This window comes from Hyperoodon ampullatus, assembly GCF_949752795.1.
Source record: "Hyperoodon ampullatus genome assembly, chromosome: 11".
Lineage (NCBI taxonomy): Eukaryota > Metazoa > Chordata > Mammalia > Artiodactyla > Ziphiidae > Hyperoodon > Hyperoodon ampullatus.
Genome location: NC_136924.1, coordinates 40906332 through 41050510, shown reverse-complemented (window position 1 = coordinate 41050510; position 144179 = coordinate 40906332). Strand labels below are relative to the sequence as shown.

Here is a 144179-nt window from a genome sequence, read left to right as displayed (position 1 = left end):
CATCCTTATAAGAAGAGTAGATTAGGACACAGACACAGAGGGGTGACCATGTGAGGACACAAGAAGAAGATGCCCATCTGTAAGGCAAGGAGAGAGGCCTCAGAAGGAACCAACCCTGCTGCTACCTTGACTTTGGACTTCCAGCTTCCAGAATCATAAGACAATAAATGTCTGTTGTTTAAGTCCCCCAGTCTGTAGAACTTTGTGATGACAGCCCTAGCAGACCGATACGCACGCTTTCACCCCAACCTGGCTTGCCTCCTGTACTCCCTCCTCTGTGAAAAACACGTCCACCAGGCAACTGCCCAAGCCAGGAAGAAGCTCAAGATTCCTCTGAATCCTTCTTCTCTGTGTCTTCCACAGTCGTCCACGGCCACACCTGGGCACCTGGGCTCCTAAATAGCTCTAAATCCATTAACTTCTTTCCACCTCTTCAGCCACGCCCCCTCCCTGCTCCCACCTAAGGCTGACTGACCACGAAATAGGCAGAACTGCCAAGTTCAGTGTTTCTCAGGAGCTGTAGCCCCAATGAGCATGACCACACGTGGCCACAGTTGGGTGAGCGCTTCGTGGCTACAGCATCCTGCATGTGGGTGCCACCTAGACGTTGCTTCCCTGGATGCCACGCTCCGGTGTTATTCAGAAATCGCACCAGGGACTTGGGCACTACACCAGTTCACACGTTTTGCAGCCCCAGAAGGCAATCATGCTGTAATTTCAGAGTGAGGTGCTTAGGAGTGTAAGAGGTCCTTACTTTGGGCTCCTCTCAACTCAGAAATCCCCCCACCCTGGACTCAGACTGCTGTCACCATTAACCAGAAAACGTCTCCTAGGAGGAAGTGGGAGTCTGAGGCCCCGTGCTCACCAAGCATCCCCCCACCAGGCCTTCCCTGGGTACTTTGCCAAGAACGTGGCCTCTGGGTTCACTGAAATGAATGTAACGTCTGCAAGATTTATGTGTCTGCATGCTCTCTCCCCAGGCTTCAGCAGGATCATTTCACACACGCCCAGGACACAAGCACCAGGGGCACCAAACAAGTATGAAAAGAGACAGACTAGAATCTTGCAACTATCAGATGTAGAAAGATGCTATTGACACAAATATTAGGTTCGTGGTTTGAATCACCAATGGGAGCTTAACCTGGAATGCTGATCAGGGGCAGAGAAGAGAGGGACAGGGCCCTTCCCTAACACTCACAGCCAGACCCTACTCACAGTGGCCACACCTGTCTCCTAGGACCCATGCTCGACTGCAGGAGGTGGACCGTGAACACGCAGAAGCTGCAAGGTGTCCCGTGACAGAGGTACGCAGTGAGAGCGGCAGGACCCAGAGGAAGGAAGGAAGGAGCTGTTCTTGAAAAGAGACCAAAACCACCGATGCTCAAGTATGTTTTTTTGTTTTTTGTTTTTTTGCGGTACGCGGGCCTCTCACTGTTGTGGCCTCTCCCGTTGCGGAGCACAGGCTCCGGACGCGCAGGCTCAGCGGCCATGGCTCACGGGCCCAGCCGCTCCGTGGCATGTGGGATCCTCCCGGACCGGGGCATGAACCCGTGTCCCTCGCATCAGCAGGCGGACTCCCAACCACTGTGCCACCAGGGAAGCCCTCAAGTACGCTCTGAAAGATGAAGAAGAGGTATTTGCCAGGCAGACCGGGTGGGACCGACAGCCTAGGCTAAGGTCTTGTACGGGGTGGGAGGTTTCGGTACCTCTGGAGCAGAGTACGTAGGGGCGCCCAAGAGCAGACGTGGCTGCAGTGACAGGCAGGAGGCTGACCATGGAGGGCTTTGGAGCCATACCCACAGGCTCTGAGGTTATACGGAGGGATGCCCAGAGGACTGAGCAGAGTGATCAGGTCAGATTTGTGTATTTATTTACTTATTTATTCATTCATTCATTCATTATTTTTGGCCGCGCCATGCAGCTTGTGGGATCTTAGCTCCCCGACCAGGGATCCAATCTGTGCCCTCGGCAGTGAAAGTGCAGAGTCCTGACCACTAGACCACTAGGGAATTCCCAGATTTTTTTTTTTTTTAAAGAAGCTTGACCCCATGGTCCCTGTATTTGCAAATGACAACCTCAGTTTCCCCATCTCTCAAATGGGGACAATAATAGAACGTACCTCATGGGGCTGTGGTGCAGATTAAACAAGTTAATACAACCAGACATGATTAGCAGAGTGCCTGGCACAGGCATCGTAGCTATAGATCAGTATGACCTATTTTCTTGTCATGTCACTGTTGTCATCATTTGTCAGGCCCGGGATGGCAGGCTCAGGAGCACATGGCCTGTGCACTTGTGTTGATGGCCTCCTTGCTAAGGAAAGTCAGTGCTGCTCAGTGTGAAGCTGTTTACTGCACACGGACGCCAGGCCAAGGGGTGAATGGTGGCTTGGGCACCGCCCCCTGCAAGCTGGCCAAGCCATGTGCCTGGACACGAGACCACACCTATCCAGAGAGCCAGCCTACACCCTTTTCCAATTTGCCAAGCCCTGCATTGGGAGAAGGGGCTGGGGGCTTTTCCTAATTCGTGCCTGATGTCCTGGGGTTCCCCTGGAGAGGTGAAGAAGACTTCACTGTTGCTGCCATTTGGGGTGAGGGCTGGAAGTTAAGTGACATCTCAGAGTGGTGTTGGGTGTAGGGGCGAATTGGGAGGGAGGTCTGCCCCCTTGATCCCCCCAGGTCAAGGCCCCTTCCATGGAGCACACTTCCAGGGTCAGTTAGAGGCTCATGGAATTCCACATTAAAATAGAACCCACAGAACTTCAGAAGTGAATGTCCCCAGCGTGTGTCTCCTCCAGCCCCAGCCTGTGCGTCATGTTCAACACAGAACTTGGAGTCAGATAAACCTGTATTCAGATCTCAGTGTCCCCAAGCCCCTGTGACTGTGGCTTGACCCCCTAGGGCTCAGCTTTCTCATCTAGAACATAGTATGATGCTAACAGCTCCCCAGCACAGGGTAGACAAGAGCCCGATATGAACAAACATGCAGATGGCAACTAGCGTGGTGCCTGGCACAGAGCAGACACCCCAGAAATACCAGCAACGTGCCGTCCATCCAAGGTGGGGGAACATGCACGAATACTTTCCACTGATACCTAAGATATGAAGGTTGTAATTTGGACAGAGGTTTATTTTAATTAGCTAGCAGTGGGAAAGGTTGCTTCAGGAATGTGAGTGCTTGATGATTTCCCCAGGTGTTAGGGAAAAATACGAAATGGCAAAAACAAACCGAGAAACATTCTTGAGGGAAAAAGAGAGAGAGTCCTGTTAATAGCGCCACCTAAATATAGCAAAGTGTATTTTTGTAGATGGCAAAAATGGTGCCCAAACTGGGGAAGAAAATGCTGGTTCTTCCCAAATTTCCCAGCTAGCTCTTTCTTGAATCACAGTGGCCAGGCACATCTGGAAACTCCAGCTGAGGGAATGTCAGTCTGTCCACCCGACTTCTGAGCACCGTCCAGTGCAGAGGGACAAAGCTTAACAATTTTCCAACCCTTCCCATAATATAGCGGCCCGACTGGGAGACCTTGTTCTTTCTCACCTGGTTGGGGAACTAAGATCTCACAAGCCACCTGGTGTGGCCAAAAAAAAAAAACTTAAAAAGGAAAAGATGAACACGGCTCCACAAAGGGCCTTCCCCTTTGACCAGTTTTGAGGCAGAATTTGGTCAAACCGCTTCACAAACAAATGGGAGGCCTGGAGCCCCCCAAGCCCCTAATTGGGAACAGGTTAGCGGAGACATCCACCGGAAATCACCATGTGGTCCCCAACAGCGGCCTTCCCCACTGAATTCTTTTGCTCTGATTTCCACATAAGCCATAACAACACCATGCAGAACCAATTACGCCCGGCTCCAAAGAGGAGGCCGCAACTCTGGTCGGGGTGGCTGGAAGGGGACCCCCTGGGACGGCCTCCTCTGCGGGGGGCCACCCTGCTGTCAGTCCCGCGACCCGTCTGTGCCCGGAGCCCGCGCCTGCCCTCCCAGAGGAAAACCCCACAGCATTTATCACGAGCTCGCTGGAAAGCTGGAGTGTTCCGTGGGTGACCAAGAAATTGATGACCCCAGAGCTGACCGCTGGTCGGGAGCCACTGTGGCATCAGCCGTTTGGAAAGGGTGGGTGGTGGGTCCATTTATATTAAATGCGTGGAGAGTGGGGACTTCCCCTTCCAGATATCAATTTACAGCTGCAGAAAGGACCTTTAATCCCAAAGAGGTGTGGCATGGGGAGGGTGGGGTTTGGATGGGTGGGAGCTGTCTGGCATCCGATTAAATAACGCATCCAAGTGCTCTATCAGCAAACATCTGCGGGTGCCAATGTCAGGTTCAAATCCTGGCTCCACCGATGACTGGCTGTGCGACCTTGGGCCAGCGACTTAGCTGAGTAGGGCCTCGATTTCTCACCCGCAAATGGGTGTAATCATAGTGTGCAGCCCACAAGCTGTTGTCAGGATTACATGAAATAATCCAAGCAAAATGCTTAGGATACGGCAGGGATGCAGCAAGCGTTAGCTGCTATTAAGATTCTACTACGGCTTCCCTGGTGGCGCAGTGGTTGAGAGTCCGCCTGACGATGCAGGGGACATGGGTTCGTGCCCCGGTCCGGGAAGATCCCACATGCCGCAGAGCAGCTGGGCCCGTGAGCCATGGCCGCTGAGCCTGCGCGTCCGGAGCCTGTGCTCCGCAACGGGAGAGGCCACAGCAGTGAGAGGCCCGCGTACCGCAAAAAAAAAAGGTTCTACTAGAGGGATCACCGGGTCAACAAAGCCACACTGAGCTCGTTAGCTTTGCCCTTTGGGTGTCTTGGGCAGACTGGTAGAAGCTGGTTAGGGAAATGGGGATACGCACTCACCCAGAAAATATTTAGTTCTTAGCTGCCTTCTAAGAGCAAAGCAAAGAAGCAAACGCATACAAATTTGTTATTCACCAGAGCCCCCTGAGGCTGCAACAGGCGGGCCTCCCAGCACTCGGAGACACTGGTCCAGCCCCAAGGTGCCAGTTCTAGGTGAGGGGGGGTTGGGCCAGGGTCAGCTGTGCCCCGCATCGTGATTTCCAAACGCAAAGCCCAAGTGAAAGGCTATTAAGAATTGGAAAGGGGGTGTGGGAGAGCTTGCGGCATGCTTCATCTGTCTGATGCCCAGCACTGCCCATCTGCTGTCCTGCTGATGCACTGGCAGCTTCCCCAGACCACAGGCATTGGTCCATCCTTTTGGCATTTTCAAGGCTCAAGATTTTCTCAAGCTGGCCCTGCCCCTCTCTGCTCCCTCCTTCTGGAAACTTTCCTTTCAGTCATTACTAACTACCCATCCTTGAGCCCCACCTGGCAGGGACTGCATCTGGGTCATCTCCATGTGCCAGAATCCTGCCACCAGACCACCAGTTCCATTATCCAGGATGTGGTGGACCGGAAGAAGGGGTACAGTCTCCCCCAGGGTGTCCTTGTCTCAGGGCAGTTCCTGGAAGGTGTCCTCTTGTGTTAAATCCTAGGTATGAGTTGATATTGTCATTATTTACATTTTTCTTGGAAGGTGGAGTTCAAGTGGAGAAACCGATGGATTTGCACTCCAGTGCAGTTCTCAAAAAGGGCCACGGCCAAATGGAATCTATGTGGGTTTCTCCAAAGATCACTTTGGCTGGAGGGGTAGGGAGTGGCTGTCAGAGGTGGGCAAGAAGAGGCGGCTGCAATGCTCCAGACTCTGGAGGAGGACCCCAAACCAGGACAGGGACCAGGGGCCTGGGAAAGAGGGGACCAAATCAGAGAGAAAAGGGCCAGCACTTGATTGATGTGAGGGCAGCATGGGCGGTGGACGGGGGCGACGGGGAATGATTCCCAGCTTTCCTGCCCAGGACGAGGTGGTGCCTTTCATCAGTGTGGAATCTGAATATAGCTGAGCAGTTCTGGAGAGAATGGTGAGTTCAGTTTGGACGTGTTGAGTTTGAGATGCATGTGGACATCCAGGTGGCGAGCTCTAGTGGCAGACGAGGAAAGCTGGAGGTGGGTGCTGGAGGCGTAATCTGGGCTGTGGGATATTTACTACCGACTGGTGATGCCTTCCCCCCCATCCACTCCATCCCAGTCTTCCTGATGCCTGGATAGAGGAGTGTTGCAACATCCCGAGGTGATTTATAGGGGAAAACGTCTTGTGTGTTTGTTTCTCAGCGCTGCCTTCCAAGTGGGAATCTAAAACCCCACATTCTGATCCTAAGTGTAATTTCCAGTCATTTCCACCGACAACATTTGGTTCTTATTATCAAAAGATACTCACACAGATGTAGCATTAAAAATCTTGGCTTCAATGGATAAAGAAAACAAGATAATCTAAAGTACTGCAGCAACTCTCAGACATTTACGATTCCAAGAAATGGTTGTTGGATAACTGCTCTAGAATATCCATTTTCCAGTGTGTTTCTGGGGGGAAGAAAGCCAGCCCCTTGGTAAATTTCAGGCCGTTCATCTGAACCTTCAATCAGGAATGTCCTAGGGCCTTAGATGGTGAATTAGGCATGGGCATTTCCCCTTGGTGTCCCCAGACCCGACACACATCCAGGCACACATACAATGCTCACTAAGGGTTTGCTGACTGAAAAAAGAAACAGCTGAATACCGTACGTCAGGACATGCTAGGTTTTCTCACTTGACATTTCCTTTCAAAGGTTCCGAGGGCTTAAATTACAGGGAAAGGAAGCTTCTGTAAGTCAGAAATGGAAACATATTTATACGGAACTGATGTTTTGAACTTTAATGGAGAACTTTATCTTTCCTGTGTCAAATTCTATATTAGTGGTTTGGGGTCCCCTCAAGCATCGGTAATTAGTAGAGGGTTCCTTGTTCGGGAGTCCTGGTTATCCCCAAAGTATATTTTTTACATAGTAATAGCTAACATTTATGAAGTACTTCTTATGTGCCAAGCACTTTAACAAATTATCTCGTTTAATTCTCACAACAATTCTGGGACGATGATATGCTTATTACCCCTATCTTACAGTCGTGGTGACTCAGCCTTGGGAAACGTAGGCCATTTTTCCAAGGGCCCACGGCTAGTGGGAGGCAGGGCTGGTATTTGAGCCTAAGGAATGCGACCCCGCGGCCCAATTACTGACTGTTCCTGGTGCTTCTGAGCCAACGGTGAGCCGGGGGTGGGTGGGATGGGCCTTCACGAACATTCATCTGCTTATTCCTTTCGGAAACCCTGAGAGATAGGTCGTGTTCTGAACCCACTTTACAGCTGGGGAAACTGAGCCTCACAGAGGTGAAGCCGCGTGACATGACAGAGGCGGAACCTGGGTCCGAGGACGCCAGCAGGCCCCTTTGTCTTCCCACTGGCCCCAGGACTCTGCTCCTCCCTCTGTAGCCCCTGACTCTACCCATTGCCCGAGACTTACACAGTCTCTGTTAGACAGCAGGTCTCCATCTGGTCCCCCAGGGGCACCCAGGCTGAGAGGGGTCAGCCTCAGCCCTGGGAACCTCCAGGACCCTCCAGGGCCTCAGTGCAATCGTGGCCGCACCATGCGCGGCTCAGGGGGCAAAAGAGATGGACCACATGCTGCTAATACCGCGTGAAGGGAGCCTGGATCCCAGGACCCATCCTTCCTTTCCACATCTCCCGTGCTGTTCGTCCTGTGCACACAGCCACATGAACAGAATCGAGAGACTGATCCAATCCTGTCCCTCTTAGGAGGTTTGCTTGCTTAGCAGGTCTGAGTCAAGGGAAGCCTCTCTTCCTCCCCGTGTGGTGCCCCAGGGACCAGCCAGTGCCCTGCCCCACCCACCCAGCCCAGCCTGCGGCTTGCCAATTGCAGCCCAGGAGAGAGGACTGGGCTCCCCGAGAATGGCCTGAAATCATCCAGGATGCTGCCAGCTGCGGCTCGAGCACCCAGAGCCCATTCTCACTGTCTGCCCTCCACCTCATCGTGGTGTCATGGGATCCAGGAGAGGCTGTTTACGGAAGCCTCTGTGGACCAGGCCTCTGCCCATCAGCCCAGCCAGGTGAGCAGGTTTATTTCCAATATACAGATGGAAGGTGGAATCCAAAGTGGGCTTTGGGGCCACACAGCCCAGATGCCCATCCCGGGTCAGTACTGCCTGGCTTTGAGCAAATCCCTTCACCTCTCGGAGCCTCAGTTTGTTCATCTCATCAGCAAAATGGGTGCCATCCAGGGGTTCTTCATCTGGGTCCACAGATTCCTGAGAGATCCTTGGAAAGGATGGAGGGGGTTCCATAAAAGAGGATGGGGAAAAGTTACCTCTTTATTTCAACCAACCTATAACTGAAATGTGGCATTTCCTTCCACCATGAAGGCACAGAGCTTCCAGAGGAGTATTAGCAGCACCTGTGACCTGTCATCAATTAATGGCTACTTCGAAATTACAATCACTGGGTTTCCCTCGTGGCACAGTGGTTAAGAATCCACCTGCCAATGCAGGGGACACAGGTTTGAGCCCTGGTCTGGGAAGATCCCACATGCCATGGAGCAACTAAGCCCGTGCACCACAACTACTGAGCCTGTGCTCTAGAGCCCACGAGCCACAACTACTGAGCCCGTGTGCCACAACTACTAAAGCCCACGCGACTAGAGTCCGTGCTCCGCAGCAAGAGAAGCAACCGCAATGAGAAGCCTGCGCACCGCAACAAAGAGTAGCCCCTGCTCGCCGCAGCTAGAGAAAGCCCACGTGCAGCAACGAAGACCCAACGCAGCCAAATAAGTAAATAGATAATTAATTAATTTTTTAAAAATTACAATCACCATTAGATCTGTCACTGGGTCTTGCTGTTTAATGCGTTAATTTGTCAGTGCCCTTCCTGAAGTGTGTGTCTCAGAGGAAAGGAGCCCTCAGCTGGCCAGTGGGGTCTGTCTCAGCTCCTCAGCTGCATGAGGTCCCTCTGTGCACACAGCCTGCCCACCTGATTGGTTAAACCACCTGTCGCCCAGCGTCTCCTGCATGGAGGGGAGGGTTTGGACAAGGACTAACTCTTTTTTTTTTGATTAATTGAAGTGTAGCTGATTTACAATGTAGTGTTAATTACTGCTGTACAGCAAAGTGACTCAGTTATACATATATATACATTCCTTTTCATATTCTTTTCCATTATGGTTTATCCCAGGACGTTGAATATAGTTCCCTGTGCTATACAGTAGGACCTTGTTGTTTATCCATCCTATATATACCAGTTTGCATCTGGTAAGCCCAAACTACCAATCCTTCCCTTCCCCACCCCCCTTCCCCCTTGGCAACCACAAGCCTATTCTCTATAGGATTGACTCTTTAATGCCCAGTGCAGGCCTCTCCTGGTAGGCTCAGCTCAACATCCTTTTGGAGGAAGGCATCCATTTTTGTAACAGAAACTCCTTCAAACAGTTACTCGGTTCCCAAACCTTGGCGTCACCCTTGACCCCTCTTCCAATCTGTCATCATGTCTATTTGCTCCATCTCTAAATTTGTCCAGAGGCATGTCACTTCTCTCCGCATCTGCTGCTTCGCCTGAGTCCAAGCTACCATCATCGCCTACTTGGATCATTACCGCGGGCTCCCTGCTCGGCTCCCAGCTTCATCATTGCCCCCCCGCCCCATGCTTGTCTCACCAAGCAGCCAGAGAAGCCATTCAACATGCAAGTCAAACCGCTCCTCACTAAAAACCCTCCAGAGGCACCAGTCTGACTCCCAGTAGAAGTCACAGTCCTTGCAACCTGGACCGTCACTGAGAATCCAGCTCCCTCCACCCCTCCCCCTCCCCCACTGTGCTCCAGCCTAGCCAGCCTCCTGGACCACCCAAGCATCGTCCCTCCTCAGGACCTGTGTGCTTGCTGTTCCCTCTGCCTGGAACGGTTTTGGTCCTCACACCTTCTGGTTCTTATGTCAATGTCTTCTTCTGGCTGAAGCCTTCCCTGGGGTAGTGGACACTGTGATGTGTGATCCTGACCCCTCTTCAGGAGCGAAGGCCTTGTCCCCTGGCTGCTGGGAGGTGCACTCAGCTCTCAGCCCCTTTGAGGATCGTCTCAGCTGAAGAAAACCTCCTGTTCAAGCACATGCATCCTTCCAAGGCAACCTCATCCGAGGCCAGTCAACATGGGGGATTTGAGACAATTCTGAAGGCTCATCTGTGTCCAGAACTCCATGGGGCGCTGGCTGAGTTCTTCGGCTTGAGTCACAGCTCAACTCCTCCCAAAGCCCAGTCCTGCTTCCTTCCCTTCCTCCTGCACATGTGGATTCCAACTGTCCTCCCCAATAAATACCCCTACGCGAATCCCCAAATCAGCATCTGCTTCCCCGGGAACTCAGTTACCCTGGTCACCCAACCTAAAATTGCAGAGCTTCTCCCCAAATTCACACTCCATCAGCCCTTCCTTCCCTGCTCATCAGCACCCATCACCACCTACAACCACAGATTCACTTGTTTATTGTCCTTCCTCCCACCAGAACGTAACCTCCATAAGGACAGGAACTTGTTTTGTTTTGTCATTTCATTGCCCAGAACAGTATCTGGCACCATAATTATCCACTCAGAATTTGTTGAGTGAATGAGTGAGTGAACAGCCACACCATCCTTGACTTGTAGTCAACAAATTCCTCCAAATCCTTTTCTCACACTCTGTCGACTATGACATCCCGAGTTTGTGTAATTGATTTTGGGGCCTGATTCCAGATCTCGACAACTTGTCACGGCTAAATTCCATCCTGCTGATTGTGTCGGTCCTGGTTCTGACTCTAATCCCCTGGAGAACTGAGAAGCATACATTTTAGAGCTTCATCCAAGTCACCATTAAAAATGCTGCATAGAACAAAATAGCTCTCATAGCCATATTCTTGGTAGCATTTCTGTCTGGTTTTGTTGATCTTGTCTGCGTACTGATTTGCTTGTTTATTTCCGTCCCCTCATTAGCCTACACATCTTGTTAACGGCTGCAGCCCAGGGCCTAGCACTGTGCCTGGTATATTATAGGCTCTTTTTTTTTTTTTTTTTTTTTTTTGCGGTACACGGGCCTCTCACTGTTGTGGCCTCTCCCGTTGCGGAGCACAGGCTCCGGACGCGCAGGCTCAGCGGCCATGGCTCACAGGCCCAGCCGCTCCACGGCATGTGGGATCCTCCCAGACCGGGGCACAAACCCGTGTCCCCTGCATCGGCAGGCAGACTCTCAACCACTGCGCCACCAGGGAAGCCCTATAGGCTCTTGATAAACATGCATCAAATGAACGAACGGCTCTCCCCCTTACAGAATGTGAGCTGTCTGGGTCAGAAGCCACATCCAGTCACCTTCGAATCTGCCAGAAGAGGCTTTTGGCATTAATACGTGAGTTACCAGGGCTGGGATATGAGCATGAGGGTGGCTGTGATTCAGGTCGTGTTGTGCCGGCCTCTTGGCCCTATCACCCCCAGGAAGTCACATTTCCACACCCAGGCCTGGCTGGTTATGCTCTCTGACCCCTTGGGGCACCTCTCAGGGACCACTGTAGGGACATGCTGCCTGGTACTCCCTGTGGCTCCCAGGAATGCTGGTCCTTGGACTTCCAGTGCCATCCCCTGGATCTGTGACAGGAACGCCGTGGAGCTGAGCTGCAGATCTCTCTGTTATCAACCAAGCCACTATGATTAGGAAACACCATGTGCCTGGACTGTCATTTTCCCCACACTGAGTTTTTCCCCAGCAACTCCTCAGTCATCACACAAACAAGAGCCCGGTGGATTCACCCACTTGCTCTCTAGACATGTCCTGAGTATGTCAGAACACTGGGTGGACCTGCTCAGCCTCAGGCTATGAAACTCACGCCCCACACTTCATCAATCTCATTCAACAAATACATGTCATGTGCCATTCAAGGATCCAGGAACAGTAGCGAATAAAGTCAAGTCCCTGCCCTTTAGGAACATACATTTTAGCGACAGGGGATCAATATATACATCAGGCGATATAGGCCATGGAGAAAAATAAAGCAGGAGAGGAGGGAGGAGCCATGGAGGAGGGGTGTTGCCATTTTACTTAGGGGGCAGGAAAGGGCCTCACTGAGAAGGTAACTCTTGAGATGAGTCCCTAAGGAAGTGATACAGTTGGCCACAGGGATACTCAGAGAAAGAGGATTTTAAACTGAGGGAATAGCAGGTGCAAAGGCCCTGAGGCAGGAGGGTAATTGGCATGCTCAGTGAAGAGCAGGAAGTGAGTACAGTGGAGCAGAATGAGCAAGGGGGCGGGGGAGTGAGCAGGAGAGGAGGTCAGAGAGACCATAGACAACGGAGTCAGACGGGGCTCAGAGACAACTGGCTTCACTCTGAGTGAGCTGGGAGCCACTGGAGGGTTTGAGTGAAAGGACAGACAGACAGTCTGACTTGCATTCTCACTTGGTTTCTGGGGCTATTGTGTTGAGAAGGAATGTGCACAGACAAGGGGAGAAGCAGGGGTACCAGTGAGGAGATAAGGGCTTGGACAAGGGGTTAGCCATAAAGGTGGTAAGAAGCGGTCAGATTGTTTATATATTTTGAAGTCCAGCCAACAGGATTTGCTGACAGAATTGGACGTGGGATGTGAAAAAGAGAAAATCCTGGGATGAATCCACGCTTTTTGGCCTGAGCAGTTGGAAGAATAGGATTGCCATTGACTGAACTGAAAAAGAGTGTGAAGGAACAAGTTTGGGATAGAGCTGCTTGGACACATTCATTCTGACCGTCTGCTAGACATCCAGTTGAAGCTATCAAGTGGGCGTTTGATGCTGAGCCTGGGATTCAGGGCCAAGGTTGGGCTAGAGAGATACATTGGCAAGCTGTCCCCCATCTCCAGTTTCTGGGGTTCTGCTAATCATACTTCCGGGCACTCTGTTGGGGGGTCAGCCTGTGGGACTTGCGGGTCACTGCCTGGCTCCACGTTTAACTGGCTCCAGGACCTTGGGAAAGTCAGTCCCATTCTCTGAGTCTCAGTTCCTCAACTGGGAAATAAAACTAGCAACAATACACTGCAGTTTCATGAAGGTTTTAATCACCGAATATAGGCTGTGCCAGGGTTGTGCTGACCTCAGAGGGCAGCAGCCATGAATGCTGTTATATTTTGCTGGGCATGTTTATTGTTGTTGCAAACCCACTGCCCTTTGGGCCTCTGGTTAACTCTGAGCCATATCCCCCTGGCCACAGTGATGGGGACCAGCGACGGGGCCTTGACCTCTTCACTGCTCATTTGAAAGGATGACCTGGTCTAATCAGACTCCCTGGGCATGAATTTGAGTTGGGGATGAGGAAATTGGGGCCATCAGTGGTGGGTCTGGAGCCAAAAGGCCATTCTGGATCACTTCCTATGTGAGCAAGCCAAGGACAGAGTGACCTTGAGTGAGAGACTTCGTGGTGGCTGGCTGAATCCTGCTCTCATCCCAGGGAGGCCCAGATGGCCGTCAGGCCTAGGCTCAGCCTCCTTGAATTCCCACTGGACATCCAGCCAACAAAGGCGTATCTGTTGAGCCCAGGAGCCTCAATGGGAATCTTACGGGGTGATGAGTTCACTGCTCAGCCTGCAGTGGAGGAGATGGGCCCAGCTGCTTCTTTCTCCAGTGGGCTCTGGAATGTTCCGTCCCCAACAATTGTGGACGATGGGGTTGAAGTCTCTTTGGGTGCTGTTAAAATGAGTGTGTTTTGAAAGCTTTCTAGAACTTCTGGTAAAAAGAAAAGAGCCATGAAATCATAGGCATTCCATTTTCCCACATCTCTATCCATGTCCACCTTCTGGGGCCATAACCAGCACTGGGAATTGGCCACGGAGGCACTGGATTCATCCCTTGCTTGGCAAAAGGAAAGAAGAAAGGCAGGGACTGCACTGGTGGTGCAGTGGTTAAGAATCCGCCTGCCAGTGCAGGGGACACAGGGGTTCCAGCCCTGGTCCGGGAAGATCCCACATGCCACGGAGCAACTAAGTCCGTGTGCCACAACTACTGAGCCTGCACTCTAGAGCCCGCGAGCCACAACTACTGAGCCCACGTGCCACATGTACTGTAGCCCGCGCACCTAGAGCCTGTGCTCTGCAACAAGAGAAGCCACCGCAATGAAAAGCCCCGCGCACCGCAACGCAGCCAAAAATAAATAATAAAATATATTTTTTAAAAAAAGAAGGAAAAGAAGGAAGGCAGACCTAACAGCCACAGGATGGGCAAAACCAGTTTGGCCGGCCCTGGGCAGAGGGGTGGCTAGTTTCCAAGATGGGGCAGCGTGAACCTGGGGGCAACGCCGGGGCCTCTGCGTGGTTGTGGAAAGCGCAGAGGGAGGCCCCACCCTGCAACTGTTTCCTCCACGTAGCTCAGTCTTGCTCTCACTAGGCTCCTTCCAAATCCTTTCATCAATGTCTTAACGTCATGTGGACACATTGCACATGAACAGGAAGACGCCTCGTCTGGAAAATATACCCGAGGCGCCAGCTCCATACTCCCCACCACCCCACCCCGCCCCGCCATGTGCCTGCCTGTGACCAGGAGAGAAGCATGGGGACCAGTCACCGCCTCAGTGCACCGACGCTGTAAAGTGGCTGTCGCAGCCCGTTAAACCCACAGCCTCCAGAGCAGCCCCGTCTATCTGCCTGGAGAGACCAGAGGCACACGGGGAAACGAGGCGGCCGGGGGTCGGGGCCCTGCGGAGGGCTGGCGCATGCGAGACAGAAACGCCACCTGCTGGTGGACCTCAGCATGGGCAGCCGGCAGCCAGCTCGTTTCCCACTGTCTGGTAGCAGGTGTGTTAAGGCCCCTCCTTTTGCTGTCTTGCTGGGGGTTGGGGTGAAGTGGGGTCTTGGTGCTTTTTCTTTACATTTCCATCATTCCAAAAAAAATTGTCTCGTTCCCTTTGCAGCCAACCCCATCCCCTGACCTAGGCAAACACAGAATACTTCTGCGCACTGTAGAACTTCACATATAGACGATTGTATTTGTGTACTTTTTGGGGTCTGCTACAATGTCTCTGACTACAGTTTCTGATTCATCCATTTTGTTGGGTATATTAGTAATTTGTTTCTTTTAATCAGTGAGTGGTACGGTTGTCACATTTGTTTATCTGATCACCTAGTGATAGACATTTTTGTTGATTCCAGTTTGGGGCTATTATGAATAAAGATGCTATGGACACTTCTGTAAAAGTCTTCTTGTGGACATATGTTTTCATTTCTCTTGGAATAGTTGGTCATAGGGTAAATGTGTGGTTACTTTGTTAAATGTTAACTGTATGGTTAAATGTATAATTAAATGTTAGCTTTAAATGTTTATGGTTAATTTTGTGAAAACTGCCTCTTTTCCACCAGTAATGGATTAAAGTTCTAGTTGCTCTGCATCGTGGTCATCATTTGGTATGGTTGTTTGTTTTTTTTTTAATTTTAGCCATTTTAGTGCCTATGTAATGGTATCTCATGGGCTTTTGAAACATTGAGATATAATTCACATACCATAATATTCACCCTTTTAAAATGTACAACTCAGCGGTTTTTAATATATTCAGAGTTGTGGAACCTTCACTACTATTTAGCTTCATAACATTTTCATCACTCCAAAACCCTTTAGTTCCTGGCAGAACACTAATCTACACTAATCTCTATGGATTTGTCTATTCTGGACATTTCATACAGATGGAACGATAAAATGTGGCCCTTTGTGTCTGGCTTCTTTCACTTAGCATACTGGTTTCAAGGTTCATCCACATTGTGGCGTTTAACAGGACTTCATTCCTCTTTATGGCCAAATAATATTCTGTTGTATGTATACACATACACATTTTGTTTACTCATTCATTGTCGATGGACATTTGGGTTGTTTTCAGTTTTGGGCTATTGTGAATAAAGCTGCTCTGAACATTCATGTACAAGGTTTTTTTGGTGGATTTTTCTTTTTTTTTGGCTGCACCATGCAGCATGCAGGATCTTAGTTCCCGGACCAGGGACTGAACCCTCAACCCCTGCATTGGGAGCACAAAGTCTTAACCACTGGACTGCCAGGGAGGTCCCATGTACAAGTTTTTGTATGGGCATGTTTTTACTTCTCTTGGGCATATACCTAGGAGTGGAACTGCTGGGAAACACTGTAACTCTGCTCCACAAATTCCAGCTTCCCCAACTCTGAGCGCTTCCTCCTTAGCTCAGTGAGGTGAGTGTACTCTGCTCAGCCTCCCGTCCCCCTGCCAAAGTACAGCAATGCCTCCAGGAGGAAGTCCTGGGCTCCGCCTGGGCGATTATATAGCTCACCCTGTTCCCTTCCCTCAGGGATCACGGTCCTGCGCTGTCTGTTGTTCAATGTCTGAAAACTGTTGTTTCATTTATTTTGTCCAATTTTCTGCTGTTCATAGCAGAAGAGATAGTCCAGTTACTCCATCAAGTCTGGAAGTGGAAGACCCATGCACTTTTCAGATACCTATATCTGATAATTTCATCATCTAAAGTTCTAGGGAGACTCAAATCTGGGTGGTTGTTTCCACTGACATTTACTCATGGCAGACTGTTGCCTTATGTGTTTTATATGTTTGTGTGAGCTTGTCTTTGATTGAATTTAATCTGGGAGAATCATGCGAAGTTTAAATTGGGACTGCTTTCTTCCAGAGATTATTTGTGTTAGCTTCCGTTAGGTACTATGGATGCAAAAGTAATCCGAGAATACTTAAATTTAATTTTTCTGCTGGGGATTTTTCTCACGTGTTTGAAAAAATTAAAACTCTGTGGCTATGTAAGAGTGAGCATACGGGGCTTCCCTGGTGGCTCAGTGGTTGAGAGTCCGCCTGCCGATGCAGGGGACACGGGTTCGTGCCCCGGTCCGGGAAGATCCCACATGCCACGGAGCGGCTGGGCCCGTGAGCCATGGCCGCTGAGCCTGCACGTCCGGAGCCTGTGCTCCGCAACGGGAGAGGCCACAACAGTGAGAGACCTGTGCACCGCAAAAAAAAAAAAAAAAAAAAAAAGAGTGAGCATATGGGTGTGAATTCTCAAAGACCACCATCATCATCACTGTCACCATCATCACCATCATCACCATCATCACCAACCATCATCACCAGCATCACCATCATTACCAGCATCACCATCATCACCAACCAACATCACCAGCATCACCATCATCATCACCATCAACACCACCATCAACACCATCATCATCATCACCACCGTCATCACTGTCACTGTCTCAGCCACAGTGAAGACTCACTGGTTTCTAGCAATCTCTCTATCTCTAAGAGTGTAGCCACCTTCCAAGTTTTCAGATTAATGCTGAGGTCTCAATTTTGATGCTCACCCTTTACGAGGGTCTCTCATCTTCCTCTTGATTATTAGTCCCCAAAACACTGGGTTTCTGTTGCCACCAGGGCAGCCCCAGCTTCTATTTTTTGTTACCGTTCACTGTTCTGGTCTCAGTCCATTGTTCCTTCTTGTGTGTGTGTAACTTTTTCATGGTTTCATTTACCCTCTTGTGAGCTCAGCAATGCATATAAAATGTTGGCTGTAATTTGTTCAGGATCTAGCTGAATTGGAGTGGACAGACTTTTTAGGATATTTAATCTGCCATATACATCATTCTTCTGGAAGCAGAAATCCTCCACCTCAGTGACTTCATCTTTGAAGAATGGGGAGGATAATCCTGACTTCTGAGGATTGTTGCAAGGAACCGAGATATGTAAAAGGAATGTACTTAGCATAGCGCTTGTCACAGAGGCAGCCTGCCTGCAGTATCCATTCTGAAGTGGGAGGTAGACCAAAGCACTAAATACAACACGACGCACTGTTTACTCTTCAACAAAGACAAACGTTAGGCCAGGTGCCCAGGACAAAAGCACCACCTCAGTCTGTGGGGTTTGTGTGCTTGAGCTGGGCCTCTCTGTGGCTAGATGGCCTGAGCACTAAAGCAGGAGTCAGCATGACCCGGGTTTGGATCCCTGCTCTTCTCTTCTCATGCTGTGACATCATTTATCTCTCTAAATCTCAGTCTCCTTAACTGTGAATCAAAGTAATAGACAACTGCCTATCTCACAAGTTTGTTGCAAGGATCCAATGACATTATGTCAGTGACACTTGTCTACAATGCAGCATGTAGATGTCAGAGGTTATTAGGCTGGTAGAACTGGAGAGAGGGAGGTGGCGTTTTGAGGCTATGGAGCTCTGTGGCCATGAAATGGGGCTGGCCGGCTGTGTTACCAAGTCTAAGCTCATACTGCTCACAGCTCGATGGGTCAATATATTGAGAGACAAGCTGTTGGGACAGGGAATAGCAACTTTGTTTGAAAAGCCAGCGTATTGAGAAGACAGTGGACTCATGTCCCAAAGACCCATCTTGCCTGAGTTAGAATTCAGGCTTCTTTTATACGAAAAGGGGAGGGGGTAAAGTCAAGCATTTCCTGGTTCCCATCAGCCTCCGGAGAGGATGTGTTAATTTCTTGTCCCTGCAGTCATTCACAGGTGGGCCTGGTCAAGAGGTTTCCTGGGAGCTAAACAAAGGTATTAGCTTAACGCTCATTACCTGGGAGGCAGGGTTCCCAGAGATGGGCCACTATGTATAATTTAAGCTTATAGGCAACATCCCTTTAGTGATGAACCTGTAATAGAACACAAAGTTTCTTCCCCATTACAGTAGCAAGGGTGGTAGGGAACACTAAGCCTAGGGAGCTTGATGGTGATTCAGCTTATCTGGGTTTGAAACCAGCTTCCCCCCATTACTAGCTGTTTGACCTCCAGCAAGTTGATGACTTCTCTCTGCTCCTCAGCTCCCTCATGTGTAAAACGAGGATAAATAGCGACCATGCGGTTCTTGAGACGAGCTGATATTCCATGTAACACACTTCACTGAGTTCCCGCCTGGCACATAGTAGGTGTTGGATTAGCAGGAACCGTTCCTATAATGGGGGATACTTGGAAGCCAAAGGAGTGTGGTGTAAGCCTAACTGGGCTGTCAAAGATTATGGAGGAATGTTTTACACTTTAACTATGTGAAATGTGTAAAATTGGATATGTGTGCTGCAATTTGCATATTTGGAAAACAGACAAAAGCAAGAGAAAAACACTCAGCAGGGGCAAGAAGATTCGCCAAAAGTTTTAAAAATAATTGCGTCAAATGATTTCGTACCAGTCCCTTATGCTGAGGATATATGCTTTTCCCGTAGAAGATGCTTATTAAAAACCCTGGAGTGAGAATCTTGGAAGACCAGATGATATGAAAGGGCCAAGTTCTGCATGAAATGGTGTGGGCAAGACCCAATTAAAATTTTATCTTCATTTGGATCACAATTACTAGAGGGTACAAACTGCTGGACAAGTTATACACAGGAAGTCTGAACAGGTAAGGAGGCACTGACAAATAAAGAATGTTTCCAAATTATTTCTTTAGTCAATCTACCCTTTAGCAAAGTCAGAAGCACTGACCCTTGAGTAGTGACTAGTAATAGTAACATAATTTTGCTAGGTTTTCCTAAAGGAGGGCAGTCCAAAGAAAATAGGCAGGGATGACAAAACAAGAGAGAGGCATGGACATATATACACTACCAAACGTAAGGTAGATAGCTAGTGGGAAGCAGCCGCATAGCACAGGGAGATCAGATCGGTGCTTTGTGACCACCTGGAGGGGTGGGATAGGGAGGGTGGGAGGGAGGGAGACGCAAGAGGGAAGGGATAGGGGAACATATGTATATGTATAACTGATTCACTTTGTTATAAAGCAGAAACTAACACACCATTGTAAAGCAATTATACTCCAATAAAGTTGTAAATAAATAAATAAATAAATAAATAAATAAATAAAATAAAAAAAGAAAGAAAGAAAAAAAAGAAAATAGGCAGGGAAAGATACTAGTAAAAACATTGAGAGCCAAAATGAAGTTTCTGATGTGTGCAAAGATACACACTATTGAACACACAAACTGTTGTGTGCAATTTCTGTTTATATTACTTCATCAGTAAAGATGTTCTATTGGTGAAACAGTGACCCAGGATTTAAATATTCGTATTTGCCATTAAGATACTATGCCATGCTCAGGGTCTTGATTATACAAAGGCTCTTGGTTGTACAACACCATCCACAAACATATTTGGACAAAGGAGGAGGACAGTGGGCCCTAGACAGGAATCAAGGTGCACAGTTCACTTCTACAGTATGCAGTCATGAAACACTGCATGTGCTTTTTCTCTGTTGGGCCATCTGTAAAGTAGGGATGAGAGGATAGACAAAGGAATTCGGTTCTAGGATTATACCCCCTAGTCTGCACATGAATTCAGTTTCCACATACTCAACTAGAACAGACTGGCAAGGCCAGGAGTAACACAGAGGCTACAAAGGAGAATCCTTGAATTATTTAGCATAGGGCTACTCCTCCATTTTTCAGTTTTTCCCTCCATCATTCTGAACACTAGAACTTGAACTCAGAATAAAGATAAAGAACAATATGCAAGTGACTTTTTCCCCCTTCCTAGCTATTTTATGGCTTCTTCTATTTTTTTAAAATTCTGATGTCAATTTATTGGCACAAAAATTACCAGATACAACATGGTGTCTAGACATGGCTGCACCGTATACTTTGTGCATTTAGTTTAATATTTCTTTTGCTCCTAACTCCCAACATGTACTAGACCTTCCCCCTCTGTGTCAGCACCTCCGTGATAGCATTTCTGTATTCCATGGCTTCTTCTTTTTTATAAATTAGACTTTATTTTTTAGAGTCTAATTTTTTATAAATTAGACTTTATTTTTTAGGTTTACAGAAAAATTGAGTGGAAAGTTCAGAGAGTTCCCATATACCTACTTCCCCCCTCCCCAGTTTCCCATGTTACTAACACCTAGCTTTAGTGTAGCACATTTGTATAAATTAATGAGTCAGTAGTGATACATCATTATTAACTCAAGTCCATAGTTTAATTAGGGTTTGCTCTTTGTGTCGTACGTTCTATGGGTTTAGACAAATGTATAATGACCTGTATCCACCATTGTAACATCATACAGAATAGTTTTGCTGCCCTAAAAATCCTCTGTGCTCCCTCTATTTACCACACCCACCCACCCCCCACCCCAAATCCCTGGCATACATTGATCTTTTTACTGTCTTCACAGTTTTGCCTTTTCCAGAATGTCATAAAGTTGAAATCATACAGTCTGCAGCCTTCTCAGATTGGCTTCTATCACTCAGTGATATGCATTTAAGGTTCCTCCATGTCTTTTCATGGCTTGATAGTTCACTTATTTTGAGCAAAGAATAGTATCCCACTGTATGGCTGTACTGTTGTTTGTTTATCCATTCCCCTACTGAAGGATATCTTGGTTGTTTCCAAGTTTTGGCAAGTATGAATAAAGCCGCTGTAAATATTCATGTGCAAGGTTTTGTGTGGACATAGGTTTTCAACTTATTTGGATAAAGTCAAGTGACTTTTGAATCCTCTAATTTTAACTTTTCTGTGCTGTTTTGTTTTAGATGTGCCTTTTGTAAGCATCATATAACTGGAATTTTAATATTTTTAATTTTTTAATATATTTTTTAAGTTCAGAGTGATTTTATTAGATCAAATATTCTTTTTTTTAAACATCTTTATTGGAGTATAATTGCTTTACAATGGTGTGTTAGCTTCTTCTTTATAACAAAGTGAATCAGCTGTATGTATACATATATCCCCATGTCCCCTCCCTCTTGTGTCTCCCTCCCACCCTCCCTATCCCACCCCTCTAGGAGGTCACAAAGCACCGAGCTGATCTCCCTGTGCTATGCAGCTGCTTCCCACTAGCTATCTATTTTATCTATAGTGTATATATGTCCATGCCACTCTCTCACTTCGTCTCAGTTTACCCTTCCCCCTCCCCGATAACTGGAATTTTTAAAAGCCAGTTTGTGGAGAGATAGACAATGACGCAAACATTAGCAAAATATTAATTGTAGAATCTAGGTAGTAGGTGTGTAAATGTATTGTATAATGATTTCAATTTTTCTGTATGTGTGACATTTTTCATAATAAATGTTGGGGGGAAAAGTGAAAAACCAAGAAACAAAACAAAACCCTCTGGAGTGTGTGTGTCTGTAAAATCGAAATAGGGCCATTCAGAGGAGCCATGGAGAGGGTCCCACACCTGGAACCTGGCTCTGCCATCCAGGTGGAGGCAAGTTACTCAACCTCCCTTCTTTTGTCTTCTCTCGGCAGGACGGCAATCACAACATCCAGGGGTGCACGGGTGTTGCAACAACCTACCCAGCACTGGGCCTGGGATGCGGTAGTTGAATTAATCCCTGGGGTTCATTCATTTTCCTGCCTGAGAACCACGGGGAATGTGTTGTGCTGCTGGTCACCAGCAGAGGGCGCACTTAAAGCAAGCAAATGCCCGGGTTTCGCGCCTAGCCTTCCTTTCGGAATTTTTTTTTTTTTTTTTTTTTTTTGCGGTACGCGACGCGCAGGCTCAGTGGCCATGGCTCACGGGCCCAGCCGCTCCGCGGCATGTGGGATCCTCCCGGACCGGGGCACGAACCTGCGTCCCCTGCATCAGCAGGCGGACTCTCAACCACTGCGCCACCAGGGAAGCCCCGGAATATTTTTTATGATGCGAAATTCAACTCTACTCAATGCTCTGTGGTGACCTAAATGGGAAGGAAATCCAAAGAAGAGGGTATATATGTATATGTAGCTGATTCACTTTGCTGGACAGCAGAAGCACAACATTGTGAAGCAACTATACTCCAATAAAAATTAATTTTTAAAAAAAGATGCGAAATTCAGAGTCAAAGCAAGCCTCTCCACTTTGGGCCTGTGAGCCCAGGCATATAACTGGTATTACTAACGACTGCAGGGTCCTCCTAGCGCCATCTCCCTCCTAGCCTGTGTCCAGCAGCCCGGTGTATGATTCCACCTCCCACTCCTGTGCAAGGACCTACTTCCGTAAATGGGTCTCCCACTAGACTGTGAGAGACCCTAGCCCAGGGCCTGGCACAGCATCCAGGATTTGAAGAGCACTCAATGTGCACTGAATGCACTGACATCACCTCCCATCACTCACTTTATCTCCCTGCCCAACTGCAGGAGGATTAACAATCTACACAGGGTGTCACTCATCCAGGGCCCTCCCTGAAGCATGGCTTGTTCAGCCTGGGCAACAACATTCTCAATGGGATTATCCTGGGAAGCAAGCGGGCAGGTGCCCCTCTGCATTCCCCCCCATTAAGGGTTGAATTGTGCCCTTCCCGCCCCCCCCCACAAAAGGTATATTGGATTCCTAATTTCCAGTACCTCAGAATGTGATCTTATAAATAAGGTCATTGTAGATATAGTTTAGGTAAAGCCATTAAGCTTAACCTTAATCGAATATGGCTAGTGTCCTTATGAACAGGGAAAATTGGGACGCAGACACACAGGGGATGAAAATGCCACGTGAAGATGAAGGCATAGATGTGGGTGATGCATCTACAAGCCAAGCAACACCAAAGGTCATCAGCAAATCTCCAGAAGCTGGGAGACAGGCCAGGAACAGGTTCTCCTGCAAGGCCCTCAGAAGGAACCAGCCCTGTCGACACCCTGGTCTCGGATTCTGGCCTCCAGAGCTGTGAGGAACTGTTCATTTCTGTTGTTTAAGCCCCCCAACGTGTGGTACTTTGTTATGATAGTTCCAGGAAACTCTACACCCTCAACATGCTTCTCTAAAGGATGTTCAGCTCCAACTGATCCACCTGGGAAAACCCTGCCAATCCTCAGCCTCTGGTTAAACATCAGCCAGTGAAGGGTTTTCAGCGAGGGAGAAAGAGGAGCTGTGTTTAGAAGAAGAGGGATGTGGGCTAAGCAGCTAGCACTGGTGGATCCAGCTCCACCTTGGCTAATGATGAAGTGCCACCGAGAGCTGCCACTTGTCACTGGCCATATGCATATGGTCCTGCAAGAAGCCTACACGGAGAAGGGAGAGGTAACTGGTCGGGACCCAGTCATCTGGGCCTGGGAGCTAGTGACCCCGTTACTGCTGGACATACTCTCCCCCGCCCCCTGTGTAAATTGCCTCCCTTCACCTCCCTACTGGCGAATTCCAAAGCACGGTTCAAGACTCTGAAGTCGTCCCCAACTCTGTGTTCTTCCATCTTTTATACCATTGTGGAATTATTGCCTGTCACGTGGTTAGCCAGCAAGGCTCCCCAGCTCCGCCGCAGCGAGGCATGGTCACATGACTAAATTCTGACCAATAGGGAGCGAGCAGAGGTGAAATGTACACTTCCGGAGCCACGGCCTTGCTGCTGTGCTGCGTTCACCCACCCCCTTCCTTCCAGTTTTCTCCTGCCTGCTGGCCTGAATGTGATAGGTTGGTGGGAGCTGGAACAGCATTCCGGGACCACAGGATGCTAGATGGCAGAGCAATGAGGGAGCACTGCTCAGCTGGGGCTCTGACGAGAGGAGGAAATAAACTTGTGCCTTTTTTGGCCACTCGTGTTTTGGGTCGTGTTACCGGGAGCCAGGAGAGAGGAGTGGTTGAGAGCCAGACACCCTGGGTCAACCCCAGGTCCACCACGTCCCGTCAGCGTGACCTTGGGCAAGTCACTTAACGTGTCTATAGCTCAGGCTCTTCACCTGGAGAATGCGGTAATAAAACTACCCACCCCGGGCTGCTGTGAGAACCAAATTAGTTAATTCCACGTGAAGCGGTTAAAATGATGCCTGTGAGTATTGGCGATTGCACCAGCTGAACCTAGAGTCTAATACGCAGGCTTTCTTCCATGTATCTACAGCACCAGAGCTGCTCTAGAAATAGTCTGAGCTGAGTTGAACGGACACTAATGCTTCTCATAGAAATACAGGAAGGGGTTTAATCAAGTTTTGTGTACGGTGGAAAAATTAAGTTCAATAGTACTTCTGGACCAAAGAGCGCCTTTTTTTTTTTTTTAACAGATGGGACTCTTCAAGGTTACTGCCCTTTATAGGTAAACGATTCAGAGGGAAAGAAGATGCCTTTTTCATTATCGACTTCTTGTATTAAATTGTGCGAAATAATCTTCTGTGGGATGATTTGTATAGATTTCCTTCATATATTTTTTCCTGATAATAAAACAAGGAGAAAAAGAAATCAGCAAATGCCTGACTTCCTAAACATTCTACTGTTTAATTGGTGTGTTAACCCCAGGATACAGAGTGCATTCCAGCCCTATGAGCTAAAGGGGGAGGAAGGGGGCATTTCATCACTGCTGATTAGTTTAGGGACCTGTGCATGTGAAATGTAGGGATATCTTAGAATTCCATGATTGTAAAGACATTTGCTCATCCCATTTGATTTCTGTGAGATTCTCTCTTAATTCTCCTTATTTAGGCCCCCAATGATGGACCCACCGATAAACAGACATTAGAAAAAATACTGGTGGATCCCCTCCGAGTTCAAGCCAGAGCTTGATGAATAGATAGATAAATAAGTAAATAAATAATGGTGGGTTTTTTTTTAGTGACAAATTCACCTACTGATCTGCATTTGACAGCTGGAACTCTGAACTACTCCTGGGGCCTGTCTGATAATGAAGAAGAGGCTCCAGACTTGTTCTGGGCAGCCCAGGAACCCCTTCCTCTCCCCAGAGAGCCCTCCCTGCAGTGGGCAGCTGGCACTGTCCTCCCCCACGTCTGAGCCACGCAGCCTCCTCCCGGAAGCCCACCCGGTGCCTTCCCCTGGGACTCCTAGTGCCCTCCGTGTACTCCATCACCAGCACCCGTGTCCGAGCCTGCTGGGGTCTGCCAGTGCCCAGGTGAGAACTGTCCAAGGAGGGGTGTTTACAGGTTGAGGGCACAAAGGAATCTCAATCCCTGGTCTGCGCGGGGACCAATGGTTTCCTCGCACTTAATTTCTGGCTTCTTCGCTCTGAGTCCTTCTTCCCCTTCTCTTTACCAGGAGGCTATGCTATAGCCCCAACCACTGCTGCTACAGGGCCTCTGGTGAAATATACCCCAAGGGTCCCGAGCCCTTGGGTGGGAAGGATTCAGGGAGGGTGAGCCAGGGGTCCAGGAAAGGACGGTGCCTGCTCTATGGGCCCTGCATGGCCAGCGCCTACCCCCGCTTTCCCCGAGCCTGATTCCCTCGATGATGCCCCCACTTCCCACCCACCCCCCTTGACCCTAACCTGATCCCAGCCCCCTCTGCTTGCCCTCCCCACCCGTACCCCCATCTCCCCGCTGCTGCCCAGGCCCCCGCCTGGCACTGACTGCAAAAGCTGCTCCTTGGCCAGGCTGAGGTTGTTGCAGTCCAGGGCTCTGCGCAGGTCACGCAGTTGGCACTGCTGCTGTCGCTCAAACAGCAAGGCGGCGCGAGCCTGCTGGACCCTCTGCCGGTCCCAGTCCATGTCTCGCTGGCGCTCTTCTTCCTGGAGCCTCTGGAGAGAGGAGAGGTGACTCACCACCGCCTGTCCCCAGCAGAAGAGACCCAGGGGATTGTCTCTAGGAGCCGGCCTTTCATTTTACAGATGGAGAAACTGAGGCCCAGAAGGGGGCAGGTAGGTGAGCAACGTCATGCCGGAAATCAGAGGAGACACCCCCCACCTGCCATCATGCTGGTGGCCCAGCTGATTCCCCCTCTTGGGAGGCCTTGGCTGGTCCTCTGAGCCTGAAGGGACAGCGGAGTCTCAGTTCCAACAGTGGTTCCCAGCCCAGGGCTCCATAAGCAGGGCCCATGGGTGTCAGGTCCTCTGCATCTGGGATGCTACCAGTGGGCAGTGGCACCACCTGGCTGGACACTGGGGTCCTCTGGTCACTTCTAGAATGTGCTGATGCCACAGCCCCACCCCGGGACAATGGCTCAGGATGCTGGGGGTGAATTTCTCTGTGCCCTTTACAGCAGAGTGCCTTGAAAGTATTGTCTGCACTTACTGTCTCCTTGCCCTCCTGCCTGTTCTCTCTCCAGCCCATTAGACAGGCTGCCACCCCTCCACCAAAGAAGTGACTGCCCAGTGCTGGGTCTTGCATCCAGTCGGCAGCCCAGCAGTGGCGTTTGACCCAGGGGTTCCCACGCTCCCGGTGAATTCACCACTGCTTGCATCCCTCCTACCTCTCTGGCTGCTCCTTCTCAGGCCGCTTTGCTCTTTATAAACGATGGGGGTGGGAGGGGAGGGTCCCTCTGTCTACACTCACTCCCTTTGTGATCTCCAGGTTCGCCGCTTTAAATACTGTCAGTGCAGTGATGACTTCCTGTTTATGTCTCCAGCCCAGATCTCATTCTGAGCCCCAGACTCTACATCCAGCTGCCTGCTGGGCTTTACTTGGAAGTTGTGTCAGAAAATATAACTTGTCCACCAGTAGCCGTTTTTCCTTCTTTCTTAATAAAAGAATCACCAGCACTTCACTGCCTGGAATAAATACTACATTTCTTCTTTATAGTTTGGGGCAACCTAGTGACTGAGTTGTCCAATGAAATGTAAGTGGAAATGTCTTGTGAAACTTCTAGGAAGTGTCCTTAGCGTTCTTACCCCTTCCTTCTTCCTGCCAGCTGGAATATGCACACGATGACTGGAGCTCAAGCAGCCATCTTACACTAAGAGGTGGGAACCAGGTACTGAGAATGGCAGAACTTTAGTCAATGGTCGTGGAGCTGCCATACCAGCCCTGGGCTGTTTTCTTAAGGATTTAGTCTACATGCAAAAGATAAAGTTCTGTTTTCTTTAAGATGGTGTTATTTGGGATTTTCAGCTGAATCCTAGCAGACCTAGATATCTAAAGAACATTGCACACAACATATCCAAAATTGCGCTTGTGATTTCCATTCTCCCATGAACTTCCCTCCTGGACTTGTTCCTCCCACCATCTTCCCATCTCTGTAAGTGCCAACTCCTTCCTTCTCGTCACTCAGGCCAGGATGCCTGGAGTAATCCTTAACTCCTCTGTCTCTCACATGCCATGCCAAACCCTTCAGCCAACTCTGTTGGCTCTAACTTCCAAATACATCCAGAATCCGACCACTTCTCAGCACCACTGCTGCCAGCGCCCTGGCCTCAGCCAGCACCATCTCTGACCTCAACCATCAGCCTCCCCAGTGATCTCTCTCCTTCCCGCCTTATCCCCCTAAGTCCACCCTCAACACAGCGGCGGGAGGGATCCTGTTACTGTGAGATCCTGTCTCTCCTCTGCTCAGAACCCGCCAGAGCTCCCCATTTCGGTCACAAAAAAGGCAAAGTCTTCCCCAGTGGCCTGCCAGGCCCTCAACCCTCTGCCTCTTGGACCTCATCCCACCCTCTCCCCTCCCTCCACTCCAGCCACCAGATGCCTCCCTTCTCTGAACAGGTCAAGATGGCCCTTCCTCAAGGCCTTTGCCCTTGCTCTTCACCCCACCTGATCGTCCTCCCCACCTTCAGCCCTTTGTTCCAGAGCCATTGGTCCCCTGATGACCGTCCTCACGCCCAGCAATCTCAGCCCCTTCCCCAGCCTCCTCCTCTCCCTAGCGCTTGTCCTCCTCTCACTAGAACACAGACTCCTTGAGGGCAGCTTCTAGGGCCGAGCGTGACAGTGGCTATAACTAGATGCTTGAGGAAGGTGGCAGGGAGCACAGGGCCCCGTCTGAGGGCCCGGGGGGTGGGGGTTGGGGAGGACAGGCACCAGCTTCTCCTGGACTTGCTGTTTCTGAACCAGGTGGATGTGCTCCAGCTGCTCCCGGCTCATGCCCTTCCAGCGGTCGGGGACCACGCGATGGGGCCCGAAGGAGCTGGCTGCCTGCTGGGGGTTCTCCGAGAGCAGGTCCCCACGCAGCAGGTTGGAGATCTCGGCCAGGTTGTCCTCTTGGTCTTGTTTTTTCTCTTGAATTTTCTTTTCTGCTGACTCCAAGGCCTGCTCAGGGCAAGATATTAAGGGAGATGCTCTGAGTGACCCTGGTGGGACTGAGGCACAGGCTGGCAAATCTCACTTGGGGCCCTTGAAGGAAGAATGTGCTAAAGGGCACCGGGGATGGGGGGAGGTGTAGACTTGTCAGGCATGGATGTGGGGCGGCCCTCAGACCCCCAGCTGCCTGGGAGATGCTGGGTGAGGGGACTGGGCTCAGGGAATCACTACCTGTTGGTCGTGTGCATAATTGCTGCACGTCTTTGTCTGCAGTGATTTGCAAAAGCAGGGAGCTGCCTCCCCCTGTTAGGCTGCCATCTCCCCTCGGCTTGGCCTCACCCACCCCAAGACAGGGCTGTGTACCCCTCCGTGTGGTCCTGGTCAGCCTTGGACGGCGGCGGGCCAGAAAGAACAGCCAACCAAGTGATTCACAGCAGTGGTGATTTCTAAAAGGTGTTCCCACTGCCCGGCAACCTCAGCCCCAGGGATAAATAAATTCCTGGCCGAATCCCTATTCACATGAGGATGATGGGTGGAGGGAACAGGCCCTGGCTGTGTGACCTGGAGCAAGTCACCTCCCCTCTCTGGGCTGCAGTTATTTCTCCGTAAAGTCAAGAGACGGATTAAGAGACATTTGTCAGTGTTACCAGTTCTCTTTAGTAATGAATGGACAGGGCACTTTTTGAGGTGCCCACACACAGCAGGCGCTCACAAGGAGGCCCGCTCAACTGCGTTACGTAAGCCCATGCTTTGCAGCTGGACAGGCTGGGATTTGAATACTGGACTTGCGGTATTTGGAAGTCCAGTATTTGAATCTGCCAAAGCAAATCAGATTAGTACTTAGGCATCCCAAAGAAAGTCAGTTCCCCACTCTGAGCCCGTTTCTTTATCAGTTAAATTGGGTTAATCACGCCCCTCTGAAAGGGTGGTTGAACACAGTGACTAATAAGAGCAGCCGGGATTGAAAAGAATTGCGGGGCTTCCCTGGTGGCACAGTGGTTGAGAGTCCGCCTGCCGATGCAGGGGATGCAGGTTCGTGCCCCGGTACGGGAGGATCCCACATGCCGCGGAGCGGCTGGGCCCGTGAGCCATGGCCGCTGAGCCTGCACGTCCGGAGCCTGTGCTCCGCAACGGGAGAGGCCACAACAGTGAGAGGCCTGCGTACCTAAGGAAAAAAAAAAAAAAGAATTGCTATCATTGATGAGTCAAGGAGGCTGGGGCACGCCGGGGAGGTGGCTGTGTGTTTGTCTTCCCCTCCAGACAGAGCCTGGGGTATACACCTGGTTCTTGTTGAATTCTTTCACAGCTGCGCAAACCACCTTTCTGGTGGTGCTTTCCAGATTCTGTAAGTGCTTGGCTGTTTCGTCAAACTGCAGCCTTGTCTTCAGGTAGAGATCCTCTGAAAGGAAGCAAAACGCAATCAAACCTTGCGTGCCTGCCCGGAGATCCTTCCGAGGTGTGCAGAGCACCCTGTGGAGTAACTGTTGGTCATCACGGCCCCATCCAAAGAAAGGGGGTGCCTCGGAAGGCTGTGGGAGATTGACATGAGTCAGTTCAAGTAAAGCTCTTAGATGGGTGCCTGGCAGTGTTAGCAATCACCACTGCAGCCTGGTAATGTCTGCTATGGATTGGTAATGTCTGCCATGGAACCAGGGGAGAGGGGTTTAGAGGGCAGCATTGCAGGAGGTAAGGTCAGACTTGTTGGTCCTTGAAATAAATTTGGTTTTTATGGAGTAAAATGAGAAGCTATTGGTTTTGAGCAAAGGATCCAGCTTAACTTTTTTTTTTTTTTTTTTTTCTTTTTTTGCGGTACGCGGGCCTCTCACTGTTGTGGCCTCTCCCGTTGCGGAGCACAGGCTCCGGACGCGCAGGCTCAGCAGCCATGGCTCACGGGCCCAGCCGCTCCGCGGCATGTGGGATCTTCCCGGATTGGGGCACGAACCCGTGTCCCCTGCATCGGCAGGCGGACTCTCAACCACTGCGCCACCAGGGAAGCCCCCAGCTTAACTTTTAACGGGATCATTCTGGCTGCTGGGTTGAGAAAAGACTCTAGAGAGACAAGGGCAGAAGCAGGGAGACCAGTTAGAGGTTATATATTGGAATGATCCAGTTGGGAGATGCTGGCTGCTTAGTCCAGAGTGGTAGTGGAGGACATGGTGAAGGCGGGTGGAATTTGGGATGACTTGCTGCTGGACTGCGTGTGGCATTTGAGGGCAAGGAAGGAGTCAAGATGACTTGGGTTTGGGCCTGGGCAACTAGAAGAACAGAGCTCCCATTGATGGAGGTGGACGGGCAGGTTCAGGGAATGATCAGAGTTTCTTACTGGACACGAACTGATATAGCCTGGACCTATGTCTTGCCCACACACTGAGGGCCGGGACCGATGCTGAGTTACTCTGAACTCCAGCATCCCACTGGGACCCGGACAGAGCACAAGCTCAGAAGGTGTTTCCTGCATGACGGGCACGTGGCTGAAGATGTTTAAATCCTGGAACCCGGGTTCTCATGTCTCTTTCTTTGGCCACGTGGCCAAAGTAGCATATTAGTGAGACTTAAAAGACAAAATGAAACAAGAAAAAAAAGGGGGGGGATTGATTTGTTGAAGAAAGTATTGAGACCCATTTGTCTTTTTTGTTCCATTACCTGCGCATTTTTGGTTGGCGCGGGCAATCTTCCATTCCCTTTGCTGATGCAAGGACCATTCCCTGTTTTGTTCCTCTTGGAATTTCTTCCTCTGATGGAAGTTTAAATCCTCTCCCATGAATTTCTGCATTCCTGATATTGTATTCCGAGCATCCACGAGCATCATTATCTGACTGCCGGGCTGGAAGATCTTTCTTAAGGGCTAGGGGGTCGGAGAGGTCAAATTCACGGCGAGTTTCTGGCTTCTGAAAGCTCTGTTGGAAATCATTGATAGCTTTACAGAGATTTTTCCTGTCTCTCCTTTCCCGGTCTTCTGATATGCATGCGATCTTGTCATTTTGCCTCATTTCAGCAGCTAGAAGAGATACAGCATATCCATCAGCTTAAGATTCAGAGGAAAGACATAAATTTGAATCTGAGGCAGGAGATAGATGGGTCCCAAGCTAGGCATTTACAACTGGCCTCCTGTGTACATTTCATGGAGCAGGAAAAAGTGAGCTTTGGGCCAGACACTGACAACTAGTCTCCTGTTTGCATTAGGACATAGATGGGCTCCAGGTTAGACATTTAAAATCAGCCTCCTGTTTGCTCTCCGAAATGGAAGTAACAACAGAAACAAGGTAAACAGCCAGGCTTTGTCTCCAGAGGATGCCTGAAGATAACAGTCCTGGCAGGAACAGAGAGGGGCTAACCCTTGTTTGGGTAAAGGATCAGGAGGTCACATATTTCCCATCCTTGGGGCAAGGGAGACATTGCACATGCGCAGAAAGGCTCCTTGGGGGTCAAAAAGGAGGGGGCACCACTCCATAATAGGTGATGTTAAGGCCGTCCCATAGGCCTCTGGGCTGAAATACCATCTTGGAAAAAAATTTGCGCACGCATGCTGGGGAGGGTCCTAGGGCAGGTCACATGCGGAAAAAGAAGCCAGGTAATTGGCCAAAGGTAAACAGACCCGGAAGAACTGCCCTATATGAATGACTTCACCACCTCTTTACTGGGCTCCTCCTCATTAGGGGGGACGCCCACACCCTTTCTCTCCCGGTGTGCATCTCTGCCCTGCTTCTGTCTTAACTAAGCAAGCTGTTTCTCTGTGTGCTCTCCCACTTGTGCTGTGTCTCTAATAATAAACTTTGTACCTGTTTTTACAGTTTTTGCCTCCGTGAGAAATGCGTTGTTCGCTGGGGTCAAGAGCCAGGGGCTGTGGTGACTAGGATTCCTGGTTTTCATCCAAGCTCCCCAGGTTCAATTCCAGGGCAGGGAATTAAGATCTTGCTTTAGGCCACCACTTACTGCTGCCTCTCCAAGATCAAATCCACTTAAAAAATGATTTTTAGTGATTCTAAAAGTAATCCAACCTTCCAAAAGGTTAACACAACCATTAAAGGATTAGTCTTCTGAATATTTAAAAAGCACCTACAAATCAACTTAAAAAAAAACAAACAATAAACAGCCTAACCAAAAAGGGGGCCAAGGAGAGGAAAAGGCAAATCAGTATAAAGAAACCTGAATGATCAATAAACTTGTGAAAAGATCATCAACCTTACAAGATGGGAAGCATCCAATGAATTGGAGAAACACTTCAAATGCGAATAATAGCAGGTATTAGTAAGGATGTGGGGAAACAAAGATTTCTTGTTTACTGCTTGTGGGAGTGTAACTTGGTACACTTTTATAACTTTGGAAAGCAATTTGCCAACATCCCGTAAAACTGAAAACATGCACATACTATGACCTATCAATTCCATTTCTAGGTACACCAGGGACATGAACATTGGGACATAATGCAGGACAGTCATTAACATTGTTTGCAATTATTTTAAAAAACTGGAAAAAATCTAAATCAGCCACCAGTAGAGGAAAAAAGAAATTGTGGTTAAAATTCATATGACAAAATATCATAAAGCAATTAAAATGAATATTCTGTATGTAGATCACCTATAAATTCCAAAAATAGATTGTTGAATTTTTTAAATGTTGCAAAAGGATACATTCAATATAACATCATTTATGTAAAATTTTAAAACACACACACAAATTTTATATTGTCATGGATGTACATACCTAAATAGTACAAGTACAAAAACATGCATGGGAATGACCACACCTCTGAGAAGGGAAGAAGAGGAAAATGGTAAGGTGGGGGAGAGCTTTAGCTATGTCTGTACAACATTTAATTTTCAAAAAGCATTCTTAAGGTATCTAAAGCCAGTTTGGCAAAATGTTCATATCTTGTCTGGTGGCGGGTATGTATATGTCTGTCACGTCGTTTTTGTACATTTGAATTACTTTAAAAAAATTTTATTGAAGTATAGTTGACTTACAATGTTGTGTTAGCTTCTGCTGTACAGCAAAGTGATTCAGTTATACATACATATATTCTTTTCCATTATGGTTTATCACAGGTTTGAATTACTTTAAGCTAGAATTTTAAAAGGTAAAAGGTTTAGAAAATATGAAACAGTATAAAGAAGAAAATCAATTTCACTCATCCTACCATCACTCCAACTTTACCACTGCTGACATTTTGGTATATTTCCTTTCTGTCTTTTTCTAAGCATACTTTTATGTATTTTAAAACATATATATTTATATATGTATTTAAACTTAATTGATAACCCACTGTATATACAATTTTGTACCCTGCTTTTTTCTATTTAAAAAATCCTTACAGTGCTTTAAAAGAAATTGCTAGACATGATGGGGGAAAACGAATACTATTTGAGTATTTGATCTAAGAGTGGGAACACTATTATTTGAACCATATCTGGTTCTGAGTCAGCTCGGGGGTATGAGCTCAGGAGTGTGTGTTGTCTACTGTAAACAGCTGTCCCCGGTAGAAGGTCTTGAACTTTTTGGCAGAAAATGTGTGTGTTTAAAGTTTTTCATACCCAGTTTTTTAAGAAAACAGAGAAAAACATACATTTATCCTCACAATATATTTCCTACAGCTCACATAGAATTCAATAGCTGTTTTTCTTTTAAGTGAGGAAGCATCAGTGCATTAAGTTAATTGAGCACAAGAAATTGTGAAGTTTTAAAAGGAGGAAGAGCATGAAAATTGCAAGTCTTTACATATGTGAGGAAATGTGAACTGGGGTCTAAAGGCACACAGCCCTGAACCACTAGATGGCCATTCAGGGAATGCTCACCAAAGGTTTCCTGTCTAGCTTTTTCAGTTGCTTCTTTTATCTTCTGGTCACAAACCTGAACATCCCAGGCTTCTGTGTCTCCCTGGGAAAGGAAAACAAAGGGAATTAGAGCCAGATAATTTGATTCAGTTGATAACAATCCTACTGTAAGCCAAATCTTGTCATACCCGGATGCTTTTGCTTATAGCTGGTTCTTCAGCCTGTCTTAAATTTCCCTAGAGCTTCCTTCTCCCCTTCTCAGTCAGTAGATCCTCATCCTCAGAATACTGCTTAGGCATCACCTCCTCTGGGGAGTCCTCTCTGATTTCCTCTTCCAGCCCCAGTTGGTGCTCCCTGGCAGCCTTTGCTCGCCTCCCTCACAGCACGACTCCACTGCATTATAATGTGACCATTTTAATGCCTGCCTCCTCCACTCTGGGCTATGAACTCTGCAAGGTCAAGTACTGCCTTGCTCCTCATCTCCTGGGCCCAGCTCAGGCTTGCCACAAAATAAAAACTCCACTGGCATTTGTCAAATGAACGGACTGGAGGGAATTCCTGGCATTGTAGAAAATCCGGCTCAGAGAGAGGAGAATCGCGTTCCAGTCTCTGGCCATTAACTCCAGGCAAGCTCTCTCCCCGCTGCAGGACTCAATTTGCCTGTCTGACAAGGGACAGGGGGCATTATTTGGCCTGTTAAGGTCTCTCCCATCCTCAGCAAAGTCAATACGTGGAACAAATCTTCCCGGCAAAGCCTGGAGCCGTCTGCAGCTGTGCCTCCTGGCCCCTTTCCCTTCCGGGCCAGAGGGTCTCACCCCGATGATCCTGTTCCTGGCATTGAAGATCCGTTTCTGCCTGCGCAGCTCCGCATATCTCCTTTTGGCCAGGCCGAAGTCCTCCTCCAGGTCCTTGGGCTGCGCTACCTCCATTACTGCGAATCGCCAAGAAATTCTAAGAGGTTTTTAAAACATGCGAGATTAAAAGAAAAGACAACAAACATAAAACAAGCTCAAGCCAAGCGAGGCTGGCTCCCTAGGAGGTTGGGGTGGTGGGATCCGAGCCTGCTCCAGAGGCTCTCAGTCCGGCCTTCTCCCACCGCGCCAGAGGCGAGGAGACCCGGTGTCCTCGGAAACATAAACAGCTCCGGTTGCTAAGAAACAGCGCAGGGCTCGCCCGTGTTCTCGCTTTCCTCTCGCGAGACGGCGCAAGGCCCTTCCCGCGCTTTTCTGGCCTGCGTGTGAGGACGCGGCTGAGGCGCGGAGTGCGCAGCCATGGGCCATTTGGAGCTGCTGTTTGTGGAGAACTTCAAGTCGTGGCGGGGCCGCCAGGTTATAGGCCCCTTCAGGAGGTTCACCTGCATCATTGGCCCCAACGGCTCTGGTAACTTGGGACCTAGAACGCCCCCGCCTGCCACGGTCGTTCGGGCCTCTTCCCGCCTGAGGGGACGTGAGGGTGGCCTCGCGGCCTGGACTCGGGCTTGACCCTCGCTGGCCACCCCGGGGACGGGGGATGGGGTGGGAGGCTACCCTCAGACTCCACCCAGGGCGGGTTGGAGGTGGCAGGGAGTCGCTGCTCGCCGTCCACCCTAGGCTGACACTGGCCCTCGGCCCCGGACCCCCGACCCTCGGACCACCACCCCCAGGGGCCTGAGCCTTGCCCTCTGCCCCGGACCCCCGACCCTCGGACAACACCCCCAGAGACCTGAGCCTCACCCTCTGCCCGGGACTCCCGGCCCTCGGACACCACCCCCAGGGGCCTGAGCCTCGCCTTCGGCCCCGGACCCCCGGCCCTCCGACAACACCCCCAGGGACCTGAGCCTCGCCCTCTGCCCCGGACCCCCGGCCCTCGGACAACACCGCAGGCCAGACCCCCGCCCTACCCGCCACCCGAGAGGTTCCACCCTGGATCCTCCTCTCCTTCCCCGGCCCCGCCCCCACCCTTGGGCTTCATCTGCCCTCAGCTTTGGTCACCTCTCCTCTCCATCCCCTTGCCTTTCTCATCCAAAAAGATTAAGTGGGAGCGAGATCAGGAGGAAGTCATTGGTTCCAAGGAGCCCGAACAACCGTTTGGATCCAAGGAAGCTTCGCAGGAATATTGTGAAAATGGCCGCGTTTGTTGAACTTATTCCTGAGTTCCTGGCCCCGCTCTTTTTGTTTAATCCTCACAAATGGCTATGATCCCCATTTTACAGTGGAGAAAACTGAGGTTCAGAGGGGCCAGATGAGTTTCCAAGGTTGCCCAGTAAGTGGCAGAGTTTGGACTGGAGTTGGGGCCTGGCCAGGCTCCCTTTGGCTCCATGGTGGGAAACAGTGGGGTAATGAGCAGAGCAGGTGGAGTAGGGCCTAAAAGGATAGTGACCTTGAGAGTCTTCTGAAATCTGGAGCCTCCAGGTTGGCTCTCTTAGCCCAGCTTTCCTTTCTTAGCCTCAGTAAATCAATTTATTTGACAGACATGAATAGGACACTTGAATGTGTGCTTTCCCTGCACACCAAATCTGGAATATAATTATTGTGGAACTATTGTGAAATTTCTGTTGCCTTATAAAAACAGCTGCCGTTGAAGGTTTTCTTTTGCACTTAGTATATGCAAAAGAATACCTGAGCTTAGATGTATTCACATATTTGAAGATTTCCTTGCCTCTTCTGTGTAATATATTTCCTCATTTTCACTTTATTCTGTTATCAGAAAACATTGAAAAAATAATTACTGGAGTCACTCCTGCACTGTTACCCTAACTAATCTTCTCCACTCTTTTATCGGGAAGTTGCTGAGCCCACCCAGGGGGTTCTCACCTTTTAACTGGGGATTATGTGAAGGGTTGCTCAGTTACATTTTGCAGCTCCAAACAGTGCAATACTTGGAATGAGTATCTGCGCAGACTCTTGAACATCATTTAGTCCACTTGAACTACATGCCCATTACCATTCAAGATCCTGTGAAAGTGGTGCTTTGAACTTGTTTAACCTAGTGCCAAGTGACTTTCAAAATAATATTATTTCTTTTCCTAATTTAAAAATACTTTTTGCGATTAACAACATATCTTAACGTGATTGTGAAAATGCCTTTACAAATCCTCTTGCTCTCCCTAGATCCACATGCCCTGGAAGCTCAACTCCCCTCTAGGGAATCACTGGTATCCTAGAGACTATGCTTAGAACCGGGTAAAGCCAGTTGTGGATCATTTCAGCAGTGTCTTCAATACCATCTCTCCACAACGGAAATTTCTGGTTTACTTATTTTTCAATTTTGCCTAAAGTGTTAGCATTCTTTTTGCTATATGAAGGCCCAAACTCAATATAGTACTTATCCATGACCGATTTAATGGGTGATATTCTATTTATGTTCATTTGAACACTTGTTGGTAGATCATCATTTTTTAAAATCTTACAGAATTACTGGTACATTCAGATTGAATTTGTTAAACCAACTGATAATTTCCCATCATGCTCATTTCCTGTTATACTTTAATTTAGTTAATCATACTTTTTGTAATAATTTTCTGTTGTCACTGCCTGCCAAAACTTGACATGTTCTCATTTGTTTGTTTTTATCTATTTATTTTTAAATTTTTTTACTTTTTCAATTTTTTGGCCACGCCACATGGCACGTGGGATCTTAGTTTCCCAACCAGGGATCGAACCCGCACCCCCTGCATTGGAAGCATGGAGTCTTAACCACTGGACCACCAGGGAAGTCCCTTGTTTGTTTTCAATAAAATCTAATTTGGGGCTTTTTGTGGGTAGCAGAAATTTTTCATTTTAAATTTTAACATTCGTGTTTTCCACTCAGATGCAGCAAATGGTTGTTGCCTATATATAATGTTAGGAGCAGAAGAAGATGTGTAGATTAAGACAGCTCCTGCTCTGCAGGTATAGGGAGTATAAGAAAATGACACACTGATTGAAATAGAAAGCCAGATAACACTGTTTATGAAACTTTAAACAAGAAAAATACAACATCTGATTTGGGGAGTTTTGAGCAGGAAGAGGTGAAGATTAGGAAAGGTTTTCTAGAGGAGTTGGCATTTGAGCTGGGCTCAAAGCGTAAAGAGTATTTTTCCAGGGGTTTGTGAAAGTCTATTTGTGGGGTAGGTTATAGTCCAAATTGGCCAGAATATAGTGCATATTTAGGGAAGTGGTGGGATATAATGGAATTCTGTTGGATAAGTCCTTGCCAGAGTGAAGAGTTTATATTTAACTTTCTGGAAAAAAGACTTTGAAGGATTTTTATCAGTGAACTACCACAACGGTGCCTGAGTCTATCTAAGGCCATCCTCTCCACTTGTGCTTTGGATCCTGTCCCCTCCTCAGTTCTTTGCTTTTGTAATTATTATCTTTCTCTCTTGAATTGTATCTTTCTCCCTTATTGGATAATTTTCATTGGCATAAATACATACATGCCTTATGAACACTCTCAGGACATCGAGGATCAGTGGATGTGTGAAAAGCGAGTATAGTACAATGTTAATTATAGAATTTAGTGGTAAATATATGGATTTTTACTATGAAATTCTTTCAACTTTCTTGTATGTTTGAAAATTTTATAATGAAATGCTTGGGGGGAAAATCCCTTGAACCTCACTGTCTCCTTAGGCTATTGCCTCATTTTTTTTTTTTTTATCAGTACAGCAAAACTCTTTGAAACCACTGTCTGTAGTTCCATTCTCTTCTCAGCCCCCTTGATTCCGTTCTCAGCCTCAAAGTCTACTGAAATGACACTTATCTAGGTCACTATTGAGCTATATCTTATAAAAGTCAGCAGTTAGTTCCCTGTCCTCATCCTGTTTGACATTTCAGCAGTATTTCATTCATTTAAAAATAATTGAGTGCCTACTGTGTGCCATGCACTGTTCTAGGTTGTTGGGGATTCATCAGTGAACATGATATAAAAATTCATGCCTGTATAGAACTCACATTCAAGTGCAGAGAGACAGACAACAAACTAAATATGAAAAGTATATAGAATTATTAAAGTGTTAAGTTTTTGGCTGCGTTGGGTCTTCGTTGCTGTGTGCGGGCTTTTCTCTAGTTGTGGCGAGCAGGGGCTGCTCTTCGTTGCAGTGCGTGGGCTTCTCACTGCGGCGGCTTCTCTTGTTGCGGAGCACGGGCTCTAGGCGCGCAGGCTTCAGTAGTTGCAGCACGCGGGCTCAGTAGTTGTGGCTCGTGGGCTCTAGAGCGCAGGCTCAGTAGCTGTGGCGCACGGGCTTAGTTGCTCCACAGCATGTGGGATCTTCCCGGCCCAGGGCTCGAACCCGTGTCCCCTGCTTTGGCAGGCGGGTTCTTAAACACTGTGCCACCACGGAAGCCCCTAAAGTGTTAAGTTTTAAGGAGAAACGAGGGAGGGGAATAGGAAATGCTGAGGGTGTTTTAAAAGAAGTTGGTCATGGGAAGGCCTTGCTGTCAAGGGGGCAAGGTAGACCACATTTCATCTTTCCCTCCTTTCCCCAGGTGGTCTTATCCAGTCCCATCCTTAAGCTACTGACTTTCCAAATTATATTTCCAGCCTATAATATTTAGCATTTAGTTTCCTATTTCTAGTAGCCATCTAAAACAATATAATCAGGAAGAGTAGTTAATTTCCTCTCCCCCACCACTACCAAACAACAAACCTGTTCCTTCTTAGGTCTTTACCAGCTCAGTAAAGGGCACAATTTACTCATTTATTCAGACAGAAAGCCAGAGTAATTCTTGATTCCTCCTTTTACCTTCTACACCCCACTTTCCTCATCCAGTCGTCTATAAATCCTAATGACTCTACCTCTGAAATGCATCCTGAATCCAATTGTTTCTTGCCACTCTTCACTATTACAGTTGAAGCTGCTAGACCTCTCATTTGGACTATCTCTATAATCTCCTAACACGTCCTTCTGCTTCCTTTTTTGTCTCTGTGCAGTGCATTCTCACTGCACTTGGAGTAAAATCCATAGTTCTTACCATGATCCACAAAGCCCTTTATAATCTGACCCCTGTATGTTTCTCTTCTCAAATATTCTCTTCCTCCACATTTTCTGTTCTCTGGTCAGAACTGATTTTTTAGCTTTCCTTACACAGGCCAAGCTCATTGCTATTTCTGGGTTTTAGCATTTTCTGTTCCTTGGACTTAGAATGCCTTTCTCACAGGGTTTCATATGGCTGCTACCTTAATAAATTCTCCATCATCCTTGATAAATTCTCCCTGTCACAGCCAATGCATTACCCATCATTCCAGTCCTGCCTCCTAAATAACCTTGTCCTCTTCCCTCTGTTGCCACTGCTATCACTTTATTTCACACATCATTTCTTCCTTGGATTAATGCAGTCACCTTTTAGCTAAGTTCCCAACCTCTGGTCTTACCCTACTTTAATCCATGTGGCACACTGCTGCCACAGTAATCTTCATTTGTTCCTGCAAGAAAGAAGATTCATTTTATTTTTTTGAGGAAAAGGCATTTGACAAAATTCAATATCCATTTCCATCAATAGTTTTTTTCCAGATGGTGTGATTTTTCAGGTGATTTTTAAAATACTTTCCTGTTTTCCAAAACCCTACATTGAATGGTTTACTGTTCTAATCAGGAAAAAAATGTTATTTTTAAAAACCATTTTAGATAATCCAGAATGGCAGCTGAATTCTTAAAAATAATATTATTACAAAAGCACTATATATGAATTGTAAAAAATTAGAAAATAAACAAGTAAAAAAGTAAAAACGTATTCCCACAATCCAGAGAGTACTATTGTAATACCTTAGGACATGTCCGTGTAGATCTTTTTCCTTGCAAACTTTTTTTTTTAATGAAAATGAGATTATACAATACATACTGTTGTCTAACTCACTCCTTTCAGACAATTATCCTCACCTTTCTTTCTTAGTGCATTTCATCTGATGCACAGCTCAAATTCACACTTCCTCAGTTTACTCCATAGTGTTCTTTGACCAAACCATTTTCCATCCCAGAATCACATATTGCATCTGATTGTTATATCCCTTAGATCTCTATTAATTTAGCAGAGTTCTTTTTTTTATTTATAACAGACTCATTGAAAGGTTGAAAACGTTTTTCCATAGAATGTTTAGATGTGTCTGATTGCTTCCTTATGATGTAGTTTAGTTTGGTCCTCTATTTTTTTGAACTGGAAGATGTCTAAAAAGTTGATGGTATGAAATTAAAGATTTTTGGCTAGACTTCATTTGAGGTGCTATTGTGTACTTCACATTACCTTATATCACATAATATCTGGTGATGCTAAGATTGACCCCTGGATTAGAGTGGTGACAGTGATCTCTCCATTATACAGTTAGCTGTAACCTTTCTCTCTAGCGTAGTGTTCTAGTGTTACTTTGGCATTATATAAATATTCTCTATCAACCATTTACCCAAATGATTTTAATGCCAATTAATAATCTTGCCTGAGCCAGTATTTCATTCAGGTTTGCAAAACGAGGTTTTTCTAATCCTGTCATGCTTTCTACATTCATTGGATGATATTCCCCTATTTAAAAAAAAAGTTTTACTTCATTAATTGGGGTTATTTGATTAACGTAAAATGCAGTTTGCACTGTAAAATCAGAATAAATGCGTGCCCCTTTTAGTTGGTATTTTCAAAGAAAAGAGTTGTGGGTTTTTTTGGGTTTTTTTTTTGCGGTATGTGGGCTTCTCACTGTTGTGGCCTCTCCCCTTGCGGAGCACAGGCTCCGGACGCGCAGGCTCAGCAGCCATGGCTCACGGGCCCAGCCGCTCCGGGGCACGAACCCGTGTCCCCTGCATCAGCAGGCGGACTCTCAACCACTGCGCCACCAGGGAAGCCCAGAAAAGTGTTTTAATAGGGCACATAGTGAAAGTGAGTTTTTCTTTTGTTGTTGGTATCATTATGGACAGATGGATTTTTTTAAATTTAATTTTATTTTTTTATACAGCAGGTTCTTATTAGTCATCAATTTTATACACATCAGTGTATACATGTCAATCCCAATCGCCCAGTTCATCACACCCCCACCCCCCGCCACTTTACCCGCTTGGTGTCCACACATTCGTTCTCTGCATCTGTGTCTCAATTTCTGCCCTGCAAACCGGTTCATGTGTACCATTTTTCTAGGTTCCACATATATGCGTTAATATACGATATTTGTTTTTCTCTTTCTCACTTACTTCACTGTGTATGACAGTCTCTAGATCCATCCACGTCTCAACAAGTGACCCAATTTCGTTCCTTTTTATGGGTGAGTAATATTCCATTGTATATATGTACCACATCTTCTTTATCCATTCGTCTGTTGATGGGCATTTAGGTTGCTTCCATGACCTGGCTATTGTAAACACTGCTGCAGTGAACATTGGGGTGCATGTGTCTTTTTGAATTATGGTTTTCTCTGGCTATATGCCCAGTGGTGGGATTGCTGTATCATATGGTAATTGTATTTTTAGTTTTTTAAGGAACCTCCATACTGTTCTCCATAGTGGCTGTATCAATTTACATTCCCACCAACAGTGCAAGAGGGTTCCCTTTTCTGCACACCCTCTCCAGCATTTGTTGTTTGTAGATTTTCTGATGAAGCCCATTCTAACTGGTGTGAGGTGATACCTCGTTGTAGTTTTGATTTGCATTTCTCTAATAATTAGTGATGTTGAGCAGCTTTGCATGTGCTTCTTGGCCATTTGTATGTCTTCTTTGGACAAATGTCTATTTAGGTCTTTTGCCCATTTTTGGATTGGGTTGTTTGTTTTTTTAATATGGAGCTGCATGAGCTGTTTATATATTTTGAAGATTAATCCTTTGTCTGTTGATTCGTTTGCAAATATTTTCTCCCATTCTGAGGGTTGTCTTTTTGTCTTCTTTATGGTTTCCTTTGCTGTGCAAAAGCTTTGAAGTTTCATTAGGTCCCATTTGTTTATTTTTGTTTTTCTTTCCATTACTCTAGGAGGTGGATCAAAAAAGATCTTGCTGTGATTCATGTCAAAGAGTGTTCTTCCTATGTTTTCCTCTAAGAGTTCTATAGTGTCCGGTCTTATATTTAGGTCTCTAATCCCTTTTGAGTTTATTTTTGTGTATGGTGTTAGGGAGTGTTCTAATTTCATTCTTTTACATGTAGCTGTCCAGTTTTCCCAGCACCTCTTATTGAAGGGACTGTCTTTTCTCCATTGTATATCCTTGCCTCCTTTGTCATAGATTAGTTGACCATAGGTGCGTGGGTTTATCTCTGGGCTTTCTATCTTGTTCCATTGATCTATGTTTCTGTTTTTGTGCCAGTACCATATTGTCTTGATTACTATAGCTTTGTATAGTATAGTTTGAAGTCAGGGAGTCTGATTCCTCCAGCTCCGTTTTTTTCCCTCAAGACTGCTTTGGCTATTTGGGGTCTTTTGTGTCTCCATACAAATTTTAAGATTTTTTTTGTTCTAGTTCCATAAAAAATGCCATTGGTAATTTGATAGGGATTGCATTGAATCTGTAGATTGCTTTGGGTAGTAGAGTCATTTTCACAATATTGATTCTTCCAATCCAAGAACATGGTATATCTCTCCATCTGTTGGTATCATCTTTAATTTCTTTCATCAGTGTCTTATAGTTTTCTGCATACAGGTCTTTTGTCTCCCTAGGTAGGTTTATTCCTAGGTATTTTATTCTTTTTGTTGCAATGGTAAATGGGAGTGTTTCCTTAATTTCTCTTTCAGATTTTTCATCATTCGTGTATAGGAATGCAAGAGATTTCTGTGCATTAATTTTGTATCCTGCAACTTTACCAAATTCGTTGATTAGCTCTAGTAGTTTTTTGGTGGCATCTTTAGGATCCTCTATGTATAGTATCATGTCATCTGCAAACAATGACAGTTTTACTTCTTCTTTTCCAATTTGTATTCCTTTTATTTCTTTTTCTTCTCTGATTGCCATGGCTAGAACTTCCAAAACTATATTGAATAATAGTGGTGAGAGTAGACATCCTTGTCTTGTTCCTGATCTCAGAGGAAATGCTTTCAGTTTTTCACCATTGAGAATGATGTTTGCTGTGGGTTTGTGGTATATGGCCTTTATTATGTTGAGGTAGGTTCCCTCTCTGCCCACTTTCTGGAGAGTTTTTATCATAAATGGGTGTTGAATTTTGTCAAAAGCTTTTTCTGCATCCATTGAGATGATCATATGGTTTTTATTCTTCGGTTTGTTAATATGGTGTATCACATTGATTGATTTGTGTGTATTGAAGAATTCTTGCATCCCTGGGATAAACCCCACTTGATCATGGTGTATGATTTTTTTAATGTGCTGTTGAATTCTGTTTGCTAGTATTTTGTTGAGGATTTTTGCATCTATATTCATCAGTGATATTGATCTGTAATTTTCTTTTTTTGTCGTATCTTTGTCTGGTTTTGGTATCAGGGTGATGGTGTCCTCATAGAATGAGTTTGGGAGTGTTCCTCCGCAATTTTTTGGAAAACTTTGAGAAGGATGGGTGTTAGCTCTTCTCTAAATGTTTGATAGAATTCACCTGTGAGGCCATCTGGTCCTGGACTTTTGTGTGTTGGAAGATTTTTAATCACAGTTTCAATTTCATTACTTGTGATTGGTCTGTTCATATTTTCTATTTCTTCCTGGTTCAGTCTTGGAAGGTTATAGCTTTCTAAGAATTTGTCCATTTCTTTTAGGTTGTCCATTTTATTGGCACAGAGTTGCTTGCAGTAGTCTCTTAGGATGCTTTGTATTTCTGTGGTGTCTGTTGTAACTTCTTTTTCATTTCTAATTTTATTGAATTGAGTCCTCTCCCTCTTTTTCTTGATGAGTCTGGCTCATGGTTTATCAATTTTGTTTATCTTCTCAAAGAACCAGCTTTTAGTTTTATTCATCTTTGCTATTGTTTTCTTTGTTTCTATTTCATTTATTTCTGCTCTGATCTTTATGATTTCTTTCCTTCTGCTAACTTTGGGTTTTGGTTGTTCTTTCTCTGGTTAGATTGTTTATTTGAGATTTTTCTTGTTTCTTGAGGTAGGCTTGTATAGCTATAAACTTCCCTCTTAGAACTGCTTTTGCTGCATCCCATAGGTTTTGGATCGTCATGTTTTCACTGTCATTTGTCTCTAGGTATTTTTTGATTTCCTCTTTGGTTTCTTCAGTGATCTCTTGGTCATTTAGTAATGTATTGTTTAGCCTCCATGTGTTTGTGTTTTTTATGTTTTTTTCCCTGTAATTCATTTCTAATCTCATAGTGTTGTGGTCAGAAAAGATGCTTGGTATGATTTCAATTTTCTTAAATTTACTGAGGCTTAAATTGTGACCCAAGATGTGATCTATCCTGGAGAATGTTCTGTGCGCACTTGAGAAGAAATTGTAACCTGCTGTTTTTGGATGGAATGTCCTATAAATATATCAATTAAATCTATCTGGTCTATTGTGTCATCTAAAGCTTCTGTTTCCTTATTTATTTTCATTTTGGATGATCTGTCCATTGGTGTAAGTAAGGTTTTAAAGTCCCCTACTATTATTGTGTTGCTGTCGATTTCCTCTTTTATAGCTGTTAGCAGTTGCCTTATGTATTGAGGTGCTCCTATGTTGGGTGCGTATATATTTATAATTGTTGTATCTTCTTCTTGGATTGATCCCTTGATTATTATGTAGTGTCCTTCCTTCTTGTAGCATTCTTTATTTTAAAGTCTATTTTATCTGATATGAGTATTGCTACTCCAGCTTTCTTTTGATTTCCATTTGCATGGAATCTCTTTTTCCATCCCCTCACTTTCAGTCTGTATGTGTCCCTAGGTCTGAAGTGGGTCTCTTGTAGACAGCATATATATGGGTCTTGTTTTTGTATCCATTCAGCGAGCCTGTGTCTTTTGGTTGGAGCATTTAATCCATTCATGTTTAAGGTAATTATCGATATGTATGTTCCTATGACCATTTTCTTAATTGTTTGGGGTTTGTTTCTGTAGGTCCTTTTCTTCTCTTGTGTTTCCCACTTAGAGAAGTTCCTTTAGCATTTGTTGTAGAGCTGGTTTGGTGGTGCTGAATTCTCTTAGCTTTTGCTTGTCTGTAAAGCTTTTGATTTCTACATTGAATCTGAATGAGATCCTTGCCGGGTAGAGTAATCTTGGTTGTAGGTTCTTCCCTTTCATCACTTTAAGTATATTATGCTGCTCCCTTCTGGCTTGTAGAGTTTCTGCAGAGAAATCAGCTGTTAACCTTATGGGAGTTCTCTTGTATGTTATTTGTCGTATTTCCCTTGCTGCTTTCAATAATTTTTCTTTGTCTTTAATTTTTGCCGTAATTTTTACCAATTTGATTACTATGTGTCTTGGCATGTTTCTTCTTGGGTTTATCCTGTATGGGACCCTCTGTGCTTCCTGGACTTAAGTGGCTATTTCCTTTCCCATGTTAAGGAAGTTTTCGACTATAATCTCTTCAAATATTTTCTCAAGTCCTTTCTCTGTCTTCTCCTTCTGGGACCCTATAATGCAACTGTTGTTGCGTTTAATGTTGTCCCAGAGGTCTCTTAGGCTGTCTTCATTTCTTTTCATTCTTTTTTCTTTATTCTGTTCCACAGCAGTGAATTCCACCATTCTGTCTTCCAGGTCACTTATCTGTTCTTCTGCCTCAGTTATTCTGCTATTGATTCCTTCTAGTGTAGTTTTCATTTCAGTTATTGTATTGTTCATCTCTCTTTGTTTGTTCTTTAATTCTTCTAGTTCTTTGTTAAACATTTCTTGCATCTTCTCGATCTTTGCCTCCATTCTTTTTCCGAGGTCCTGGATCATCTTCACTATCACTATTCTGAATTCTTTTTCTGTAAGGTTGCCTATCTCCACTTCATTTAGTTGTTTTTCTGTGGTTTTATCTTGTTCCTTAATCTGGTACATAGCCCTCTGCCTTTTCATCTTGTCTGTCGTTCTGTGAATGTGGTTTTTGTTCCACAGGCTGCAGGATTGTAGTTCTTCTTGCTTCTGCTGTCTTCACCTTTCTTTTAAATCCTATTATTTCTCTCTCTGGTCATCTATGCAACATTTCATTTCTGAGCCTAGAGCAGGGGTCAGCAAACTTTTTCTGAACTTGGCACAGCTTAATCAGGCATTGAAGAACTTCCCAAGTGATCCTCCCTTTCTTGCTGCCTGCTCAGCTGAAGACACTCATTTTGCTTCACAGATGTATTCGCTTCTGTCCTACTCTTTGAGTAAGGAGAAGCAGAGAAAACTGAGCAGCTCACAAGATGGATACCATTAAAATAGAAAAAAAAAAGACACCTGGATTTTCATTGGTACAGTGTGTTTTGTTTTGTTATAAATTTATTTATTTATTTATTTTTAGCTGTGTTGGATCTTCATTGCTGTGCGTGGGCTTTCTCTAGTTGTGGTGATGCTTTGTGATGCTCGGATTTTCATAACTTTAATCAGTGGGAGCTCCTTCAAGCTGCCTCCTGTGTCCTTTGGTCATGACCTCATTAATATTTGAAAGCTTCCTTGCTTTCTAACATAAGATGTCCCAGTTTTCAGGCTTATCTTCAATTTTCTCTGCCTCAGACTTGGAATTAGCCACTTCTCCAATGATTTCTGGGGTTTTTTAGAAGGTAAGGTATTAAAGACCGCCATCTGGGAACTAGAATATTCAGTGCATTTGGGTAACAGTGGTTCTGGGTCATTTCAGAGGATGGGGCTAGAAAACGCATAAAGTGCTTTTTCAGATTTGTTCTTTTTTTTTAAATAACAGCTTTATTGAAATGTCATTTGCATATCATAAAATTTATCCTTTTGTAGTGTACACTTCAGTGATGTTTAGTATATTCATAGAGTTGTATAACCATCATCACTGTCTAATTCTAGAACATTTTCATTATCCCAAACAGAAACCTTGTACCCATTAGTAATCATTCCCCATTATCTCCTCTCTACCCAGTCGCTGGCAACCACTAATCTACTTTCTGTCGCTATGGATTTGCCTGTTCTGGACATTTCATATAAATGGAATAGGCCCTTTGTGTCTGGCTTTACATTCCCATTGTCAATGAATAAGGGTTCAGATTTCTCCACATCTTCACCAGCAGTTGTTTGTTATTGTTTGTCTGATTTCTTTTAGCCATCCTAGTTGATGTGAAGTGATATTTCATTGTAGTTTTGATTTGCTTTTTCCTAATTACTAATATGATTTTGAACATCTTTTCATGTTCCAGTAATTTTTTTTTTTTTTTTTTTTTTTTTTGTGGTATGGGGCCTCTCATTGTCGTGGCCTCTCCCGTTGTGGAGCACAGGCTCCAGACGCGCAGGCCCAGCGGCCATGGCTCACGGGCCCAGCCGCTCCGCGGCACATGGGATCTTCCCGGACCGGGTCACGAACCCGTGTCCCCTACACTGGCAGGTGGACTCTCAACCACTGTGCCACCAGGGAAGCCCCTACGGTGATTTTTAAAATTTGAGTTCATGCTGATATTTTTCCATTCACTTTTTTCTTTTTTAATTAATTAATTAATTACGCTGCGTTGGGTCTTCGTTGCTGTGCGCGGGCTTTCTCTAGTTGTGGCAAGCAGGGGCTACTCTTCGTTGCGGTGCATGGGCTTCTCATTGCGGTGGCTTCTCTTGTTGCGGAGCATGGGCTCTAGGTGCGTGGGCTCAGTAGTTGTGGCATGCGGGCTCAGTAGTTGTGGCTCGTGGGCTCTAGAGCGCAGGCTCAGTAGTTGTGGCGCACGGGCTTAGTTGCTCCGCGGCATGTGGGATCTTCCCGGAGCAGGGCTTGAACCTGTGTCCCCTGCATTGGCAGGTGGATTCTTAACCACTGCACCACCAGGGAAGTCCCTCCATTCACTTTTAACTGTGTTTTCACTGTTCCTTGCTCTTTGTCTTTGTAAATATTCTTTCTTACTCTGAAAATCTTATTTCCTAACATGACTAATATAATTACTTATTTGCTTTAACTTAAAATATAAAGAAAACTGTCTTAAGCTACCAATAACATTATAAATGATAAAGCAACTGAAGGAAATTTAAAATTTCTTTGTATTTCTTTTTCATTCTTAGAATGGATCCTAGTAAGAATGTACAGTCAGAATTCTGTGATCTGAAGTCCCTTGAAATAAATTATTTCTCAGTATGCCTGTGTTACCAATTTAATATTCAGTTAAGTTTACTTGTTTGTGATTGTTTTCATTTATGGGATTTTTTAAATTTAGGTTTTTTTTTTAATCAGGAATGCATATACATACTTTAAAGGCCAAAACTCTATGGAAAAGTATACACAGAAATCTTGCTTCTACCCCTGCTCCCTGTATCTGTCAAGGTCCCAACAGGAAACAAGTGGCACACTCAAATTAGGACAGTTTGAGGAAGATTTATTTACAAAGGGACTAATTACAAAGGTGTGGGAGGGCTGTAGAGGAATCCCAAGGAATAGAGGGATCACACAGCTCGCAGCAGTGGAGCTGCTGCCACACCAAGGCTCAGAGAGGAAGGAACCCACAAGGAACTTCAAAAAGCCAGTGACCTGGTGTTGAAGGGCACAGCAAGTCAGAAGCCACCTTACAGAGGAAAATAGGGAAGTAAATACCCTGGCCTCACTCTTTTCCCTTCTTCCCTCCTGCCAGGGCTCTCCATTGGCCAAATCCAACTAGAAGCTCAAAGGCATAAGAGCTTGTGGATAAAGGCAGAAGCAGGGTGAGGCAAACAGAAGGGGTCCAACTCAGTTTCTGTGTCCCACTCTTCACCTTCTATACATAACCATTAACTTCTTGATTATCCTTCAGTGTTTCTTTTTGCAAATGCTAGCAAATATGTGTGTATTGTTATTCCCAACCCCACACTTTTTCTTTAAGTAAAGGTTCGTATTTGGTTTTTTGCTATATATGCTGTTACGTACTTTTCTTTTTTCATTTCCCACGTCCTCTTCTGTTCCCTTGTTGCTGTGTAATTCTCCATTGTGTGGCTGTTATATAGTTATTTCAAGTGGTCCTTTAATTTTTGGACACTTAAGTTGTTTCCAATCTACTTCTGTTAGAAATGACTTATAATTGTGTATTTGCCATTGTGTAGTTTTGCACATGTATCAAGGAGATAGATTCCCAGAAGTGGAATTGCTGGTTCAAAAGCTAAGTTATAATTTAGTTAGCTATTGCCAAATTACCCCCCATAGTGGTTGTATCATTTTGTACTCCCAACAGTAATTTAATGAGAGGTCCTGTTGAAGAATATGTTTTCAAAATTTTGGATTTTTGCCAGTCTAGTAAGTGAGAAATGGTAGTCAAAACAGTTTTAATTTACATTTCTCTTATCATGACTGAGCTCAAGTGTCTTTTCATATGGTTAAGGGCTTTTTGTATTTCTGTTTCTCTGAATTGCCCTTTTATGTTCTTTGCCCATTTTTCTGGTGGGTTGTTGTCTCAGAAATCCTTATAAAATGTATCTGAAAACATCACTGCTATTCCTAAAATCCTTTATGGCTTCACATAATCTTCAGCATGAAGTTTAGTTCTCTCTTATCATTTCCAATCTTGTAAGCTTTGCTCCACCTCTATATTATTACTTACCCTTTTCTCACTGGAATGGTACCTGGGTTTCCCATTTGTACCAATGATCAAGCTATCCTCTTTTCCTGGAATGGTTATGTTTACCTTCAGCACTGCCTCCCCAAACTTCTACTTACTCTTTAAAACTTAGCCCAGAATTATCTCCTGCAGAGTCTACTCACAGTCTCCAGTAGTTAGTGCTTCTCTTAAGTGCTTCATAGTTCTTTGTGTTAATTTTATCTTAGAACTTACTATAGTAAGTTATAATTTCCTCCTTTCAGTGGGAAGAGTATAGATTTTGGAATCAGACGCCTAACCCCAAAACATGATTTGTTTGACTTCGAGCCTCTGCTTTTTTTTTTTTTTGCGGTACACGGGCCTCTCACTGCTGTGGCCTCTCCCGTTGCGGAGCACAGGCTCCGGACACGCAGGCCCAGCGGCCGTGGCACACGGGCCCAGCTGCTCTCAGCATGTGGGATCCCCCCGGACCGGGGCACAAACCTGTGTCCCCTGCATCGGCAGGCGGACTCCCAACCACTGCGCCACCAGGGAAGCCCCGAGCCTCTGCTTTTTTACTTATGAAATGCAAATTAAATATCTATCTCATAGGATTATTGCAAAGACTGAATAAAATAATAGATGTGGAGTGTCTGGCACAAAATGGGGTTCAATAAAAATTGATCATATTCCCCACTGTAAGTACCTTAGGGGAAAATCCTACATACTGTTTCTTTTTAGCCTGAGTACTTAGGACAATGCCTGATTAATAGGTGTTCCATAAATGTTTGTAGAATGAATGAATGCATTTGAAGAGGCAAAAGAGTGAAGGTTGAGTCCAGCTAGGAGGCTCTTGGGAGTAAGGAGTACTTGAATAACTAGAAGGATGGTAAAGAAGGAGCAGATTGGAAGAGATATGCAGAGCTGAAGTCAAAAAGGAACTTACCAGCTGTTGCTAAGAGGGCAAATGAGTGGCAAATATTGAGGTTTTGAGATGGGAGAGTGATACTTTAATTTTTATATCTTTGAATATTTGGTTCATCTTCATCAAGTGATGATAGTCTAAAAGGTAACTCTTCCAGAATTATTATTTTCCTGATGCTGGTTTTGAATTATTTATAGCAGAGGTTCCTGCTCTGACCATTACAAAACTTAACTTGGTTCATTAATTCATTCATTTTTGCCAACAGGTGGTTGTTAAGCTAGGCACTTAACAAATGTTTCCTGACCATCCTATCTGAAGTTACCTCTCCCAGTTACCCTCTATTTCATCACTCAGTTTGTTTCCTCATGATACTTATATAATTCCTTTTTGTTTATTTTTTGACTTTCTTAATAGATTATAACATTCGTTAGACAGAGTTGTATCTCTCTTGTTCTTTTACTGTATCCTTATGCCCTAGCACATAAAAGAATTAATGTAATGAATGAATTTGGATGGGGAAGTGTTTATTTTAGGCAGACTTTCAATAAGGATTGACCAAAACCAGTTTCTGTTTAATTCTGTTACTGTCAGACTTAATAATTCAATTAATGTTCGTTTGGTCCTATATACGTAACCATCTTACAATAGCTCTCAATCTGCAGATTATCAATTAACCCAAAAAAGCCATGTTTCATACCTGTTAGTTAACTGAGACTTAGTTAAATACATTTGCAGCATTTTTAACCACTTCTAGTTCTTTTTAGAAAGATCATGAACTTCTAAAACTAAGCCATATTTCCAGTGATCAGCAGTATTCTCTTGTTTATGTTACTTTCCCTGCTTTTGGCACTAGAAATTTTAATTGCTTGTGGATATGAGGGAACGAATGTGAAAAAGAAAGAAAATTAAGTACAGATGGTAGTAGCTGAAATGACATTGCACCTTGGAAATTGTCTTAAACTATCGGCTCATGGTTGGAGAACAGTTTGCCATTTGAGTTGGGAGTCCCCAAGACTACCCCCAGTTTCAGTGATTCACTAGGAGGACTCCCAGGACTCAGCATATAGTTGTACCCAGGACTGTTACTCATAGCAGCGAAAGGAAACAAAGCAAACTCAGCAAAGGGAAAAGGCACATGAGGAACTGTGAGGAAACCAGGTGCAAGGTTCCATGAATTCTCCCCCAGTGGAGTCACACAGGACAGGCTTAATTCCTCCAGCAATGAGTTGTGACAACATGTGAGATGTTGTTTACCAAAGAACCTCATTAAAGACTCAACCGCCAGGGTTTTTATTGGGAAATGGTCACATAAGCACCTCTGCCTAGCACATACCAAAATTCCAGACTCCTAGAAAGAAAGCAAGTATTCAGCATAAATCATATTGTTTATATAAACAGTTTAGGCACAGTGAGACATTCTTATCAGAAAGTGGTGGAAACCCTCACAGAATCCAAATCCCAATCCCACAATGCCAGCTAACCTTGTAAGCAGGACTTTCAGCGGATAGCAAGCTTGGACATGCTATATAACTTTTCTGCACTACCAACACATACCAATCATAAATATTCTAGAAACCCTAGTCTATCCTTTGGGAAAATCCTGGAGGTAGACATTTTTTAAAAATATGTGACACTTAAAATTTATAAAGTGGGGATAACTGTAATTCAGAGAAGTTAAATGATTTGCCATGGTATAATACTTAATAGCGGGAGAGAGCTGGGGCTTAGATCCATGTATAGATCCTTACATTTAGATAACTTAATACTCTTCCATAGCTGCATAGAAACCAGTTATCTACATACAATTGTTCCGTCACATGCATTTTGAATACAGAAAAGACAGTACTATTTAGATATGTGTATTGGCCCTTGGTAGCCTGGTTTCTTTGGCTCTGGGCAAGGTTTTTTATCATTAAGAATAAATAACTTTTTCTCTCTTTCATTCCCCAGGAAAATCTAATGTAATGGATGCACTTAGTTTTGTAATGGGAGAAAAAATAGCTAATTTAAGAGTGAAAAATATTCAAGAACTTATTCATGGAGCACATATTGGAAAACCTGTTTCTTCTTCTGCAAGTGTAAAAATTGTATACGTGGAAGAAAGTGGAGAAGAGAAAACATTTGCAAGGACTATCCGAGGTATTTTTTTTTTATCTTGGGTAGCAAGTAATAGAACCTGTTTGATTCTACACCGGACTTTTCTTTAAGCAGACATATTTATTCAAATTCCCCTACTGTCAAGTAGCATTTTTCTCCCTGGTTAAAATGAAGGAGGGAGTCTACCTCAAAGACAGTGATGTCATAAAAGTCCTTCCTGAGGTTCTTTGTTTATGTTTATCTGGTTTTCCTAGTGATGAACTAACTAAATGCGTATTTTTGGTTTGTTTAGAAAGTTTTTCCTACCACCAAAAAGCAAATTGTGTGAAATATTTGACTTTGTATTTTGTTATGATTTATTCATGAATCCCTGTATTTCCTGAGTAAACAAGATTGAGAGTTATGAATATATATTTTTTCTATTTATGCTGGGAGTTTACAGAGCCTCTGTAAGTAGACGTTTCTTGGTTTTGTTTTTTGTTGTTTTCAATCTGCCAGTACAACATGGTTCTAATGTTCTAATGTATAAATACTCTTATTAACTTTCCTCAACTTCAATCACAGATAATTTTAGAAATACTTATTATTATGTACATATACCTTAGTGCATAATTTAAGTATTTCACCACTTTATCACCTAGATATTTTCATTAGTTAGTTTTCTCACTTTCTTGGAGTTTTTTATCAAAAGTCTCCATCTCAGTCAGAGTCCCTAGCTTACTCTATTTACTTAATAAACCATCATAAACCAATTTTTCCCATCTTTATTGAGGTATAATTGACAAATAAAAATTGTATATGTTTAAATTGTATAACTTGATGTTTTAATATACACTGTGAAATAATCGCCACAGTCAAGCTAATTAACATATGTATCACCTCACACGGTTACTATTTTCTGTGTGTGTGTGAACACTTAAGATCTACCCTCCTAGCATATTTGAACTATACTATACAGTATTGTTAACCATAGTCACATTGCTATACTTAGATCTGCAGAACTTACTCATCTTGCATAAGTGAAACTTTGTACCCCTTGACCCACATCTCCCCATTTCCCCCTCCCCCAAGCCCCTGGCAACCACCATTCTACTCTCTGCTTCTATGAGTTTAACTGTTTTAGATTTCCGCATATAGATGAGATCATTCAGTACTTGTCTTTCTGTATGTGGCTTATTTCACTACCATAATGTCCTCCAGGTTCATCCATGATGTCACAAATGGCGGGATTTCCTTCTTTTTTAAGGCTGAATAATATTCCTACATTTTCTGTATCCAGCCATCCGTTGAAAGACATTTAGGTTGTTTCCATATCTTAGTTATTGTGAATAATGTTGCAATGAACATAGGAGTGCAGATAACTCTTCAAGGTACAGATTTCGTTTTTTTTGTATATATGCTCAGAAGTGGGATTGCTGGCTCATAAGGTAGTTCTATTTTTAATTCTTTTAGGAATCTTCATACTGTTTTCCATAGTGACTGTACCAATTTATATTCCCACCAACAATATTCAAGGGTTCCCTTTTCTTCACATCCTACCAACACTTGTCTTTTGTCTTTTTGATTCTAATAGGCGTGAGGTGATATCTCATTTTGGTTTTGATTTGCATTTTGCTGGTGATTCCTACTATTGAACACCCTTTAATATTACCTGTTTGCCATCTGTATGTCAACTTTTGAGAAATATCTATTCAGGTTCTTTGCCCGTTTTTAAATTGGGTTATTTGGTTTTTTGCTGTTGAGTTATATGAATTCCTTATTCATTTTGGATATTAACCCCTGTCAGATATGTGGTTCCAAAATATTTTCTCCATTCTGTAGGTTACCTTTTGCACTCTGTTGATTGATTCCCTTGCTGTGTAGAAGCTTTTCAGTTTGATACAATTCCACTTGTCTATTTTTGCTTTTGTTGCTTGTGCTTTTGGTATCATATCCGAAAAAATCATTGTCCAGAGCAATGTCAAGAAGCTTTTTCCTTATGTTTTCTTTTAGTAGTTTCATAGTTTCAGGTATTACATTTAAGTCTTTAATCCATTTTGAGTTAATTTTTGTGTATGGTGTCCATTTTGTATAAGGGTCCAATTTTATTCTTCTGCATGTGGATATCCAGTTTTCCCAACACTATTTATTGAAGAAACTGTCTTTTCCCCATTGTGTGTTCTTGGCACCTTTGTTGAAGATCAGTTAACTATAGATGCTTAGATTTCTTTCTGGACTCTCTATTCTGTTCCATTGTTCTGTATGTTTTTATGGCAGTACCACACTGCTTTGATTACTGTGGCTTTGTAATGTAACTTCAGATCAGGAAGTGTGATGCCTCCAGCTTTGTTCTTCTTCCCAGATCATCTTTCTTAGTCCATTTGGGCTATTATAATAAGATACCACAGACTTCTTAGCTTATAAACTTATAAATTCTCACAGTTCTGGGGACTAAAAGTGCAAGCTTAGGGTGCCAGCGTGGTTGGATGAAGGCTCTCTTCTGTGCAGACTTTTCGTTGTATCCTCACATGTGGATGGGACTAGGGAGCCTTGTAGGATCTTTCTATAAGCACACTAATACCATTCATGAGGGCTCCTCTGTCATGATCTAATCACCTCCCAAAGGCCTCACCTTCTAACACCATCACCTTTTTTTTTTTTTTCGGTACGTGGGTCTCTCAGTGCTGTGGCCTCTCCCGTTGCGGAACACAGGCTCCGGACGTGCAGGCTCAGCGGCCATGGCTCACGGGCCCAGCCGCTCCGCGGCATGTGGGATCTTCCCGGACCGGGGCACGAACCCGTGTCCCTTGCATCGGCAGGTGGACTCTCAACCACTGTGCCACCAGGGACGCCCTAACACCATCACCTTTGGGGTTAGGATTTCATCATATGAATTTAGTGGGGACACAAACATTCAGACCATTCCACCATCCTATTTAAAATTGCAATGCCTCTTTCTCCTACACAGAGACTACCACACCCCCTTCCTACCTCTACTTTACTCCTTAACACTTAACACCTCCTCGCATGATAGTCATTTTACTTACATATCTCATTTTTGTCTGTCTCCATTATTAGGATATAAGCTCCTTGAGGTCAGACGTCTGTTATGTTCACCACTGTAGAGCACTCCTTGGCATGTGGTAGACACTCAATATTTGTTTACTGATTAAATGCATTTATTAACATGTATATTATTGCATAACTGGCTATTTCAGTAAGAAAAAAATTTTATTAAGCTTTCAGTAGTTTTTGATATTTGTCTGGTATTTATACTTCCTATAACAGCCTTTATTTTTTTATTTTAGGGGGATGCTCAGAATATTGTTTTGATGATAGTCCTGTGAGTCGTTCTGCTTATATCACAGAGTTAGAAAAGATAGGCATAATAGTCAAAGCACGGAACTGTCTAGTTTTTCAGGTAAATAGCTTGTAGTATTTTATTTTATTCATGATTTTGAAAATATATCATTATATTTTATATGTTGGTGTGCTTAACTATTTTTAAAAGGGAACTGTGGAGTCAATTTCAGTGAAAAAACCCAAAGAAAGAACGCAGTTTTTTGAGGAAATCAGCACTTCAGGAGCGCTTATAAGAGAATATGAGGAAAAGAAAAGAAAGTTACAGAAAGCCGAAGAAGATGCACAGTTTAATTTTAATAAGAAAAAAAATGCAGCTGCAGAGCGTAAACATGCAAAATTAGAGAAGGAAGAGGTAAGGTGTCGTGATGTAACCAATTAAGTGTTGGATACAAAAACTTTTTGTGTTAGAATTGTAAGTATTGGTGTGAGGTTACTAAAAAGATTCTTTTAATAACATAAGACAAATAAAGCCCAATATTCATCAAAGATAAACTTTTTGATGTATTTTCCACTGTTTGGGTTTTTTTCTCCCAAATAGGCAGGACAACCTGCACTGCAAAGATGTCTGATTTTCCCAACTAAAATTAAACTTGAGGGATTTATATCTTACATTGCAGAGGCTCTCAAATTTTTGGATCTTGTCCTCTTATACTTTAAAAATTATTGAGGACCCCAAAGAGTTTCTGTTCATGTGGGTTGTATCTATTTATATGTATTGTATTTAAAATTAAAACTGAGACATTTAAAAAATATATTTTAATGATTAGTGTAAAAATAACAATAATAAACTCATTTCATATTAACATAAGTAACATTTTTATGAAAAATAACTGAGTTTTCTAAAACCAAATAATTAGATGAGTGGTATTGTTTTACCTTTTTATAATCTCCTTAATATCTGGCTTAATAGAAGACAGATGAATTCTCATATCTGCTTCTGTATTAAATCTTATCTGTGTTAAGACCTAGCAGCTTTACCCTTCATTGGCTTTTACAGCATCAGTGCAGATGTCAACACAGTGAAAAAGGCAAATAAAATCTGAGTATTATTATGAAACTAGTTTTGACCTAGCCCCATCAGGGACTCCGTGAAAGAGTGAAACTGTAAAACTCTAGGAGGCCATAGCCACACTTTGCGAATGCCATTCTGTGGTAGTTCTTTTTTTTTTTTTTTTTAATTAATTAATTAATTAATTAGTTTTTTGGCTGCGTTGGGTCTGCATTGCTGCACGCAGGCTTTCTCTAATTGTGGCAAGCGGGGGCTACTCTGCGTTGCAGTACTCAGGCTTCTCTTGCTGCGGGGCAAGGGCTCTAGGTGCGCGGGCTTCAATAGTTGTGGCTCATGGGCTTAGTTGCTCCGCGGCATGTGGGGGCTTCCTGGACCAGGGCTCAAACCCGTGTCCCCTGCCTTAGCAGGCGGATTCCCAACCGCTGCGCCACCAGGGAAGTCCCTCTTGATGCCCTTCACAGTGTCTAATGTAGTGCCTTGTATATTGTTGATAACTGTTTGCCTTTAGAGTAATCTTTTTCAAATACAAATCAGATTCTGTCTTTGTCTTGCATAAAACCTCTTCCAGAGCAGTGCTTCCCACTGCACGGAGAATCTAGTCTCCCTTTCCAGCCTGCTGATCTGCCCCTTGTTCACCTCTGAAGCTTTAACTTCCTCTACTCTCCTACCACATTGACCTTTATTATTTATTGGAAACACGCATGCTGCCTTCTATCCTGGAGCTTTTGCTATTTCCTCTCCCTAGATAGTTGTATGCCTGATTTTTTACATGGCTGGTACTCTCATTCAAGTTTTCATAAAAAAGCCATGTACTCAGGCAGGCATTTGCTGTCCACGCCCCCAATCTAAATTAGCATCCCTTCCCTGGTACTATTGCATTACTCTATTTTGTTTCTTTTGTAGCATTTTTAAAAAAAGATTTATTATTTATTTATTTATTTTGGCTGCGCCGGGTCTTAGTTGTGGCATGCAGGATCTTTTTTTTTTAGCTGTGGCACGTGGACTTATTAGTTGCAGCATGCATGCAGAATCTAGTTCCCCGACCAGAGATCGAACCTGGGCCCCCTGCATTGGGAGCATGGAGTCTTACCCACTGGACCACCAGGGAAGTCCCTATTTTGTAGCTTATTTTGCTGTATGAAATTATCTTGTGTATTATTTGTGTGCTTATTTAATCTCTGACTCCTCTTCTTCCCTCCCTACCCCATTAAAATAACTAGATTATAAACTTAAAAGAGCAGAGACTGTTTCGATCTTGTTTTCTACTATATTTCCAGTACATAGAAGAGGGCTTGGCACACAATAGGCAATTAATAAATATTTGAGGAAATAAATGAAAAGCGGATGTGTTCCTTATTAGTGATGTTTCTCTGTTCACATTTTTATATGTATGTGTATGTCCTTGGTTTTGTCAGTAGAAAGGGGTGGTGTTAAGTGAAAGTGAAGCTATAGCATGCATAATATACTCAAGCAGCTTACAGCGGTGTAGAATTGAAGACCTTTAAAAATTATAAGGACAGTTAGGGTAGTCCACCTTCCCAGTTATTTTTTACAACATCCTGGCAGATGGCCATTTACCCAGTACTTGGAATATTTCATTGATTAAGAGCTTTCCTCTTAAGGCAACACTTTCCTTTATTTCTTTATTAATAGCACAAATACTAAAGAAATTCTTCCATCTCACATATAAATTAGAACTTTAAAATAGTCCTATTCTATTCCTAGAAAAAATTACATCCTATAGAAGGAATTTTACTTGGAATCATTGAATTTAAAGTCTCTAGGGACCTTAAAAGTCATATAACTTCCTTCAGTTTACAAATGAGGAAGCTGATGTCAGACATGCTTGCCAAACTCTGAGGTCAAGACAAAAATGGGACAGGACTCGGTTAGTGGGTGGCCCTTCATGGTTCTTACCACCATACCACTGAGTGCATGAATATAAAATCCTTTACTGGGCTTCCCTGGTGGCGCAGCGGTTAAGAATCCGCCTGCCAGTGCAGGGGACACGGGTTCATTTCCTGGTCCGGGAAGATCCCACGTGCCACGGAGCAACTAAGCCCATGCGCCACAACTTCGGAGCCTGCGCTCTAGAGCCCGTGAGCCACAACTACTGAAGCCCGCATGCCTAGAGCCTGTGCTCCACAAAAAGAGAAGCCACCGAGATGAGAAGCCCGTGCACCACAATGAAGACCCAACTCAGCCAAAAATAAATAAAGAAAGAAATTTTAGAAATAAATAAAGTCCTTTACTGGTTTATTGTAGAAGCATATGCAGAAGCCTTCTCCAAATAATAGTACTTTTGGCAAGAATAACATTTGTTAATGATGTAAATAAAAATTCATTAGAGATCATTTGTTGGCACTCTAGTTGAGTTTATGAAAGGTCAATGTAAAATATACTCCCTTTTAACTGTTGTTGAATTGTACTGTTTTATAGGCAGAACGTTACCAGAGTCTCCTTGAAGAACTGAAAATAAACAAGATACAACTGCAGCTTTTCCAACTGTATCACAATGAGAAAAAAATATCTTTTCTAAACAGTGAGTTAGAGCGTGTGAATAAGGATTTGAGTGTTACAAAAGAGTCTCTTGCTAGTCATGAAAACATAGTTAAAGCCAAGAAGAAGGAACATGGAATGTTAAGCAGACAACTGCAACAAACAGAAAAAGAATTAAAGTGAGTTTTCAAAATAGTTATTAACAGTTGGATTTTATGTAGATTGATAGAAAAAATAAAAATATAAGTGACACTTCGAAAGTTGATCTTTTATATAAACTTTTTTACTTTGGAATACTTTTAGATATGTAGAAAAAATTCTAAAGATAGTACAGAGAGTTCCCGTATTCCCCACACTCAATTTCTCTCACTTACAACATCTTATACTTTTAGTATGATACACTTGTCAGAATTAATTAACCAATATTTATACATTATTATTAACTAAAGTCCGTACTTTATTCATATTTTTTTAGGTTTTACGTAATGTTCTTTTTCTGATCCAGTATACCATATTATATTTAGTCATCATGTCTTCTTAGGCTCCTCTTGGTTGTGACAGTTTCAGACTTCCCTTGTTTTTGATGTCCTTGACAGTTTTAAGAAGCTTTGGTCAGGTTTTTTGTAGAATGTATCTCAATTAAGATTTGTCTGTTAGTTTTCTCATAATTAGCGTTCATGGGTTTGGGGGAAGAAGACCACAGAGGTAAAATGCCATTATCATCACATTATATCAGGGGTGTCAGATATCATATATGAGGAATTCCCTGGCGGTCCAGTGGTTACAACTCTGCGCTCTCACTGCCGAGGGCCCTGTTCAATCCCTGGTCGGGGAACTAAAATCCCACAAGCTGCATGATGTGGACAATAAATAAATAAATAAAATAAAGTGGCTATACCAAAACTTTAAAAATATATATCATATATGTTATATGACATATCATCTATTTAAGATATCATAGTATCAGCATGACATCATTATTATTATTTTTTGTTTGTTTTGGCTGCACCACGCAGCATATAGGATCTTAGTTCCCCAATCAGGGATCAAACGCATGCCCCTGCATTGGGAGTGCAGAGTCTTAACCACTGGACCACCAGGGAAGTCCCATATCGTTATTGATGTTGACCTTTTCTTGCTTATCTGTAACCTCCTATTCCAACAGTGAGAAATCTGGGTTCCACAGTCTCCCATCCATTTGCTTAATTGTTCAGTTCCAGTAATCATGTATGGCAATATCAGAATTATTAATCCATATCCTTGTGGGAAGCAGCTTTATCAACTAGAGTACAAGGCTTATGTACAATCCCTTTTGCTTTTAGTTTTATGGACTCCACTCATTTCCAGAGTTACTTAGGTTAGCACGTTTCCTCCCACCCACTTCAATAAGGTTGTTTCATACATTTGTAATACAGATAGATCCTTCTGTCACATTCTACATTCTGTCTAGGATCCCTCGGCCTCCTAAGTGATTTTTTTTTTAATTTGATACATTAAGATTCACTCCTGGTGCTGTAAATTTCTGTAAGTTTTGACAAATGCATGATGTCGTATGTCCACCACTACAGTATCATACAGAGTAGTTTATCACTCTTAAAAAATTCCCCTGGGACTTCCCTGGTGGCGTGGTGGTTAAGAATCACCTGCCAACGCAGGGGACACAGGTTCGAGCCCTGATCCAGGAAGATCCCACATGCCTTAGAGCAACTAAGCCTGTGAGCCACAACTACTGAGCCTGCTCTCTAGAGCCTGCAAGCCACAACTGCTGGAGGCCACGTGTCTAGAGCCTGTGCTCTATAACAAAGAGAAGCCACCTCAATTAGAAGCCTGCACACTGCAACAAAGAGTAGCCTCCGCTCACCACAACTAGAGGAAGCCCGTGCACAGCAATGAAGACCCAACGCAGCCAAAAAATAAGTAAATAAGTAAATAAATAAATGTATTTAAAAAAAAAATTCCCCTGTGCGTCACCTATTTGGTTCTCCCCCGCCATCTGGTAACCACTGATCTGCTTATAGTCTCTGAAAGTCAATTTTTATTGTTTCTTTTTAAATGTATAATTTGATCAAAAGAACTTCTTCCCTTTATATACTATAAAATTAAATTTCCTCTAAAGCAAACTTTATTTTTCTTTTTAGATCTCTTGAAGCACTTTTAAATCAGAAGAGGCCTCAATACATTAAAGCTAAAGAAAACACTTCTCACCACCTCAAGAAGTTAGATGTGGCTAAGAAATCAATAAAGGACAGTGAAAAACAACGTTCTAAACAGGAAGATGACATAAAGGCCTTAGAGACAGAGCTGGCTGATTTAGATCGTGCATGGAGAAGTTTTGAAAAGCAGATTGAGGAAGAAATTTTACATAAAGGGCGAGACATTGAACTAGAAGCCAGTCAGGTGAAAAAGTTGACGTGGGAAATCATTTGTTTCTATTGTTTCAGCTTCTCTTTTTAATTAGAAAAAAATTAAAGGATGACCTCTCTTTCTGATATTTTAGGAGGTTTTCCTTAGAATTTAAATTATGAGGATTTAAATTTTTCAGCCTGTATGTAGAATCTAAATTTAATCTTTACAGTAGGCTATTTTTCCTTCATAAAATTAGATGGCATTATAACATTTATGAGTTAATTAAAGTCATAGAAAATACTTCAACAAGGTTACATGGTATCATTTTGCAATAAAAGGTAATTAAATTACATTCTTATGTTTCTAAGGTAATTATTTTTTTCCTCTCATGAATATTGTAAAAAAAGTCAGATAATACATGGCTTTGAAGAAACATGATCACTTAATTGACAGAAGGGAAATTGATTCCTTAAGATTATTTAAAATGTTAAGTGATTAATTAATATCCACTTAGTACATAAGATTTAATTATAAGTCAATAGTAGATATCCAAAAATTTATAATTGAGTTTTCAAACATTCCCTCAACTAAATTTGTCATTTATCTCTTTCATTAACCTTATATCACAATATATATACTAAAATAATTGTGACTGTATAAATAGAAAAATACACAATTTTCTCTGAACTCCTTTCTTTTTTAAGAATATTAATGAGTTAATGCTCTTTCTCTTTTAAGACTTTCTTACAGAGACCTTATAGAGTTGGTTTTGAATACCTTATTGATCTATCTAAACAGTTTTAAATAAGAAGACGTTCATTTTACGTTCATGCTATCTTAGCCAGAGAAAATGGCTAATTATGGTCTAATTTATATAAAACATAATTTTGATAAGTTTAATTACCTGCTAGTGAAGGATAACATATAAAGAATTTCCTCTCATGCTTCTTTAAGTGAGTTAGCAATGTTTAAATGCTCTTTATACAGCTGGATCAATACAAAGAACTTAAGGATCAAGTAAGAAAGAAAGTGGCTATAATGACCCAACAATTGGAAAAGCTGAAGTGGGAACAAAAGGCTGATGAAGAAAGACTGGCATTTGAAAAGAGGAGGCATGGGGAAGCTCAGGTACCTTGGTTTGGGCAGTAATGATTTAGAATTATTTTTCATGAAATTTTATTCCCTTTTTTATATTGGTTTTTCAGTATATAAATGGATTCACATCAGAGATAAGGAATTAATTAAATTTTCTGGATTACCTGTTAGGCTGCTTAGTATTATATCATTTAGGTGCTCTTTCATCGTCTAAGATATAAACAGACAGTGTCTTTATTCATATAGTCAGTAAGCATTTTATGTGCACCTGTATAATGATAGGTGTGGGCAGATGATATTGTCTGTTCTTACATGTAGGTTAGTCCAGTGAGGTTAGGAGGAGGGTTGATAAAGGAAAAAAACAAGTATCATAATGTAGGTGAAAAGTCATTTGGAAACATTAAGGACATAGCCCAAGAGGAGCTTAATAATCTACATGAGAGGTAACTATCAAGACAGCATTACAGTGTTCTGCCTTAGAGTAAGGCAGACCTGGCTTCCATCCAGTCTTGTCCTGTCACTGACCTGTGCTGGTATAAATAAATCATTTCACTTCTCTGAACTTTGATTTCTTAATTTGAACAATGAGGATAGGTATGTCATTTTTTATGGCTGAGTAACATTCCATTGTATATATAATGTACCACATCTTTATCCATTCATCTATTGATGGACACTTAGGTTGCTTCCATATCGGGGCTATTGTAAAAATTACTGCAGTGAACATGGGAGTGCATATATCTTTTTAAATTGTGTTTGTTTTCTTTGCATAAGTATTCAGGAGTGGTATTGCTGGATCATATGGGAGTTCAATTTTTAATTTTGTGAGAAATCTCCATAAGGTTTTCCATAGTGGCTGCACCAATTTACATTCCCACCAGCAGTAGGAGAGTTCACTTTTCTCCACATCCTCGCCAGCACTTGTTATTTTTCTTCTTTGTAATAGCCATTCTGACAGGGGTGAGGTGATATCTCATTGTGGTTTTGACTTGCATTTCCTGCTGACTAGTGATGTTGAGCATCTTTTCATGTGCCTGCTGGCTGTCTATATGTCTTCCTTGGAAAAATGTTCAGGTACCCTGCCCATTTTTTAATTAGGTCTTTCTTTTTGTATAAATTTATTTTATTTTATTTATTTTTGGCTGCATTGGGTCTTTGCTGCGTGCAGGCTTTCTCTAGTTGCAGCGAGTGGAGGCTACTCTTCATTGCGGTGCACAGGCTTCTCATTACAGTGGCTTCTGGTTGCGGAGCATGGGCTCTAGGGGTGCGGGCTTCAGTAGTTGTGGCATGTGGGCTCAGTAGTTGTGGCTCGTGGGCTATAGAGTGCAGGCTCAGTAGTTGTGGCACATGGGCTTAGTTGCTCCACAGCACGTGGGATCTTCCTGGACCAGGGAGCGAACCTGTGTCCCCTGCATTGGGAGGCAGCTTCTTAACCACTGCGCCACCAGGGAAGTCCAGGTCTTTTTTTTTATGTGGAGTTGTATGAGTTCTTTCTATGTTTTGAATGTTAACCCCTTATCATATATACTGTTTGCAAACATCTTCTCCCATTCAAAGCTGCTACCTCAGTTTAGGTCACTATAAACTTCCCTCTTAGAACTGCTTTTGCTGCATTCCATAGATTTTGGATCATTGTATTTTCATTTGTCTTGGTGTTTTTGTTAATTTCTTCTTTGATTTCTTCATCAATCCATTGGTTGTCTAGTAGCAATTGTTTAGTCTCCACATATTTGTGTTTTGGGCAGTTTTTTCCTTGTAGTTGATTTCTAGTCTCTGTTGTGGTCAGAAAAGATTCTTGATATGATTTTAGTTTTCTTAAATGTATTGTGACTTGCTTTGTGGCCTAGCATGCAATCTATCCTGGGGAATGTTCTAAGTGCACTTGAAAAGAATGTTTATTTTGCTGTTTGGGGATGAAATGTCATATATATATCTATTAATTTCATCTGATCTAATGTGCTGTTTAAGGCCAGTGTTTCCTTATTGATTTTCTGTCTGGATGAATTGTTCATTGATGTAACTGGAGTGTTGAAGTCTCCTCTTGTTTTTGTGTATCTGTCAATTTCTCCCTTTATGTCTGTTAATATTTGCTTTATGTATTTAGGTGCTCCTATGTTGGGTGCATATATACTTAAAATTGTTATATCTTCTTGTTGGTTTGATCCCTTTATCATTATATAATAATGCCCATCTTTGTTTTAAAGACTGTTTTGTCTGACATAAGTATTGCCACCTCAGCTTTCTTTTTGTTTCCATTTGCATGGAGTACCATATTCCATCCCCTCACTTTCAGTCTGTGTGTGTCTCTAGATCTGAAGTGAGTCTCCTGTAGGCAGCATATACATTTTTTAAAAATTCATTCAGTAACTCCATATCTTTTGATTGGAGCATTTAGTCCATTTACATTTAAAGTAATTACTGATAGGTATGTACTCATTGCCATTTTGTTCATTGTTTTTGGGTTGCTTTGTAATTATTTTTTTATTCCTTTCATCTTTTGTCCTCTTCCCTTGTGATTTCATAACTATTTTTAGTGTTATATTTGGATTCCTTTCCTCTTTTTTTGTGTGCATCTGTCATAGGCTTTTGGTTTGTGGTTACCATTGAGGTTCATATATAATATATGAACATATTATGTCATATGTAACATGTAATATATATGATTCATATATACATATGATTATTTTGATATCAAGTTCCATTGCATTTTAACAACCTCACATTTTTACTCCCTCTTTAAGTTTAATGGGGGTTTTTTGTTTGTTTGTTTGTTTTTTGTGGTATGCGGGCCTTTCACTGTTGTGGCCTCTCCCGTTGCGGAGCACAGGCTCCGGACGCGCAGGCTCAGCGGCCATGGCTCACGGGCCCAGCCGCTCCGCGGCATGTGGGATCTTCCCGGACCGGGACACGAACACGTGTCTCCTGCATCGGCAGGCGGACTCTCAACCACTGCGCCACCAGGGAAGCCCAAGTTTAATGTTTTTTTTGTTTTTGTTTTAAATAAATAAATACATTTATTTATTTATGGCTGTGTCAGGTCTCCTTCGTTGCTGCGCATGGGCTTTCTCTAGTTGCGGTGAGCGGGGGCTGCTCTTCATTGCTGTGTACAGGCTTCTGACTGCAGCGGCTTCTCTTGTTGCAGAGAACACGCTCTAGGCACATAGGCTTTAGTAGTTGTGGCTCGTGGACTGTAGAGCACAGGCTCAATAGTTGTGGCACACAGGCTTAGTTGCTCTGTGGCATGTGGGATCTTCCCAGACCAGGGCTCGAACCTGTGTCCCCTGCATTGGCAGGTAGATTCTTAACCACTGCGCCACCAGGGAAGTCCCAAGTTTAATGCTTTTGACATCATATTTTACATCTTTTTGTTCTGTATATCCTTTAACTACTTATTGTGGTTACAGATGATTTTACTACTTTTGTCGTTTAACCTTCCTACTAGCTTTATAAGTGGTTTATCTACTAACTTTACTGTAGGTTTGCCTTTACCAGTGAGATTTTTCTTTCCATAATTTTCAGATTTCTAGTTGTGGCCTTTTCTTTTCCATTTTGAAAAGTCCCTTTAACATTTCTTATAAAGCCAGTTCAGTGGTGCTGAGCTTTTAGCTTTTGCTTGTCTGTAAAACTCATTTTCACTCTTTCAAATTTGCATGATAGCCTTGCCTGGTAGAGTTTTGGTTGTAGGTTTTTCCCTTTCATCACTTAGAGTATATTGTGCTACTCCCTTCTGGTCTGCAAAGTTTCTGCTGAAAAGTCAGCTTATAGTCTTATGGGAGTTTCCTTATACATAACTAGTTGCTTTTCTTTTGCTACTTTTAAGAATCTCTCTTTATCTTTAATTTTTGCCATTTTAATTATACAGTGTGTTGGTATGGATCTCTTTGGGTTCATCTTGTTTAGCACTCTCTGTGCTTCCTGGACCTGGATGTTTGTTTGTTTCCCCTGGTTAGGGAAGTTTTAAGCTATTATCTCTTCAAATAAGTTCTCTGCCCCTTTTTCTCTCTCTTCTCCTTCTGGGACCCCTGTAATGCTAATGTTAGTACACTTGATATTGTCGCAGAGGTCTGTTAAACTATGCTCATTTTTTAAAATTCTTTTTTCTGTTCTGCTTGGGCAATTTCCAGTACTCTGTCTTCCAGATTGCTGATCTATTCCTCTGTATCATCTAATCTTCTCTTGATTCCTTCTAGTGAACTTTTTTTTTAAAATTTATTTTTGGCTGCATTGGGTCTTCATTACTGCACACGGGCTTTCTCTAGTTGCAGGGAGCAGGAGCTACTCTTCATTGCAGTGTGTGGGCTTCTCATTGCAGTGGCTTCTCTAGGCACATGGGCTTCAGTAGTTACAGCACATGGGCTCAGTAGTTGCGGCACATGGACTCTAGGGCACATGGGCTTCAGTAGTTCTGGCGCATGGCCTTCGTTGCTCTGCAGCATTTGGGATCTTCCGGGACCTGGGATCTTCCCAGACCAGGGATCAAATCTGTGTCCCCTGCATTGGTAGGCGGATTTTTAACCACTGCACCACAAGGGAAGTCCCCTAGTGAACTTTTTATTTCAGTTATTGTATTCTTTTTTTTTTTTTTTTTTTGTGGTACGCAGGCCTCTCACTGTTGTGGCCTCTCCCGTTGCAGAGCACAGGCTCCGGACGCGCAGGCTCAGCGGCCATGGCTCACGGGCCCGGGCGCTCCGCGGCATGTGGGATCTTCCCGGACCGCGGCACGAACCCGCGTCCCCTGCATCGGCAGGCGGACTCTCAACCACTGCGCCACCAGGGAAGCCCTCAGTTATTGTATTCTTAATCTGTTTGGTTCTTTTTTATATTTGCTAACTCTTTGTTGAAATTCTCATTGTTTTTGCCCATTCTTCTCCCTAGTTTGGTGAGCATCTTATGTTGAAATTCTCATGTTTGCCCATTCTTCTGCCTATTTTGGTGAGCATCTTTATGATCATTACCTTGGAGCATCTTTATGGGGTGGATTACTCCTCCTTATTTCCTTTAGTTCTTTTTCTGAGGTTTTGTCTTTCTATAAAAAAAAAAATTATTTATTTATTTGGTTGTGCTGGGTCTTAGTTGCTGCTTGCAGTCTCCTTAGTTGCAGCTTGCCAGGTCCTTAGTTGCAGCACATGGGCTCCTTAGTTGCAGCACATGGGCTTCTTAGTTGTGGCTTGAGGGCTCCTTAGTTGCAGCTTGCCGGCTCCTTATTTGCAGCATGTGAGCTCCTTAGTTGCAGCACATGGGCTCCTTTGTTGCAGCAGGCAGGCTCCTTTGTTGCAGCAGGCAGGCTCCTTAGTTACGGCATGTGAACTCTTGGTTGCGGCATGCATGTGGGATCTAGTTTCCTGACCAGGGATCGAACCCGGGCCCCCTGCATTGGGAGCGCGGAGTCTTAACCATTGCACCACCAGGGGAATCCCCTGAGGTTTTGTCTTAATCCTTTATTTGGAACATATTCCCCTGTCCTCTCATTTTACCTAATTCTCTGTGTGTATTTCTATGTTTTAGGTAGGTTGTTTTTGTTTCCTAATCTTAGAGAAGTAGCCTTACGTAGGAAATGTCCTATGAGGCCCAGCAGCACACTCCCCTCTGGTGCCCCCTGTGTGGGCTGCATGCACCCTTCTGTTGGCAGGGAGGTAACTACTTGGGCATGCTGGTAGGTGGGGCAGGCCCCTGGCCCTGTTGGCTGCAAGGCCCTACTTTGTGCAGTGGTTGTGGCTGTTGGAGGGTGAGATAGGCTTCCATGTGGTTGGCTGTGTGGCCTAAAGGGCGCAGAGCTGCTACTGGCCCACTAATAGGTGAGGCCAGGTCTTGCATGGCTAGCTGCACAGCCTGGGAGGGCCCAGGGCTGCTGCTGACTGCTGGTGGGTGGGGCCTGGACTCCACATGACCAGTGCAGGCCTGCTGGTGGGTGGTTTTAGGCTAGAGGGAGGATTCCAAAACAGTGCTTGCCAGCACTGGTGTTATCACAATAGAATGAGCTCCCCCAGATGGCTGCCACCAGCATATGTGTCCCCAGGAAGAATCCCAGTTGCCTCCTGCCTCTCCAGGAGGTTCTCCAAGATCAGCAAGTGGATCTGACCCAGGCTGCTTTCAAACTACCGCCTCTGTGCTGGGACTTAGAGCATATGAGATTTTGCATGCGCCCTTTAAGAGCAGAGTCTCTGTTTCCCACAGTCCTCTGGCTCTCTGGTATGTAAACCCTGCTCATTTTCAAAGCCAGATGTTCCGGGGGCTCACCTTCCTGGTGCAGAACCCCCGGGCTGGGGAGCCCGGTGTGGGGCTCTGACCCCTTGCTCTTTGGGGAGAACCTCTACGATCGTCATATTTCTTCTGTTAATGAGTCCCCAACCTGGGGGTATTGGTCCTGACTGTACCATGTTTCTGCCCTGCTCACCTGTCTCGTGGTTCCTTCTTTATATCTTTTTTTGTGGCAAATCTTTTCTGATAGTCTTCAGGTTTTTCTCATAGTTACTTTATAAGTAGTTGTAATTTTGGTATGCTCGTGGAAGGAGGTGAATTCAGGGTTTTCCTACTCCTCCACCTTGGCCATACCCTCTGTATTCTTATATCTTTAAATACCATCTGTTGTTGACTCCCAAGTTTGTATTTCTAGCTCACAACCTCATATATCCAGCTGCTTCCTCATCATCTTCATTCTGGGTATTGAATAGATATCTTAAACTTAAGTCCCAAACTGAACTTCTGCTCACACCCAAATGCACCCCAAACACAGTCTTTCCAATCTCTGATGATGACAGATCAGTCTTACTTGTTGATGAGGTCAAAAATCTTGGAGTCCATTTTTGACTCTTTTAGGAAACTGTGTTGGCTCCACCTTCAAAGTATACCAAAAATCTTACCACTTCTCTCCATTCCTGTTGCTACCACCATGGTCCAAGCCACCATCTTTTTGTTTTTTGTTTAGATCAGTGTAGTAGCCTGAAAGTTTTCTCTCTTGTGTCTCCTTCATAATAGTCTCAGCACAGCAGCCAAAGTGATGCTTTTAATATCTAAATCAGATCATGAAACTTGCTCTTTTTGAAGTCCTCTAGTGACTTCCCCTTGCACATAAAGTTTAAGTCAAAGTCCTTGAGTGCCCTACATAGACTTACCTGATTTGCTTGCCCCTTCCACTTCAATTTACCTCTTAAACTTCCTGTTTTTCTATTCTCCCTCTCATTCTCTGTGGTCTAGCTGTAATGGCCTCCTGGAACATATCAGACATGTTTCTGCCTTAGGGCCTTTGCACTGGCTGTTCCTCTGCTTGGAACATGCTTTCCCTACATTTCTTAATTTTTAACACTCTCATGTCCTGTAAGTCTTTGCTCAAATGTTGCCTTCTCAATGAGGCCTACTACCCTGACTACCCTATTTAAAATTGTAGTCCCCAGTGCACTTCTGCTCCCGTTACCCTAGCTCTGTTTTTCCCAGTGTTTATCTCCTAACATACTGTTTAATTTGCATATTGTTTGTCTACTGTCCCTCTCTAGAATGTAAACTGCACAAGAGCAGGGATGTTTGTTTTGTTCACTGGTACATCTCAAGCACCTAGAATAGTTCCTGATCTAGAGCAGATAATAAGTATTTGTTGGATTAATGAATTTTACAAATGAAGGTATCAAGGCACGAGATAGTTAACTTGACTGAACTAGTAAGTGGAGGAACTGGGATTTGATTCTAAACACTTTGTCTCCAGAATGAACCTTCTTAATCCTACACTGTATGCCTCTCATTGTAGTCTCTTTGTGAGTTGGCAGATGAAAATACAAACAAATATGAAGGGTACTATATGATAATATACTTATATATTGATAATCATATGAGTAGAAGAGAGGACATTTTGTGGAAGGAGAAAAATGTATAACATATCAGTAATTACTTTTAAAACACTGGTATAATTTGTATCACATTATAAAATTATACACTGATTTCTGCAAATACACTGATTTCTCATTGCATATTTTTACCTCTGTGCATGCTGATTTTGGAAAAACCTACTCATCATTACATGTTCAATTCAACAGTTATCCACACCACAGAGTCTTCCCTGGTTTGCCTTTTCTCCCCACCCCACCAAAAAAAACCCTGAAAAATAGTTTCTTCCTCATCTAATCACCCATTGTTCTTAATCTGTTTCTGTCTAAGGGCTTTTATCAGATTGGAGGAAAAGTACAGTTAATGGTATAGCTCTACTAGACTGGAAGCTTCTTAAAGGCAGGATTCGTAATAGTGTCCTATTGTAAGTCCCATGTACTTGGTAGATGTCGGTAAGTGTTGATTGAATCTCTGTTGTCTTTTGAATAGAAAAACACTGACAGAAGAAATAACATATCAGTGTGGAAAGAGATGAAAAAATCTGCACTCATACTTGGTTTCCCACAGGACTGGTGGTTCCCAGGTGGAAAGGGCTATAACTTTCCACAGATCCAAGATCACTAGAGGCTGGGCAGGGGTTGGTTTTTCTAGACAACTAGCATGATCAGCTGGCATCTTGAATCCAGAATGCCTGGTGTCAAGGCAGTCTGATTATCCCCCATGACGTGTCCAACGGAGCATCCAGGCCCTGACACAAGCCCTGGGACTGGCCAGAGTAAAGGCAGAGGCAGGTGTTTCCAGTTGACTAAACTTGGTCCTTGATGTTAGCTAATCTTGTTCCTGTCTCTTTGCATGGAATTCTTCTTTTTAAATTTTATTTATTTATTTTTGGCTGCATTGGGTCTTCATTGCTGCATGCAGGCTTTCTCTAGTTGTGGTGAGTGGGGGCAACTCTTTGTTGCGGTGCACGGGCTTCTTATTGCGGTGGCTTCTCTTGTTGTGGAACACGGGCTCTAGGCGTGTGGGCTCAGTAGTTGTGGCACGTGGGCTCAGTAGTTGTGGCACGTGGGCTCTAGAGCGCAGGCTTAGTAGTTGTGGCACAAGGGCTTAGTTGCTCCGCGGCATGTGGGATATTCCCAGACCAGGGCTTGAACCCGTGTCCCCTGCATTGTAACCACTGGACCACCAGGGAAGCCTGAATGGAATTCTTAAGTGAGATAACAGAATTTCAATATGGGGACTCTAATTTCAAAATGTGAGAGTCCCTGGAGAAAAGGAATTGTATCTTAATCATTTTTATAGCTGTTGGCACCTAGCATAGTAGATGTTTGTTCAGTGAATTTCTGTGATAAATGAGTAAAATGAGATCATTAACTTCATGGTATATTTTATCCTTTACCACTTGAAAACTGGTATTTCTTCTCTTTTTTGCTGTTGTATACTGAAAAAGAATTGTGTTTTTTACTTTTGTGCACTCCTGGTTTTAGATCACTTAGTAATGGAGTAAGACAGATTAATCTTGCTATAACGCACAGGATGAATTAGACAGGAAGAATGTTAAAGATAAGAAACGAATTGGAGACGACCACAGTCCTTGGACTTAGTGATAAGGTGAATGGAGCAAGACTTGTGAAATCCTCCTTCCACAAGCCTATAGTTGCCTCATAGATTCCTATACAATTATAGTACTGAGCCACTCTGTTGGAATTACTTATTTGTCTGTTTCTCCCACCAAACCTTAGTCCTTGAGAGCAGGGACTCTATCTTGTTCATTGTTATATCTGTAGTTCCTAGCACATGGTAGCCAGTGAATAAATATTTATTGAATAAGTTAGTTTGAGAGAGAGATAAGAACTGTATATAGATATTTGAAAATAATCCCCCTGGGGTTTGAAGTTACCAAAGTAAACTTGCTGGAGATCAGTTATCTCCAGCCAGGACATAAATGATGGAGCCAGGATTTGAACCCTGAGTCTTGAAACCTCAAAGCTCTGTACCATATTGCCTTTTCAAAGTTAAAATGTGCTCTTAAAAGAATTTTCATATGGTTATATATATTTCACATTTAGAACAATGTATGCTGTTATAGTACGTTCTGGGCATATAGTGAAAAGTAATCAATTTTGTTTGGATTTGCTGTAATTGATTTCAGATTTCATTTCCTATTTTAGGAAAATCTAAAACAAGTAAAAGAACAAATAGAAGATCATAAAAAGCGAATAGAGAAGTTGGAGGAGTATACAAAAACATGCATGTAAGTATAGTAAAAACAAATTCCTTGCAGCTTTCTTGTATCTCAGGGGTCTCAATATTTGTGGTATAGTCATCAGATGAATGCTTCCACTATCATGATGTTCTTAGTCCTCCATTGTTTTTTTTTTTTTTGCTTTATTTTTTATTTTTTTTGCTTTATAACAAATTTAATCAGTTATACATATACATATGTTCCCATATCCCCTCCCTTTTGCGTCTCCCTCCCACCCTCCCTATCCCACCCCTCCAGGCAGTCACAAAGCACCGAGCTGATCTCCCTGTGCTATGCGGCTGCTTCCCACTAGCTATCTACCTTACGTTTGGTAGTGTACATATGTCCATGCCGCTCTTTCACTTTGTCACAGCTTACCCTTCCCCCTCCCCATATCCTCAAGTCCATTCTCTAGTAGGTCTGTGTCTTTATTCCTGTCTTACCCCTATGTTCTTCATGACATTTTTTTTTCTTAAATTCCATATATATGTGTCAGCATACAGTATTTGTCTTTCTCTTTCTGACTTACTTCACTCTGTATGACAGACTCTAGGTCCATCCACCTCATTACAAATAGCTCAATTTCATTTCTTTTTATGGCTGAGTAATATTCCATTGTATATATGTGCCACATCTTCTTTACCCATTCATCCGATGATGGACACTTAGGTGGTTTCCATCTCTGGGCTATTGTAAATAGGGCTGCTATGAACATTTTGGTACATGTCTCTTTTTGAATTATGGTTTTCTCAGGGTATATGCCCAGTAGTGGGATTGCTGGGTCATATGGTAGTTCTATTTGTAGTTTTTTAAGGAACCTCCATACCATTCTCCATAGTGGCTGTACCAATTCACATTCCCACCAGCAGTGCAAGAGTGTTCCCTTTTTTCCACACCCTCTCCAGCATTTATTGTTTCTACATTTTTTGATGATGGCCATTCTGACTGGTGTGAGATGATATCTCATTGTAGTTTTGATTTGCATTTCTCTAATGAGTAAAGATGTTGAGCATCCTTTCATGTGTTTGTTGGCAGTCTGTATATCTTCTGTGGAGAAATGTCTATTTAGGTCTTCTGCCCATTTTTGGATTGGGCTGTTTGTTTTTTTGTTATTGAGCTGCATGAGCTGCTTATAAATTTTGGAGATTAATCCTTTGTCAGTTGCTTCATTTGCAAATATTTTCTCCCATTCTGAGGGTTGTCTTTTGGTCTTGTTTATGGTTTCCTTTGCTGTGCAAAAGCTTTTAAGTTTCATTAGGTCCCATGTGTTTATTTTTGTCTTTATTTCCATTTCTCTAGGAGGTGGGTCAAAAAGGATCTTGCTGTGATTTATGTCATAGAGTGTTCTGCCTATGTTTTCCTCTAAGAGTTTGATAGTGTCTGGCCTTACATTTAGGTCTTTAATCCATTTTGAGCTTATTTTTGTGTATGGTGTTAGGGAGTGATCTAATCTCATACTTTTACATGTCCCTATCCAGTTTTCCCAGCACCACTTATTGAAGAGACTGTCCTTTCTCCACTGTACATTCCTGCCTCCTTTATCAAAGATAAGGTGACCATATGTCCGTGGGTTTATCTCTCGGCTTTCTATCCTGTTCCATTGATCTATCTTTCTGTTTTTGTGCCAGTACCATACTGTCTTGATTACTGTAGCTTTGTAGTATAGTCTGAAGTCAGGGAGCCTGATTCCTCTAGCTCCATTTTTCGTTCTCAAGATTGCTTTGGCTATTCGGGGTCTTTTGTGTTTCCATACAAATTGTGACATTTTTTGTTCTAGTTCTGTGAAAACTCCATTGTTTTTTTATTTCATTGTAGATAATTAAAAATTATCCTTGACCACTAAGGTTTAAGTTTTGAAAATATAAATGTTTAACAGTGGTGAAACTTAAAACTCTCTTTTGATATCGATATTTTATAATAAAAGTATGTCATGAAAGCTAGCACCACCTAAGTATTCTACCACGAAGTAATTTCTTTTTAATTGGCATTTACTTACCATTAAGCTTATGATGATTGCTCTGGTTATAGTGACCTATCCTTTCTTTTTCAGAATCCAGAAATATGTATTTTTTGGATCAAGAAAGAATGATTAAAATATCTTTTGCCCATGTTTGATGCTAAGTTTATTATATTGTATTTTTCATCGTTTAAAATTGATAGAGCATTATTCCATTCCCCTGCAATGCCAGACTAGAGTATACTGTATCTTGTAATTCCTAAATTTGGGGTTTTCTTTTTGCTGTATAATGTATTATTGTTACTGTTGTGTAGGAATTGCTTGAAAGAGAAAAAACAGCAAGAGGAAACTCTAGTGGATGAAATTGAAAAAACAAAATCAAGAATGTCTGAAGTTAATGAAGAGCTGAATCTTATTAGAAGTGAACTGCAGAATGCTGGAATTGATAGCCATGAGGGAAAACGTCAGCAAAAGAGAGCAGAGGTTCTGGAACACCTTAAAAGACTTTACCCAGATTCTGTGGTAATTGAAATAAAAAGGCTAAGCTTTCTTATTTGGGATTAAAAATTTGCCATTAATAGGAAGTAATATTATTTCAGAAATCTATAAGATTGTGTTTTATTATTTATATTTAAAACATAATAGTAAATAACTGAGGTAAAATGTAAATAACTCCCAGTAATGTCTATAGATAAGTAATTATTGGGGAGAAACATTGACATGAACACATTACCCAGAAAGTCCAGGTATGGCCAACATCCCCAAAGGACACAGGTGCATGAAATAGTCTGTCGCCCATAGACACATGTCCTCAAACCTCATTTTCTTCATGATTTCAGGTTTTTTTAAATACTTTTTTCAGTAGACATTGTTGGCATACTTTTGAAACGGTGAATTTTTATTCTCCAAATGTGACTGCTATCCAGTATTACTAGTGTATTTTATTAGCCCCAGTACAGCAATATCTACTAACCTGTTGCTTGGGGAGTCAGCCTCACAGAATTGTTTCCTTTGGAATTGGGGTCTGGCATCTCACTCTCTTGTCACTGACACCAGTGTACCCTGTGTTAACCGCTTGCACTCTTTGGAAACACCTGTCCATTGGCCTGCATGATACTATGTTGGTTTTCCTCCTGTCTCTCTGGCCTCCCATCTTCGTTTCCTTTACAGCATCCTTTTTGCCTTTCTGACTCTTAAGTGTTAGTCTTAACTTCTAGACAATGATGGAGGAATAAGGCTGGGTCACAGAATTCTTCCCCTAATACCAAGGAAAATGACAAAAACTAGTGAGAAACTAGTTCAACAACCAAAAGAGGAAGGGGCTCATACATCATGCTATAACCTTCAGAAAATGGTAATAGTCCAGAATTTCTTAAAAAAGATTGAAGTATAGCATTGCTTGTTCTTAATTCTGCAGAAGGCAAACTGATAAATCAATTCATTCCTGAGAATTCTCATTTATTATCCCTTAATCTAGAAAGAAGCAAACTCATATGTTCGTTTCCTTTAGAGTAAAAATTATCACTAAAATAGAATCAGAGAACATGGACCTCTGCTTCTCTTAGATGGAAGTGAAGGCTCTAGGGCTCCTTGTTAAATTGAGAAGCCAAATCAAAGCCCTCTCCCCAAAAATGGGATTTATTCTCTTCCCCCAAGGAGAGAAACGTTGGTATGGGATATTAATTAAAAACTGAGAAGAAAGAACAAAACTCAGGTATTCAAATAAAGCATATGCACAGCCTTAGCACAGCTCTCTTACCCCTGCCATCTAAGCCCTTAGATGATGGGAAATAGATCAGAAAATACTTAGAATATAGAACAGAAAATACTTGGTCCATCATCTGTTGTTCAGAGGAGATAAACATCTCAATTTTAGGTGAGACAATCAAAAAAATTATCCGTCACAGAAAATAAAAGGTTTGCCCAGAGCTGCCCACATTAAATATAGGGAAGGTGAAGAGAATCGATATGGCAGCTATAGGCACATATAATAATAAAAAGAAAGAATAATTTAAAAGGCTTTTAGAAGTCAAAGAGCCTTGTGGAAGAAGGTTACAGGACAAAATCCCCTGTAAGTGTTCTGTGCTGTGGACAATTTAATAAGAGCTTGAATTCATAAAATCAGATTCAAATATGAGCTAAAATAAAATAAAAAGAAAAATGTAGAGCTAAGGAAACAAATCAAGAACAAACATTACTGAACTAATAGTAAATTGCAAATAACAAGGAATGGATTACATAGCTGAAAATCAAATTACTGACCTAGAAGTAAGGCTTGAGTTAATCATAGGTAAATTGAGAAGAACAAAGACCAAGGTAATAAATATTAAAGACAATGATGATCTATCATGAAGAAATTGGTATTTCGAAGTAGAACCTAACATTGAAGAAAGAGTCTAAAGATGTAAAATTGAATCTGCAGACATTCTAGGGAGGATTGGTACAGGACGGTTGGCATTGTGACATTTAATAGGCTTTTTGAACTTCAGTCTGATTCTTGACCAGTCTTCAGATCCCCAGAAACACTTCTCCATGGGAAGCCTTCCCTGGCTTCTCAGGTCACCCTCGTCCCTGATACATATTCTCAGAGCTCTCTGTGCCTAATCACAGTGTCTGTTATCACTCTACTTTGTACATGCATGTAATTATTGATTATTTATATCTTCCTTCCCTACTTCTGAAAGCTCTGTGAGGTCAGAGAGGATCTGCTTTATTCAGGCATGTTTACCCAGTTTGTGGCTCAGTGCCTTCATGTAGTAGGTGCCTCAACAGTTTCTTATTTAATAAATAAGGGAATGAATGAATACTATTTAATTACTAGCTTTGTAAAATATTTTAATACCTTGCTATGACTAATCCCTCCTTATTACTCTTTTGTTGAATGAAGTGTGACACACCTAAATGGATATTGCATAATGAAATTTATTTCCATTTGAATGAGACTGTTAAATTATCATGTTTATAATTTTAGAAAATTAGTTTTTGGTCTATGCTGCTTTGTTACATTAGAAAACAATGAATTATATGTTCCTCATTAATGTATTTGTTTTTCTCTCCTTTTTTGAAACCTGCTAAGTTTGGAAGACTGCTTGACCTGTGTCATCCTATCCATAAGAAATACCAGCTGGCTGTTACTAAACTTTTTGGTCGGTACATGGTTGCCATTGTTGTAGCCTCTGAAAAGGTAGCAAAAGATTGTATTCGATTTCTGAAGGAGGAAAGAGCTGAACCTGAGACATTCCTTGCTTTAGATTACCTTGATGTAAGCAATTTATAATCCTTAGTATTTAGTAGTGATAAAATTCTGTCTTTTAAAGTGTGTCTTTATTGCCTGAGACTATGGTAGTGATTGAAAAAATCATAAGTTGGATGCCAGTTAGTCATTCATTCAGATGGCTGGTGTTAATGTATTGGCAGGCAAAGAATAGTATCAAGTGGGTGCTATCTTTCTTGCCTTCATATCATTTCTTCCTAATCTAGTTTTGCCATAATTTACCCTGGTGATTTCAAGGACATTGCTCAAGCAGTGCACCAGTCTGCCTACTAGCCAGCAATTTATTTTGTCCTATAGCAAAGTATAGGAGATGGATAAGACATATGTTCTGTCGGTGAAATACCAACCCAGAATCTCAGTTGTAAATATGTGGTCCAGTAAGTATACATGTCAGCTCTTGGTGTGGAGCAAGCCAGGTTTTGAGCCTTGAAGTATGTATTGAAAGGCCTTAGAGCATCCGAAGTTTAAATTCCTGAGGCAGGAACTCCGTCATTATCACAGCTGATATCCTTCAGTAATCTTTTCATTGCTTAATAAAGAAAATGTTCTACTTGGTCCAGCTTTCAAGTCCCTGAACTGCAGGCAGTGTGCATAGTGGTTAGGAGCACATGCCCTAGAGTTGGACTGACCTGAGTTTGAATGGCAGCCCTCCTTCTAATTAGTTCTCACTGATTTGTCCTTAACTTTTCTGAGTGTCAGTTTCATCATCTGTGAAGTGGAGGAATTAGTCCTTACCTTACTGGACTATTGCAAGGAATCACTACATGTAGTACACCTAGCACAGTGCCTGGCACAGAGGAGGGGCTCAGCAAATGCTAACTGGGCATTAATGGTTCAGACTTGGCCTTTTGTAGTTTCACACTTTTGTTTATACCTTCTGCCCACTAAAACTATTTAACCTAGTTCATCTGCCTGTTAAAATTCTGTTTTATGTATTTCATGTTTAAGATTTTTTTCAAGGCACACTCATTTTTTAAAAATATAATACAGAAGTGTATCAAATATAAAGGAAATACTCCTACCTCATCTCAGTGCTCAGTTCCTTTATCACAACTATTTTAGATTGCTTCCATCCATACAAATTTATATAAATATATGCTCCAAATATATGCGTGTGTATATATATGTGTGTGTGTATATATACATATATATACATATATACACACACATATTTTGGTTGTATATAGGGTTTTCCCTTTGTTTTGTTTTACAAAAATGAAATTATACTTGCTGTTTTTCAGTAATATATTGCAGACGTCTTTTGATCTCTTTATTGACCCAACTTAAAAGTCATGTCAAAGAAGGTGTAAAAGCTTTCCTGATCATTTAAGCCTAAAATGATTTTCTGAGTTCCATGCTATTGGGCCACTCTTTTGAAAGTATGTAAATGGGTATTATTCCCCACTACATTTTATGATTTTGAGAGCATGAAGAGGTTCTCATCTATTGCTTTATCCCAACTAGTTAGTGACAGAGTTGAATCTAGAAATTTTATCTTCTGGCTTTTGATGAAGTGTACTTTTAAAAAATATTACACGAGCCAAAGGTGGGATATTGTTCATCAGGTTCTTGTCAAACTTGTATTGTGTATCAGTGCATACTACTAATCATTTGCTTTCATGCTTCTGTATGTTCTTTGAAAAAGAATGTACTGAGTGTTTGGTTTTTATTTTAATATACCTAATATATCAAGTATATTTTAAACCTTTTAGATCAAACCAATCAATGAAAGATTACGGGAGATTAAAGGCTGTAAAATGGTGATTGATGTCATAAAGACTCAGTTTCCTCAGCTGAAGAAAGTAATTCAGTTTGTGTGTGGAAATGGCCTTGTCTGTGAGACTGTGGAAGAAGCAAGGCATATTGCCTTCAATGGACCTGAAAGACGGAAAGTAAGAGGCTTAGATTGTACTTTCGGATAATTTGAAGCAGTATTTATAAGACTAACATATTACACACACGAATATCTATATATGCTTTCATATGTTCTCTTATGTAGGGGAAACTAAAATAGAACCTAAGATGTTAATGGCTTCAGTAGTTTTTATAATGTTGAAGTTTTCAAAGAATTAATTTCTCTAATACTTCCCCAAATCATAAATCATATTTTGGAAGTTAGATTTATTGTAGTGAGAGCCTAAAGCTGTTAATTTTTTTTTACTCTATATACAATAAATGTCCCTGTCGAATCTCAGATTTTCCCTGTACTTACATATATAATACGTGTGTTTCTGAATACCAGAAAAGATTTTAGGTGCTTATTTTACATTCTGGGTTAATTCTTCCATAGCTCAATGGAGATATTAACTGTCCTTTTACACATTCAAGGTTTTAACACATTTTGAAGTTGTAGAAATAGCACAATTGAAATGAGGTTACTAGATACCAGTCTCTCAGGGGAATAATTCTGGTTTTAAAAATATTGTTTTACTCTCAATTGAAATAGAGTTTGTATTTAGTTAAGCAGTGTTAAATTCTTCAAATTATCTGGCATAGTTTTTTTTAAAACTACATGTGTGATGAAATGTAACATAATGCCTAAGGGCATAAACTATGGAGTAAGACCAGTGATACTACTTAGTAATTAATTTTGTGACTTTAGGCAAGTTTCTAAACCTCTAATTTTAGTTTGTTCATCTAAATTTGGGGAAATAATAGTACTTATTTCATAGAGTTATAGGATTAAAATAAGTAATAACATGCAAAATGCTTTTATAGTACCTAGGAAATAGCTCTCAAAAAGTGATAATCATTTTTTATTTACTAGCCATTTTACACATTTGATCTGGAATGTCCAGAATCGCAAATTAACACGAAGTGGGGGGGTTTGGGCTATTCTTATGAAAGATAGGAATTTCCAGTATTAAATGTATTGACTTGTCTAATATGATTAACTTCTCATACGTTTTAGTAGTTGTATCTATAATTATCTTAATGATAATGTGATCACTGTCTTAGTAATCACTGTCATTGATTTCTACATATTAAATTTAAGCAGGTGTAATAAGTGAGCTACTACAGTATCTTCCTTATTTTGCTACCTAATTAACTATGGTAAAATTGATTTTTGTATATTTGTAAAATGTATTTTGTAAAATTGATTTTTGAAGATTTGTGTGGTCAATTTAAAGAAGTCACATGAAAATAAATAAGATTGTGTTTAACACTTCCTTCATTCAACATATATTTATGGTTTATATCTTGTCCACAGTAACATGCCTTACCTCTTTAGGCTGTATTTTGTTCTTATCGTTATTTCAAAATTTTAATCAGGTTTATTTGTCATATTTTTACATTAAGTACATTCCAGGGACTCTTATCTTCTTCCTATTACTATTATTCCACTTGAAGAATATTCTCTGTGTTTTAGGATGCATAAAACATTTGGATAGGGAGTTCCCTGGTGGTCCAGGGGTTACGATTCTGTTCTTCCACTGCCAGGGTGGGGAGGGGGTGGCGCAGCTTAGATCCCTGGTCAGGTAACTAAGCTCCTGCATGCCATGTGCGTGGCTAAAAAAACGACAAAAAAAACCCCAAATATGGGAAATGCCCATTAAAACTACACTGAAATACTATTTTCATCTGTGAGATTGATCAACATAAAAACGTTTGATAACACTTTATGGGGAAAGAGACCCTTGCATTCACTGCTGTGGGCGTGTGAATTTGTACCAGCTCTGTGAAGGGCAATTCTAGCAGTTGTACTTCTTCAGAACGTTACATACACATGTATATGAAATGATATGTATAAAGAGTTATTCGTCGAACCACTGTATGTAGCAAGCAAAATTGGAAACAATTTGCACAAGACTATGTTCAATAAAATTATAATACGTTCATAGAATGGGACACTATGCAACCTTAAATAAGAATGAAGCTCTTTATATACAAGTGTCAGACAATCTCCAAGATATATTCAGTTTTAAAAAAAGTAATAAGTAGACTAGAGTGTAGTATGTTACCATTTATGTAAAAAATGGGGAAAGAAGAGATATATGTGTGTGTTTGTTTATGCAAAAATATTTCTGGAAGAATACTTAAGAAATTGACAGCATCGATTACCTCTGGGGAGGATAACTGGGTGGTGGGGTCTAGCAATGCCAGGGAGATTTTTTACTCTTTACTCTTGTATCTTTTGGATTTTGAACTACATGAATATTTTACCCATTCAGAAATAAAAGCAAAAGTTAAAGTATATTCTTTTCCATATCAGTGAAAGGCAACTTAAAAATTATGTATAATCTGCATAACACAAAAATTATAGAGGATCTACTTGTAACACTGAAACAGTATTTCTTGAAACAGTTGAAGTTGGTTCAGTGGAATGCTTGGTTAGCCCTCAGGGCAAATTTTTAATGCCAAAAAATTTCTCCTTTTCCTAAGCCATGTTCTCTGGAACTTTTATTTAATGCTATTTAAAAATTCCTCCAACTCCTTATTTTGTATAAGATCCCTGTTGTGCCAGCCGTGGTATTTTTTCAGGAATGCAACCTCCAAAGTAGGCATAGGATTACTGCACTGAGCAACCGTTGTAAGCTATAAGTTAAGGAATTTGCAGGCTGGAAATAGAAATTATAGTCCTTCCAGAATAGGAATTTGATTGTAAATCAAATGTAAATAGGTTATTTGATACTAAATTTACTTTTAGAAGAAGTAAATTATTTTAATAAACCTAGAAACTATCAAAAAAAACCCTATAATTCTATGAATTGTTGCCCATTGCATTTTTAGAATTGAAGGAGGTCTATAACGTGGTTATTGAGAATATGGACATTAAAAAAAAAAAGAACATGGACATAGATGTTTGACCAACTTTTGGTTTAGGAATTTTAGTCCCTGTGTATGACTTTAGGCAAGTTTCTTAATATCTTTAAGCCCTAATCTATAAAATGGAAATCATATTTACCTCACGGGGTTGAAACATAGAATCAAATAGTATAAATGCACTCTGTCAAGCACAGTATGGTAAATGGTTGCAATAACAACAGCAGCAGCCAACCAAGAAATGAAAGTAAAAAGAATCTCAGAAAATCGTTTGTCCCTCTGCTCTGAGAGGGGAAGTTGACTTGCCCAAGTATGGCTGGGAAGAGAGAGTTGGCATAGAACACCATGTGTATTATGACAGATTCTTAGCTCAAAGTTCTCAATACACTTCTCTCTCTTCTCTCCAAGCCAGCCCATGGATTTTTTTCCTTTGTGTTACACTTGGCTTTTACATATCGGAAACACAAGTTAATAAATGTTCAGTTTGGGAAAAAGAGCTCAAAAAGGAAAATAACCATCCCTAACATGTCCTCTAGAATAGAGTTGCCAGATAAAATGTTTGGACATACATTTAAAAGTTATTTGTTGTTTATCTGAAATTCCAATTTACCTGGGCATCCTGTATTCCTATTTGCTAAGTCTGGCAACGATACCCTAGAAAGATCTAGTGAGTATTGTGGTATATATGCCATATATTTGATAATCAACTATATTACTCTTAACCTTTATAGGTATTGGTATATGTATAATTGAGTCTTTACTATGAGATCAAAATATATTTACTTAACTTCACTTTTTTTTAATGGTATCACTTTTATATTTTAATTTAATCTAGAATTAATTTTAATATGTATTATTATATGTAGGTATTAGCATTTTCCCCCTAAATGGTTAATTACCGGTCCCAGCATCATATATTGAATAATTTTTCTTCTTCCTAATTATTTGATTGAATTTACTGATTTCTCATCAGAGTCTAAATTATTTATACTTTGTTCTTTTTTCACCTAGTTTAATTTGTTATCTCTAATTATTATTTGTAGCTATCTTATTGTATATTTATATTTATTATAATAATCTTTATTATAATCTATAAAAGAATAATTTCTTTTAGGAAATAGTCAAGATATACATTATAAATAAGTAAACTATTAGCCCACAAGCACTGTAAAATCATCATGTATAAAACTACACTCAGGTTCTTCTTTCTAGATCTTGATCCCTCTCCTGTATTCTTCAATTCTTAGTACCACTATTCTAACCAATGAAATTCTGTTTTCTCCTCATGGATTTCCATGTAACCTCTACAATTCCCAAGGTTTTCTGATTATACCATCTAAATATTTCTCAAATGTTTTTCCTTTTCTTCACTGTAGGTATTGGCTGATTTCATACCATCACCTCTGGCTTTACTTGGACCACCCCATTTTCTAGATACTTGCCAGATTGGTCTACTTAAAGTTCATATCTGACCATTTCACTCTCCTGTTTGCTGTTAGACTGTTCAGTGCTAATCCCCCAGCCCCCTCCACAAGCCCCGTCAGTACTCATTTGTATTTGATCCACATTCTTCCTGTGATGACATACAAAGAACTCTGTGATCTGCCCTGTCTACCAACCTCATTCCTTCCCTTCTTTCTTGAAATACAGACACATAGCTAGAGCTCTAGGAGTCGTCTTGGACTACAAAATGACTTTGAAGATTGTCATAAAAGAAACACTGACACACACGTCACTAGTGACACACTGTGGATGTAAAGTAAGCTTTATTTAGAACAACTTAAAAGCAGAGAAGCAGTGGAGCCTGTGTATTTCCTCAGCTTTCATTCCACAGAGGTGGGCTTTGGCCAGGCAGAAACAGGGTGAGCTAAAAGTGTTCCAGGAGAGGGAAGCTGCCTCAATACCACTTTATATTTTTATGGGGAGGTCGGAGGAGTAAGCTGATCACGTAACAGTGGGCTTCCTGGTCAGGGAAGCTGCTTTCCAGACCAACCAGAGCTTATCTACAGGAGTTCAGTTTCCATGCCATGGCTGTTGGTATCCAGTAGAGATCTAGTGTCCTTCCAAAGTTCAGACCTGATGAGAAAACTCATTGCCAAGCTAACCGTTGGGAGGGAAGGGAGCCCCCAGGGCCTCCCAGAAAATAAGAAGCCTGTCTCCCTTGAGGAGTAATCCAAGTACTAAGGATGGTAGAGCAATATTATAGAAGGAGTCTTTTTTTGTTAACTATGCAACCACCATACATAACGCTGGAATGTTTACCTCTGTAATTGCAAGAGAGAAATAAACTAAGTTTTCTGTTAAATATAGTTAATCTACTTCTAACTAGTACCTCTGATAAGATACAGTGAAAGCCTTCAACTCCACTGGAAGCCTTCTGTGAACCTTCCAGGCTGGGTTGGAGCACCCAAGTTTTAAGCTTCCAGATTACTCTATGTTTCTATTGTCTCATACTTTACATTGTAATGATATGTTTATATGTTTCTTTTTCCTACCAGCATGACTCCCTAAGGGTCAGTACCATATTTCACTCCCTTTTGGTCACTCCAGTCCCCAGTATAGAATGTTTCAAACACAGCAGTCACAAAGAGAATGTTTGTCTGAATGCAGGAATGAATGAGATTCCTGTCAGCTTTTTTTTAACATTAGTTCACATTACATGGTTTTAGTCCTCCACAAGCTGTCTCCTCTGCTTTGACTAATTGATTAGAAACATTCACAAAACACTGAGAATTGCTTTCATTTATTCTATAAAGCATATGGTTACTCGTAGGACTATAAACTTTAAGCTATTTTATACCTTTGACTCCATTTAGGTTTTTTTCTTGGTCCCAGTTTCATATTCATTTTAGAGAACGTGATATTTTTGATATCCTAAAGTAACTAAGGCTGTTTTCATAGTATGTCTTTGACATGTGATGTCAGATTCTTTAAAATACAGTATTATATAATGCAGACTATGAGATATTAAATACAAATACTCTTGGTTTTTTCTTCTCAATATTGAATATGTTTAGAACTAATATATAATTTTATTTTGAACTTTTTAAATTGCTGCTAATCTGTTGCCTAGAATTGTTTGGGCCTTAGCAAAACAGGGTTTTGTATTTGAGTTTGTTGGCTGGTGTCCCTCATAAGCTAGTTATCTTATTAGTGGAGTTCAGTAAGTAGTTTTTCTCATCTGCAAAGTCTCAGCTGTGAAAGTTGTCATATTATGTTCTGTTTTTATCTTTATGTACATTTCTCCAAGGTAAAATATTTTTAATTTTACAGACAGTAGCTCTTGATGGAACGTTATTTTTAAAATCTGGAGTCATCTCTGGAGGGTCAAGTGACTTAAAATACAAGGCTAGATGCTGGGATGAGAAAGAATTAAAGAATTTAAGAGACAGGAGAACTCAACTAATCCAAGAATTAAAGGTAAGTCCATGTTGTAAAAATTGTAGAATACCAAGTAGAGTAATTGTGTTTTTAAGCTAATTTCTTGGGTAATAAAAGTACCATGCCTATAGTTTAAAAGATTCAAATTATGCAGAATGGAATAAAGTAAAAAATAAAAATCTCTCCCTCACCCATCCTTACATCTCAGTGGTATTCGTTAAACATAGTTTGATGCATAGCCTCCAGAAATGTACTCTGTGTATGCAAGCATATGTGTTTTCTGATTTGTTTTATAATAGACTTTTGCTATTGATAGTGTTTGCAACAAGCTTTTTCACTTAATATCATAACGTGGACATGTTTTCATTTTAGCATATAGGAACCACTTTATTTTTAATGAATCCTGCCTGGCATTCCATTATATAGATTTTGTTTATTTAACCAGTGTCTAAAAATGGACATTTGGTTTTTGCTATTACAAATGATGCAGCATTAAACTTTCTTTAGAGAGGGAAAATAACACAGTGCCTAAGAGTATAAACCCTATAGCCACACTGCCTGAGTTTGAATCCTGACTCTGCCACTTACCAGCGGCAGTATGACCTTAGGCAACTTACCTTATCCCTTTGTACCTTAATTTCCCATCTGTAAAATGGGGATAATAAAAGGACCGGCCTTTTAGAGTTATTTTAAAGATTAAATCAGATATTCCAGGTAAAATACTTAAAACAATGCCTGGTAAAAATCTAAGCATTATATAAATGTTTGTTGTTACATCGTTGCTTGTACCTCTAAGATGATTTCCTACATGTGGAACTTCTGGGTCTAAGGATGTGTGTATTTAAAATGTTGATAGATACTGCTAAGTTCCCATCAAAAGAAACCTGTAGTAGAGTGTGTCTGTTCCTAGATTGCAACACTAGATACTAACAAATATTTTAATCTTTGCCAATCTGGTAAAGAAAAAAGTGTAATCTAATTGTTTGAATATGCAATTCTTATAACTGAGGTTGACTCATGTATTTATTGGTTCTTTGTAATTTTTTTCTTCTGTGAACTTCTTTTTTTTTAATAAATTCATTTGTTTGTTTATTTATTTATTTTTGGCTGCATTGGGTCTTCGTTGCTGTGCACAGGCTTTCTCTAGTTGCAGCGAGCGGAGGCTCCTCTTCATTGCACTGCAGAGGCTTCTCACTGCAGTGGCTTCTCTTGTTCCAGAGCGCGGGCTCTAGGCATGTGGGCTTCAGTAGTTGTGGCACACGGGATCAGTAGTTGTGGCTCGCGGGCTCTAGAGCACAGGCTCAGTAGTTGTGGCGCCTGGGCTTAGTTGCTCTATGGCATGTAGCATCTTCCCGGACCAGGGCTGGAACCCACGTCCCAGGCATTGGCAGGCGGATTCTTAACTACTGCGCCACTAGAGAAGTCCTCTTCTGTGAACTTCTTATTTATTTCCTGTGCATGTTTTTCTATTAGGTATTTGTTATTTTATTACCTACTTTAAGAATTATTTGTATTATAAATAAATTACCCTTTAGTCATGTATGTTGTAAATATATTCACGTTCATGTTTCAATATTTCATGTTGTAAATATATTCTCTATACAACTTTTTTTGTCAGCTATATTGAAATGTAATTTATATACAATAATGGTCACCAATTTTAAGTGTATGATTCTATAAGTTTTGACAAATGTATGTAGTCGTGTAACCACCACCAAAATCATGATATAGAACATTTCCATAACCCCCCAAAATTCCTTTGGGCTCCTTTGTAGTCAGTACCCTCCCCTGGACCCTCTGGACCCTGGCAACCCAATCTACTTTCTATCATTGTAGCTTTTTCTGACTTAGAATTTCATATAAATGGAATCATACAGTAAGTAGTCTTTTGTGTTATGCTTTTTTCATTTAACCTAGTGCTTTTGAAATTCATATTGTGTGTATCAAAAATTTATTCCTTTTTACCGTTCAGTATCTGTTTGACATTTGACTTTGTTTTATCATACATGTATTTTTAATCTTTGTGTAGCCAAATTTATTAATCTTTTATAATTTCTGGATTTCAGTGTCATGCTCAGAAAGACCTTATTCTTTCTGAAAATGACAAAAGAAATTCAATAATGCTTCCTTCCAAAGTATCATTTGTTGAATATTGTAATCCCACACACACACTTACTTGAAATGTCAACTTTAACAGATACTAAGTCAGTAGAATGCTTTTAGATTATTTATTTTTCCTATTTAGCTTTCTTCTTTTGTGTATACAAATGACCAGTTTTTGATTCAAGGAGATATTCTGGCAAGGTTACTCTGCTAATTTTAATCTTTTTCTGTAAGCATAAGACCGCAAATTATGTTTTGATCTAAGTAAGGTATTTAATAAATATTCAGCTTTTAAAGATTTTACAAATTTAGGCCTAGGCACAGAGAAAGTTCTAGGAAGGTGGCAACTTGAAATGAATCTGGCTTCCTATCCATGTTTATACTAAGCTCTTACCTGTGTGTCTCACCTGAACCTAGTGGAGAGTTGGGTGCAAATGATGTCTTGGGTTCTGGGGGAGGCCACCAGGAAAAGCTGATGCAGGGCTTCTGTTGATCTTTGAAGAGTGCTGGGAGAAGAATCAGGACATAGGGGAATCCTGGGGGGAGGTTAAATATTTGTGCCATGTGAATATGCATAGTCTTGAACACCGTGAAGCTAAATATTAGTAGGTTGTGGCCTCCCTATTCCTGAGTTTGGGAGAGGCCAAAGAGACCAGAGAGACGTCTTTTCCTCCGTCTCAGGGTGGGGCACTGACAGTTTTCTGTTGTAATTGCTGGCCTTTGGGTGTAGAGAATGTTTGTGGGACAGCTGCCATTTAGGATACCTTAATACCAGACCTGATCCTCAGTAGGGAAAGAAATGCACAAATGCATTTGAGATGTTCCAGGAGCCATCAACACTTGAACAAAAAAGTAGCAGTAAGGAAATGCACTGAAGTGTCGACCCTCTCTCTGTCCCACACACACAAAAAGACTTTCTGTCACTAATAAATGTATTTCTAAACTATAGAATGCAGTAGATGGATTGAGGGATGGGATTGCCATTGTTGAGAACCAAATTAATAACCTGGAAGACCAAGTGGAATAGTATCTCAATGAGGGGGAAAATTACAAAGATAAGGAAATCATGAGAAAAATAGAGACTTAGGTAGACTCAGGAGACTTGGCGTGAGAATAATGAAAGTTTCAGAAAGAGGAAGGGGAGCACAGAGGAGAGGAAATAACTGAACAAAAAAGAAGAAATGTCTCTGAGGATTCACCTTAATTTACCAATTGAAAGGACACACGCAGTTCCATGTAGGTTTAATGAGAAAAGGCACACATTAACACAGAAGTCCTAGGTTTTAGAGGCAAGGCTAAAATACGAAAATACGCCACCCCCCTTTAAAAAGTATTCCTTGTATATATTTTTTTAAATCAAGCTCGTATCCGACTACAAAACTAGATGAGACTGGAATAACAGCTATAGGCAACTGAGGGAAAAGGGCTACATCCCAAGATATCATTTACCTTTCAGGAATCTGCAGATAAGCAGATTCAGAGATAATGTCATGCACATACTCCATGTGACAAAAATACCAGAGAAAGTACTCTAAGCAACACATGGATTAGAACAGACCTAATTATAATAAATGAATAGTGCTAAACTAACTCAGCAAAACCTGGGAACTAGAGATGGAGAGAGAAGTAAATATGTTCCAGAGGTCTTATCTGTGAGGAGATGAAGAAGTAAGAATATTTTAAAGATTGTATCTTGGTGGGACTAGAGTGTTTAAAAGTACACTAACACAGGAACAAATAACAAAAATAATGCATGAAAAGAATAAAAGATAAAAAGTAAGATGGAGGAAATAAAATTTTTGTTTATTAGTCATTATAGTAAACATGAGTGGATTTAAGTTTCCCATTAAAAGACCAAGATCATCATAGCTTAAAATAAGGCAAAACTCAGCTAAATGTCATTTGTAAGAAATTGTCTTAAAATTGAATGTTGAAAATTGTGGGATGAACACCTGGCAAATGCAAACAGAAAAGAACAGGAGTGACAATATCAGACAATGTGAACTTTAAGGTTAAAAATCCTCACTATATTAAGCTTTCAATAAATATTTATTGAATGAATTGAATAAAGAAGGACGTTATATATTAAAAAACAAGATTTCCATTTTAAACCTCTTTGCAGCACATAGTACCTAAATATTTAAAGCAAGGATAGTTAATAAAAATGAAATTATAGTGAAACATTTCAGTATATGTATGTCTTTCAAAATTGGACAGATCTAGTAGACAAAAACAGTAACTTAGAGGAATTGGTAATACAATCAATAAGCTTAAATCCAGATTCTATTTCTAACACTTATTAGCAGTATGACTGAGTAAGTTACTTAAATGCTTTTATGCTTTAATTTTCTCATCAATAATAATGGGGATAATAATAGTACCTATTTCATAGCATTGTTAAGAGGATTAAGTAGGTTAATGTAAACTTTACAAAACAATAAGTGCTCAATAAATGTGAGATATTATTTAAAATAACTATGAAACACTAAAAACTGATCATATGCTTGTCCACAATGGAAACTTCAAGTTTTTTTTAAAGTAGAGATTTTTATACATCATCTTGATCATAATTTAATGAAATAGAAATAGTGACCAAAAAAATCTTTGTCTACATAGAAATTCAGAAATGTACTTGTAGATAGTTTGGGGATCAAACAAGTAATCAAGAAGAAAGTTACAAAATGTCTTGAAAATGGTGAATACAAAATCTTTGAGATACAGCAAAGCTACATCAAAAGGAAAATACCTTCATTATTAAAGAAGAAAGATGAAATATAAGGGAATTTATTACTTTAAGAAATTAGAACCACCACAAAATAAACAACAGTAACGGAAATTTTTAAAGCCGCAATTAACTAAATAGAAAACTCCAAATAGAAAAGGGAAAAATGAATCTAAAGCTAGTTCTTTTGAAAGACTAATAAAATAGATAAACTCTTTGCAACTCTAATGAAGGGAAGAAAAGTTAGAAGTAGTCATGTACAGATCAGGAATGAGAAAATTAAAATAATTTTAAGAGAATCTCACAAGCAAATAATTATATAGTAAAAAAAATTGAAAATCTGTAAGGATGATGTTCAGAAAAATATAAATTGCCAAGATCGACCAGCAAAAAAGCGGAACATTTGAAAAATGAGGCAGTGGCAGGCAGTGGTATAGTTGGTTGGCCCAGTACCTATCCACAACCTTTTCCTTCCTTGCTTGCCTCTATTATAGAATCATAAAAAACTAAAACAACTTGATTTCCCAAGTTTCCTTGTAGCTAGTGGTGGCCCTGTGACAGTTTTGAGATATAAATGGGGAAGTTGGTATTATCTTTTGCATTTTCTTCTTCCTGACTGGAACGCATTCAAGAGGCCTGGAGATGCAGCAGCAGTTTTGCACCAAGAGATAGCAAGCTTGAGTATAAAAACCATTGTATTAAGAAGCTGAAAGTTGATGCCATTGTTGAGGAGCTGCATCACTGTAGACTGCTTCTGTGTGAGAAAAAAACAAAAAACATGTTTTTTAAGCCATGGTTAGTTGAATGATCTCTCATTGAAAAAAGACTCCAGGAATGTAAAATAGTACAGCAGCTATGGAAAACAGTGTGGTGGCTACTCAGGAAATTAAAAATAGAATTATCATATGATCCAGCAATTCTGCTTCTGGGTATATACCCCAAGGAGTTGAAAGCAGGGTCTGGAATAATACTTGTACACCCATATTTATAACAGCATTATTCACAATAGCCAAAAAGTAGAAGCAACCCAAGTGTTCATCAGCAGATGAATGGATAAACAAAATATGGTCTATACATATAATGGAATATTATTCAGACTTAAAAAGGGAGGAAATTCTAACACATGCTACAAAATGGATGACTCTTGAAGATGTTATGCTATGTGAAATAAGCGAGTCACAAAAAGACAAATACTGTATGATTCTACTACTTATATGAGGTACCTAGAGTAGTCTCATTCATAGAGACAGAAAAGTAGAATGACGGTTGCCAGGGCCTGGGGGATTAGAATGGGGAGTTAACTGTTTCATGGGTCTAGTTTTCAGTTTTTCAAGGTGAAAAGAGTTCTGGAAATTGGTTGCACAACAATGCAAATGTGCTTAAACACTATTGAACTGTACACTTTAAAATGATAAAGATGGTAAACTTTATGTATATTGTGCCACAATTAAAAAAGAAAAAGACTGGGACCAGATGGGTTTATAGCTCAGTTCTGTCTAATATAATTCTAATGTTACATAAGCCATTCTAGATCATAGAAAAAGATGGAAACTTCTCAGTTTATTTACTAAAGGTAGTATAACTTTTTTAATATAAACTTATTATTTATTTATTACTTTTGGCTGCATTGGGTCTTCATTGCTGCATGTGGGCCTTCTCTAGTTGCGGCGATCGGGGGCTACTGTTCGTTTTCGTTGCGGTGCGTGGGCTTCTCATTGCGGTGGCTTCTCTTGTTGTGGAACATGGGCTCTAGGTGTGCGGGCTTCAGTAGGTGTGGCGCATGGGCTCAGTAGTTGTGACTCGCAGTTTCTAGAGTGCACGCTCAGTAGTTGTGGCGCATGGGCTTAGTTGCTCCACGGCATATGGGATCTTCCCAGACCAGAGTTCGAACCTGTGTCCCCCGCATTGGCTCGTGGATTCTTAACCACTGCACCACCAGGGAAGCCCCAGTATAACTTTAATATCAAATATTATAAAGATACTACAAAAAATAAAACTAAAAACTGACTTCCCTTGTGAGTATAAATATGTAATTTCTAAATTAAATATTACTATAGAGAATTTAGTAATGTAGTAAAAGAAAAATACATCTGCTGAATAGAATTTGTTCTAAGAATACATGGGTATTTCAGTATTAAGTGATCGATCAACATAATCCATTACACTAACAAATTAAAGGCAGGAGAAAAATCATATGATCATACATAAAAAGGCATTTGGTAAAGTTCAGCAGCTAGTCCTAATTAAAGTTCTAAGTAGAAGAGTAATTGGTGGAAATTACTTCAATAAAATAAAAAATAGCTCTTACCCAGAACTAACAGAAATAATTGCTTAAATGGTGAAACATAAAAACTGTTTTAGTTAAAATCAGGAAGTAGAGATATCGGCTCTTACTGTTATTATTTAACATGATCTTGGAAGTTTTATTAAATATAGTTAGTCACAAAATGAAATAATTTGTATAAATTTTTGAAAAGGAGAAAAATTGACTTTTTGCTGATAATAAGACTGTAGTTTAAAAACTACTAAATTTAGTAAGATAATGGAAGGGCTACATAAATAAACAAAACTGTGTAGTTTTTCTCTATACTATCAAAAAGTATCTAAAAAGGGAAAAATAGGGGCTTCCCTAGTGGCGCAGTGGTTGAGAGTCCGCCTGCCGATGCAGGGGACGCAGGTTCGTGCCCCGGTCCGGGAAGATCCCACATGCCGCGGAGCAGCTGGGCCCGTGAGTCATGGACCCTGAGCCTGCGTGTCCGGAGCCTGTGCCCCGCAACGGGAGAGGCCACAACAGTGAGAGGCCCGCGTACAGCAAAAAAAAAAAAAAAGGGGGGGGGGAAGTATTCTGCTCACAATAGGCATAAATATAAGTATAAAGACACAGTAACTATTAGAAAAATAAATCTTATTGAAGGACAAAACAACTGAAAGGAAAGACATACTATATTCTTGGGTTAGAGGTCCTCCAATTAATATAACTTGAATGCAAGTTCAATTAAAATATTACCAAGAGGGGGGACTTCCCTGGTGGTTAAGAATCCACCTGACAGTGCAGGCGACACAGGATCAATCCCTGGTCTGGGAAAATCCCACATGCTGCAGAGCAACTAAGCTGGTGAGCCACAACTACTGAGCCCATGTGCTGCAACTACTGAAGCCCACACGCCTAAAGCCCGTGCTCTGCAACAAGAGAAGCCACAGCAATAAGAAGCCCACACACCCCAACGAAGTGTAGCCCCTGCTTGCTGCAACTAGAGAAAGCCCAGGCACAGCAACGAAGACCCAATGCAGCCAAAAATCAATAAGTAAATAAATAAAATTAAAAAAAAAAAGAATTACCAAGAGGACTTCCCTGGCCTGCCAATACAGGGGACACGGGTTTGATCCCTGGTCCAGGAAGATCCACATGCCGCGGAGCAACTAAGCCCATGCGCCACAACTACTGAGCCTGCGCTCTAGAGCCCGTGCTCCGCAACAAGAGAAGCCACCGCAATGAGAAGCCTGCGCACTGCAACAAAGTGTAGCCCCTGCTCGCACAACTAGAGAAAAGCCCAAGCAGTACCAAAGACAAAATGCAGTTAAAAAAAAATATATATATATATATATATATATATATATATATGTGAAACCAAGAATTTTTTATTTGATAAAATGATCCTCTAATTCTTACAAATGAAGAATTTCCTGAGACTAGTCAAAAAATAGGTAACAAAAGAGAGTGTGGTAGAACTTGTAGTATTCTGTATGTTACCAACATACAGAATACTATGAAAAGCCATTGTAACCAAGCTGAGGTAGTATTGGCATAGGAATGGACAGATTAATGAAAAAGAATAAGGACTTCAGAAATAGGGCCCAGTATATGTGATAATTTAATATACAACTAAAATGATGTTTTAGTTTGGTGGGAAAAGGTTAGATTATTTAGTAAATGATATTGGCACATCTAGGGAAAGTAATTTTGTGCCCCATAATATGACATATAAAAATAAATTCTAGATAGATTGAAAACTTGAATTAAAAAATATTTTAAATGAGGATACATTTTTTTAAGTTTAAAATGAAGACTATAGGTTCTGTAGTATCAAAGAACTCTATAAATTGACTTGAAAAAGACATGATAGAAACATCTGGGCAAAGGTAGTCAGTTCATAGAAGAAATCCATATGGCTAGTAAACATGAAAAAATGCTCAATATAGAATATAGTACTCAGGGGAACACAAATTAAATTAGTGTTACTTCAAACATATCAGTAAGACTTGGGAAAAATGTATATGCTGGTAGGGTTGTAAAGAAACATACTCATAACGTTATTTATAGAAATGTGAATTGTTTAGCCTTTGGGAAAGCAGTTGGTACCAGCTAGTATAATAAAAACATGAATATCTTTGACCCATTAAGCTCACTCTGGGGAATCTATTGCATGGAAATAAAAACACCAATATTTAAGGGTATACATACAAGTATGTTATTGCAGCACTGTTTGTGGTGGCAAAAACCTGGAAACCAAGTGAATGCCCATCATTACGAGAAGAGTTAAATAATTTTGTTACAGTCACACTGTGGAATAATACACAGCCATTAAAAGACTGAATTTAGAGCTTTATCAGTTGACCTTTGTGAGTAACTGAATGAGAAAAGCAGGAGGCAGAAAAGCATGTTTAGTGTGATTCTGAATTTGTAAAACAAGACTGAAAAAACAACATATATAGGTGAGTATGTATACACGTTTTCATATACGGACTTGGAGTAAAAACACAGAAGAACATATACTAGCGAGTTAATTTGGTTGAGTAATAGGGTGGGTGAAGGGAGAAGGAAATGGATGAGGCAAGACAAGGATGCACTAAAAACAAGGCAACACGTATCATATGATCTCATTTATGCCATTTTTGTGCCTTGGGTGGAACATGGACTCCCCATTCCTCATTTTCATGCCTGTTTCCTGTTAGGGAGATAGTTAGTTTTTTGAGGATGTTTTATGGCATCTTGGTTACTCCAGATGACTTATGTACTTAATTGCCCAGTATCAGAAGAAGGGAAGGTGGAGTGTGGATGCGGTTATATGTAAAAAGCAGTGAATTATGATGTATGAAAGCACTGTGAAAAGTAAAAGTGTTGTCTGTTATAAAATATTTTTATATTTCCCTTCCTTTTTAGAACTTAATGAAGACACTTCGCAAGGAAGCAGATTTGAAACAAATACAGACTCTAGTACAGGGAACTCATACACGACTCAAATATTCGCAAAGTGAACTAGAAATGATTAAAAAGAAGCACCTTGCTGCTTTTTACCAGGTAACGCAGACTTAGATAAAATTTGATGGAAATTAGAACCAGGACATAGAATTTCAGGAATTACATTTATAAAGCACCATGTAGTTGTTATACTTTTCCCCATGATTGAGGTATGTTATAGTTCTTTAAGTTACTTTATTTTTATGGTTGTTAATGTTGTTATCCAGTTGTACCTGAATTTACCTTATCTCACAGATTCTCTTTTTATTCTGAAAGATACCTATCATGTTTTTGGCTTCACTATATAAAGCTAAAATGGCCATGTTAAAAAGACATTTTTTTCTCTTTTGTAATCAGGAACAATCTCAGCTACAAAGTGAACTGCTAAATATTGAGTCTCAATGTACTATGTTGAGTGAAGGAATCAAAGAACGGCAACGAAGAATTGAGGAATTTGAAGGAAAGATACATAAGGTTATGAATGATATATTATTACTAAATGGCATGTGGAATATAGTTCTAGACCAGATACCAAATTTAGGGCTTCTTCAATATGTGCTAAAGCAAAGTTTGATAAATGCTAAGTTCTACTGGTTTGCCAAATTAATTTCCTTGTGTTTTTTTGAGAACCACTATTGCTAATCTCAAGAGAAAATGACTAGTATACATGGTTATTCTCTTCAGCTCTCCAGCCTCTCCTTGTCCATTGTAAAATTTGCGGCCACTTTCTTTCTCTCACTGCCCTTAACACCAAGAAGGAAAGAACTTTGTCATTTGTGTCATCTTTTAAGGTTGTGTATTCACTCAGTAGTTTTTTCTTGAACATTTATTATATGCCAGGCACAGTTGCTTGGCTCTGGGGCACCAAAGATATGATCATCTATCCTCTGCTTATAAAGTGACAGACACTTTCTGGTTTAATTCATTCCGCTGTTGCTTATCTCTAATCCTTAAAAAGTTGTTTGTCACACCATCACTCAATAACTTACACCCATTGCCTCTAGTTCTGCCTTTTACCACATGATTTGAAACTACACTTATGTTGCCCCCTTAATTTTCTCTTTTCCAGGTTAAATACCCCTAATTCCTTAGTTATTTACATTTACTATGGATCTAAGACCAGTTCTGGTAACCAGCCTTTGGGTGCTCTGTTATTTGTCAATGCCCAGAACAAAAAATAATGTAAAAATACTATCTAACCAGTTCAGAGTACCCTGGAACTCTGCACATAGAACTATAACTTTCCATGGCTTGGATTATCTACTTATACAATTTATAGCTTACTGTTGTGTCAGTCATATCACTTTCATATTTAATTTATATTAAGCAAATCTGAAAGTTTTTTAACATGTCCTATTGTTAAAACAAGTCTCTCTTATCCTATAATAGTGCATAAATGCAGGGCTTTAAAAATATTAATGTTAAATGTTATTTTGTTAGATATGGCTCATTCTAGTTTTTCCAAGTGTTTTGAGTCTTAATTCTATGCTTCAGTCCTCTTGGTTTTACACTGCTTAAGACTAAAGTATTACTCAAATATAAAGAATATTTTATGTATTTATGTAGAATGTTATATTTTGGTGAATGAAATACTTCCGATTTTGTATTAAACAATTCATAGGGCCAAAACACTTAAAAGGCCAGCTATGAGCTTTCTTATTTAGTTTTCAGAATAAGAAATTTGAAAATAGGTAAGCGTAGTTTATGGAGTTAAAGAAAGAGAAAGCACTAACTTTTCAGAGTACAGTGATGCTTGTTGGGATTAGTCTTTGGCCAGGAAAATCTTGGTGGGAAAAACGTAGATTTAAGCATTGTCTATGTATTTTCTTAAAATTAATTATTAAACCACTTGGTTTAAAATAATTTAAAAGGTTGAAGATGATATTTTTCAACACTTCTGTGAAGAAATTGGTGTAGAAAATATTCGTGAATTTGAGAACAAACATGTTAAACAGCAACAAGAAATTGATCAAAAAAGGTATTTTTATTAAAAGATGTTGGTAAGCAGTTACCTATATATAAATGTAACTATTACTTCATAATTTAAAGGAATTTGCCTGAGGTAGTCTTTATTTCAGTTTGTCAAGAAATAGCTAGTAAACATTCCTATTTTAATAAAGAGATCTAATTCTTTTATTTCACAATTTTTTAAAGAGAGAAAGCACAAATATACAAAATAAGAGAATGGGGAAATAATTACACAGTGGTTATTAAAATTTACTTAGTTTTCTGTAAATATCCGTATACGGATAAAATTGTGTAGCCTTTCTATAAACAAACTACCAGGGAGACAATATATTAGGTGAAAATATCCCAATTATAGTGAAGAGGAAAAAGGTAAAATACTTAGTACTTAGAAATAAACTAAGATGTGAAAGCAATATATAAAGAAACCTTCAAACAAGACTGAGAATTATATGCAGAAATGTGAATTAAAAGGAAAGGCAAACTAGTTCTTTCATAGGAAGACTCAGTGTTGTAAAGAAGTTGGTATTCCCTAATTTAATCTAAAGTGTACTTTAAATATCATCTCAATACATGTATGGACAAGATTTTTTTTAACTGGATAAGGTGATTCTAGAGTTCACATTCAGAACTAGTTAAGAAAAATATGAAAAAGGTAATGAGAAAGGACTGGAACTCCCAGATTTTAAAACATAGTATAAAGCGATCTTAATTAAATCTTGAGGCTCACAAACAGAGTCCAGAAATATACTCAGATCTACAAGGGAAATTTGATTTAAAATAAAGGTGCATTTCATCAGTGGAGAAAAGATACACTTTTCAGTAACTCAGTTGGAATACATTTGTTAGCATCCTGGAAAATAACCTACTTGGATCCCTACATCATTCCTTAGACTCAGATTAATTCCAGCTGAATCAAATATTTTAATGTAAATAAAATGAAAGCATAAAAATATTACTAGAATAAGTCATAAGAAAAATTTTAAAAATAATCTCAGATTAGGGAAGATCTTTCAGTATGACAGACCCCAGAAGCCATAAAAGAAAAGATTGATAAACTGCAAATGTATAGAAATTTAAAAACAATTTTTGCATGGCAAAAGCATCTTGAAGAAAATGAGAAGACAAATGACAATAAGGGGGAAAATATACATACACATACATGTTTATATGTTACTTTCCAATTAGTATGCCTTCTATTTTCTTGTCTTATTGCACTAGCAAGGCCCTCCAGTACAGTACTGAATAAAAGTGGTGAGAGTGGACATCCTGCCTTATTCCCAGTCTTAGGGGCAAAGCATTAAGTCTTTAACGTTTAGGTATGATATTAACTTTAAGATGCCCTTTAGCAGATTGAGGATGTTCCCTTCTATTTCTCGTTTGCTGAAAATTTTTGTCATGAATGAGTGTTGAATTTTGTCAAATACTTTTTCTGCTATCTTTTGGGATAATTGTATGGTTGGGTTTTATTTTGGGGGGGGGTAGCTTATTAATATGGTAAATTACATTGATTGGTTTTATTTTTTAATTTTTATTTATTCATTTTTTTTGCGGTACGCGGGCCTCTCATCGCTGTGGAGCACAGGCTCCGCGGCCATGGCTCACGGGCCCAGCCGCTCTGCGGCATGTGGGATCTTCCCAGTCCGGGGCACGAACCCGTGTCCTTTAGCATCGGCAAGTGGACTCCCAACCACTGCGCCACCAGGGAAGCCCCACTGATTGGTTTTAGAATGTTAAACCAACTTAGCATACCTTGGGTGAAGCCCACTGGGTCATGCTGTAGTATCCTTTTCAAATATTTTGGATTGATTTGCTAAAATTTTGTTAAGGATTTTTGTATCTATATTCATGAGAGTATTGGTCTATAGTTTTCTTTTCTTGCAATATCTTTGTCACATTTTTGTATCAGGGTAATGCCAGACTCATAAAATGAGTCAAGAATTATTCTCTCCTCTGTTTTCTCATGGAGAGTTTTTATATTATTTCTTTCCTAAAAGTTTGGTAAATTTTTCAAGTGAAGCCACTTGGGCTACCCACCTTTCTTTATGGGAAGATTTTTAAATTACAAATTCAGTTTCCTTATTAGATACAGGGCTATTCAGGATAACTTTTTTCTTGAGTGAGTTTTGGTAGTTTGTGTGTTGGAAGGAATATTTGTGCATTTCATGTGAGTTACCAAATTTATTAACAAAGTTATTAATATTTCCTTTTTATTCTTTTCAATTTCTGTAGGATCTGTACTGATGTGCCTTCTTTCATTCCTGATGGTTTGTCTTGTCTTTTTTCTTCTTGATGTCTAGCTAGAGGTCCTTTGGATCCTTGGATCCTTTCTAAGACCAGCTCTTGGCTTCACTGGTTTTCTCTATGGTTTATCTGTTTCTATGTTGTTGATTTCCGTTCTTAACTACATTATTTCCTTCCTTCTACTTATTTTGGGTTTAATTTACTCTTCTTTTTCTTGCTTTTTAAGGTAGAAGCTTGCTTTATTTATTTTACACTTTTCTTCTTTTCATGTAAGCTGTTTATTTCCCTCTAAGTATCGCTTAAGCTGCATCCCACTGCTTCTGGTGTGTTTTATTTCATTTTCATTCCATTCAAGATATTTTCTAATATCCTTTGTGATTTCTTTCTGTGACCTATGGGGTGTTTAGCAGTGTTACTTAATTTAACAGAAATTGTGGTGGGGGGGAGGATTTAGATATGTTTCTGGTACTGATTTTTATTTTAATTCCATTGTGGTAAGGAATATATTTTGCATTATTTAAATCCTTTTAAATTGATTGAGACTTATTTGATAGCATGGCATGTATTGTATCTTAGTAAATGTTCCATGTACACTTGAAATGAATATGCATTGTGCTGTTGAGTGGAGTGTTTTCTGAGTGGTGCTTAGGTCAAGTTGATTGGTGTTGCTAGGTCTTCTGTGTACTTACTGATTCTCTGTCTAGTTGGTCTAGCATTTCCTAAGAGAGGAGTGTTGAAATTTCCAAGTACTTTTGGATCTCTCATTCTCTTCTTCCAGTTCTGTCAGTTTATACTTCATGTATTTTAAAGCCTTGTGATGAGGTGCATATATATTTGGGATCATTATGTCTTTTTGATGAATTAATCCCTTTATCTTTATAAAATGCCCCTTTTTATCCCTGTCATATTCCTTGTTCTGAAGTCTGCTTGAACTTCAATATAGTTTCTTGCTAAAGAGTTCTGCCAATCAATCATAAAAATACAACTGGAACTCTGATTGAGATTGCATTGGATTTATAGATTTATTTGGGGAGATCATCTTCAAAATATTAAGTCCTCTCATCTAAGAACATAGAATATCTCTTCATTTATTCTAATCATCTCTATCCTTTATTAAAATTTTAAAGTTTTTTCCATAAAGATCTTGTGTGTTCTTAATTTCTAGATATTTTATAGTTTTTTTCCTCTTATGACTAGTATCTATTTTTATGATATTTTCCTAGTTGCCTTCTACTGGTTTAGAAAAATGGTATCAAATTTTAAATTATCTAACATCTGATAACTTTGCTAATGCCTCTTATTACTTATAGTAGCTTATCCATTATGTATCCCAGGTATTAAGTTTGAGGTGCCTGTGACATCCAATTGAAGGTTTAGTAGAGTAGACAGTTGAATATACAAGTTAGGAATTCATGGGAGAGGTCCAGGCTGGAAGTATAAATTTGGGGACTGTCAGTATACAGATGGTACTTAAAGTCATGTGACTGGATAAGATCACCAAGGGAATGAATGTAGATAGAAGAGAGAAGAGATCCTAGGCTATGTAAGCAAGTTGAGGAGGTAAGAAGGAACTATTAAAGGAGCAGCCAGTGAGGGGAGAGGAAAGCCAAAGTGGTATTCTGGAGCCAAGTGAAGAAGTCTTCCACTCGTACACAGCCTGTGCGTCTGCCTCCTGCAGCAGAAATAAACCCCTGAAGGGTTTGTTCTTAACCACTCGTACAAGCAGCATGGTCAGTGATTAAGAGTAGGGATGTTTTGGCCCTTGCCTGAGTGTGTCATGCCTGGCTCTACCACTTCCTAAGTGGGTAGCCTTGAGCAAGATACTTAACTCTCTGTGCCTTGGTCTCCCCAACTGTTAAATAGGGATAGTGGTATTACCAAGTTCAGAGAGTCATATAACCTAAGTGAGTTAATTCATGTAAAAGCATTTGTAACGGTGTCTGGCATATAGTAACCTCTCATTAAATACGACTCTTTGTTTTTATCATTATTGTTGTTGCCTTTGTATTACTAGTATTTAGCACAGTATCTGATACAATTAGTGCTTTAAAATGTTTCTTAAATGAATGATTCTATTAGCAGGCTATGTAAGGGAGAGTGGGTAGAGAAAGTATGAGCTACAGTTGATATTGAAATTCTTTTTTTTTAGAGATATGGCTTTTTTACTGAGTTATAGTTGATGTACAATATTATATGTTATAGGTATATAATATATTAATTCATAAATTTTAAAGGTTATACTCCATTTGTAGTTTTTATAAAATATTGGCTATATTCCCTGTGTTATACAATATATCCTTGTAGCTTATTTTATAACTACTAATTTGCACCTCTCAGTCCCCTCCCCCTATATTGCTCCTCCCCCCTTTCCTCTCCCTACTGGTAACTACTAGTTTCTTCTCTATATCTATGAGTCTGCTTCTTTTTTGTTATATTCACTAGTTTGTTGTATTTTTTAGATTCCACATATAAGTGATATTATACAGTATTTGTCTTTTTCTGACTTATTTCACTTAGCATAATACCCTCCAAGTCCATCCATGTTGTTGCAAATGGCAAAATTTTGTTGTTTTATGGCTGAGTAATATTCCATTGTATATATAAACCACATCTTCTTTATCCATTCATTTGTTGATGGACACTTCGTTTGCTTCCATATCTTGGCAATTGTAAATAATGCTGCTATGAACACTGGGGTGCATGTATCTTTTCGAATTAGAGTTTTTGTTTTTTCAGATATGTACCCAGAAGTGGAATTGCTGGGTCATATGGTAGTTGTATTTTTAGTGGGTTTTTTTGAGAAATCTCCATATTATTTTCCACCGTGGCTACACCAATTTACATTCCCACCAACAGTGTACAAGGGTTCCCTTTTCTCCACATCCTTGCCAACATTTGCTATTTGTGTTCTTTTTAATGATAGCTGTTCTGACAGGTGTGAGGTGATACCTCATTGTGGGTTTGATTTGCATTGCCCTGTTGATTAGCAGTGTTGCGCATCTTTTCATGTATTTGTTGACCACCTGCATTTCCTCTTTGGAAAAATGTCAATTCAGATCTTCTGCCAATATTTTAATCTGGTTGTTTGTTTGATGTTGAGTTGTATGAGCTGTTTGGATGTTTTGGATATTAACCCCTTATCGGCCATATCATTTGCAAATATTTTCTCACATTCCGTAGGTTGCCTTTTCCTTTTGTCAGTGGTTTCCTTTGCTGTGCGAAAGCTTTCAAGTTTAATTAGGTCCCATTTGTTTATTTTTGCTTTTCTTTCCTTTGCTTTAGGAGACAGATCCAAAAAATATTGCTACAATTTATGTCAAAGAGTGTTCTGCCTATGTTTTTCTCTAGGAGTTTTATGGTTTCTGGTCTTACATTTAGGCCTTTAATCCATTTCGAGTTTATTTTTGTATATAGTGCTAGAGAATGTTCTAATTTCATTCTTTTACATGTAGCTGTCCAGTTTTCCCAGCATCACTTGTTGAAGAGACTGTCTTTTTGATCCTGGAATTCTTTGTGGGGACTTTATGAAGCTAGCAAAGTAGGAAAGTACATCAGGAAGGAACTTGTTCTTAAATTCCCAAGTTTGGAGTTTGTGAATGAATAGCTATTTGAAAAGACTGATTGGCTAATTAAATAAGAATAAACATATAAATTGTTACTTAAAGAAAAAGATAAGGGAAGGAAACTATAGATTTTAAAGGATTTAAGAAACATATTCATATGCAGTGTATGAATCCTGATGCATTTTTTTTTAATTAATGAGACCCAGGAAATTTGGCAGTGATAGCATTTTGATATTAAGGATGTTATTATCATTTCTACCTATAGTAGTTTATGGTTATGTATTAAAAATCACTTCACTTTTGGAGATACATGTTAAAATATTTATAGATGAAATTATATGATGTCTGAAATTTGCTTTAGATAATCCAGTGGTGGGAAGGAGTGATGAGTGGGATTATAGATAAAACAAGATTGACCATGAATTGATACTTATAAGAGTTGGGTGATAGCTATATGGGAATTCATTATAGTATTCCTTTTATGTTTGTATTTGTTTGAAATTTTCCATAATAAAAACTAAAATAGAGTTTAAAAAATAATTGAAGGACTCTGTTTACCACTTGTAATGCTTGACTTTATTATACTAGATTAGAATTTGAGAAACAAAATACTCGGCTTAATGTTCAACTTGAATATAGTCGCAATCAGCTGAAGAAAAAACTGAATAAGATTAACACATTAAAAGAAACTATCCAGAAAGGTAGAGAAGACGTCGATAAGCTAAAGAAGGTAATTAATGATGGGTGGCTGAAGTCATTGAAATGATGACTTTCTTCCATGATTAAACATTCGTTGAGTTCCTGAAAAATTCTAATAGTGATAGAAGGTGGGGGCAGGGTACACATTTGAGAAATACTTGAAGTACAGTCCACACAGCTTCATGAATTATTAGATGTTGGGAGGGGTGTGACACGGTGAGTCCTGAATTCTAACTTGGGTGATTGGTGGATAGGAGAGATTAAGGAGAGAAAATTCTGGACCTGTGGAGCATGACTTCCCTGTGTGACATCTAAATAGCAATTTCCAGCAGGTAGTTAGAGAGGACGTAGATAACAGAAGTCTAGGCCGGTTTAGGGGAGTAAACTGAATCCATATGAGAGTGGGTGAGGCTCTAACCAGAGAGGAAGGCAGTGAAGAGCAGTGGGGCGAGGATGGAGTTCTGCAAGTGGAGGCCACATAGGTTATGAAGAGAGCCAGAAGGGGTGGTGTTACAGAAGCCCCAGAGAGGGAGGGAGAAGGAAGTGAGGAAAGTTGTCGAAAAGGTAAAGTCTGGAAAATGTCAATTTTCAAGAGGTCAAAATCTGGAAGATTGCCAATTAAGAGGTCATCGTAGCAAGAACATTTTCACTGGACAGTGGAAACAGAAGTCAGATGGCAGCAAGCTGAGAAATGAATCCAAAGTAAAAGAGAGAGGTAGGTAGTGATTTACCCGGAAGTGTAAACAAGGGTGGATCATGTTCTGTGATAGAGGTTCAGGCAGCCTACAGGATAGGGGTTTACCTTGGAATGGCTGGTTTTGTTGTATTAATAATAAAATGATCTATTGACCTTATTAATGTAGAAGATGGTAAATCTACAATGTAAATCATCTCCATTCAGGCTGAAGAAAATTGTCTGAAAGTTGTGGATGAACTCATGGAGAAACGGCAGCAACTTAAGGACATACTTGTCACTCAGAATACCAACACTGAGAAAGTCCAAACTCAAATTGAAGAGGAACGGAAGAAGTTTTTGGCTGTTGATAGGTGACTAAGAAGTTTATCAGAGTTTAAAAGATGTTTACCATCAATTTGAAATTTATTATAGGAAGTTTTATTATTTGAATATACACCCTTTGTTGCTTTTGGTCCCACATCACACCTATCAAGCATTGCAGTTTGGGGGAAAACCAAGAGAGGTGGTTAGTTGTTTAGAGTGAATAGTTCCTTTTAGTGCGTGAAAACATGGACCTATATAAAGAGTTCCTTACCCTAAATCCCCTTGACACCAGTACCTTCCTGTTGGGGAGTCTCCTGCTAGTCTGTCTGTGTGACAAAGCATAGCAGGTGAGGCGCAGAATCTGGAACTACACTGCATGGTTCCATGCCCCAGTTTTGCCGCTTATTTACTGTGCCTTCGTTTTCTCATCAGTAAAATGGGGATAATAATAGTGCCTACCTCATAGAATAGTTGTAAGGATTAAATGAGTGAGTGTTCATATGGTACTTAGAACAGTACCTGGTACACGATAAGCAGGTATGTTTGCCGTGATGATGACCAATAACACTTTGAGTCAGCTGGCTTGTTGCACCACAATGACATCTGCTTTCCTGTGTGACTGACACAAACATAAGTGATCAGATGGAATGAGCTCTGTTTTTTGCTCAACCTCTTGGCATTTCACAATTTCCCACAATGTTCAAAGACCTTTAGTATTTCAAGATAGAGCCAGAAAATTCTTTGTCTAAAATTTTTGAGTGGAATTAAGTTCATTTACTCTTGATTTTTTTTTAACTCGTATCTAGTTTAAACAGAACCATATCTCTGTCATCAGATTTTTTAAAACCATATAATTCTTAATTTTTTAAATTTTATTTCTGGTCCTTCTTCTGGGTCCTCTTTAAAGTCCCACCTTGTTTCAACTGGTAAAACTCCCAAGCCCTCAGTAAGATAGAAGGCATTACATTAGTGGTGGTAGTAAAAAAAAGTTGAGACTGTCAGGTGCATAATGACTTAACTGGTAAGACATTTCTCTTGCTAAGAGACTCTTTCTCTTGGTTTGATGTTCTAAAATGTAGAACTTATACTGAAAGAGAAATGCAGCTTGAAAAATTGTAAGATTTAAAGATAAGGTAAGTAGGGCTTCCCTGGTGGCGCAGTGGTTAAGAATCCGCCTACCAATGCAGGGGACACGGGTTCTATCCCTGGTCTGGGAAGATCCCACATGCCGCGGAGCAACTAAACCCGCGTGCCACAACTGCTGAGCCTGCACTCTAGAGTCCGCGAGCCACAACTACTGAGCCCGCGTGCTGCAACTACTGGGCCTGCACTCTAGACCCCGCGAGCCACAACTGCTGAGCCCGTGTGCCACAGTTACTGAAGCCCGCGTGCCTAGAGCCCGTGCTCCGCAACAAGAGAAGCCACTGCAATGAGAAGCCTGCGCACTGCAACAAAGAGTAGCCCCTGCTCGCTGCAACTAGAGAAAGCCCACGCGCAGCGATGAAGACCCAACCCAGCCAAAAATAAAATAATTAATTAATTAAAACAAAAATAAGGTAACTAGGAAAGCACTATATTGGTGCTAGCCTGATTAAAGTAATAATGTTTATTATTGAAAATCCTCCCTTGGATTATATTCATGGCCTTTGCCAGGAGTGTTAAAGTTTAAATTACAAGCATCCATGGGCTAACTCTGCAACTTAACAGCACTCATAAGAAAAAATCTTTTTTTTTTCAAGTTAGTTTATAACATATTTTTCTTCCTTGGTGCAACTTTACATAATTAGTAAAATACAATCACTTTTTCATATCTGTGTATTTACAGGGAAGTGGGAAAACGGCAAAAAGAAGTTGTACTCCTTCAAACTTCTCTGGAACAGAAGCGATTAGAGAAACATAACATGTTGCTTGATTGCAAAGTTCAAAACATTGAAATAATTCTTTTGTTGGGGTCACTGGATGACATCATTGAAGTGGAGGTATTCTAGCAAATGATTTTAAAATATGTGCAGTTGTGTGGAACTTAATGTAAGGCCTTTGGCTGCTTAGTGAAGTTGCATCTATGCAGATTCTTCCTCTTGTTCTGAAGCTCCTTTAGGGGTAGAAAAAACGTCTCTAGGAGGGAAAAAAGGGCAGGATGGTCCTCATGCCAGAGGGCTGGGCATTTTGTGCAGTTCTCTTAATTCTCTTGTCCTTTGAGCCCCACAGGATGGACCAGAGTCTCTTACCTGTGCACAGATGCCCAAGAGGGGTCAGAGACTTGAACCTGTTGGAGTTAGGGGCGCTGGGGAGGCGGTGTGAGCCTCAGGCCAGGTGCCAGTGGCCTGCTGGCGTGAGCACTTCTCTGTACTCTGGTAACGTTGTCCGCGGTGTGTGGAGGGGTCTTGCTCTGCACCTTCACCAACAACCTGAGGTGGTTCTCAGCAGAAACGTGCCTTACTGAGTCTGTCCAGGTGGTGAGAGTGTGGGGGAGGCAACAGCAGGCCCCACGGAGCCAGAGGGCGAGACCAGCGTCGGCCAGCGGTGGACGTTTCTCTGTTTGCCTCTTTCCTTTCTTCCTCGTCACATTTGTATCACACAGTACTCTTTAGGCTGGCTGGAAGTTTATACACCCTTAGTTCTGTCACTCATGTTAAGAAAGATATGACTATACAGTTCAGGAAGAATATCTTACTGTTAGCCAATCCAGAGGATGGTGAAAATAGTTATTTCTTTTACCTCTCAGATTATCTCTGAGTTCTTTAGTGAATCTCTGTGGTCTCCCTTCCACATCCCTCCTCCCCTTTCTGCTCTGCCCCCAGTCAGAAATCCATGCATTTCCATCCAATTTCTACTCCAGAAGAGGCCTTCAGTCCTTTGGGTTCTTCAATTTGAAGTAACTATAAAACAATTTTTCTCTTGCTCATATTGACCACTTCTCATAGCGTAATTCTGGTGTGATATTATACTCAGACATCCTTTTTCTTGGGAATTCCCTGGCAGTCCAGTGGTTAGGACTCGGTGCTCTCACTGCCGGGCCCCTGGGTTCGATCCCTGGATGGAGAACTAAGATCCCGCAAGCTGCGCAGCTCGGCCAAAAGTCTTTTTTCTCTATTTTAGCAGAGATCACATCCCAGATAGAAGGTAAGGAAAGGATAAGGAAAGGAGAAGACCCTTTGCTGGACACAAGTGTCCTGAACCCCACTCAGATGGCTTTAAAGGGGGAAAAGGCAGGTAAAGGGCTAGGGCTGGAATGGAGGCAGTCTCACACGTGACTCGGTCCAGGAATTTGAACACTGTCAAGAACTCTTTCTGGCTCAGTATGTATTGCCTTTATTTTTTCAGATCAGCTTTCCTCGTGGGGCTGCAGCTGTAGCCACCAGCTTTGACCAGAGGGGAAAGACGCCTCTTCCCTGCCCCCTCTCAGAAGAATCCTGGGGAAGAACTCTGGTTCATTCAGGGCCACGTGTCTGCTCTTAAGGGTGCAGAGAGAGGGAAGGGGAGGCATCTGTAACAGCAGAAGTGGATGGGAGCAGAAAAACAGTACTCACAATAATATAGAGAGAAATGGAAAGTCTGTTTAAAAGGCAGTGTAATTTTAGAAGAGGTTCGTCATAGAATAGTGCAGAGAAGAAGCAGTTTTAATGACTGACATCTAGGTAAATGCTGTTGGTTAAGTACTCCTGCGCTGCTTTGGTCCTATTGTTCTTTCAGTTAGTGTGAACTTTCATAAGTATTCTCCAACATGCCCACCGTGAGTGTGAAATTGTTTATTAGCATGAACGACTTTCATATTCATAGTGGGCTCTTTCAAAGCAGGTATTAATACCTTAGGCCGGATTCATAGTGGATCATTATCTAAAAAGAAAAAGTGATAGTTCTGCTCCACTTTGTGCTGATCAAGCCACACCAGGATACTGCATTCGCTTGCTAAGCATGGTGCTCTGTGAGAGTAAAGTGTCCATGATAGTGAAAAGGCCCCAACCGTGTCGTGCTGCGAAGAGAAGGCTTGGAGAATATGGTTATCCCTCGAAGAGAAGAAGGTCTGTCATAGAGGACGGACCTTACTTGTTCTTTCCGGTCCTAAGGGGGATACTAGGGCTGGGGGATTTAGGACAGAGTCAGATTTCTTCTACTAGGGAACACTTCCTACTAGAAAGAGGGAGGGCCTCTAGTGGGGAGTTCCCTGATTGAAATTTTACAAGACATCTAGTAGCAGCCATGTAATGGGGATGCTATACAAGGTAGTGTATAAAGCCCAAAACAGAAAAGGCATTAGGTATAAATTGTGTCTCTCCAGAGGGCTAGACAAGGATCACCGAATAGAATTAATTGTCTTACAACAGTTGTAAGGAATCATTGTCTTACAGCCATTGTAAGGTAGAACCCGAGATTTCCCTTCCATTGGAGGTGTGCAGACAGAGGGTAAGTTACCTACATCTGCCAGGATTCTCATAGAAGATTCTTCTATTGTGGGGAAGACTACCAGATCACTGGTTCCCAAACCATACTGTGCACATGAAGCATCTGGGGATCTTATTTCCTAAGAGATTGAGTTTCTAATGGCTCCCAGGTGAGGCCCGCTCTTGCTGGCCCACTGACCACACTTTGAATAGCAAGGCATCAGATGACTCATATAGAAGCTTAATACAAAATAACGATGTTGAATCACATAAACAGGAATCGTGAGATTCAGGGATTCAGTATTACATTTTGTATTCAAGTCCCACTTCCTTGTGAACAATTTTAACATAAATATATTACATAAAATATAGACTTAATTCCAAAAGTAGTTTTATTGGGTTTCAGCTGAGAACATCTAGAAAAGAGTGAGTGACAAAGGGGTTTTTTTCTCTTAATTTGTAAGTCTTTGTTTTTGGTATCAGCATTACACCAAAGACCAGCCTACAGCTGAGTAAGTGCTCATGTATTTGTCCCTCCTTTCCTATTCCTCTCTCCATTCAGAGTGATATATATTGAAATTGAAGTATATTGCTATGTTGTCAGCATTGCATTAGGCACTGAGACCACAGCAGTGAGTATAACTGCCAAAAATCCCTTCCTTCACATTCTACTAGGGGGGAGAGAGGCACCGAAACAAAATGGTAAACAGATAAAATACGTATTTGGTGATGCTGTAGGCTAAAGAAAATATAAAGCAGGGAAGGGCATAGAGAGTATTGGTGGAGGAGAGTTTGCAATGTTAGATGCAGAGGCCGTGGATGTCCTGAGAGAAGGCAGCTGGTTAGCAGACAAGGTAGAAGATGAAGAGATGCAGACATCTAGGGGAAGGGTGTCCAGGCAGAGGGCAGTGTGCCGGCCCTAAGGTGGACGTGTGCCTGGTCTGTTCAAGGAGGCCAGTGTAGTGGGAGCAGAGCGAGTACCAGGAAGACTGGCACAAAGTGAAGTTAAAGGGGAAGCAGAGGCCAGACCATCGTGGCCTTGCAGGCCAACATAAGGGTTTTAACTTTCAATCTGCATGAGGTGGCAATCAACTGGAGGCCTTGGGACAGACAGATGAGTGGAGATCACCATTTCAGATAACAAGGAAAGGGCTTCATATGTTTTTCAGTTGGGACCTGAAGCAGAAGGTACCCAGGCAACAATGGATATATATGAAAAAGAAGAAGCCATTGAGATAGACTACAGCTCTCTAAGAGAGGATTTGAAGGTAACTGAAAGATTTCTGTTGTTCATGACTAGCTCATCGTAATAGTGAATATTTAAATACTGCAGAATAATTTTAGATGATAGAGCATAAATTTAGGGGAGAAAGTAGATTTCCTAATGGTTTTTTAAGAAATAGTCTAAATAGGTTACACATAAAAAATGTTTAAAATATTTAAAGTTTTTATATCATCATTTCTCACTGTGTGTTCTGTAGAACACCAATACCATGAAATGTCTTGCCAAAGAAGGAAAGTTTCTGTCAGTGTTTTGAAAGTCTGTTCCCTTCTTGGAGATTCAGAATGAATAATAAAGTCTTTGAGAAGTCCTGAAATAGGCAAAAGTAGCCAACATACTCCAGCATCCTGAATTGCCCTGTCTGTGTCCCAGTGCAGTACCCTCAGTAGGCGACAAATCCTTCACAGCTACAGAGCACAAACCTGGAATTCAGTTTCATGGTCTCTTTAATTTAGCAGCTCTCACTCTTTCTCTTAACCCTATAGCCATATTTTGCTTTGTGGTTTGACTTCGTCCTGAAGCTGCTTCTCTCATGAGGGCAAAATGACTGTAGCCTTTCTTGGCCTTCCAGCCACCCAACCACAACCCTCAGAGAAGAGAGAGACTGCCTTTTGTAGTGGTGCTGTTCTAAAGATTGAAGAAAGGCTTTTCCACAAAGCTCTACCAATTGTCCTCTCATCACAGTGGCCTAAATTGGCTCACATGTTCATTCCTGACCAATCACTGTTGGGGGTGGGATGGACTTAGCTTTAGACCAAGCAGGGTTCATGGGACGTATGAGGGAGAAATGGTCAAACGTGGGCTCTGTTAGAAAGGAAGAAATGGAGAATGGACACCAAGTAGCAGTAGCTACCACATCTTTTAATTTCAGATGTTTCTAATATATTTTGTTAGATTTGTTGGGCTCTTTTCATTGTACTTATGGTACTTTTGGCAATCAGAATAAAGCTCTTATCTATTTTATAGTCTATTCAGTGCTTTCGTATTTAGAAAGTCCTTCCCCACGACATTACTGAGTAAATATTTATAAATATTTTCTTCTTGTTAGTGATTTTTTTTGTTTTCACTTACCTATTTAATTAATCTGAAATTTATATATGGTATGAGGTAAGAATCTGTTTTTTAAAAGGTACGTAAGTTAACCAGTTTACTCAACATCTTCTAAATAATTCTTTTCCCAATGAATTTAAAATGTCACCTTTATCAGATATTAATTAACCCCCTCTGGGGGGGGTCAAGAAAATTTTCCTGGAAGGTGATGCCTACATCACTTTTTCCCTTCTCTCTTCACTCAAGTTAGTTCTGCTCATTGTTTAGGTTTCAGCTTAAGTGTTACCCCTCCAGGTGGGTTGGATCCCTTCTGCCTGCCCCATAACACCTGTGCTTGCCTGGTAGAGGGTTTCGCGCTGTTGCAGACACCAGTTTGCATGTCTTGACTTCCCTGTGAGCTCTTTAAGGGCAGGGACAGAATAGTTTTCATCACTGAATCCTCAGTGTCTAATACATAGTAGATGATCAATATTTTTTAATGAATGAGTAAATGAAGTGATACGTGAATTGTTACTTTTTTAGCCAGATTAAGAAAGATGAAGGTGCAGCGCATTCCAAGAGAGCAGCATCTATGACTCTAGAGCTGTGAAAGAGCACAGCCACCTTCAGGAAGCTACAGCAGTGTGACCTGACCGCACTGCAGACTCAGAGAGGGCTGCAGAGGAGGGCAGGAGTGGACATGGAGGGAGACGGGCCAGGTCCCGAAGGGCCCTGTGCCTAATTATTGTACCTTAGTAGTTTGGATCTCAATGGCATGCTAATAACCATTGCTGTTCTTTGCCAATAATAGGCTCTACAATCTGATAAAGAAATTGAGGCCCACCTTAGACTCCTGCGGCAACAAATAGCATCCCAGGAAGAGGTTCTGCTGAGGACAGCGGCCCCAAACCTCAGAGCCCCGGAGAAGCTAAAGACTGTCAGAGACAAGTTTCAGGAGTACACAGATGGTGAAATTAAGCTTTAGTTGTTAGCAAGATCATATTCATGGGTGTTAGGGGCTTTGATTTCTGTAACATTTACTAATAATCCCCCCTGAACTGTACCTTTGTTTTTATTATATATATTTTTTCCTCTGTTATCTTATAGTAATGTACTTTTAATACTGAATCACTAATCCCTTCCTTTTTGAAAAGCGTTCTGCTGTAATTTAAAAGCAGGTGTATTGATTATTTTAGAATAGTGTCTTATTTCATACCAGCATAAGAGGCGTATTAGATACTCTGTTGGAGTTTGTTATTATTATTTAAAAATCAGCCCTACCAGAAAAAGGGCTCATCAGTTTTAAGTCATTTTCTTGGAATTAATAACAGTTGAGGTGTTTTGAAGGTAGATTTTACTCAAGACAACCAAACTCAAAATCTAGTTTAAAAAATATTTTATGCTTTAAAGTTGAAATAAGAGAAGCCCTTGGTGGTCTCCAAAATAAAGAACATTGATTCTCTCTTAGCTTTTGAGGCCAGCAGAAAGGAAGCCAGAATATGTAGGCAAGAGTTTGAACAGGTGAAAAAAAGGAGATACAATCTTTTCAGCCAGTGTTTTGAGCACATCTCAGTTGCAATTGATCAGATCTACAAGAAGCTCTGCAGAAACAACAGTGCCCAAGTACGTATTTTTCACCTCAAATATGAGTGGGAACTTTGTGTTATTGGTGGTGTGTTTTTTTTCTGGTGGGAAATCGCCACCACACTATCTGAATGACCCACTTACCGGGCAAAGTCAGCTCATGAAAATTGGTCATTGCAGTGACCTGTGTTCTAGGTCCTACTCATTCCACCACTAACCAGCCTGGACAAGTCAGAATCTCTCTGGTCTTGCTTCTTCATTTGCAAAATGAGTGGGTTAGATCATTTGGTTTCCAGGTTCTCTTTCAGTTCTGGAATTCTGTCACCTGTACTAATTTGATTTTATAGAGCCGTCTCTGTAGTAAAGTTAGGGTAATGTAGACGATCTGGGGAAAATGGTTGATCTGGAGTCTGTGGAGTTGCCCAGAGTAACAAAGGAGAGGGAAAGAACTAAAGGCAACGTTCAAATCTAGATATGCCCCTTGTAATGGTAATCTCTCCATTCCATGATCAATATCCACGCAAATACTGTGGACATGAATGTGGACTAAAGATGTAGATCTGATCTTATATATCTGCTTTTCCCTCTTTCTCATGGTATTCTTTTATGACTGAGGTAATCCTGAATCATACATTTAGAATTTCCACCAAAAATAACTCATTTTCAGTAAAGTAAGACTAAAAGAAACCCATCAACTCCTTGAGGGCACGATTCATCAATAAAGATTTGATGAAAGGACCAATGAAAGAACTGAATGAAGATTGTTTTAGTAAGACTGCAGCATATGCTTCTGAGCTTTGAATGGCAGCCTGATGGGAAGGCCTTATCCTTTATGTTAGAATGCTTTCCCTCTACTCCCCGCCCCAGACACCCTTGCTGTCTGTGATTACATATAGAGCTAAATACATTATTTACAGGCATTGATATTTTTCCATCAAAATGGAGGAAAATCTAACCAAGAGTATTTTGTAGTTAAACTCTGTTGCAATTCCAAGTTGAAATTTACTAATAGCTTTTCTGATGCTGCTAAATAAATAACATGTGTTTCAGGCATTTCTTAGCCCAGAAAACCCAGAAGAGCCTTACTTGGAGGGAATTAGCTATAACTGTGTGGCCCCAGGCAAACGGTTCATGCCAATGGATAATTTGTCGGGGGGAGAAAAGTGTGTGGCAGCTTTGGCTCTCCTGTTTGCTGTGCACAGGTAAGGTCACAGTGAGCTATATGATTTTGCATCAGGGCAGAAACCAAATAGACCTTCCTACAGAAGATCTGTTAATTACTTGTCTTTAGTCATATTTAGCGTATGTGACACAAAACTGTTTTTTTCAGCCAGACAATTCAGGTTATGCTGTAGGCCTGTAACAATTTAGGCAGCAAATCTAAGAGAGAAATCAGTCTTTGACAGATTTTTATTCAGTTTGTTATTATCAGTAGCTACTAATATTCCAGCTTCATAGAAAAGAAAGGAGAAAAAGGAGTATCAAGTGGCCAGATGTGAAATCAGGATTGCCAAAACACAGTACCAACAACAAAGCCAAACAAAATAAAAACACCTAACTTGTATAGTATTTTCCTTGTCCCTATTCAGAGATCTGCTATTTAGTAAGGAATGTTAAAGTATTTCTTCTGAAAAAAATGTTTAACCTCCTCGTTTCCACTGATGATGGTGACACTTACGTTTGTAAAATAAAGCAAGGGGGAAAATGTTAGCTAAAATTAAGGCAATTAACTTTTGACATTCAAAGCATTAGATGAAGAACTAAGGTATAGATGATGCTGCCTCTCTATTTTCATGATCAGAAAGATCAACATAAAAGTTTTACAACTGTTTTCTACTGGTCTCAAGAAGGAAAAGGAATTGGCAATTAGAGGAAAGGAAAAGAAACTGCCATTAATGCAGGAGGACTTTGGGAAAAACAGGAGGCAGGAACTTAAACAGGAGCCTGTGTGAAGTAAATCTTAGCAGAATAAGACTAATACTAGGTGTCACCCCCATCCCATTTATTCAACAGATATTTATTAAATATTTACTGTGTGTCAAGTGGTGTTAACAGACATTAGAGGGACTTCCTTGGTCTTCCAATGGCTAAGATTCCATGCTTCCAACGCAGAGGGCCTGGGTTCGATCCCTAGTCAGGGAACTAGATCCCACATGCCACAACTAAAGATCCCACACGCCGCAACCAAATAAATATTTTTTTTTTAAATAGACATTAGAGACAGCAGTGAAGAAAACAAATTCCCTGCCTCAAAGATGCTTCATTTTAGTTGAGGAAGACAGATGAGATAAATAAGGTGTATTAGTAAAGTAATTCTCTAATATAGAGACTATTAGAAAATGACAGATGCTATAGAGAAAATTAAAGAAGGGAATGGCGATAGTACCAGGGAAGGGTTTGCAATATTTAAAAGTCTTCTGGGAAGGCCTATTTGAAAAGGTAGTATCTGAGCAAAGATTTGAAGAAATTAAGGGAGCAAGTCACGTGGATGGATGTTCTAGGGGAGAATTCTAAGGGAAGAATGTTCTAGACATGAGGAACAAGTGCAAAGGCCCTGAGGCCAGAGTGAGCCTGGCGCCTGTAGAGAATAGACTGTGTGCAGCAGTGGCAGGCACAGCGTTAGGAAACTCCTGTAGCAGTCAGGGTGGAGGATCATGGCGGGTTGGACCAGTGTGAGAGCAGACAGGGCGCGGGGTAGGAGGGACCCTAATCAACTGGAGTGATAAGAGCTGCCATTCACTAAGCCGGAGAGGACCACAGGAGGGATGGGTTTGAGGGGTAGGTGAGGAGTTTGATTTTGCACGAGTTCAAGCTAGACACCCACATGGAGTTGAGGAAGCTGTTGGACCCGTGAGGCCAGGGTTAAAGAGAGAGGTCAGAACTATCAATAGAAGATACTTAAAACCTCGAGAGCAGATGAAATCACCAGGGGAGCTAATCAGATAGAGGAGTGCTCTAAGCGCTGAGCCCCGAAGGCACTGCAGTGTCAAGAAGTTAGAGAGATGAGGAGGAGCTGGTAGGAGACTGGGGCCTGGAGCAGTGACTGAGGCACCTGGCGTAGACCATGTTGTTGTCCTTGACGTCAGAGGAACAGGGAGGACCGCCCCCTGGTACCATCTGCAAAGGTCACCTGGGATGTGGACTGAGAATTGAGCGTTGCATTTACCGACATAGAGGTCATTGGTGACGTAGACAAAAGCATCCAAAAGGACGTGTTTTATTTATTTATCCTGAATACTCTTAGTCCTCTCCTCCAAGTCTTGTAAAACAAAGTTTAACTTAAGCGATTATAATTTTTTTCTAGTTTTCGGCCTGCTCCATTCTTTGTTTTAGATGAAGTAGATGCAGCCCTGGACAATACTAACATTGGCAAAGTAAGTTCCTTTCTGCTTTTAATTTCCAGTACAGTGTCTATAATTCAAGGATCATGATGCAGTCAGAAGGCAATTTGCCCTGAACAAACATAGTTTATTTGATAATTGCTGGTTAAAAATAGATTTTTCTAAGTTAAAAATCTAAAAACAAGATGATTCAGGGTAGTAGTTTTCATTCAAGGTTTAGGGGACCCTCAATGAGTTGCTGGGGAGTCAAGTGAGAATCACCATACTGGATCCACAACATTGCTACTGGGTGACTTGCTTTTCCCTAAATCTAGGTTTTTGGGACCTAGAGGGTCCTTAATAGTAGGCCACATGGCAAACAGGACCAAATTAGTGTTTAATAAAGTCCAAAAATAACATATCTAAATAAAATTCCAAAGGAATTAAAGTTCAAAATTCTGCTTCCCTTCATTTATTAAAATTTATACAGTCATTTGCTACACTTGCACTGTTTTCAGTATTTGAGACCATGAGGGAACTAAGGACACAATTGAAAGTCAGCCTTAAAGATCAGTGCATAGATACACAAAGCCACCTGAGAGACAGGCTCTCAGACCACACATCCTGACTGTAAATTTTTGACCTGAGAATGGGGTTGACCATGGACACATCACCAAAGGATAGAGGCAAACACTGGCAGTGCCTGTCACTGCCCAGGGCTGGGACAGCTCCATCCTGCAGAGTCCCTGTGTTGTGGTCCTACTTCCAGAGCCATCCATTTCCAGAAATGGATGAATGAAATGACTGGGCTTTGCATTTACAGCTGCTTACAAGGAGGCTGCTCTGGTCATGCTGACAGAGATATCTCTGTTAATTTGTAAACTGGCATTCTGGTTTATACCTTAGTCTTATGAGCTTGGTTAATGAGTCCAGCCCCGAGAGATGTATTCAGTCTTGGAGTGCCACCCTGACAGGTTGAGTCTCTGAAAGTGACCTCCCTGATTTCTTACTCTGTTGAACCTCATGTGTAATGCCTGGGAGAGTCAGGGGATTTTTAAGGAGCTGCAGCCTGGGGTAACTTCTAATTTTAGGCAACAATGTCATCTTTCAGATTTCCCAGGCTGTATTCATCTAACCCAAACCTCTCTAGGACCTTATCTATTTTTTTATACTTTTTAAAAAATATTTATTTTTGGCTGCGTTGGGTTTTTGTTGCTGCGTTGGGGCTTTCTCTAGTTTCGGCGAGCGGGGGCTACTCTTCGTTGCGGTGTACGGGCTTCTCATTGCAGTGGCTTCTCTTGTGGAGCACGTGTTCTAGGTGTGCGGGCTTCAGTAGATGTGGCTTGCGGGCTCAGTAGTTGTGGCTCATGGGCTCTAGAGCACAGGCTCAGTAGCTGTGGCACACGGGCTTAGTTGCTCCGCGGCATGTGGGATCTTCCCGGACCAGGGCTCGAACCCTTGTCCCCTGCACTGGCAGGCGGACTCTTAACCACTGCACCACCAGCCAAGTCCTGGACCTTGCTTTTTAAACATGTCATAGCATACATAAGAATAGCACATCAACACCACACCCACAAAAGTCAGAAAACAAATCCAAAGTCCCCTGAACCTTGTAGAGAACAGGCAAGAGCCACATTCTGTGACCTACCAGAGACTTCAGGATTACTGGGGGAAGAAAAGAAAATCTTGATTTCTCTCTCTTGAATGCTAGCCAGTGTGCGTCAGCTAACTGGACTCCGTAGCCTCACTCATTTGGGAGAAATTTCCCCTCAGAAGGTTAATTTTAGTACTTTGTATCCCATACCCTTTGTGTGTGGTCTGGGGGGTGGGGATCCATCACTGTGGACTGCCCCTTCTCTCTGTAGCACTTAAGGGATCCATATCTTCTAGCAAAATTTAGATGTTCGTATTAGTGGCATCTTCACATACTAGGTCTTTCTTAAGACTCTTTTCTATTTACACCTATCCTATGTATTAAAAACATCTTCATTTCCAGTTTCCCTTTGAGATTTACGTTCCTGGCACCCTGTTGCTGAATTGAGTATGAGCAGTGATGTAATATGAGCAACTGTGAAGGAGCTTCCACCCCCTCTTGTGATCAGGGTGCCCAACATTTATCATAGGTAACTCTCCTAGCAAAATGGCATGCCTTACCTATTTGCATCCCATCTCCTCTTCCATTCTATCAATATCCCAAGACTTTTTAAAGACCTGTATCACAGTGGCTGCCATTGCCTCTAATGCAGCAGTTCCTTCTGTGAATTCAGCCTCTTAGCCCAAAGCCATTCCCCTCCTCTCTCATCATTCACCTCAACTAATGACTCATTTCTCAACCGAAGCTGCCATTCCTGCTTCCAAAACTTGTGTCCTTAGTATCTTGGGTGCAGTCAGGACCAATACATGTGGAGAAGACACCCTCTGGGCTTGCAGAGAGATCCAGGGAGTTGGCAAGTATCTTGTTAAACTGTGGTTTCAGTCTAAGTTCTTTATCATCCTCCAAATTCTGAGTACTTTGTTCACCAAGACCCATTTCTATCCAGTCTATCTTGTTCTTATTCTCATTCCTTGGAATTAAGCCTCCTGAAGGAGCTGTTGAGCTCCCCTCTAACCAAATGAGTTGATTATGGATTATGAATACATATATAATCGCCATATTTTTCCCATCCTGAGGCTTTGTTGGCAATATAGGAAGTTGGAAGTTTAAATACCACTCCTTCTTCACCCTCATAAAATATCTGAGTGGTAGTTTTATCTTGTTGTAAAGGTTGATTTCATATTCACATGATAGTATCTTAAGTTAGAGCTTTATTCATGAAAAAAATTCTTCCTAGTTTTCAGTTACAGAGTTAATGAGGTTTATATTTTTTTACTAACCTCTTATTTTACAATCTGAGCTATTTCCATTTCTGCAGTTGTAGTGGATTTACTGAATTAAAAGAAAGGGAAGTAAGTGCCTTGTCACCTATAATGGGCAGATTCAGAGACATGCAGAATCACTGTCCTCAAGAAACGAGGCCTTTCTTTACTGATGAAATGTGTGCTTTCTGCTTCCTCCCAGGTATCAAGTTATATCAAAGAGCAGACTCAGGAACAGTTTCAGATGATAATCATTTCCCTAAAAGAGGAGTTATATTCCAAAGCTGATGCACTGATAGGCATCTATCCAGAGGTAAAGATAAGTAAATGGGGGAGAGGAATAAAATCACCTTAGAGTCCTGACAGCACAATTATAAGTTCCTAGTGAAGTCTATAGATACTGCTTGATTTCTGCAGTTTATGAAATATAGGCTTAAATGATTTTTTAATCAAATAAGACTTAACAGTAACTACTCAGATATTTTTCCATGGCAGTACACAGAAATTTAAGATATATTTTAAGTTGAAAAGCAAATCGAAAATTGCAGAACAGTATGATAATTGTTTATATAGTACATATTAACTTAGAATAAGTTGTCGATATTGTGTTTCATATTTCTGTAATGTTTGAATGTTTTAGGCAAAAACAAATGCATTGTGGTAGAATAAGGAACCATTCATCTTCCAAAACTAACAAAGGAAAAAAAAGCACAAAGAAATTGACAAGTTCCAAGTTGTACAGTAACTTCTAGAATTCAAACACACCTTTCTTGAGCCACTGAAAATACTCACCTGAGCTAACGGAGCAGGGCAACTCATTCAAATCATTCAATTCTTGGGCAATTAGGGTTTACTTCCTGTGTTTTCCTTTAAGCTAAGATAAAAATTCATTTCCCTTCCTGTGCCTAATTAATGTCAGGGGATCACTGGAAATATGCTGTCAGAGAGAAATGGAAATTCTCATTACCAGTGTAGGAGAGGGATAAGATCTTTTCCTACCCAACTGAGGTTCTCTGGCTGGGGCCCTGTAAATTACACCAGGAACAGACAGATTAACAAGAGAAAAACAGGTTATTAATATGTGCATCATGTGTGCACACATGGGTACACCCAGCAATGAGTAACTCAAAGGGGTGGCTAGAACTTGGACTTATATACCATCCTAGGCTAAAATAGGGAAGAGAGTCTTGGGGCTTCTGGGCAAGGGAGGCAAGTGATGGGAAGGTGACCAGGAAAAGTACAGTAAACAAGGGCTGTTCAGTCAGATTTGCTCTGCAGATTCAGGTGCCTTCTCCACTGATAAAGAGTTAAGAGTGGAAAGGGTGTCATCTTTTACATAAATGTAAACTTCCTTTACAAAAGGAAAACTTGTGCCTGGTTTTTGGAGCTTTTCCTACATCTGCTGGTTTTCAGTAGCCTCTGGCTGAAAACAATGCATATGCAAAAGAGGCATATTTTCGGGTGGCATGTTCTGGTACCCTTTACCAGATTAATACAAAAAATAAATAAAGCTGATGTAAATGCAGAGAAGTAATACCTTTTTAGGTGGCTATAAGGAGGTTCCTTTTTAAATGCAAATCTAATGGCTCTTATTTTACATTTAATAGCACTTATTCCCTAAGTAAAGGAACTGACTTTTAACTGTCTTCTCTCCATTTCAGCATGATGACTGCATGTTCAGCCGAGTTTTGACCCTAGATCTGTCTCAGTATCCAGATACTGAAGACAGAGAAAGCAGCAGGAGACAGCAGGAGGCCCGTTAGGACACAGAATGCCCCTGTGCTGTAAGAGCAGAGTCACGCAGCGCTCGGGCCAGTCATTGTTCTCACTCTGCCGTTCAATCCCACACCACTCTTGAGTACAGACTTCTGGAGCAAAAGCTAGACAGCCTGTGTGCCATTTATGAGAAAGCTTAATTGCTACCAGGCAAAGATGCTGTAGCTCACTTCCATTAAGGAGTGCTCAGGCTCTATTCCAGCAGGTAGTATTTCTTGTGAGAGTTAGCTCTGAATGAGTTTAAAAAAGAAACAACCATAGTTTTAACTTCCATTTTGAAAGCCAGTCAGAAAGTTTTCAAATCCTGCATCATCTTTACTCTGATCTCGCCTTGTATGTTTAAGTAATCTTTAAGGGAAACTCTTAGTTTCTAAATATGCTAGTTATGTGGTGTTAAACCTGTGTTTTATGGAAAATTATTTCAGAGGAACTGAAGTCAGTATTGAAAATGCCAATAAAAAAGTCTAATTTCAAATGTCTACCATCTACATTTTAGAAACAAAACTTTAAGGTGAAATTAAATGTCTGCTTCAATGCGATTTAAAATTTTCTGAATATAATTTCTGTTAAGGAAACATTGAAGAACACAGGTTTTCCCAAGTAACAAATGACTTCTCCACTTAAACATTCGTCCTTATTATCTGTGGGCATCACGCATGCCAAAATCCAAGCGCGCTCAAGTCCCTTATTCAAATTGGTATAATATTTGCATATAACCTATGCACATCCTGTTATATACTTTAAATCATCTCTACATTATTTATAATGCCTAATACAATGTAAATGCTATGTAGATAGTTGCCTGTATGCAGCAAATTCAAGTATTGCTTTTTGGCATCTTTTTTCCCCCCGACTATTTTTTTTTTTTTTGGCTGCACCATGCGGCTTGCAGGATCTTACTCCCCCGACCAGGGATCGAACCTGTGCTTCCTGAAGTGGAAGCACGGAGTCCTAACCAACTACTGGACCACCAGGGAATTCCCTTTCCTATTTTCAATCCAAGGTTGGTTGAATCCACAGATGTAGAACCCATGGCTACAGAAGGCCCACTGTACATTGTTAGGGGTAGGAAAGAAAGTTGCAGAGTTTTCAATAGTACTTCGTTTCCATTTAAAAATGGAATTAAAAAATTCTAAGGTGCTGGTGGTCTTGTGTTTAAGGCTGCTTTGGGCCCAAGTGCTAATTAATTAATCAAGGAGTGGCCTCCTGAAGTAATGGAATCGCTTTTGAACAACATTCATTATTTCAGGTAAAACTTGCTTTCCTATGCTCCATCAGCTAGTCTCTAAGAACTTGAGACAGCAGAAGCCACTAGTCCTTTGTTCCTTTTTTTAGTGCTGGTAATACCATCTAAATCACCGCCTTCTGCCTTGAAAGGCATCAGCTTTACATTGAAATGTACCTTTGGTGACACAGGAGCTCAGTGTAGACCCTTTTCTCTGCCTGGGCTGTTCTGTCTCGTAACTTGGACTCGTGGATTGCCGGTGATCCTTGAGTAGGATCACTGTTCTGTTCTAACGCAGTACACCCATATTCCTGAAAACCCCGGTACCATGCAAAAGTACACAGTGAAAACCACCAGGTGATGGGAAACATGGGGTCCAAAAAAAAAAAGACAGGAACTTAGTAAATAGCTGGTTTTATACACACTATGTAGTTAAGAAATTCACAAATACTAGAGCATATATGGCACTTCATCTCAAAAACATTCAGACGTTGGCTTGTGAAATGGGCAACCCATCGGGTGAAGCTTGCTGCTGAGGTCGAGTGGGGGAAGGAGGCTTGTCTGAGGGAGCTGGCCGGGGCTGAGGGCTGGGCGGTATATCCCCCGCAGCTCTGTGCAGCCGGCTGCAGTCTCCCATTTTCACCTAGAGCAGGTCCAGCAAACTTCTTTAAGGGCCAGAGAGTCATACGTATTTCAGGCTTCAATGAGGAAGCAAGGAGGCTATTGTGTAGGTGTCCGTATAACTATTATTTAAAATATAACCATTTAAAAATGTAAAAACTATTCTAGCTTGAGGCAGCAAACAAATCCATACTTAGTCACTCCCTGACCCAGTGTTTCTCAGAGACAAAATTATAAATAAGTGAACGAGTTATGCTCAGATTGTTTCTAACATATCAATCTTGTTGGAATAAATTTGCATTTTAAAATAAGAATCACAGCAGAACTGACTAGATATATTCATTCATTACAGCAAGAAGACCTCCGATTCTTCAGCATGGCACTCAGAGCTCGTCTTGAACTGGCTCTACTTTACTTTTCCAGTTTTATATCCTGTTTCACATCATTTTCCATGCTTGTAATATTGCTACACCCTATGTATGACCAACTTTCAAATTCACGTATCTTGCCCGGATTGCACTTTATAAATGTGTCTTTTTTTTAAAAGCCAACTTAGTTTGCTTTTCAAAAACTTTAATAAACACATTCAAGTAATCAGTTTCACAACTGAGTGGCAACTCAAGGTAAAAATTCTCATTAAATACATGATACCATACCTTGTCATAACTAAAGAAAAGTTGAGCAAACAGAATTGAAGATAAAATTTTATTTCTGACCAGAATAACATAAAAGGTTTGTTTTCCATGCTTCACAAAGAAAAAAACAAAAAAGGTCTTAACCAACTCTCTGGCTTTTCTCTCATTCCCTACACATCCCAACTTCATGCTTCACTTTCCCTAAACCCTTGGGGAGCTAAAAGGCAGCCTTGACACAGAAACCAAGCAGGGACAGCGCCAGGGCCACAGAGCAACTCCCTGGGCACGAGCATGCAGCTCAGCATGCCATCTGCCCTGCGTGAACCCTGACAAAGTCTAAAGTGTTACAGACCCTTGACAAGTTTTGCCTACTTCACTCTGTGCAAATCCTTTAATATGGGTTGCGGGGAGAGGATTTTAAGAGAGAAGAACAGAAAGGTTGGACCTTAACCCACAGAATAAAGGCTTGGAAAGCTTGGAATTTAACTAAAAGTTTAGAACTTGGTCTTGTGCTCCACTTGTAATTTCTCAGTTATCCATCGCATGACACACTTGGACACTGACCTGTGCTTTTGAAAAGGCCCTCTGGCTCCTGGAGACTTCACTTCTGAGTCACAGTTAGACCTGCCATTCTTTAGAGACCAAGTACTAACTGAAATTACACAACTCCAAAGAAGCCTACAGGTCAAGTCATTCTTAAAACATACCGCTCTCACTGGCAGACTCAGTGCCTCCAGTTTCCATTCCTTCTTTACTATTTAACAATGTAACAAACACACTTCTAATTTTTTTTCTACACTAACGGATGTTTCCACAAAGATTATAAAATTTAAGTGTCTAGTGTCTTATTTTCTCTTTGGCAACTACTGTTGCTTGGACAGTGTTTACTTTCCTCCTTTTATGAGAGAAAAAAACCACCTGACAGAGGGCATATCAAATGGGAGTCGGGAAAACCAGGTATGTCCCTGCCCATTGATTTGGTCCCTGAGGTAGTTGTGTATCAGTCCTCACAAAGGACACCTGCCGTGTGTATGCGTCACCTCCCAAACAGTTCAACACAACGCCTAACTCCCTCACCCAGCCTCTGAGGGCCACACACCCACATGGCTCTTTTGGGGTATTTGACGGTTCAGGATCAAGAGGTCCTGTGTGGAGTTCTCTAACATTCCTCATCGTTTGGGATGGCACTGTGGTTACAGAAGGCTGCTTTTCAAGTTGCAGGTTTTATTGGTTTTAAAGATTTCAAGACCCTCCAGCATCATCTGTTTAAACAAAAAGAAAGGAATACCAAAACATTAAAGTTGATCTTAAAAAAGTAACTGCAATGGGATTTTTATTTCAAAAACTGGTTATGGTTTTTCTTTTGTGCTAAAGACTTTGAAAATACCTCCATAATGGAAATAGTGGCCACTGTCTAAAAATGGCTTTCTGAGTTATAAATACCACCATGGGACAAAGTGAATTATAACATTAGATTTGCAAAGCTCTATGGAAGTCTTGACCCATGAATGTGAGTGCTTTTCCCCTTCTCAGTGGACTGGAAGAGGGAGCGGCTGTCAACAGTGAGGGGCAATTTCAACACACACAGGGCGTGAGCCTGTTGACTTGTAGAGAAGAGTGAGGTTCAGGGTATGTGCACAACGGGACTGCCTGCTGTGGGAGCCTGCCATGCTGCTCTGAGCCCTCCAGCCTGCAGGTATGGCCAGCAGCACTGAGAAGATGAACCTTGGTCTCACCCACATGCAGAGCAGGACAAAGCTTTCTGTAAGAAAGACCAGAAGGCGCGCTCTACACAGACAGACCTGCTTGGAGAGGAGGCTGCTGGTGTGGCTGCTGGCATCCAGGGGATCCCCGAGGAGCCCACGGACTGGCTTGCCCACTGCTCTGGAACAAAGTCCACCAGGCAGTCCGCCCTGCTGCCCTATACACACACCACCAATTCAGAGGGCAGCCTGGGGCAGAAAAGCTATGCATATGCAGCAGCAGCCAGAGCAAATCCACACAGCCAACTGCGCAACAGTCACCCAGGCCCACCTTCTTCTTAAATGCCGGCAGGCAACTGAGGAGCCCCAGACATGGGGGAAACACGCAGCAGGAAGGAGACTAGAGGAAGAGAATCTCTTGTCCTGGAGGGAACAACTCAAAGAACACTAGTTTTATTTTTTTTTAGTTACAGATGTCCCTAACTACTGGATTTACAATCCAAATATTTGCTAAAAGACTTCAAAGAATTTTATCCAACATACTATCAAAATGGAATTCTTCCTCTAAAGATACGTGCACTGAAGTTGTACAAAAGGTAAGGGGGGGTGGGCGCAGTGTCAGCCGCGGTTGGAACTCAGCCAGCCCCTCAAAAGGCTCAGCTCACCAACACACACCGCCACCACCGCCAGCCAGCAGGAGCCACCACCTTACCTGTCTCCTCCTCCCACCGGGCCCAACTCACTCTGCAGGCAGCCACTGAGAAAGCTGCCGTGTTTGCTTATTTGTTTAACGTTTATTATGAACTTTTGTATCCATAACAAACTATTTCAACAGTACACGTTCCCTGTGGTGTAGAAGGAAAATGCAGTATCACAGTACTGCTCAAACATACGCACTGAGGACCTAATTTAAATGTTAGGTAAGTAACTGGTAGTATGTTAAATGCTTCATAGCTCTCCGAAATTCTTGGTGGATTATTATATTGGTGTTTAAGAGTGTTTTACTGAGGTTTTCTTATCTAATAAAAAATAAACTGTTACCTGAAAATCCTCTATTCTAATGTTTTCAGGAACAGAGTCGTCAGATAACCAGGGAAGTCTCTGGTATCTCTAGAGATTTGAAAAGATACCGTAGTCCTAAAACAACAGATGCTATGAGAAAAACTAAATCAGAAAACAAGAGCTCTCAGAAATGAACAGTAACGCCCAAAATAAAAATTTAACACCCAAAATTAAAAAGAAAAGGGTGGAACATATTTTGAGAATCCTCCAGAAAGTTTTTGAAGAAAATTAAGACATTAGAGAAAACACAGTAGAAATCAGTCCAGGAGGTCCCAACTAATAAGACTGAAGGAAGAGGGAACAGGAGACAGATTATTCCAGAACTGGAGGGAAGAAAAAACTGAGCAAGGTATATAAAAACCTTGCTCACCTATACACATCCTCATGAAGTTTCTAAATATCAAGGAAAAAGAAGATCCTAAAAGCTTCCAGAAAAGAAAGAACAGGTCACCTACGAATCACAGAGATCTGGGTTGCAGCAGACCCTCTTCAACAGGAAACCTGGCCGCTTGAGACAGTGGAGTTCCAAGGTGGGATCACGAATGAAGAATCCCACGCTCCAACCAACAGTGAAGAGCCGGTCCTCGGGGGGCTGGGGGCTGTGGGAGCTACCAGAGGAGGTTCTGGCAGAAGTGGGTGCTGTTAGCAGAAGTGGGTGCGGTGGGCAGAAGGCAGACCTGGGCGGTAATCCAGGACAGCAAGGAAGGGGGCTCCAGGGTGACACGTCTGCAGCAGTCCAGAACGAGCAGGTGGTCAGGGGATGACTCGGAAAATGAGGGGCAGTGTGACTGAGAGAATACATACATTTAAAAACGTTGTGAAATGTGATTTTTTTTGGACAATAAGGAGGAAAGAATCTAGAAACTCCCCCCAAAAATAAAAGCAACACAAACACCACCAATACGCAACAACCAAAAATGGGAGCATGATTAATGCAATGTTAAGGAAAGAAACACACTGGACCTTGATACTAAGAACACGTCCTGCAGCTGGCACAGCAGTCATGGCACTGGACCCATGAACACAACACACAGCTGGCTAACCAGGAAAAATACTTCCTGTGTTTTTAAGCAACTATTGTTTTCCAACTTTTAGAACCGACCTATAGACAAACTGGAGGGCTTCTTTCCCCTCAGTCCGTGACCATGATGATCAACACTGGCGATGTAAAAACTGGTGGGCTTCGGGAAGTGAGACGAGGAAGGGGAGGTGGGAAGGGTAGGGGCCGTTACAGCTGCATCTTCATATCGAGAAGTCAGAAGACGTAAGTGCACTATTTAAAGAATGAGAAAGTACAGACTATGGAAACCTGGAAGAAGGAGAGGGAGGGAATGGTAAGAGTGAGCTAGATCCCCTTTCCTAGGGGTGACGGAGATTGTCTATTTAAATAAACATTTCAACTAAATATTTAGTTTAAATAAATCTCATTCGGTGATAGAGGTAACAAAAAACACATGATTTAAAGTGGTTTTCTCTGGAAACTAAGGTGACATAAATCAGGATAGTGGTCACCCTCGGGTGGTGAGGGAGTGACTAAAAAGTGATGGGGCTTGGGGCGGGCAGGGGCAGGCTCCTGACACCATTTCATTTCTTGAACTGGAGGTAACCAGTGAGTTTTCGCAATTGTGTATTCACTTTGTGAAAACTCACTGGGCTGCTTACAATTTGTGTACTTGGCGAGTTTTTCTTCAATGACATGCTAACTTAAATAAACAGAAATTGTTAAAGTAGGAACCTCTGGGCAGTTGGAATGATCTATGTATCATTCCTTCCACCAAGAGGCTGGGGTATTAAAGCAAAGCACTGTGACTGAAAACACCTCCAAATAAGGCCAATCTGCAAAAAAGAAAAGACATTACAGGGCTTCCCTGGTGGCGCAGTGGTTAAGAATCCACCTGCCAACGCAGGGGACACGGGTTCGAGCCCTGGTCGGGGAAGATCCCACATGCCGCAGAACAGCTAAGCCCGTACACCACAACTAATAAGCCTGCACTCTAGAGCCCGTGAGCCACAACTACTGAGCCCACATGCCGCAACTACTGAAGCCCGTGCACCTAGAGCCCGTGCTCTGCAACAAGAGAAGCCACCGCAATGAGAAGCCCGCGCTCGCTGCAATTAGAGGAAGCCCGTGCGCAGCAACGAAGACCCAATGCAGCCAAAAATAAATAAATAAATAAATAATTTTTTTAAAAAAAGAAAAGACATTATACCAGTATCTGATTGTCTGAGTTTCTTTGAAACTTCAATTCCATTTTCTTCTAACTTCCTCTTTGCACAGTCCTGGCATGCATTACCTGAAAGATGAAAACTTTTATTAAAAAAACATCTAAGAACAGCTATCATCAAAAAGAACATAAACAACAAATTCTGGCAAGGATGTGGAGAAAAGGGAACCCTTGTACACTGTTGGTAGGAATGTAAACTGGTGCAGCCACTGTGGAAAACAGTATGGAGATTTCTCAAAAAACTAAAAATAGAATTACCATATGATCTAGCAATCCCACTCCTGGGTATATATCCGAAAAAAACAAAAACTCTAATTGGAAAAGATACATGCACCCCAGTGTTCATAGCAGCACGATTTCAATTGCCAAGATTATGGAAGAAAGTGTAAGTGTCCATCAACAGATGAATGGATAAGGAAGTTGTGGAATACATCTTGGAATACAATGGAATACTACTACTCAGCCATAAAAAAAGAACAAAATGTTGCCATTTGCAGCAACATGGATGGACGTGAAGGACATTATGCTAAGTGAAATAAGTCAGACAAAGACTGCATGGTATCACTTACATGCAGAACCTAAAAAATATAATAAACCAGTAATGTAACAAAAAAGCAGACTCACAGATATACAGAACAAACCAGTGGTTACCAGTGGAGAGAGGGAAGGGGGGAGGGGCAATACAGGAGTAGAGGATTAAGAGGTAAAAACTATGAGGCGTAAACTAAGCTACAAGGGTATATTATACAACACAGGGAAAACAGCCAGTAGTTTATAATAACTATAAATGGAGTACAACCTTTAAAAATTGTGAATCACTCTATCGTACACCTGTAACATATAACATTGTACAGCGACTATACTCAATTAAAAAAATTGTTTTAATTTAAAAAACACTTATCTGATTTTACTGAAGCACTGACCAACTAATCCCTACCATACGCTACAGATGTCTATCAAGTTTTACTTTTTTCAAAAGAAATGGATGACTCTGGGAGTCAGAGAACGCAGCTAAAATAAATGTGTCCTTTCCCACGGAGATAAGGGAGAAACGGCAAGCTGAGCGCGCCTGTTTCACAATTCCTTAACTGAAGCCCGTGCAGCACTACCAAGTTTCTATTTGTGGCTCTGCTGAGAGGGGCAGGGAAACCGGGGCTGCAAGGCCCCCGGCTCCACTGACCAGAGCCCCTTCTAACCCAAGTGACTGACCAGCGTGGGGAAACCTGGCTCTAAGTTCACCCCAGGGTGGACGGTGGGAGCCTCCGAGCGCAGTCGCACCTGGTCAATTCATTAATGGGCAGAGTCGAGCCCTGCAAGATGAGTATGGACATTTCAACCACGTAGTAGATATAAAATTTTACACCAACGCTTAGAACCTTTGCAATTAAAATCTCTGAAGGGGATGGGTCAAATTATACACTACCGTGTGTAAAATAAGAGAGCTAGCGGGAGCCTGCGGTACAGCACAGGGAGCTCAGCTCGGTGCTCTGTGATGACCTAGGTCGGGGGGCGGGGGGAGGGAGGTCCAAGAGGGAGGGGGTATGTGTATACGTGGAGCTGATTCACTTCATTATACAACAGAAACTAACACAACACTGTAAAGCAATTATATACAATAAAAAAAAAATTAAACTACATCTTAGACCCAACGGTATGATACAAATAGACTCTTGTTCTAATTCCCCCGGACTCTTGGTTCCAGGACAGGAATTATTCCCGGCACCAGTGGACGGCCCACGTTTGACAGCTGCTTCCCAGTTCAAGGGACCGTCACGCAGGTGTGGCCATCTATCATCTCTGGCAGGGCTGTCTTGACGCAACACAGGCTAAGTATTCAATGTGAGAAACACATCTATGATTTTATAAGTAAGAGCGGGAAAACACTGGAACACGTAGGCAAAAAACAAGCTGGCAAAAGCCAAGATGTGCTTTACCGAACAACGTGGTGCTGTCCACTCGATCGGCATCTGGGGAAGAAAGGAGAACAGTCAGCAGAAGCGACTCACAGCGCTTCCTCCTCAGGCCGGCAGGGGGAGACGGAGGCAAGGCCTGCTCTGCGTGCGGGGGCAGCGGGGCCGGCTCCCACCCCTCCTCTCCACCCCCAGGGCCCACGTGAGAACTGAACCCCGACGTGTGAAGCCCCCGAGCCGGCCCAGGCACGGACACCCTCTCCCAGCAGGAGAAGCACCTCAGGAACACGCGTACAGACATCCCTAAAGACACGGTCACACATTACAAGTCCAAACGGCCTTCAGCCCCCAGCAGCCTGTCAAGTCCACTCAGCTGCCAGGGTCTGGAAAAGGGGGCCTGGGTGGGGACAGGAGGCCCCGCCACCGGCGGCAGGCGCGGGAGCCCCGGGTGAGGCCCGTGGGTGCAGAGACACCCTGAAGGCATGTTCCACTCTGCTGTCGGTCCAGGACCCCAGCCCCAGCTTCAGATACCTGGGCACTAACTCTCTGAGCCTGTCTCATCAGCTCTAAAATCATCTACTTAGTAGCAGTGGATACTGTGACCAAAAGTGAAATGAGGTCAAGAATGTAAAATTCACAGCAGTGTGTAACACAGCAAGTGTCGGCTCCCTGCTCTTTCCCGTAGTAAAAAAAGTAGACTGCCACCCTAATGACACTTTTATTAATGTGAATGCAACTTAAGTCAGTCCATCTTGCTAATTATTAGCAATTCGGAAAAGGACTAGTGGGAAAAAGCTAGACTGCGGGATTATCTGTGCATTTGGTTCCTGTGATCTTCGCATTATCTCTAGTCTTCAAGTTCATGGCCGGTGTCACATGCAGGCAGCTTTGTGGTTAACCCAATTCCACTGTGTGGGTGACTATGTCTGGGTTTCCTATTACCGTGACATGACAGCCAATACAGACCTCTTGAAGTCTGCCGTCATCCATGTTTTATGACACCAAACTCAAAGCCGTGAACTGCCCTTATGGCAAGATGACCAGTTTAAGAAGTGCTCACTTCTCTTGGTCATTCCTGGCAGATGATCAATTCCCCAAAGAAGGGCCAAGGAGAATTACTTAAAAGGTGTGTCGCGCTCAGCAGAACAGGGAAAAGACGTTATTTAAAAAAGAAAAGTCTTCATGAAATCATTTTGTGCTGCTGTGTTTTAACTTTTAAAACGTAGTGATAGGATAAAGGTATGATGTATCTGCATTTTTCAGGTTGTCAGTGTCACAGCTGATGAAGCTGGCTGGGCAGTTTTCTTTCTCGGTTAAGGTAATCTGAAGCATGGCATGTCATCTGTAACGAATAGATGTGTACAACTATATGCACAGCTTTGACGGTAACGTTCTATTTATACGCTATTACTATCATACCAATAACCCTAATCTATTTTTAAAGTACACAGAGACATTAAAAAAAAATAGTAACTAGAAGACTGGTAAATCTAATGGTATGTAAAATTACCTCTCAATTTTATTTTATGGTATGTAATTTATATCTACAAAAAAGGGGGGAAAAAAAAAGGGCTTCCCTGGTGGCGCAGTTTTTGAGAGTCCGCCTGCCGATGCAGGGGACACGGGTTCGTGCCCTGGTCCGGGAAGATCCCACATGCCGCGGAGCGGCTGGGCCCTTGAGCCATGGCCGCTGAGCCTGCATGTCCGGAGCCTGTGCTCCGCAACGGGAGAGGCCACAACGGTGAGAGACCCGCGTACCGCAAAAAAAAAAAAAAAAAAACGGAAGAATCCTATCAGATTTGTATATTGAAAAGTGAAAAAAGGGCTTCCCTGGTGGCGCAGTGGTTGAGAGTCTGCCTGCCAATGCAGGGGACACGGGTTCGGGCCCTGGTCGGGGAGGATCCCACATGCCGCGGAGCAACTGGGCCCATGAGCCACAATTACTGAGCCTGCGCATCTGGAGCCTGTGATCCGCAACAAGAGAGGCCGCGATAGTGAGAGGCCCGCGTGCGCACTGTGATGAAGAGTGGCCCCCGCTTGCCACAACTAGAGAAAGCCCTCGCGCAGAAACGAAGACCCAACACAGCCATAAATAAATAAATTAATTTAAAAAAAAAAAAAAAAGTGAAAAAAAAAATCTCGTACCTGGACTTCGCTGTTTGCAGATCTGAGTGGCAAGGTCTTGCACGTACCCCGGAAAATAGTCAAAACAGTCCCCGTAGGACACGACTTTGATCCCATGCAGAAGCATGTCTGCCTGATGCTTAAAGAAATGGTCTTCGTTCTCCTTGAGCACAACCATGTAGTGCTCCAAATCCACCTTGTTCGGCACCGAATAAAGGAAGAGGGCCTGGAATATCTGATCACGAAGGGTCTCTCCGCAGCCCACAAACAGAAAAGATTTGGTGCGGTACAAGTTCTGAAGAACTTCCTGCGAAAGAACCAACGAGGAGATTGAGATGCTCATCTGAAAGTGAGTGAGATCTTATGACGTGAAGCTAGATATTTGTGATTTTAAATCGCTGCTCCCTAACCAGCCTTTCCCAAGAGCCACAGAGGAGCAAAGTTAGAAAAGCAGCAAAAGGAAGGGAGCCCCTTCCTCTCCAAGCCAGGGCAAGCGGCCCAGGCCCCAAATCCACGTCCCCAAATCCGTGCAGATGCGCTACTGCCCACCCCTCCCCACCCACCATCTCGTCAGTGTAGTCACTCAATTCAAATCTTCTACATTTATGTACAATTTTAAATGATTAAAACATAAAATAAGGGCATGAAATTTCCTTTCAGCTCCAAGCTGTGCATATGTAAGGTCCTGGAACTGACCTCTGTCCCAGTGAATCACAGGTGGGAACTCTGCGGAGAGGGGCCTGGCCTTGGAAGAATGGCGTTTTGGGGAGTGCAGGCAGGAGAGCTGAGGAGCGGACCAGTGACAAGGACCCAAGGGAGTGGGCGTAGAGGGAAACAAAGATTATTAGCAGGGTCGCTCAGGCACGCAGCAGAGAATCACCAGTTCCGACACCCAAACACCCCAGAGAGAGTTTCAGTATCGGCAAGGTACTTCTTCCCGCGCAGCACTGGTGCAACCGAGGGCGTTACCCCTGTGCCCGGGGCCGAGGGGCGAGGGAGGGAGGGCCTGACGCTGAGCTCAACAGCGAATCAGTGAAGTGGTTTCTTTTTTTTTTTTTGCGGTACGCAGGCCTCTCACCGTTGTGGCCTCTCCCGTTGCGGAGCACAGGCTCCGGACGCGCAGGCTCAGCGGCCCTGGCTCACGGGCCCAGCCGCTCCGTGGCATGTGGGATCTTCCCGGACCGGGGCACGAACCCGTGTCCCCTGCATCAGCAGGCGGACTTTCAACCACTGCGCCACCAGGGAAGGCTCTCCGTGGTTTCTTAAGTGCCATAATAAATGAGTTTATAAAAAGCTAGCAGGCAGTTTCTCCACACTTCATTTTGTCCAGGATATCAAAAAAGCCTCACAGAGAATGAAATTTTAAAACTAGGTTTTGAAAGCTAAAAGAGATTGCTAAATAGAGAAGGGGAAGGAGATGCCTGAATGAACAGAGAAAAAAGATGAGTACAGAGGAGTGGCCAGAGAACAGCGTTGCAGACCCTGCTGGTGCCTGTGAGTCACGCTGAAGAAACCTAACTGTAACCCTGAGCAAGAGGATCATGGCAAGTTCACTGGGCGTCTATTCAAGGTGCCAGACCCTGTGCCGGGCCCTGGAGACAGAGCTGGGAGCAGCGGCGTGACCCGAGGGGCAGGAGGCCTGGAGGTCAGGAACCTGCTCAGACCGCGCCACTGCTGGCTAGCGGCGGCCACACAGCCCCAGGGGTACAACCAGTGCCTAGTCAGGATGCGCATACCATGACTTCTGGGTCTTGAGTAACGTCTTTATATCCCGACAGGTCCAACACCATCCCGCAGGGATCTGTGTATAAGCCGTGAATGTGAAGAACTCCGTATCTGATGTGTCCTCTAGCCCACTGAAGGACCTAGCAAAGGGCAAGCCAGACAGAGGAAGAACACTGGTATTTAAAACAGGTATAAGAGGAAAATATCCACAGTGATTCATGGCCTCTCAAACCTACCTGGGAAACAGTAAGAGAGATGCTTCAATTTATATCTTTAAACCTAAGAGAAACTCAGGTGTTAAATGCTAGTTATTCGTGTCCTGCCATATCGAAAAGAACTTCTTCAGAGACCGAGACTGTTATGTAGAAAATACCTTTAACATCTGAGATTATAGCACACTGTCAAGACTGATGAGTTTAGGGAGATGAGGAAGGCTTTCACTTCTAAGTCACATGTTTTATTTTACTTACTGCTAGGTATACATTGTTTGTACACCCAGAAAAAATATACATATACAGAAAAAACAATTTATCAAATAGCTCTAAGTTGGCTTCATTTCAAGATGCAGAAGATGCAGAAAAAATAATTTATCAAATAGCTCTAAATTGGCTTCATTTCAAGATACAGAAGATGCACATCACGTATATTCCTTTTACCTCCACGCCACGGGCTCTCACGTCAGCGGGCCGGACTGACAACCCCAGACAAACGGACTAACCCCCGCCCCCCGCCCCCCACGAGCAGGCGGAGGAGCCAGCACTTCTGTTCCCTGCCACGTGCAGCTTATTTCCAGAGGCCCTCGGTACAGCAGGGAGCAGCCCCGCAGACGTGGCCACGCTGCTCCGACACGGGAGCAGGTGTCCTGCCACGTGTCACGGGGGGGCCCGCTCAAGGCGTCGGCCGGGGCCCCGTCACAATTCCTCAGCTAAGCACCGGGAGACAGGCCACCTAAGGGCAGCTCCCACACTTCCCCAGGTCCCGAGTAAGACAGCATTGCAACGGGCCTCGGTGTCCCTGTGTGTGCAGCGGGGCTGGGACCCCCTGCCCACCAGCAGTGAAGCAGGAACAGGCAGCAGCCGTAGTCGGCAGGGATCGTACAAATCCACAGGCACGCACAGCACACAAGAAATACAATCGATGCAATGAAACTGTGGTCAACCTTAGCAATAAAAGAAATAAAAGCGTAAAATGTGCACCTTTCCGATGGGAGAAATGTGTTTTGTTAGGTTTTTTAGTAACGCCTCGTGCTGGCAAGACATGGGAGACGGAGTCTCCCTCACACAGCTGCAGGAGTGTAGACTGGAAATCTTTCTGGAGAACACGTGGGTGATTTACATCGTTTGTCTTTAAAATGGTCATACCCTTTGACCCTAACAAGTTCTCCAGGGACTCATCAAAAGTGTAGGAATTTTCACTGTAGCGTTATTTATAGTTGTGAAAATATGCTCACAATGATAACTATAATCTAGTCTCACATGAAATTACATTTAAAACCATGCTTTTAAAGACAGCCTGATGACAGGAAAATGTTCACAGTATAATATTAAGGGAAAAACATCAGCACAATAACTTGACATGTACTGCAATCCCAGTTTGTTAATTAATAAATAAATAAGCCAATTAACCAAAATTCACAGCAATAGGACTGTAGGTGATCTTGCTTTCCTGAACTACAGCCTTTATCACCCACATCTCCTACAATGACAGAGCCCTCGCGGGCATGCAGGACAGAAGCAAACCGGAAGCCGGGGCAGGTAGCCGAGGGGTCCTGAGGAGCTGGCGGCAGCGCCCTGTCCCAGGCCCTTCGTGTCTCGTTCCAGCGGGGAGAGGAGCCTCGGCGAGCAGAGAGCACCTCTCCTATGACGGGCCCTCCGCTGGGAGGTGACAGCTCGTGCCACACCACAGCAGCAGTGCAAACATGCCTGCGCCTCTGCCTCTACTCCCGCCTCCCACCTCCCGCCCCGGCGGCCGGCCAGCACCTTGGTCTTGTCCTTCAGATCCAGAGACTCCATGGGCTTGTTGCGCTGCTGCCCGAAGATCTCCAGCAGGTTGTCGTAGTTGGTGGTCAGCACCATGGCGCCCCTCTCCATCAGGCTGAGGATGGCCTGCAGCACCAGCGGGCTCTGGATGTGCTGCTCCAGGTTGTCGAAAACCTCCAGCAGGCAGTCCTGGAAGAAGTTGGGCTTGCAGTCGCCCGTGCGCTACGGAGAGGTGGACTCGGAGTTACAAAGCTGCCGTCTCTCAGCCACCACCGAGCACCTAGGCAGGCGACAGTACTCTACGCGCCAGGGAGGCAGTCGTTTTTTAAAAAAGAGAAAACGGCTGACCTCGTAGAGTTTACTGAAACCCTAGGGGAGGGAGGCCGGTAACGTGCAAACACGTCAGCAGTGATACACACTGGGGGGAAGCCCAGCAGAGAAGGGGGCTCGCTGCCACGCGGCAGAGGGCACACGGGCCAGCAGCCCCTGGGCGGCCTCTGATAAAGGAATTGGAGCAGAACGCGGAGGGGGGGAGGCAGCTTTGGAGAAGGTGGTCCAAGCGGGGGAGGAGCCAGCGCCAGGCACCAAGGTCAGAGCACAGGTGGGGCTGAGGGCGGGCTAGGAGTGAGGGCACGTGTCACAGGTGAGGCCAGACAGCTGACCTGGAACCAGATCACGTGGGGCCCTGAAGACCACGGTGAAGACCGGGGCTCCCTCCCCCTCCTCGAGAGCCACAGAGGCCCTGGCCTCCTCCTCCTTGCTGCACTAGGGAACTGGTTGAAAGACAGCGTGTCATGCTGCTGAGAGACCCAGCAGGGTTAGGAGTAGGACTGGGCCCCTGGATGTAGCACCAGAAGTCACTGGTGGCCTTGACCGGAGCGGCTTCAGGGGAGCCTGGCCGGGCTGGGTTCCGAGGGGAGGTGAGTGAATACAACAGCTCCTGAAGAGCTGTGCTGTGACGGGAATCAGAGAAGTGGGGTGTGGCGCCCGGAGGATGCTTCATGCACTCCCAGCATGAGCACCCCTCAGCCAGCCTTGCCCCGGGGCCAGCAGGACGGGCGGTGAAGCCTGACCCGTGCGTGCGTTCACACGAAACACCTCTGCCAGCCCCTGCCCGCCCCCGGCGCCCCCCGTCACCACCGCCATCGGCCTCGGAGCGTCCACCAGAGCCCCGCCACGTCCTCCCAGATGGTCGCTCATCCCAGGGCTCGGCGCTCCCTCTTCTGAGACTCTCCCATCCCTCCCCGCTCTGGAGACCCCGCTGTTCCCGGGGCTGCGCCATCAGTGAGCCCTCCCATCTGCACGTGCTTCTGTGAGCCTTCGCCTCCTTCTGCCCTGAAGACCGGCCCCCCACGTCCCTGGCACCGCACACTCCGGACCAGGGAGCATGCGAGGCTGGCACCCGCTCGCTGCCGAGTCTCTCCGGCTGCGCTTCTGTCACAGCTCACGCTGGGTTCACATCCACGCAGCTGATCCTTCCTGTATCACAGCCTCTAAATTCCTCCATCACCCTCCACCAGCGATCTTGTCCCATCTCCGCCATCCACACCCCAAACCTATCGTGACCAGCAGTGGGACCCTTTCCAGAAGCCTTGGCCGGCCTCTCCCTCCACCTGCCCAACTCTGAGCACCGCGGCTCCCAGGGGACTTCACCCCACCGGGACCCACGGCACTGACCCACTGTCTCTCCCTCCCCCGCCAGCCTAACGTCTCCCATTACGCAGCCTAGATTCCATAATGTAACACTACAGCTACTCCTGAAATTCGCTTTCAACTTCCCTGCCCTTCCCTGGCTTTGCTGGAATCCCTGGGCAAAACCCCGACCCTGAGAAAACCAACTCTCCACTTACTCTGCACCTGTTCCCGACCCGCTGAACACGAGGAAAACACAACCATTCTGCCTGCCTCACTTGAACTTTTTTTTAATGGAAGTTCTCAAAATACACAAAATTAAGAGGAGAATAAGATAAAGCTCCAAATATTCACCTCCTTGACTAAACAAGCATCAACCTAGCTGGCCTCTATTTGAACGAATGGCCTCATCCGGGGGGTCCTTCTCTGGTCCATCAGCTCTGCCCACCCCTCCCCTGACAGGGCTCAGCAATTCCTTTAGAAAGGGCCCCAGAGAAAACTATTTTAGCCTTTGCGGGTCCCACAGTCTCTGCTGCCAGTACTCAACTCTGCCCTGAAGCATGAAAGCAGCAGCCCTAGACGTTGTGTAAAGGAACGCAGAACTTTATTTACAAAAACAAGCAGCAGCCAAACCCTGCCCTCTGAGGCTAGCTCCCCTTATTAATACAACACCCATACCTGGCATCGTCACCCAGCTAAAACCACTTCCCAGACTCTGGTAAAGCCACGTATGGCCACATGTACAACTCCCGGCCAATACCATGAAAACAAAGTGACTTGCATGTCAGCCCCCGTAAGGGAGGACGCACGGCCCCTCTGTCCCCTTCACTAGCTGGCAGGCACACATCATTTACGGCAGGAGTCGGGGCAGCTAACGTGGAGCATGAGGTGCAGGCTGCACGGTGAAGACGGCGGAGCCATAAACGGGGGTCCGGGTTCCCCACCCCGTCAAGCCCCTGTGCTCCCCTGGGGCTGCCTACCCAGATGTTTATGTGAGAAATGTAAACGCAACCACAGTCAAGCCACGTACTTTTGGGTTTCTTTCTGCAGCAGTCGAAGCTCTGCGTACTAGTTTTCAGGCTTTCTTCTCGGTTAACCCTCAACATCTCCCCACCCCAACTCTCAGATGATGGCTATACTTCTTCAACAAACCCCAGGGGAAGAAGGCTGCCTTGGGCATCACTCAGTGAGTGTCCCCTGTATCACCAACCGCTCTTCCTCTGCTAGATCCTTTCCACCTGCAGACAAAGAAGCTCCATCTTCTCCCATCTTACAATGTTTGGGAAGCCCTGGTCGTGTGAAGGGATGCGGCTGGCCTACCCGGACCAAAAGCAGACCTGGCTGCTCCGTCCCTTCGCTAAACGAGGGTGACATCACCAGGCTGGTCCCCAGAGCAGCACGGCAACCTCCCTGAGACAAGCCCCCTATCCAGGCTCTGTTTAACAAGGACTGTTTTAGGAGCCCACACTGTGCTCGGCACCCCCTCTGTTTAAAGGGACGATATTCTGATGAACTGAAAGATTTCCAGCTTGTCAGCCCAACTCGGTGAGAAACAGACACGACGCAGGCCTGGAGAAATCTGAACGCTAGACTCATTCACCAACCTGGCCCACAGCCCAGGTGTCCCCAGTGAGATCTGACGCAATTGTGTGAAAAGACTTACAGGGGACATCTTCCGGATCAGGTCATGGGCGACAACCAGCAGGTCCCCGTCCTTGGTCACCTTCCTGCGGAACTCGGCCACATCCCCGGGGTGCAGCACCTCGAGCTGCTCCGCGGCCTCGATGATGGCCTCGATGCAGCTCCTCCACGAGCACAGGGCGGGGATCCCTGGGGCCACGGCGGCACTGACTCCCGTCCCGATGACCAGGAGCAGTTCCTGGGGCTGTTTCCGGATGAGGCTTTTTAAAAACTTTCTACTTAAAAACAAGGGAGGGAAAGAATGAAAGCCAACATGGAAGCACTGCAACCACGAAGAAAACAATGCGGTCTGGGGACATCCATGAGGCGTCAGGTCAAACCCAGCCCGTGCTGGACACAAACACACACGCAACGTCCCCCCAGTTATACTAACCGCGAGACGGAGCCTGTGTATGTTCCTCTTTGTGTATTAATCTCACACGTTCTGCCCTCATTCCTAAGGGACTCGGGACAGCACTGTCTTATTCATCTCGAGTCCCCCCCATAGTGTTGAGCACACGTTTAAGTGATATGTGTTTGTGAACAAGAAATCTCAGCAATTTAAATTCCTTTAAAACTGCAAAGGGCTTGTAAATACAAACTATGGTGATAAAATGATCCCTGATTGCAGGGACAGAAAAGAAAACTCCTGGCAAAATGCTGGTCCTCTGCAACCCACCCCCCGGCAAGCACCTCCTCCTCCCGCGTCACTTCGCAGAAGTGTAACCCGCCCACTCCCAGTCAGAGGTTTCTTTCCTGTGAAACGTGGCACCCCCAGCCTTAGACGTGACCCTCTGGTCACCTGCTGCTCGGTATGGAGGCCAGGCGACAGTCGCCTCCTTGGGCAGAAAGAGAGCTGCCTCTGCGAACGTTCCTTACTTTGGAGCAAAGCGTAGTTACCTGGCCCCGGAGACGCCCTCCCCGGCCGGTGTTCTCACTTCGCACACCCTCTCAGGTACCAAATAACATATAAAGAGACTTGTGATGGAAGCTATACACCTGTTTAAGGGTGCAGTTGACTTCACTTACCTTGATTTTTGTTCACTTCTGTTTGTTGTCTTTTCCACGGAATCCATCTGTAAATCCTAAAGAGATTCAGAAGCAATCGGTCAGAAGCGACTTCTACTTCCCAGATGAAAGTTCTTTTATTAGTACCCTGGAAGAGAGATGGGGTGGAATTAAAATCAAAGGTCTTGGAGCTTTCTTTAAATTAGAATAACTGAAAAGCATCGTATACAAAAACATACATCCAAAATGGTTCCTAAGCCCCCATTCCTAATTCTGTGACTTAACAGGCCAGGCAAAGTCGCAGACCCAGATTCTGCAAAGGTCGACACTGGAGGGAAAATGAAGGAAAACCAGCGTGAGGGAGCGCAAGTGGTGCAGCGGTCCAGCGCTGCGTGTTTTCACTGCCCCTTCATGACTCTGCTCCAGAACCGCTTCCAGGTGACACGAACACAAACGACTCATCACGGAAGGAAGACAACGCAATGGCACGACAAAGTAAGCCACACACGGGTTTCCAGGACTATCCGAGCTCTTGAGGGTACCGAGCAGTGCGCTGAGATGGACCACGACACGCCCAGCAAGTCTTCCGAGGAGATGCCAGGCCTCCCCTTGGCCGTACTGAAATCCAGTCCAAAGGAATAATCGAAGTAAAAGGTCAATTCTTAGCTTACATAAAACACGACTCTCGAATCAGCTAGGTCTCTATTGCCAAACTATCTCCATGTTCTATCATTTTTCCAGAATCATATTCCCCCCTCCCAATTCTCTACCTAACATTTACTGCAAAGAAGGAAATATACAGAAAACTAAAGATTAAAAAGCCCATAATCCTACTACCTACAAGCAATGACTGTTAGCATTTGTAGAGTTCCCTCTAGACTTTTTCCTTTAAATTTTTTACATCATTTGAGACCATAGGTCATATCCTACTTTTTTCATGCATTTAAATAAAAGCATTTCTCTTATGTTATTCAAAACTATTCCTGGGCTTCCCTGGTGGCGCAGTGGTTGGGAGTCCGCCTGCCGATGCAGGGGACGCGGGTTCGTGCCCCAGTCCGGGAAGATCCCACATGCCGCAGAGCGGCTGGGCCCGTGAGCCATGGCCGCTGAGCCTGCGCGTCCGGAGCCTGTGCTCCGCAACGGTAGAGGCCACAACAGTGAGAGGCCCGCGGACCGCAAAAAAATAATAAATAAATAAATAAATAAATAAAAATTATTCCTAAATATA

General features: G+C 42.3%; 3 protein-coding genes across 4 annotated transcripts; 1 reads left to right on the top strand and 2 right to left on the bottom strand.

The window, feature by feature from the left end:
- Positions 1–24750: 24750 nt before the first annotated feature.
- On the bottom strand, positions 24751–35395 carry RIBC2 (RIB43A domain with coiled-coils 2; the record flags this gene model as incomplete). Its single annotated transcript, XM_079714724.1, is given in 8 exon segments — positions 24751–24951; positions 26098–26264; positions 28477–28704; positions 29976–30094; positions 31339–31498; positions 31500–31693; positions 34488–34569; positions 35282–35395. Coding segments are annotated over 8 exon segments (1143 nt in total). The 3' UTR covers positions 24751–24872.
- A 342-nt stretch (positions 35396–35737) lies between these two features.
- Positions 35738–123519, top strand: SMC1B (structural maintenance of chromosomes 1B; the record flags this gene model as incomplete). 2 transcript variants are annotated; one of them, XM_079715358.1, is made up of 25 exons in its annotated part: positions 35738–35846; positions 53785–53973; positions 57219–57331; positions 57422–57625; positions 60722–60960; positions 62920–63178; positions 64115–64255; positions 74209–74291; positions 76554–76761; positions 79316–79501; positions 81226–81405; positions 87551–87697; positions 97645–97782; positions 98080–98196; positions 99594–99700; positions 106083–106224; positions 107095–107240; positions 109019–109172; positions 112745–112843; positions 114698–114854; positions 115355–115509; positions 116521–116672; positions 118775–118844; positions 121849–121959; positions 123308–123519. In XM_079715358.1, the coding sequence occupies 25 exons, from the start codon at positions 35738–35740 to the stop codon at positions 123407–123409; spliced, it is 3708 nt and encodes a 1235-aa protein (XP_079571484.1). In that variant the 3' UTR covers positions 123410–123519. The 2 variants fall into 2 exon arrangements, with proteins under 2 accessions (XP_079571484.1, XP_079571485.1); XM_079715359.1 differs by lacking the exons at positions 116521–116672; positions 118775–118844.
- Positions 123520–125131: 1612 nt separating this feature from the next.
- On the bottom strand, positions 125132–143019 carry FAM118A (family with sequence similarity 118 member A; the record flags this gene model as incomplete). Its single annotated transcript, XM_079715040.1, is given in 9 exon segments — positions 125132–125212; positions 125214–125290; positions 130879–130962; positions 132828–132860; positions 134949–135234; positions 136664–136792; positions 138632–138853; positions 141927–142182; positions 142973–143019. Coding segments are annotated over 9 exon segments (1215 nt in total).
- Between the last annotated feature and the right edge of the window lie 1160 nt (positions 143020–144179).